At 33.6% G+C, this 141,390-nt stretch overlaps 15 protein-coding genes, 2 long non-coding RNA genes and 1 pseudogene across 22 annotated transcripts in view; 9 read left to right on the top strand and 9 right to left on the bottom strand.

Annotated features, from left to right (window-relative positions):
• Positions 1-920: 920 nt before the first annotated feature.
• Positions 921-2,359, top strand: LOC118062506 (transcription factor bHLH148). 3 transcript variants are annotated; one of them, XM_035076290.2, is made up of 2 exons: positions 921-1,158; positions 1,412-2,359. In XM_035076290.2, exon 2 carries the CDS (start codon positions 1,497-1,499, stop codon positions 2,196-2,198), a length of 702 nt encoding a protein of 233 aa, XP_034932181.1. In that variant the 5' UTR covers positions 921-1,158; positions 1,412-1,496; the 3' UTR covers positions 2,199-2,359. The 3 variants fall into 3 exon arrangements, with proteins under 3 accessions (XP_034932181.1, XP_034932182.1, XP_034932180.1); XM_035076291.2 differs by having other exon boundaries at positions 921-1,184; positions 1,406-2,359; XM_035076289.2 differs by having other exon boundaries at positions 922-1,158; positions 1,406-2,359.
• Positions 2,360-12,590: 10,231 nt separating this feature from the next.
• On the top strand, positions 12,591-17,198 carry LOC118062446 (prefoldin subunit 3). The gene is made up of 6 exons (XM_035076196.2): positions 12,591-12,824; positions 12,926-12,983; positions 13,648-13,719; positions 15,752-15,871; positions 15,982-16,083; positions 16,787-17,198. Exons 1-6 carry the CDS (start codon positions 12,676-12,678, stop codon positions 16,868-16,870), a joined length of 585 nt encoding a protein of 194 aa, XP_034932087.1. The 5' UTR covers positions 12,591-12,675; the 3' UTR covers positions 16,871-17,198.
• Positions 17,199-29,598: 12,400 nt separating this feature from the next.
• Positions 29,599-31,718, top strand: LOC118062445 (uncharacterized). Its single transcript, XM_035076195.2, has 3 exons — positions 29,599-30,474; positions 30,801-30,944; positions 31,077-31,718. The coding sequence occupies exons 1-3, from the start codon at positions 29,915-29,917 to the stop codon at positions 31,474-31,476; spliced, it is 1,104 nt and encodes a 367-aa protein (XP_034932086.1). The 5' UTR covers positions 29,599-29,914; the 3' UTR covers positions 31,477-31,718.
• Positions 31,719-35,744: 4,026 nt separating this feature from the next.
• On the top strand, positions 35,745-37,180 carry LOC118062444 (peroxidase 40). Its single transcript, XM_035076194.2, has 4 exons — positions 35,745-36,002; positions 36,102-36,293; positions 36,383-36,548; positions 36,629-37,180. Exons 1-4 carry the CDS (start codon positions 35,754-35,756, stop codon positions 37,033-37,035), a joined length of 1,014 nt encoding a protein of 337 aa, XP_034932085.1. The 5' UTR covers positions 35,745-35,753; the 3' UTR covers positions 37,036-37,180.
• A 4,547-nt stretch (positions 37,181-41,727) lies between these two features.
• LOC118062443 (GPN-loop GTPase QQT2) lies at positions 41,728-45,589 on the top strand. 2 transcript variants are annotated; one of them, XM_073410645.1, is made up of 8 exons: positions 41,728-41,902; positions 42,154-42,245; positions 42,598-42,727; positions 42,881-43,107; positions 43,445-43,735; positions 44,319-44,524; positions 44,643-44,949; positions 45,257-45,589. In XM_073410645.1, exons 2-7 carry the CDS (start codon positions 42,159-42,161, stop codon positions 44,923-44,925), a joined length of 1,224 nt encoding a protein of 407 aa, XP_073266746.1. In that variant the 5' UTR covers positions 41,728-41,902; positions 42,154-42,158; the 3' UTR covers positions 44,926-44,949; positions 45,257-45,589. The 2 variants fall into 2 exon arrangements, with proteins under 2 accessions (XP_073266746.1, XP_073266745.1); XM_073410644.1 differs by lacking the exon at positions 45,257-45,589 and having other exon boundaries at positions 44,643-45,104.
• Positions 45,590-46,798: 1,209 nt separating this feature from the next.
• LOC118062442 (glutelin type-A 1) lies at positions 46,799-48,926 on the bottom strand. Its single transcript, XM_035076190.2, has 3 exons — positions 48,385-48,926; positions 47,318-48,038; positions 46,799-47,162 (listed from the first exon to the last, which is right to left on the bottom strand). The coding sequence occupies exons 1-3, from the start codon at positions 48,578-48,580 to the stop codon at positions 47,009-47,011; spliced, it is 1,071 nt and encodes a 356-aa protein (XP_034932081.1). The 5' UTR covers positions 48,581-48,926; the 3' UTR covers positions 46,799-47,008.
• A 2,213-nt stretch (positions 48,927-51,139) lies between these two features.
• On the top strand, positions 51,140-57,171 carry LOC118062441 (galactokinase). The gene is made up of 13 exons (XM_035076188.2): positions 51,140-51,547; positions 51,960-52,135; positions 52,223-52,269; positions 52,361-52,455; positions 52,554-52,636; positions 53,579-53,647; positions 53,960-54,145; positions 54,763-54,897; positions 55,076-55,210; positions 55,608-55,678; positions 56,255-56,332; positions 56,471-56,612; positions 56,695-57,171. Exons 1-13 carry the CDS (start codon positions 51,310-51,312, stop codon positions 56,803-56,805), a joined length of 1,566 nt encoding a protein of 521 aa, XP_034932079.1. The 5' UTR covers positions 51,140-51,309; the 3' UTR covers positions 56,806-57,171.
• Positions 57,172-65,209: 8,038 nt separating this feature from the next.
• LOC118062440 (uncharacterized) lies at positions 65,210-68,527 on the top strand. 2 transcript variants are annotated; one of them, XM_035076186.2, is made up of 4 exons: positions 65,210-65,550; positions 65,939-66,812; positions 67,620-67,761; positions 67,897-68,527. In XM_035076186.2, exons 2-4 carry the CDS (start codon positions 66,305-66,307, stop codon positions 67,952-67,954), a joined length of 708 nt encoding a protein of 235 aa, XP_034932077.1. In that variant the 5' UTR covers positions 65,210-65,550; positions 65,939-66,304; the 3' UTR covers positions 67,955-68,527. The 2 variants fall into 2 exon arrangements, with proteins under 2 accessions (XP_034932077.1, XP_034932078.1); XM_035076187.2 differs by having other exon boundaries at positions 65,858-66,812.
• A 3,075-nt stretch (positions 68,528-71,602) lies between these two features.
• LOC118062438 (cell wall / vacuolar inhibitor of fructosidase 1) lies at positions 71,603-72,567 on the bottom strand. Its single transcript, XM_035076184.2, has one exon. It carries the CDS (start codon positions 72,309-72,311, stop codon positions 71,784-71,786), a length of 528 nt encoding a protein of 175 aa, XP_034932075.1. The 5' UTR covers positions 72,312-72,567; the 3' UTR covers positions 71,603-71,783.
• A 3,972-nt stretch (positions 72,568-76,539) lies between these two features.
• On the bottom strand, positions 76,540-80,907 carry LOC118062437 (nuclear poly(A) polymerase 3). The gene is made up of 10 exons (XM_035076182.2): positions 80,645-80,907; positions 80,424-80,501; positions 80,235-80,342; positions 79,824-79,886; positions 79,567-79,728; positions 79,181-79,294; positions 78,603-78,665; positions 78,175-78,480; positions 77,767-77,937; positions 76,540-77,403 (listed from the first exon to the last, which is right to left on the bottom strand). The coding sequence occupies exons 1-10, from the start codon at positions 80,675-80,677 to the stop codon at positions 77,014-77,016; spliced, it is 1,488 nt and encodes a 495-aa protein (XP_034932073.1). The 5' UTR covers positions 80,678-80,907; the 3' UTR covers positions 76,540-77,013.
• Positions 80,908-86,710: 5,803 nt separating this feature from the next.
• LOC118062436 (uncharacterized) lies at positions 86,711-88,409 on the bottom strand. Its single transcript, XR_012170482.1, has 2 exons — positions 87,617-88,409; positions 86,711-87,249 (listed from the first exon to the last, which is right to left on the bottom strand). It is a non-coding gene; the product is annotated as an uncharacterized lncRNA (long non-coding RNA).
• Positions 88,410-91,809: 3,400 nt separating this feature from the next.
• LOC118062434 (protein REDUCED WALL ACETYLATION 2) lies at positions 91,810-96,163 on the top strand. Of its 2 annotated transcripts, none has more exons than XM_035076179.2 (16): positions 91,810-92,126; positions 92,239-92,330; positions 92,413-92,547; positions 92,667-92,723; positions 92,817-92,889; positions 93,138-93,296; positions 93,648-93,797; positions 93,896-94,151; positions 94,234-94,349; positions 94,478-94,564; positions 94,650-94,738; positions 94,821-94,883; positions 95,059-95,115; positions 95,191-95,287; positions 95,375-95,533; positions 95,823-96,163. In XM_035076179.2, exons 1-16 carry the CDS (start codon positions 92,094-92,096, stop codon positions 95,826-95,828), a joined length of 1,629 nt encoding a protein of 542 aa, XP_034932070.1. In that variant the 5' UTR covers positions 91,810-92,093; the 3' UTR covers positions 95,829-96,163. The 2 variants fall into 2 exon arrangements, with proteins under 2 accessions (XP_034932070.1, XP_034932069.1); XM_035076178.2 differs by having other exon boundaries at positions 91,811-92,126; positions 92,410-92,547.
• Positions 96,164-96,766: 603 nt separating this feature from the next.
• Positions 96,767-100,822, bottom strand: LOC118062435 (uncharacterized). Its single transcript, XM_035076180.2, has 5 exons — positions 99,666-100,822; positions 99,159-99,294; positions 98,490-98,685; positions 98,264-98,283; positions 96,767-97,092 (listed from the first exon to the last, which is right to left on the bottom strand). The coding sequence occupies exons 2-5, from the start codon at positions 99,263-99,265 to the stop codon at positions 97,062-97,064; spliced, it is 354 nt and encodes a 117-aa protein (XP_034932071.1). The 5' UTR covers positions 99,266-99,294; positions 99,666-100,822; the 3' UTR covers positions 96,767-97,061.
• Positions 100,823-103,180: 2,358 nt separating this feature from the next.
• LOC118062433 (desiccation-related protein PCC13-62) lies at positions 103,181-104,469 on the bottom strand. The gene is made up of 3 exons (XM_035076176.2): positions 104,112-104,469; positions 103,782-104,007; positions 103,181-103,660 (listed from the first exon to the last, which is right to left on the bottom strand). The coding sequence occupies exons 1-3, from the start codon at positions 104,447-104,449 to the stop codon at positions 103,283-103,285; spliced, it is 942 nt and encodes a 313-aa protein (XP_034932067.1). The 5' UTR covers positions 104,450-104,469; the 3' UTR covers positions 103,181-103,282.
• A 2,241-nt stretch (positions 104,470-106,710) lies between these two features.
• Positions 106,711-110,382, bottom strand: LOC118062432 (protein REGULATOR OF FATTY ACID COMPOSITION 3, chloroplastic). Its single transcript, XM_035076175.2, is given in 6 exon segments — positions 106,711-106,924; positions 106,927-107,379; positions 109,247-109,324; positions 109,557-109,613; positions 109,741-109,795; positions 110,047-110,382. Coding segments are annotated over 6 exon segments (954 nt in total). The 5' UTR covers positions 110,329-110,382; the 3' UTR covers positions 106,711-106,895.
• Positions 110,383-110,613: 231 nt separating this feature from the next.
• On the bottom strand, positions 110,614-114,174 carry LOC118062339 (uncharacterized; annotated as a pseudogene).
• Positions 114,175-114,176: 2 nt separating this feature from the next.
• Positions 114,177-116,868, bottom strand: LOC140955893 (uncharacterized). Its single transcript, XR_012170581.1, has 4 exons — positions 116,645-116,868; positions 115,688-116,009; positions 115,394-115,493; positions 114,177-115,179 (listed from the first exon to the last, which is right to left on the bottom strand). It is a non-coding gene; the product is annotated as an uncharacterized lncRNA (long non-coding RNA).
• Positions 116,869-140,346: 23,478 nt separating this feature from the next.
• LOC118062430 (gibberellin 2-beta-dioxygenase 2) overlaps positions 140,347-141,390 on the top strand; it is a 4,620-nt gene continuing 3,576 nt past the window's right edge. The window contains exon 1 of the mRNA XM_035076174.2: positions 140,347-140,888. Within this exon, the coding sequence (XP_034932065.1) occupies positions 140,509-140,888 (380 nt within the window). The 5' untranslated portion in view covers positions 140,347-140,508. The remainder of the gene's footprint in view (positions 140,889-141,390) is intronic.

The raw sequence follows: 141,390 nt of genomic DNA, 5'->3' as shown, positions 1-141,390 counted from the left end.
TCTTCTTCTTCTTCTTCTTCTTCTTTCAATGATATTTCGAAATTGGAAAAAATAAATTAAAATCTTGTGACCGCAATGTATCCTTAGAATATAAAACTGTCCTCAGGCGTTTGTTATTGATAAGAATTATTTTATCCTCACCCTGCCACTTTCTGTCCTAATCAATTTGACTCGAGAAGCTTTGATTTTAACTAAAATCATGTTAAATATTAAAAAAGATTTCTCTTTTATATACTAAATACCTTTCATCCATCCCGTATACCATTTGAAAAACCAAAGAGTGTATAAAATTGTGTTTCATGAAAATTAAATATTTTTAAAATTAATTTTTTTATATTTTTAAATTATTTTAATGTGTTGATATAAAAAATAATTTATAAAAACTAAAATATTATTATTTTAATATATTTTTAAACAAAAAATTATTTTAACAAATACCCATTCCGAAAACCAAGGGTACAACATACTAAACTTTGGCAGCACCCCCATGTATTACGGCACATGGAGTGCACTGCTATGAATTGCAATTGGTGTGACAAAAATAAAAAGGACAGGAAAACGGAGCGAAGATTGGAAATATGATGTGGGTGCCATAAAGTTCGTTAAATATTGTACAATTTCACAATACGAGAAGGGCAATATCGTCATCCAAGAAGAATGTAAGGCAGCAGCAGCAGCTCTTCGATTGTGCTTCCCCGCAACAAATTTGTCTTGGGAAACAAGGAGGCAGGTTATAGGACAGAGGGTCTGGGTGGTGTAGGGGCTGGACCCTACACAATAATAGACCTAAAGTAGGGGTAATGGGCCAAGATTGTAAAATCCTTAGACAGGCCGAAAAGATAGAAGGGCCCCCCCCCGGTCCGTCAAAACTGAAGAAGAAAAGCATCATTAATCAATGTGGGTTTTTCACTTTTAATTAAATGAAACGCGTACTGTGCTGCCTTTTGGTCTCTTTATTCCTTTATAACCCTCTCCACCACCGTTTTCTCTATTTCTCCTTTAACACACAGGCCCCCCTCCCTCCCTCCCTCCTCTCTCTCTCGGCCTCGCTAAAATCCTCCGTTCTTTTCGTAAATACTCGATATATTTATCATTGATAGCTCCATCCGTGCTGTTGTTGAAACCTCAAGATCGATCCCTCCCCTCTCTCACTGGAAGGTAACAGTCGGTCTTATCCTTAGTCTGTGAGTTCCATGATTCTTGCTTGCATTCAATCTTGAATCTTGCTTTTCTTAACAACTCAATCTTATCCTAAGCACTTCATTATTAGCATCAAACCTGTTCTTATTGTTAATTAATCCGTCGCTAATAAAGTCTAATTTCCCCCCTTAATTTTCGTGAATCTGATCCCGGAATTCTCCCTCTTTTCTACATGAATCTAATTTCTTTTGTCCTTTTGAATCAGAAACAGAAAGGAGGGATGAGTTGACAGAAAAACTGGATTTTGATAGACTATATCTTATCACCACCAAGACACAACAGTGAAAGGATTGGTGATGATGATGGCATCATCGACGACAACAACGTCAGTAGCAGCAGTGAATACGAACGCCAACATCAACACGGATCGAACAAGAAGGAAAAAGAAGAAGAAATCCCTGTTGCAACAGCACCAATCAAAACAGAACCAAAACTCGCAGAGCCACGCCAAATGGAAAACAGAAGCACAACAACAAATCTACTCATCCAAACTTATCCAAGCCTTAAGCCAAGTCAATCTCAACCCCTCATCTTCATCAGCTCCGCGTCAAGGTCGAGCCGTTAGAGAGGTTGCTGATCGAGCTTTAGCTTTTGCTGCTAAAGGTAAAACGAGATGGAGCCGGGCCATTCTGACTAACCGGATCAAACTCAAATTTCGGAAACAGCAACATAAGCGACAGAGACTTGCGTCTTCGTCTTCGTCTTCTTCAGGATCTACTGTAGTTACAACTGCGAGTAATAGCCGGTCGTCGAGGAAGCATAAAGTGAGTGTTTTGAGGCTGAAGGGGAAGGGTTTGCCGGCTGTTCAAAGAAAAGTTCGTGTTCTTGGCCGATTAGTTCCCGGTTGCCGGAAACAACCATTGCCTATTATCTTGGAAGAAGCTACGGATTATATTGCTGCTCTGGAGATGCAAGTTAAAGCCATGTCTGCTATAGCTGAGCTGCTTTCTCGCTCTTCCTCCGGAGCCGGCTCTTCCTTGGAGCCGATGAGCTCCTGATAGGCTTGTAATGACAGATGTCGTGTTCTGTTTTTTTCCCATATATATTTTTTCTTCTAGCTCCGTTAGATACTCGTCTTTCCTCTTCTTTTTTTTGGAAAAAAACAGTTTCTTAATTTCTTTGTTTTGAATCCTCAAGAAATGTTAATTGATTATAATAACTAGCTAGTGCAGTAGAATTCGTCCTTGATAATGCGTGAAGAAAGAGTTGGCATATGGGATTCTATTTTCCTCCCTGGCTTCAGGAACTACGGTCAGATTTTATTAGGATGTTATGGATTTGGTATAGGCATTTGAGGTGTAAAATACACAACAGTCCTTGGTGTCTTACTGGGTAAGAATAACATGAACTGTCATATCCAAATGGAGTCCGCTGATGCGTATTCCGACTAAACGGTGAAAAATCTGAAAGCATGTCTTTCTTTTCACTTGTGATGGAAAGAGATTAGAGCAAATCCCTAGGCCACCATGGTTGTCTGAGGCCTAAGAAAGTTGTCAACACCTTTTGTGTTGGAGTATACTGAAATTTATTTTTGTAATTATATTAAAATAATATTTTTTTTAATTTTTAATTTTTTTATATTAATATATAAAAACAATCTAAAAATATATATAAAAAATAATTTTACACAACTCATGTTTCGAATGCAAATACCAAAAGAGACATTAAAATTACCTCGAGTGGCAATCTATTTGCATAGAGTCAACAATGTTACTCCCATGCATGATCTGAAAAACAAAAATGACATTATTACTTGTATGATTGAGAGTTTTTCTTTTTTTTTTTTTCAACACAAATGCTATTTGAAATAGTGTTCCCGTCTCATAATATATTTTTCTACACCCAAGCTATTTGAAATAGTAGTTGGTAGTGAATATTTCAAAACATTTTTATTTTACAAATTAATTAACCTAGAAAAAATTTAACCAAATATTTTATGAAAATTCAATGTTAAAGAAAGAAAGAGGAAACAATGTGACGTGATAGAAGAGAGAAATTGAGGAAGAAAAAAAAAAAAAGGATCATCGGGGACACACATGACTCTATTTTTGACATGTGATATTGTTAGAAAGATATTGACGACATAATTCAACCACACACTAAAAGAACACGAAATGAAATGAGATCGTAATTAACCATAAAAAAAACTAACAAATTAAAACCATATTTGGTGGTCTTTCAAAACATGGTTAGACTCGTCTCGTCAAGATTTTTCTAACGGTATTGAATGTGTTGAAAATGAAACTCTTGTGTGTTCCTGGTGAGCCATTTTTTCGTGGCTGTTGAATCTTGAATCTCATTTCTTGGTCATTGAATTTTTATAAGGTTTTGGGTTGACTTTTTATGTATGTTAATTAAATTGAGAGGGACATATTTTTCTGGAACAAATGTTATTCCCGATAACAATTGTGTTCAACCACTATTCTTAACAAACGGTGTGTTCAAATTATGTTATTTTCCACATACTTTCCTAACATATGTTACTTTACTGAAACATTTTATGGAACTGTGTTAGAAATCTAAAACACACTCCTTTTACTAGTTGTGCAAGTCTCACTCATGCAACTTGAGATCTCACGTACAAAAACAAATTATTATTACTATTTTGTTACTCTATTTCTTTGCTTGGTACATCAATTTTTATATTTATTTAACTCTAGTTCCATTATTTTGATTATCTCATATGTTATTTTTGTGTAATTTTTTAAACTGAGATTAGTATTTATTTTTTAATGCGATTACCAAAAATAAACTAGTTTTTTTGCCTAGAATATTTTTATCCTTTGCCCAACTTAAATAAGATTAATTTCAACTAATAAAATGATCATAATAATAAAGATAAGATATCAATCATGTAAAAATCAAGAGACCAAGTAAGTGTTCGAGTAGACAGATAATAAGAAGTATGTTTGCACAATAACCAAAGAAGGAAAGAATCGGAACTCTGATTATAACACTTGTAGTATTATTAGAAAGATCTTGGCGAGACAAGTCCATAGACATCAATGAAATCTATATTTGAAATGGAGGTCAGTCACACACATTATCTAAAGAAAACGACATGCTCACCTGTTTGTGTTAGACACAAAAACATTTGATTGTAGGATACTTGTGTGATATTTACATTTCTAATGCTACGCAACTAATTAAATTATGCTAATTTAAGAATTATTTTCCAAGAGGTTGTGTTAGCTTGGAAAAAAGATTTTATTGACTGCACCATTTCACCAAAAAAAAAAAAAAAACTCTCAATTTGAAGATACATGAAGTAAGTAGCCATGGTCTTGCAATTGAAAGAGGTATTTTTGGTAATCCAATTGCCTAATTATCTAACGACTAGCACGAGGGTTAGTGTTGAGGAGGCATAACAGGGTGACACCTGTGTCCAATGTCTCTGGCTCCGTTTATTGGCGTTTCAAAATTATTATTTTTTTAAATAATTTTTTTTTACTTCAAATAATTTTTAAATTATTAAAAATATATTTTTAAATAAAATAATATTTTAAAAAACAACAGCCAGTATTCTTGCCATTAAAACCGCGTATCATTTTCTATGGCAGGCACACGGGTGCTTGTGTTTCATCACACTATCAGTTAGGATTGGGATTTGAGGGGGTAGAGAATGAGAGTGCAGAGACTTCGATGATTGAATTTTTGTTTAAAAGGACCGTTAACATAGGACACCCTACCCTACGTTATTTTTGCTTGCATAGGTCTCAGAAAGTGATGATTTTCTCAGAACACATGCTTTGCTTCATTTTGTTCAGGCATACAAACAACCGCAGTACACATGCACCCATGTGCCTTATAAGCCTCTCCTACACCCACACTCTTCCAGGATATCCACAGTTTTTTTTTTTTTTTTTTTTTTAAAAAGAGAAAATTACCTCTTTGTACCTTTTGAATTAACCACTGTAAAAGCCACTCAGTTTGACTGGACGAGCCCCGTCCCATTTACAATGATTTAACTCTGTTAACTCGTGAGAAACAAGAGGATGTGCCTTTTACAATGGCATCAAGTCATTTTTTCCTTTGAAAAATAATTAAAACGTTTCTGTTTGCATAATTAAATAATATTGATTAAAGTTATGGTGGCTGGAAGTCATGGAAAAAAACCCATGAAACAGAGATGGGCTGTCAGCATCCCACCACTAGTTAATTGGGGGGTGGCAAGTTGACTCGAAAGATTAAAAACAATTCTAATTGTTTAGAGTACACGTGTTTTTATATTTTAAAAGTGTATTTAAAAAAATAATTTTTTTATTTTTTTTTATTTTAAAATTATTTTAACGTACTCATGTTAAAAAAATAAATTTTAAAAAAATAAAAAATATATTATTTCAAAACATTTCTAAATAAAAACTATTTAAGAAACAATTATTATCATAATACAAAATCAGCTCTTTATTATTATCAAATTATAGTTTTAAGTGAAAAATATTTCAAAAAATAACTACTAACACATTTACAAATAAGATCTTTATTATCAAATCCTATAGATTTGACAAATCAAGTTATTTAAGAAGTGATTTTAAAAAAAAAATTAATGACATTAGCAAAACTCTAAATGTTACAGTAAAACACTCTGCGAAAAAACATTGTTCATGCTTTTATATTTTACTATGAATTTATTGTGACAATTTTTTTAAAATTTATTTTAATCTTTAAATTTTTTTTGAAGTATTTATATATTTTTTTATGATAGAGTTAAAAAACATGATCTATGTTGTGATATCAAAAGTCAACATCTATCTCCCAAGCTTTTTTATTTAATCTTTACTTATCATTAACAACATGTTTTTCTTACATTTATTAATACAAACAATTACTGGTTTATTTAATTAGACATATATATACATTTTTTACTAGGAATTTTTTCATGGCAAAAAATACATTAGAAAATCCTGTATATTCTTTTTTTTTTTTGCTGAAAAATAAAATTACCCGACCTGCTATGAACACCGATAAAATAGCTAACTAACACTATTGTTCATTGTTGTAACGGAAAGGTTATGCATAACAAGCATCAAGGATGTTTAGTTTAGTGTAGAATAGTTAGTGGGCAAGTTTCATAATTGATTTCCTAGTTTGATTTGTATAGTTTAGAGGGCGAGTTTTCATCGTTTTTGAGTGCTTTCGATGGAAAGCCATTATCATGATTTTGATTTGAGAGCTGAGGGCTACCTTTAAATTAATCAATCAAGACATTCAAACAATAAACTTGGGGAAGATAAAAAGCCTCTGTCGTCCATCAAACTAGCTAGATAACATATTAAATTAATTAATGCAAAAAAATCATGCGCAATCTTCGAACTAACGAATCGCCAATAATTGATCTGAAAATCAAATTAAAGGTACGTACACGGGAAGGATGAATTAATGCTCGATGGATCATCGAAGATCATTCGACTTTTCAGCTGAGAGATGGCTTTCCATCTCTTGCAAAGAGAGGTACCACACCCAGACTTGAAATTAATTAATTAATTAAAAAACGATTTCAAACTCGAGATGTTATTTTTAAAAGAAAGAAAGAAAAGTCAAATTGATGAATGCCTTTTGTATCGACAACAATTGAAGTCACGAGATCATTTAAAATTAACAAAGAAGTTAAAATAATTTGGGGACGCTTTCAATAAATGTTCACGATTTAAGTTTTCCATTAGAATATCTTAAATTTAAATCTCAAAGCTATCTCTCTATTGTATCCCTCAAGAACAAAGAATCTTGCTAGCCTCAGTGTACGAGATCCAATGCAAATACAAGGATGTCTGTTGAAATTAGCTGCACGGAATCTACAGTGAACTTGCATGTGGCCCGCGGGGTGTGATTCTTGTAAACGTTGCTGCTACTTCACATCAGCATCCCTGTTTCAGGGCATTAATATATAGTGCATTTCTCCATGAACGAGTACAAATGATAAATAAAAATATTGGAATTAAATCCAAATAAAGATCTCTAAAAAATATTTACCCACAGTGTTGCATATTCCCTTTCAAGAGTTTGATAAAGGCACGCTCGTCTACAGCAAGTAACAGTCACGTTTACAGTCTTTTGAAATATATATTCAACAACAATCTCAGAACGTCGGAAGGAGATAGTTACCATCTTTGGAAATAATGCGTCGGGAAGATGTAAAGATCAAACAGAGACACCCTTGTGTAAAAGAGTGAAAACGGCACCGTTATTTATCGATGCTAGATCCTATATATGAAGTTTTGTTGCTGGTAACTTTCCCAGATAGCCCAGGTGAGAAACAGAGACAAAAGATTGCAGAGATTCTAAGATTAGTACAGAGGAGACCTTTTAATTGAACAGCCTTGCAAATTATCGTGTTTTGATCGTTTTTACGAGGGCAAGCAAGCACCAGCCACCATGTGAATACCAAGCAAGGAAAAGGACATAAAATTTAAAGAAATGCACACTTCGGCTAAAGTATTCTTGGAGCACATGGAGGGGTCTCTTGTCCATTGAACTCCAAGAAAACAAAAGGTAAAGAGGTGGAAAAGTAAAAGTTGCAAAAGATGGCTTCGGCGCCATATGGTCTCCACTATCCAGAGATGGAAGAGTTTGTTTGCGATGTGGCACTTTGGTCTTCTTTTATTTGTTCCATGGCAAAAAACTGTCTTCAGAACAAAACTAATTATATATATAGTGAATGAAAAAACTTGGTTGTCTTCCTGTACACACACACGACACGTAACAGAGCATGATACGAGTTTAGGTAATAATTGTTACCATCTTTTTGTCATTTTCCCATTGTTTCCATTTGAACGCATTGTCACGAGTGATCAGCTCCATTCAAAGCCGATTGAGTTGGGGAAATTATTGTTACCTTACCCACAAGGTACTTTTATTGTAACATTATTATTTTTTATTTTAATATTAAATATTTATTGAAAACTTAATTTTATAATTTTATTTTTTATATGTTTATCTCATTTTACGGATTTTGATTTATGATTTCTGCATATTAATAAAGTTAACTCGAGTTTTGTTATAATTTTATTTTTTAATATTGAATTAATTTAAAAATTAACCAAAACTAATTGAAAAAACTTTAATAATGCTCAAATATTTTTCTATTTTTTTTTAAAAAAAAATTAATCCGACTCGCAATATAATATGGATAAATAATTTAGTTAATGGTAATTTATCTTCAAACCTATTTTAGTCATATTGAAATTGTAATGCCGGTATTTTTTGCTGCTTGGCATATCATTTTGGATTAAATCCATTTTCAGATATGAAAAAGAATTTCTTTTGTTATTATAAGGGAATTCTATCCTTTAAAGATGATTCAATCGTTTAAAAACCTATTTAAAAAATAAAACCTTTACTTCTCGTAAGTGAACCTTAATTAGTAGGGGGAAAATGACATCATGGGGGTACTTGAAGGCAAGAAAATATATAGTTGAAAGGGAAATAAAACGATCAAATTTCCTTCAATTGATTTTATTTAAAATAAAAAAATAACAAATAAAACATAGCAAAGATCTAGGCTTTTCAAATTATTTTTTGTTTTGAAATAAATCTAAATAATATATTTTTTATTTTTAAATTCTTATCTTTTATATCATCATATTAAAATAAATAAAAAATAATTTCAAATAAAAAATTTTAAATTTTAAAAAACACAATCATTCCAATCACAATCTCAGTAAATCTTATCCGTTGCGCTCCTCGTTTTACCCAAATAGCCTCATTGGATCCAAAAGATGCCAAGCTGTTGTTATGTACAAGGAAAAAAAATATCAGAGAAGAGGTTAAAAATGCGATGGGACGGGACCTCAGTAGGATGGGGACGTTAGGAATTACTGACAATTTCTTTTAAGTGACCTTTATAACCTGTTAAATCCCACATGAGAGATGACCAAATTTCTTTTTAACCTTATAGTATAATAAATTAGACAACAAACAATGTATAGGGTGCTAATTCCAGGTTCCATGTGCAATGCATTTATGTGTCCTGGAATAGGGCATGTCGTTTTCACTCGGAGATAAAGAAGAACGAAGAGACAGAAATAATGAAAAGCCGAGGCATGCGTGGATAATAATACATGAGGGCCAACAAATAATGTTAAATCCCATCGATCTCAGTGGAGTTTTGACATGCCAATTCGAGGGCCAATATGTGTAGAAAGAACAGGCATCGAATATATTTGATACATTTAATCTGTCGGCTCCGGAACCAAACTAGAAGATGCTTGATACATTTGACATTCTTTCCGACCGCTGAGAGATTCAATGAATAGTATGAAAATCAAAATGCAATTTTGTTTTAAGGGGGAATGTATTATTGTTTGATATAATTTGGGGATTGACTTGGTGAACGTTCTCGGCTAACCTCTAGATCACCCATGCAAATCGTTTTTTTCAATGAAGGCAAAAAAATTATGTTATTAATTTTTTTTATTATCAAGAAATTTTTCAGATCGATTAGATTAACAGAGCTTAATTTGATTAATTTCTTTATTGATTTAATATTAGATTGAATTTATATTATTTAGATCTTGAATCACCCGAGTTTTCAAGTCAATCCATTAAGTAGGATTGGGTTTAATAATTATATTAGTGTGGTTTATGATTTTGAAGTGTAAATTTCTTTTTGGTTTTTAAAGATTCATTAATATTTCACTTTTAAAACCCCAATTTATAATATCTCAGTATTACTTTCTTAACTTCCAAGTAGTATTATAAGAAAACAGCCCACTTCTTATTTGTTTTTTAGGTTTTTAAGTGTATTTGTTGGATGGTATTACATTTCAAGCGGATTTGAGAGGAAAATCAGAAAAAATAAAATATAAATATGATCAAAATGGAGTCTTTTGTTGTTTATTTAGCATCAAAATGCAAAATTGAGAGTTTTCAAAGATAACGGGATAGCAGTGGAGAGTTCTTAAATACAGGAAAGGAACGGAAAATATAATTTATTCTATTTTGAAACGTAACTATCTCAGTAAACCAAAAGCACTGTAATTTTCCTATTTTCCCCTCACATCTCTCCCTCTCCATCCTCCACCATCCTATTTTTTCCTCTGCCATCACAACAACAGCCATCAAGGAAAATCAAATACGAAAATAAATAGAGAGAAAAGAGAAAGAAATTATTGATTCTTCAACATCGGCTACTAATGGCAGGACCACAATTAAATGAAACTTCCCATCTTCAAAAATTCATTGATATCAAATTTGGATCTAAACACCACTTAATTCAGGTGTTTTAAGACTTAAAAATCTCGAGTCTAAGAGTTAAAATTTATAATTTTTATATTTAATTTGAGTTTTATTTTTAAAAAAAAAATACTGCAGTATTGTTTGACGGATGAAATACGATCAATTAATGATTATTATTAGTAGTTTTGAGGCTAGAAAGGTGGTGATTTGGCCTTGGACAGTAACCATGAGAGGAAGAAGGGTGCTGGATTTTTAGCAAAAGTTTTGTTCAGTCTTTATAATTTAACAAAAACTGTAATTAAGCTTTACAATTTCACAATATTGTAATTGAACTCTTATATTTTAAATGATGTTCATTAACATCTACATTAGCCAATAAATAGTTGTCTAGGCATGATAATTAAAGGGTATCTTGAACAATAATATTAAAACTAATATATATATATATATTAACCATTTAACTGTCAAGGGTTTATTAAATAATTTCTCGTAATAAAGAGATTAATTAATTTGTTTTTATAAATTAGAGGAACTAATTTATAATTAACTCCTACTTTTAATAAGGCAAGTCTCGCCAATGCAATGCATATTACAAAGGTTAATGGATGCTTAATATTGACCGGGTGCAAGTCAAATAGCCATATACTTCTGGAAGTAACTAAACAATATCACAATACTGCAATGCATGATCTTCCCACAGCTTGCTTGCCTCTCTGGCCATGGAGGCTTAATTAGTAGATTTCTGCTCCGGTTGCGACGCTCCCGAGTAGTGCACCATTGAGCTCCCTGTTATACAATTATTGCGTGATTAATTATCATCGTGGGAAAAATCGGTGTTTAATATAGGTTTGGACTATAATTCTATAAAGCCCTCGATTAGGCCCAGATTCATAATAGCAACACCCAAACCAGGACCAAAAATCTTGAATTTTTTTACTTTTGCTTGTGTTGGAGGACAACAAAATATAGAATATCTGTTTAAAACGGCTTTATCATTAGAACAAGTGATACCACGTTTCGCCGGAGCATCATTTTTCATACCTTTTCCAGAACAATTTTGGTTTGAAGTGCTGTCAACCTTGATTTTTTTGATAGCCCAATTCCGAAGTTACCAGCTTTGATCCCTTCGATTGTTTCTTTTTTTGTATTCCAATATATTTGTAAGCATGTTTTGAGGAGCGGTTTATTACCGTGGAAGATCCACCGAGAAGCGTTGTGACACGTAAAGGCTGAAATCGATTACAGAATTTAGAGATCTAGAAAACTGGCTGATGAATCTTCATTAGGCGAGAAGGCCTCGATTAACCCATGGTGGAGCCCAATAAACTCAGTGAGTCCATCATTATCATCCTTTGTCTGTTGGACTTAAACCATGAAGAGGCTCTCAGGCTAACTCTTTTTCATGAGATAAGTTTTGAAGGTCTTGTGGTGACGATTTGCATTCAGAGGGGATTTGAGATCATTGCACGTATTTATCTACTCTAAAAACATCTAAATTACGCATTTATGTTTGTTTTGTAGATTACGCATTTCTTTCAATGCTTCTCTTCAGACTACGAGAATGTAATGAAGCTGCTGCAAATAAAAACCCTGCTATATATCCATGTGAAAACGAACAACATAGAGTTCAATGACTTGAACATGCACGCTTGCATCTCAACTAATCACTCACACCGATTCTTGTCTGACTGGAGATACTGATCAACAATATCACTAGTCTCCTCAAACACTGCAGGCAACTATAATGCAGACAACATGGTTAGAGACCATGTTTAGAAGAGCAGCTCAGCGGAAGAGAGAGAGAAGATTAGATATGGCAAATGGCTGTAATGGGCTCAAGAACACATTCACGTGATGTAAGACCTCAATTAGCGAACGATGGAGCCCGTTAGAATTATATCTCGAAATCGGTCAAACCAAGCCCTTTATTTTGAGTACTCCCAAACCAACCCCTCAACATCGATTTAAATGTGATTGGAGTCTATTGATCCAGCCTTTTTTTACCAATAGAAACTAATAAAGTCCCGATCGATTTTACCTTTTTTTGACGGTATGGCCTGGGACTCTGAGGATCAGAAATCGCATTTTATCTGAGCCACCACCAGCTTAATTGACCAAATATATAGTTAAGGGTCTAATAAAGAAAATATACAAAGTAAAGGGACTCAATTATGATACGCAGCCGCAGTTTGGCTGAAGACGACATCGTTTTCAGTGTCGAGGAACCGAAAAAGCCCTTCATTCTCTGTCTGTGTCTTCCTCTGCTTCTAGTTCCCAGATACAGTAGCTGTGGAGAAGAGAATGGCATCATCATCAACAACTGCAGCAGCAACAGAAACAACTACAGAGAGAAGAGGAATACCAGGAGCTCAGTTTGTAGAAGATGTTGAAACCTATCTTAATCAATCTGGTCTTGATGTCAACTCTGCCCTGTCTTTTCTGCAAGAAAGGTATTCTCTTTTATTATTTCTTTCAGAACTTTAATCGATTTAAAATGTTAAATACTTCATCTTTTTCGAGATTGATGTTGTGGGTTATGTTTGTTTTGTAGATTACAGCAATATAAGCTGGTGGAGATGAAACTTCTTGCCCAACAAAGGGATCTTCAGGTACCTTTTGTATTCTATGGTTTGAATTGAATTATAACTGTAGAAAACTAGAGTTTGATTAACAGGGGAGTCGTGACTTACTGTTCTTTGGAAACCTTGTGGGCATTTATGTCAAGTGTTTGACTCTCCAAATCTTAACATTATGGAAATTTCTAGAATTTGACTGTAACCGGCTAAAAGGGGTCTTACAGTTCATGAATTATTAATCGGTTGAATTGGTAGGAAAAATGTTTTTAGCTTTTGAGTTCTCAAGAAGCTTTGCATGGCAGGACTGAATTGCTGCATTTTAGAATTTGACCTCATAAGGGTTTTACCTTTTCTCTGTTTCGTATGGTTTTGGCTGGATATAATTAACTCCAAAACTACTATCTCAGTTATAGCATTTTTTACGAGTATTTATGCTCTCTGTTTTTCAGCTATTGATAATCCAGCTGAATGTTGAATATCATAATCATAAGCTACAAGCTATTCTAATGTCTGAGTGATGCTTTTGATTTCTGCACTCCGTTTCTGGGATAAATATTCTATACCACAAGCAGAATCTAACTTGGTTAATTTGGGTCTTTGTGCTGAATCGGAATCGAGTTTTCATGTGACTTCACTAGTTTAATTTCTTTGGTTTGTAATAACTGGTGTAACATTCAGTAATTGCTTTGGTTGTCAGGCAAAGATACCTGATATAGAGAAGTGCTTAGATGTGGTTGCCACTTTACAGGCTAAGAAGGGTACTGGTGAGGTTCGTTTTCTGTGCTGATCATTTTATATTTGTATGGTAGCTTGCTTTTGGAAATTGTTCTTACCCAAGCTATGTTCGAATATGGGTTCAGCAGACTTCATGAATAACACTGTTTTTATTTTGATGGATTTCCTTCTAGCTCTAGCACATTATTTTATAGGGTAGTTGCAAAATTGATATTGTATGTGTGAATATGCTTGTGAAGAATACTGTCATGCTCTTGTTGCAGCACAAATATCATAGTAAATAGATATGCTGTTTGTGTTATATGGGGAATCCTAGTAAATCGCTCACCCACCTCCCTCCCCTGCCTCCTTCCTAATGAATTGATAACTTCTAGTTTTAAATAAGTTGAACAAAAGAGGTTGAAGTGTGCCATTTACTGCTTACCATTGCATTCTGAAAATAACTGTGAAACATGACCGTCATAAGGAGGAGAAATCAGATGTGGTTTATGCCTTTGCACTAGTTGCAATTCACTAAACACATGCATTCATGTTCATCTCATTTCTTGTTATTTGATAAATGATGGCATTCTGGAACTCTTAAACGTGTTGAGTTCTTCATACCCATCTTTAATTGATGAAAATGAATAAAGCCCACTATCATGTAACTCCTCTGCTGAAGGACTCGCCTCTACTTTAGGGCAAGCACACTGGAGCCTCGCTATCACTGGCCTCAAAAAAGCAAGCTTTGTGTTTGTTGACGTCTTGCTATTAGAGAACGACTTCCTCTTTTCTGACATTATCTTTTACATCACCATAGTTTTTTATTGGATTTGCTAAGATTCAGCTCTAGAGTCCATGTCAACCATCCTACCCTTAGCTTCCTTAGTCTTGACAAAGGGATTCTCACAATCATTATAGTCATATCAGGTCTGTGCTCAATCCATCAGCCAGGCTAATTATGTATAATCTCCCATCTCAAGCCCTGCTCACATGGTTCAAACTGTGATTGTAAAAATCCCTGGGCCAAGACTAAGGCAGTAGATTTCAAAAATGTTTAATTTGTATATTAGATGCTGTACTGTAAGTGTATGTTGGCAGGTGATTCATCTAAAATGGTCTTATGCTGGTTGAGTTGCATACATGATCATACTTGCAGAAGAAATTTTCACTAGTTGAGTTGCTCATGAGAATTAATTCTAAGCTTACAATCTTGACTTGATCTTACAACATTCGTGCCCACGTAGCATGTCCAAACTAGAGTCATTTTTTTAGACTACCTTAATGAATGCTATATATTTTTCATGGTGGTTTCTTCAGTCTTCCTGGATTAGACATGTGGCAATCCTGGCGTTATGTATTCCAGAGTCCTAGCTTCTGGTTGATGAGAATCTACTTCTCTAATAATATCCCTATTCCTTACAATCAGTGGTCCATTGGTTGTCCATGGATGGTCTTTGCTAATTACATTCCCCACCTTTTAAGAACCCAACACTTGCATGCTAGTGGGCGATGTGACTTAAAAAGGATTGAACTAGTGAGCTGCTATTTAGTATCTATCAATAGATTTGCTAAGAGCAACCTGCTATAATTTGATTGGCATTCTCCCACAATTCAGATATATATGGCATTATAATACCGCAATGCAGCTAGTTGGTTAGCTATACCCAATGAAATCACCTTGGAACTTTTTGCAGGAGCAGCCTTGAGAAAGTTACTGTTGTTTCAAAAGGTGAAACCTTGGATTATAATTCTGTGACCTTACATTGATAGCAGTAACAATATACATATACGCCATATATGAAAAAAGTGCTGACTTTATTACTTAGCATCTGAAAGATATGCCATCAATAGGACTTGAATACTGTATTTTTTAATATATTTCAATCGTATCATATCCTCTTAACAATTATTCCTAACTTGAAGCTGTAATTAATTCAGGTGCATATGGTGGCTGTTGACTAGTTCTGAATTATGCAATCTATTTTGTTATCTGGTTGAACTTAAAAGCTAATGGTTTTAGGTTTCTATTCTCTTATAGAGTTTATGCTATTGGATGTTTCATTGGCTTTGTATTTTGGACGCAGCCTCTTATTGCTGATTTTGAAGTTTCCGAAGGCATATATTCTCGGGCTCGCATTGAGGATGCTGAGTCGGTTTGTTTATGGCTAGGAGCAAATGTCATGTTGGAGTATTCATGTGAAGAGGTTTGCACCTGTTCTTTTATATGCTTCAGAAGCTTCTTTATTTTTTATTTTTTAAAATATTCATTAAGATTGGATACAAATGTAAGATCAATGAGAATTTTATGGTGTAGGCGAATGATCTTCTACAAAAGAATTTGGATAACGCTAAAGCTAGTCTAGAAGTTCTAGTTGCCGATCTATTATTCTTAAGGGATCAAGTCACAATAACACAGGTATTGCTAATTAAAATATAGGCTTCTTTATCTTTCTTCCTGGAGTGGCGATTAATGTGTAGAATTTAAACCAATATGTTGCATATGACAACATTATTTGCATTACAAACCGGGCTAGTGCGCTATTAGGGCACCAATTCGCCCCCCCGCCCCCCCCCAATCAATTTTTCTGTATTATGATGATGTTTCATTTGTCCTAAAATTGTTATTGGTACACCAACTTTAATTTTATATCAATCAAGTACTTGAACTTTGATCTTTCTCATTTGATACACCAATGTTTTTTTATTGATCCAATCCAGTGCTTTAGCCAATTTTTTATATTCTAATTTGGATTGTTTTTAGTGAAAGCACCCTATAAAATAAGATTATTTTTAAGAAACAAAAATATTTTAGATTAAGATAAATGATATATAAAATTAAAATAAATCCTTTTTATGAAGTAGTTTTTAGTCTTTATGTAAATGACTTGCCATTGATGAAAATAGTTTATGTTTTAAAATGATTTTGAGCAGGTTAAGCTGTGTTTAGCAAACAATGAGCAAGTCATTTACAATGAGAAAATGTGTAAAGTTACTAATAGTGCAAGTATTCCCAAGAAACAAATGTTAAGGCATTTGATTTTACAGCATACCAAACTGCAAAAGGCTTCGGAAGTTTGTAAATTGTTGGCGGTTTTTTTACCATTACTACCATTTTACAGGTTACTATTGCCCGTGTGTATAATTGGGATGTTCACCAGAAGCGCAGAATGCGAGAAGCTGTTACTGCTGAGAAAGACTCATGAAATAGTTGTTCCACTGCAATTGAGTTTCAGAGGCAGCAATGCAAGCTTATCTTCTAGGGTGTATTATCTTAATCCCTCGTTTCTTAATCTGGTGAAGGTATTGTCTCTGCATACCTGTTGATGTTTTCTGCATATCTGCACTTTTGTGGTCTGGTTCACTGCACTCATGCAGAAGCTTGATATATTTTCTGGATCATTTTTTATGCATGTTAGAATTTCTTAGCTTGAGCTGTAACATCCGTATTAACTGAAAGTCCTTTAGGCTGATTGGCTGTTTACTGTTTTGTAAACTTTTGTTTTTCAAAAAGATGTCCGGTTAAGTTTCAAATCTCTTTGTTAAATGGGTTAGATATCTGGTTTAAATTTTGAAATGTCGGGCCCGTGGTGGAAACAATGGGGACCGCATGTAAGTTCAATATGAAGGAGATGCGTCGGCAAAAGGTTTGCGAGATGGAGGTAAAGGAGCCTAGGTCACTTGGTCTGAATGATGTCAGCATCTTACCTCAATAGGGTTGTAGACCTGGATGTTTTCAATTATACCATTGAGTTTTTTAGTTTTAAATAATTACTAGGTTTCTGCTCTGTAGACTTCGGTCCACGAGCTTGGTGGGATCACACTTGTGTTCATGTTGGACGTATTTCTTAATTGCTTCACATGACGGTTGAGTCTTGTAACGTTAGGCTGGCAGTTTGGCGGCCTCACCACTGATAACGGCTAACGTTTTCACATATGAGCCTCAACTTGTCGGTGACTGAGAATCTAGTTCAGAGCAGTGGCAAGTTAACAAGTGTCTATGAGGGAGTCGAGTTTTTGTCTTGTTCCCCCCCGAGCACCAAAACACCACCGCATAGAAATTAAGGATTATCCAGGTATATTTTGAGTGGACTTTTAGAAGTCGATTTCAAACGTTGAATGTAATCTGGTTACTTTTGATCAAATTGCTATATAAGTAGGTGTTTGAAAAAGTCTCTTTTAAGCAACTAGCCACCTACCTAAGAGCAGCCCATCGTAAATTCCAATACAGGATGCCTTGGAAAATTACGGATGTGGGTCTTGCTGCCTCCAATAATCTCACTTTTAAGTGGCGGCTTAACCCAGCATCATTTTATATGTCGGTATATCCTTGACTAAAATGTTTGTTTCAGTCTGCAAATTGGCAGCAAACTTGCAGTTTGGATGCTCTAATATCACCTAATTTTCCTATTACGGAAACAAGCATGATCTTTCCATTGCTATCAAATCCAATGGATAGACAGTTTCTTGTATTTCACTTGCGTCCATTTAGGAGGTTGCTTATTGGATCACAAGACCTTCGGCCTGTACGATGGGAAGTATGTATTGGAATATAGAGGTCTCTGCACTTCACAAAAGCTCCCTAAATTTATGAAGTACGCATGCTCTATACGCGTCTCTTGCCGTTTCGAAGAAACAAACAAAAAAAGGTGCTGGCACAGTTCAGATATAAAGATCCCTTCAACATTAATAGAAATAACGAAGAAGAAAGTATCCAGCCATCGTGTTCTATACATATTTGCATGGAGTTTTTCCATTCGAGTACCTGGCCCTTCAAGGCATATATAGTTTTCATCGTAGGCCAGCTGTAACTCGGAAGTTTCCAAGCTTTGCTAGCTTCTTCTAGGGTTCAACCTCGAACGAGACCCGAGAGATTAACATGACCTCCAAATGGCAGTCAAGATGAGATTTTTAATGTGGATCCAATAAACGTCCATGTTCATACGCAGTTGACCTTGAGAATTATAAGGGGTCCCATAAAATAAAATGAAGTGAAGACCCAGTTGCATGTAGAAATGGTTTGACAATATTCAAAAGTCAGCAACAGGGCACATCTCCTTCTCTTCCTCTTCTTGTGGTGACATTCGGTTTTGTCGAGGTTTTAATACATACAAGACTGGTGCTATCTGATATATTTGTATGAAATCAAAAATTGAGCTAGATGCTGCTGCTGCTGCTGGTTTCCAATCTAATATCCAGATCTCACTGCCAGAAAATCTGCAAGAGAGTCAGGGATCAGATTTAAACAGAATAAACAACGTTCGGTCAGATTTATTCAAATCATACTGATTAATGCAACTTGTAAGGACTAATACACGATTCATGCAAAAGATGAGGACATCATTCGGTGTCTATAGAACATCAAGGTTAACATGATTAATGGGATTTAATTACTTGTCTGGCAAATTACAATTAAGGTAGCAAAATCAATCTCAACTCAGCAACATATAAATTGTTAAAACACTTTTGTGAGAGTACTTATGCCTGCTTTTTCTGGTTATCTCATAATTACACCGATTGTTTATACTCTAAATTCAAAAAGGTATATTAAAAAAACACGTCGACTCTTCACAACCTGGGAAACTTCAAGATCAATGGTGAGGAGAACACATACACGTTACTTCCATGGAATCATGGGCATCAAAAGAAAGGAGGGGAAAGGAACTTATTTATTTATGGAGTCGTGCACGCAAAAGGAGACTGACTTGTCTTTACTGCCTTGTAATTAAAGCCGTTTTGTCATCTAGTGTTTTCCACGCGTTTAGCGGTTGCCCGTATGATAAACCACTTGATTATTATAATAATAATAACGAGAAATGTTGACTTTGACTTATCATCATGTGAGGCCAATGGAATAGCTTGACGAGTTAAATGTAATCGCTGGTCTAAAGAGAATGGAAAAGTTAATTTTGTGTCTAAAAAATATATATATCTTTCAAGGAGATTAGAGTAACTTGCAATTGCCGCAATCATCGCGAGGTATTTGTATGAAGATTTGTCTAGGATGAAATGAATGGGTCAACTGCTTGATTTTGGTTCTTATTTGTTCGGATTATTATATTTAGTGAGTTATCCTTCTTTTCTTTTTTTTTCGACTAATTTAGTTCATTGCCGTTCTAAAGCATTAGAATTCAAAATCAGACCAGTTTATACATACTTTGATTAATTTTATAAATTTTAAAATTAATAATCATATAAATTTTTAATGAATCTAAAATTTATAAAATTCAAACTAATAATTTTTTAAAGAATAAATCCAGGATCTGACATTTTAAACCATATTTCTTAGGGTTAAATCACTCCATCTTAATAGATGAGAGTTATCATTTTTTTTTTTTTTTTTTTTTTTTTTGTGTTTTGCCTAATTTAGCCCATTGCCATTCTAAAGCATCATAGTACAAAACCACTCCTCCTTGATAAATGGGAGATCTACAAATACATTCTGTCCTTGCAAGTTTTTTTTTTCTTTTTTCTTTTTATGATTGTATACAGTTTTGGATCAGATTGCTTTCTTGGATATTTTTTCATGGTTTAGATCGATTGACATGATCGTTAATGTTGCCTTATCTGATCAACTGAGGATTTGATTTGGAAACGTATCAATATTTCCACGTCATCCACAGTATTATGAAGATTTTATACAATATTTGAAAAGGGTACTGTCTTCCAAATGCTATAATTCGTACATCAAGAATGATGTACTTCATATATATACATTAATACTCAAGAATGATATGTACTTCGAGAAGCTAGGGAAGGAAATATTGCCGAGTACTAATTTGTTAATTATGCTATTTAAATGTCAAAGAAAAAGAAGACACAAGGAGTTTGGGAAAGCAAAGCTAATTTGGACATAGTTTATAGCTGAAAGAAAGCTTATAACTAGGTGTTCAAGCAAACATGGCAGCATCAACATCAACGGCGAGCACAAGTAATTGACCAGGTCTCAACTCCGAAAGCTTGAGGATGTCATCAAGTTAGTGTAATATTTGCTTTAGGTCGACTATCAAGACTACAGTCAATCTAGGGAGAGGGGGGGGGGACAGAGAGAGAACTACAATAATACAAGGTCAAGTCTAAAGCAATATAAATATTTGATATTTAATTCCCATAAACAAGAGAAAAATCTTCTAGGATCTTGCTTCAGCAAATTAATAAAAATATTGAGGTACGGAATAAATGGCTGTTCTCCATAATCTTACTTTACTATATAGATATATACACACACAGAGAGAATAAAGTATTGGAAGTTTATCAAAGTTTAGTTTACAGCTGCCATTAATCGATGATGCAAGCATTAATCTAGAAACAGAATCATAAAATATTTCTATAAGATTTATGTCAGGATAACTAAGTTGGTCTGGGATTACATATTGCGGATTATTTATAAGTGATGAGTGGTACTTCACCATTGATTTTCGCTTGATTTAATAGCGGTTTTGGATCCGGAATTTGTAAATTTAAAAACCCTGATGAGATAAGGTTTAAGAATATAAATAGACCCTTTGGATCCTCTCTCTGCAACTAAAAAATGGACAGTTGGCTTTCTAATATGTCAGCAAGGAAGTGAAATTGAATCAACATTACTCAAATTCTACTGTACCTGGGTGCATGATCTTTGACGAAAGTTGAAAAAAAAAAAATAGAGCAAATAATTGCTGAAACTTGTATAAAATATGGAATTTGTTTCACCTTCTATTGCTCAAATATACACACACACACGCAAGACAAATAATCAATCCATGCCATATTGTCTTTGCTGTCCCTTGTGCGTTTATGGGTGCGCTCTCGTCGCTTTCTTTTTATATTTAAAATAATTTAAATTATATTTAATAATTTAAATTTTTAATTTGAATTGATTTTTTTGATAAAGTATCAAAATTTTAATAATCAAGCAGTCATAAATTCGAATTTTATTATCCCTATTTATTTAATAAAAATCTAGCTAAGGTAGTGTAGACCTATATAAATTTCAAGGTTAAAGGCATTCACTTAAAAGAATGTATTAGAAAATAATATAAATTATATTTTAAAATTTTATCTAACAGTTTAAGATTTTAAATTAATTTTTTTTTTATATACTTTTCACAGTTTCATTTTATATAATCCTAACATCATATTCTGCACGATCAAGCCATTATACATTCTAGGTTCGCTTCCCCTGCATCCTAGCTACTGTCGTTAAATTGTAGATGGTAAAAGGTCGAAGTATATTTAACATGTGCATGTATAATTTTTCTTTTTAATGTAGATATTGCTTATATATATAATTAAGATCACACAAATCAGACAGACTTCTTCGGCATGTGCAATTGATAGTTCATAAGTTGTTCATTATAATATCTTAGTAATAGATATAGACCATACAAATAGAGAATTATTACAAAAAAAAAACTGTGGGGGGAGAGAGAGAGAGTTGATTATTTCCAGAAACAATAAGATAAAATTATAATTCTCTATGAGGACCATCCTATAAAATAAATGCATCTAAAGCTTAAGCTTTGTATACACATGCACATCATCCACTTGTTTTCACTTTCACTTCTGTTTTTTTCATCTTATTTGAATAAACAAATATTCAAATGTTTTACCTTTTGACTTTGGTGTATGATTTTTTTATTAAAATGTATTAAGATAATTTTTTTTAATTTTTAATATTAATTAATACATCCAAACTATCAATAACTATTAATAAAAAAATCATTTAATATATTTCTATATAAAAACACTTTTAAAAAATTATAAATACAACCACTCCCCGAGAGCTCTTGACCGGCGTGTTAGATTTCTTAATAAAAGACATATCTACCTTAAGTGAATTACACCGTTAGACTCTAGGAAACATGGTCAAATATTAATATGACACGATGTTCGATTATCAAGGAGCTATGTTATGTGTGATTTTGATTTTGTTGCGGCTCGAGGTGTAAACAGAGTTCTCGGAATAAAGTGTGAAAGGAATAGGAAATCTTTGTCGAATTACTCTTTGTAGTCTTGTCTATTTTATGGATCCCATACTTAACCTCGAAGCAACATTGACTCAACTTGGCGTATAAAAATGTTACTTATACAAGAGCTTGCTTGCAATATTCGAGGTGTACATTTACCAATTCCATTAACTAATGAAACACGTTTGTCCCTGTTTTCGTTTTTCTTTCAGTAGAAGGTAAATATTAAATAGTAAAGGAGAGTCCACAAATTTAAACTTGTTAATTATGTTATTACAAGGTAGTAAAATAAAATTATTTCTTTAGTTTCATTTAGTTTAATTTTTTTATTAAAATAATTTTTTAATATAATATTAAAGTTTTAGGTTAAGATTTTAACTTCTATCGTCATTATTCTCTCTGATTAAATTTATAAAACTAGAACAAAGTTTATAGTGAGAATATGTGAGTTTCAATTTTAATTTATCATGCTTCACCTAAGTATTTAAAATTTTAAATTATAATGGTACTTTAATAAATGCTAGCGTAGGGAAAGTAATAGGTAAAACCTTTGTACAGTGACGTACGTATCTCCTGGATCTCTTTTCCATTTCTCTTTTTCCTTTTTTTCTATTTTACATTGAGGTGATTCTTTTAGTATGTGGTGTGCATCTCGAAACAAAATCCATTTTCTTGATTTGGTAAAAAATTAGGATACCACTCAAAGATTCTAATATCAATGAAAAAATTAATCATTGTAGTTACTTGAACCATGATTGCCAAGGTGGATAACCTGTTTATTTTATTATTATTATTATTAATAAAGAAATTTGGATTATTTTGTATGCACCTCAATTAATTACATACACTGAAATTAACAACCATGTAAGTCTTTAATAGTCATCATATTAGTAACCACATGACTTAAATTTAAAACCACAAGAGAAACAAATCTCTTGATCCTAAACTCTTATCACTAGATCTCTAACTAGATTGTTATATAATCGGTCTACTTACTTTGAATCATGATTTCCAAGGTAAAATTAAAAGTGTGATGTTTCAAAAATATTTATGTATTATTCTATAACACATAAAAAAAAAATTAAAATAAAAGTTCTTAGAATATAAAACTTGCATAAAGTCATTAACATCTTCCACTAAAATTATTTTAATTAGAAATAATGATGAAAGAGATAAAATTCAAACTCATAATTTTTTAGTCAAATAAACCTAGCTAGGCTCATATCATGTTAGAAACTATTTCAATTATTTAAATTTAAAAATTTAAATTATTAGATGGGGATGTGATACTTCAATTGCCTCCTTAAATGAGATTCAAACAAGCATCCACTATTTTGCATTAAGATTATTTTAATTAAAGAGTAGAAGCAATAAAAAAAATTAAATTTATAATCATATTTGATATTATAATAACTTGGTTTTAAAAAATAATTATAAATTATTAACCAAAAAAACTTTAAGAGGGAGTTTTTAATATGTACTATGCAAAATAGTAGATTATGTTAACAACTCAGTCAAGTACTTTCAAGACAGAATACAGAACATACTACAAAAATAAATCGAGCTCTGAGAATTTCAGATCATATATAATTGATAAGATTCTAAGAAATAGTTTTATATTATCTATTTATTCTATCTTTTCTTGGGGTGCTAGCTCAACGTGTCGAAGCAGTGAATTAAACAAATTAGAGAGGAAAAGGTACGGTGTTGAAGTAGCTTCGAACACGGCTCAGGTGAGCCCTGAAATATTTGATTGCAAGAGAAGATATAAAGGAGCAATGGTCTGGGGGGCGTGTTTTGGAAGCAAACTTCATCGAATATGCTAAAACCGCGTAAGTGGCATGTGCTTCGACAGAAAAAAGCTGATTAAGAAAAGGTGGCCCAGAGATATTTAGATCGCTGACATCATGATTTTTCCTGTATCGACAAGAAGAGAATTAAACGTATCTGTCTCCAGGATTGGCTTGCATGTCACACATCGAGCTCTGGAAGATGGGGACCAAGAGACCAAGGGCCGCGTATCGTGGCAGACTTGGGGACCAAGGGCGCGTATATTTTTTGTAGTTATAATTTTAAAAAATATAATTAATTAAATTTAGATATGTATTCATAAAAATTATAATATAGGTTTATATGAAGTAAAAAATATGTATAAAATATATGGTAGTTGTATTATTGTTGTTGCCTTTTAAAGTGTTTTTTACTTGTAAATTTATCAAAATAATTTTTTTTACTTTTTAAAAATTGATTTTGATATCAGCGCATTAAAATTATCTGAAAATATAAAAAAATATATTAATTGAAAGTATATTTTTTTTCTAAAGCTCTTTTAAAACACGAAAATAAACAGAGTTTTATGAAACTCGGTTATAAAAATATATAAAAATTTATTCTCAAAAATTATATTTCAAACTTAATTTTTTTAGTAAGTTTTATAATAAAAAATACAATTTAATATGTTACAAAACACATTACTATATTTTCTTTTCTGCACCGCAAATAAAAAATACTCCAAGAAAACAAACGCAGCCTTGTATCACCCGAAGGATACAATAATTTCTTTTGTTGCTACAGTCGTTTTAATTGGAATATCAATCACCAGTAGACCAGATAACAAAATGTCTTAGCTTTGGATTTTGCTCTTGATGTTTGATGGAATTGACAAAAAGAAGTTCTTGGAAGTTTTATCCTAACAATCCAGGTTGTACCTTGAAATGACCTCTTAGCCTTTTCACTAGCAATCACACATCAAGAAGATTTATGATTGATGCTCCCCACCACCCCCACCCCCCGCTAAAAAAAAAAAGAAAAAAAATTAACCAGGAACTCTGTTGAACTTAAATGGATTTAAAATAAAGTGTTTTTTTAAAAATATTTTTTTATTTTTAATATTAGTTTATTAAAATTATTAAAAAATATTAATTTATGTTTTTTCAAGTTAAAAATATTCTCAAAACATATCTAAATATAAAAACAAACAATAATGATCAAGGAAGCGAGGAGTGCTAGCATGCTTTTTATAACATTTTTTTTCTCTTCATTTGCTAGCTCTTGCTGGCAAAATTTTAATATCTAGTAATGTAAAAACATGTGTTTTTTTTCAATATTTTGATATTTTAATATATATAAATATAGCTTTTAAAGCTCTTAAAGAACAGTAACAAATAAAAAAAAAACAATCCTTAAGAGATGGAATATATAAAATTACTTGAAGTTGTAAAATTATGAAATATGTGTGTAATTATAATTATTGAATTTAAAGTGATAATCAATTTAACATTCAACATTAGTTATGATTACAGATAATTTAATATTCATGTAATCTGAGTTGACCTCCGATGAATGCGGGACCTTTTACTATCCATTGCTTGTAATCAAACAAGTTTGAATATACACCGATCATGCCATCTATAGAAGTATTAACTGAATGATTATTCATGATTAGGGTATCTTGGCTAAGGGATAATAATGGATGGTTAGATTTTGTATTATCCCAAAATAACTATTTAAATCCAATCTAATACAACCAGGTATAGATTTTTAATCCAAATCTTATCTAATTAGATTCTAAGTATATATTAGGTATAATTTATAATTATTTAATATATAATTAGTTTGGTGTATATGATTTTTTAAAAAACTTTTAGATTAGATTGAGTATACCAATATTTATATCTAACACATTTTATAAAATTTAAAAGTATTAGATTTTTCTATAAAACTATACCCAAGAGTCCTGATCTAAAAATAATATTAATAATATTAATAATAACATTAAATTTGCATGACTCAAGTTCAAGTGAGCTTAGCTGCAACATCAGACCCAAAAATATTGGATGTAGGTCTGGCTATAAAGTCGTATCATAAAAGTGTGATAATTAAATAGATTAATTAAAAAGAAAAAAAAAACCAACATGAAGAAAAAAACTAATGAAGAAAAAGAAAAGAAAAATCTGAATTAATAGGGTTAACCCTTCAAACTAGGTTAACTCATAAAAATCTGATAACTAAATAGAAAAAAATTAACATTAACAAACTAAATCAAAAAAAAATTCATTAAAAAAAAAACAAAAAAAACAATTCTATAATATAATATATTAATAAGTGAAAGTACAATGGCTTTCCTCATGCTTTTTAATATTACTTAATATATATATATATATATATGTGTGTGTGTGTGTGTGTGTGTGATTGGGAACACTATTAATTAAATAATCTCAAATCTGATTCAATGATAAATAAAAACTATAGAAGATAGCAAGATAAAATACTTGAATAGAAAAAATATTATATGAATTTGATTCATAAGACCAGACTAACGGTATTGCTGTGATTTACTGTGTTCATGCATCATTATTTTGGTACAAGTAATTAACAGGGTCCATGCATGTAAATCCTCGAATACCCCGTGACACACGAAACATAAAAAGGTCTTCCAAGAAGAAGATATTTACCAGTTTGATGATTTTGATCCAACAAGTGGCTATTGAAGTGAATTTTATTAACTATTTATTCTCGGCAAGGAAACAAGTTAACTTCATTGCAAGGAGGAACTAACTAGTAGTTAGTCAGTGGTACAACAACAGACCAGAAGCAGAATTTAATTACATGACATCGATTCCTGTCACTGGGAATACTTTCTCGGCTATAAGTTGTGTCAACTAATCAGCCAATTAGTTAATTGAATTATAAAGAACGCAACGAAAAAGGTTGCGAGCATTGGCTAAAACGGTGCGGATTGTGGTCCTTTGATTGACGGTGTTAGCTCGTCGGAAAAGAGAGATGCGGGGACGAGTTTGGCGACGTGGAGATTGTGTCATCAGCGCGCACTTCATGTCGGGCCAAACGTGTCAAGAACCTTCTCTAACACGCTCACGACGCGGTTATTTTGCTTCTTTTAACCAAGCTCTGTGGATAGTTTTTTCTTGCTTTCCCTGGAGGCAGCAGCTTACCCTTAATTGAATTTTCACTCCACAAGAATGTCTCGCTTGCAGTCGCTGTAATTCTCCATTCTCTAGAGGCGCGTGGCTAGAAATATTTTTCAATAGAGTGACTCGAACTAAAAGGATTTTCAAAATGGGAAAAAAAAAATCAAATTATCATAGAAGCAATAGATAACTGGTTCCAATTTGATTATATTTCTTAGATTAATTGTTATGAAAAATATAAAACCACCAGTAAAAGGAAAAGAATCATGAGTTAAGCGGAGTCAACTGGTCAACTCAGTTATACATTCTTCTAATAGTGTTATTCTTAAAAACTTTTCTTAATGAATAAGCAAGTTTGATATTTGTTTGCATATGTTAATATATAAATTAATAGATTTTTTTTTTTTAGATTTAATTCAATATATACAAAATCTAATTAAATCCGGCTAAGAATAAATTCGGTTTGAACACTCAAAATCTGAATAAAAATCTTGACATTTGGAATTAAAAAGAAAAAAAATCATCAGGATGCACCTATTATCCAAGGCTCTAGGGTGTGTTTAACTTACTGCCCCAGTTTCGGTACGTGATATATCAAGAATATATTGCATAAATGCTGCCACAGATTATATACATGGATGGATTAAATTCCTGAACTTCCTAAATCATTGTCGCCAAAAGCAAAATTAGAAATGATGTGCATGTCAAAGGTGAGGAATATGGAGTCTTTTCAAGGATTCGAAATTGAGGTTTTCGGAATTGATCGTGCTCGAAACAAATCCTTGATCGTATCATCACATCAAATTTAACAAGATAAGAATTTGAATTAGTTGGAATATAACGAAAATGGTACTATCTTATAAATATCAAACTAAATTAACCCTTTTTTTTTTTTTAATATAAATTATATTTTAAAATCTCACCTAATAAATTAAATCTTTAAATTAAAGTGATTTTTTAATATGATACCAAAGCTTTTATAATCAAACGGTTACGGATTTAAATTTCATCATTTCTATTTATTTGATAAAAAATAAATAGAAAGTAATGTGAACCTATGTAAATTTTAAAACCATATAGCTTTTATTTAAGGAGATGTTTTAGAGAATATTATAAATCATATATTGAAATCTCGTATAATAATTTAAACTTTTGAATTGAGATGATTTTTTGACATCATATTAAATTTTTAATTATAGTTAAATATTTTAGCAAAATATTTTTTATCTGGCAATGTTAAACAGTCTTGGAAGATATATTTTTATATTATGTTAGCAATATTAAAATTTGTTAATTTAATTTTAAAACGAAATAAAATATAATTATAAAACTTGGTTTGAGTGTTGATTTGATTTAAAATTTAGATAATTTATCAAGTCAACTAAATAGAGTCATTCTAAGTTCTGATTTTTTCAAAGAAAACTCTTTAAACAACAGTCTTTTGATTAAAAAAAAAAATGGAGTTTTTTCTATTATCTACAGTTCATTAGATTAACCTGCAAGGAGGTATCATTTATCCATTGAAAAAGCTATACGAAGAGCTAAAAAAAAACCCTATCAAAATAGCTATATGTGATGCTAGCCCCCCCCTCCCCCCATCTCTCTCTCTCTCTCTCTCTCTCTCTCTCTATATATATATATATATATATATATATATATATATATATTAAGAAAGCTATAAAATGAAAGGAGAATTTCAACTATTTTTTTTCTTTAATTTTTTTTAAAAGAATTACACTATTCAAAAATATTATACTGTTGGTATAGTGGTACATTTTCATCAAATTTTAATTTTTAAATTTTAAATTAATTTATTTTATATGTTTTTGTATCATTTTAGCATGTTAATATAAAAAATAAACTTGTTTTTTAAAAGATATAATTTTAATAAATTTTTAAATAAAAAAATTAAAAAATATTATATATTCAAGAAAAAAAAAACTCCAAAAAATAACTTCATAGATGTCATTTTCATCGAGAAACAGCAAAAGTAAAATTGTCATCTAAAAGTTATAAAAGGGAGTAAGGGCGAGAGAAACTAAAAAACCAAAGGCAGAGAGAGATCACATGCACACTGAGACCCTGTAAAACTTCTGCTCCAAATCCATTTTCAAAACCCACGTGTACCTAAGAAGTCGGTCTACCCGCAACCGGTGAAACCAGTCAAATTATCCGCGTCTGAAAATGTGGACCCCAATTGCGGTCCAGCTGCAATTAATGACAAACACCGTCCCCGGACCACAACTTCCGTACACAATCTAACCGGCAGATGCCGGTCACCTCAACAATGGGAAACCTCAATAATGTAAGCTGTTATACACGAAGTTGAAAGTCCATTCACACTTCCAAGTTAAATCATTTTTTATTTTCGGCGATGAATGAAATGAAGCAGAATCATAATATCAGTATTGTGCGCATAAATTCTGTGGAGAAGAGAGACGAGAAGAAAGAGTTAACAAGAACAGCATTAAAGACAGAGAATTTCAATATGGCAAATTCTGCATTCATTACACCACCACCAACAAGTGATATTGATCACATGCCTAATGTATTCTCTCCACCACCACCACCACCACCACCAAGTAGCATCTTTGACATGATACCATGTGATATTAGTACTGGTGGTGATCCAAAGGCGGGGTCTTTAGGATTTATGGACTTGCTTGATATCAACCAAGATTTTGGTGCTTCTGCTTTTTTATTTGATTGGTGTAATCAGAATCCGGTCGTGGGGTCTCCGCAGCAGCAACAGTCTTTTGTCCCTTCACCGGCATCAAGCGTACCGGAAACATCGGAGGTGTTGAATAACCCAGCAACTCCGAATTCATCAGCTTCTATCTCTTCCTCTTCGAATGAAGCAGGAGAGGATGCTTTCCAACAAGTTAAAGCTGGAGATCAAGAAGAAGAGCAGGATCAAGATAAGAACAAGAAACAGTAATTTTTTTCCTTTTCTTTTCCTTTTGCACTATAATATAATATTGGTGTTGTTTTTGTCTCCTTTTGCCTCGTTTGTTACCGTGAGTTTCTGGTTTTAGATTGGAACATGAAAGTAAAGAGTGATGAGTGATCTACTGAAAGGAAAATGAATTAAAAAGATGGGTTTTTCTTTACGTTGTACTGTTTTGTGCAATTTGATGCGGGGCTTTGTGGTTTGTTGTGATTCTTTTCCTCTTTTTCATTTTCTTTTCGTTTACTTTATTTCTTTGGCTTTTTTTCCCCTCTGAAAGCTCTGAGAGTGTAATACTGTGTTGTGGGTTTAGGTTAAAACCAAAAAAGAGGAGCCAAAAAAGGCTAAGAGAGCCGAGATTTGCTTTCATGACAAAGAGTGAAGTTGATCACCTAGATGATGGGTACAGGTGGAGGAAGTACGGCCAGAAAGCTGTGAAAAACAGTCCCTACCCAAGGTATAATTACAATCCCATCTTGCTCTTCTGATACGATGATACACAAAATCTTGTAACTTAGGTAGCAAGAAGTAATAAATATGCATCACCTTTTGTTGGGCGATGATGATGATAATATTGCTTTTCTTGCAGGAGTTATTATCGTTGCACTAGTGCAGGCTGTGGTGTGAAGAAGAGAGTGGAGAGATCTTCAGATGATCCATCTATTGTTGTTACGACATATGAAGGACAACACATACATCCAAGCCCAGTAATTAGAGGAAGTATTGGAATCCTGGCTGATTCTAGTCGTTTTGGTGCTGCAACGTCTTCTTTTGTTTTTCCGCAACCTCTGTACCAGCAAAAAGATGCTTCCATGTATAGCTCATCACCTTCTTTAAACTTTACTTCAAGTACTACTCGTTTTAGTCCTTCCTTTTCTCTTCAAGAGAGAAGGTTGGGGAGCCCACCTTCTTTGCTTAGAGACCATGGCCTTCTTCAGGATATTGTGCCCTCTCAGATGATCAGAAAGGAGTCTAAAGAGGAGTGGTAGGGTTTGGTGTTGGATATCGGTATGTAATTGAATTCTAACTTACTTATGGAGTTCTGTATTTATTTTTAGAAGATCCCACTTCACCGTTTACATGATATAGAACCTTATTGACATTTGAAAATGGTTAGCCTTGTAGCTTATATATGGAGGGGACTAGTTGATCTCTTAGATTAATTTCTTCTTTTGCTGTATTCTTTGTATCCAGATATTATAACAGTACGGAGATGTTGGGTTTTGCATCATCGTTGTTCTCTTTAGATATTCAATTTCTCTATATTCTTCCAGCACTTAATTACTAATTCTTCTTTCTTCTTCTTCTTCGTCTTCTTTTCTTTGGGTTGGTTGGTGCATTTACATTGATATGAGCAAAGGCTATATAGAAAATATATGCTGTCAGCATATTTAAGGTTAGGGTTTTTCACATTTAACAAATTATTTGGTTTGAACTCGTTTTCACCTAATTTGTATATTAAATCCTAGACTTTTCCCGGGAATGAGAAATCAAGGATGAACTTGATACATGTATGCGTAGCTCAATAAGGTTAATTAAAGATGCATTATTTGTGAAAATTATGGATAAATATTTTATCGCATTATATATCTTGTAACATGCATGGGGTGCAAAGTGTACCAACAACTTGATACCACTAATCGTGATGAATTATGGCCATTTCTTCCTCTTTAAGTTATATATACTCAGATTGAAAACTCGATCGAGGCATTGAATGATGATGTGAACATATATTGGCATGGGGATGGACTCTGTGGTTCTTGATTATTGAAGGACGGTGAAAGATTTTTGATGGGATACACACACACACACACACACACACAAACATTGCTGGAGATATCTTGGCTTTCGTATGAATATTGTTTTTGGAGGTGTGAAGTCTAGTCCATAATGCACTGTCTTTGCGAGGACTCTGGAATTCATTTTACATGCCGTCCTACAATTACTACTAGCTAGCGGCTAGCGGCCATCTTTTGTATCTAATTAATCTATGAGTGTAGGAGAAACAGTACTGTATGAAAGGCCAACTTCAACTTTTACACTATCTCTTATCTTTATTTAACATCCAATGCTTTCAGAAATCACATGGGAAACACGCTTAGCATATGTAGTAAAATAACACGTACTCACATCCTAATTTATCTGTGCAGATATATAAACATGAATTATCAAACATGCGAGCAAGCACCCAAAAAAAAGAAAATTAAACACTTTTATTTGTGAGAATAAATACGTACAGGGCCTACAGGCCCAGCTAAATGTATGTACCCCTTATTAATACGTTGTTCAAGAAACAAGAATTTGCTTGTATATTAAGCATGGTTTCAGTTGCTTATACAGTGGAGAGAAGATTCAAACCTCGTGCTTTAGAAAATGGGATTATTTCTTGAAATTAAGTAGCTGGGCGCGCGTATATTGTTGACAACTTGTAAAAGTAAGGATAAGGTGACGTGGAATATTTTTTATTTGTCTAAAATGTCTTGTCATCCTTATTTCCTAACTAAGCCCTTGCTTAATCTGTTGAAGATTTTCATAAGCAACACCTTCAATTTCTCTCACACATATCTTAATCTACTTTTTTTTAGCAAAATATTTCTCAATCTTTTTAATATCATGATGTAAAATAGCTGGAAATGTTGCCATCCATTCACACCATACTACAAATCTCCATGACTACGGAGGTTTCAGGTTCCATCGATCGTGTGTGTGTGTGTGATCTGTAAAGCGGAAGCATATAGCAGAGGCCATGATCGCATGCTGGGAGGAACTGGGTGTCACCTAGAAATTGTGTAAAACCCTTGCTATCAATTTTTAGGAAAACTTTCGGAAGCATGATACGGTACGAGTATAGGAAGGTCACAAATAAATAAAATTACGATGGAACAGTGAGCATGATAAAGATTCTCATAATTTTTTCCACCATGATTTAGCAGTGAATATTCTTTCAATTAATGACAGGATGAAGTGTGTTTGCCTTTAAGCATCGTTAGAAAGTGGAAGAAAGGGAAAATCGCACCCATCGTGATTGTTCTCAGAAAAGAGGAGTGGAAAGCAAGAACTGTCCTATGTGATTAAAGCCCCAAGCTTTCTAGGCAGCCACTAATTATAAGCTTCATTTCAACTTGTAAACTCAATATATACAATTAATAACAACAAATTAAAACTTTCTATCCTCAACAGCTCAAGTGAAATATGATCACCTGAAAAATCAACTGCGCAACACACGTATATATATATATGGTGGTTATAATGGTGTTTTTGGGTCATTAGTTAAAACGTATCCAATATCGCCAGTGGAATTTCAACTGCAAATCTTATGTAAAAATCTTGAAAATAAGGGGATAGAAAATAATTAAAAAAGATTCATACTCTATACATTATCAGCAAGAAAATAGATTTACATAATCTAATCATCGGGTTTCCATATTCATTTTACAACTATTATTTATTGCTCAACAAAAAAAAAAATAATGATATATATTTAGAGAATGTGCATATTCAATAAAGATTAAATTATATATATAGGGTTAGATAGATTTGATAATATTTATATTATATTCATTTGATGGATATATATAGATTTCAGATTAAAGTATCATTTCTATTAAAAGCACAAATCTATTTTAGAGAGGTGAAGAATTACAGGCAAATGAGTGGCGATATGGGCTCTTTTTTTTTTTTTGTCCTAGCTGACGCCATCCCATCTAGAAAGGAAGCCTAGTTTGTTATTGATATAGAGCCCGGTACTCAAGAAATTGATTATTTTGAGAGGCCCGATTACTAAACCCCAGTTCATTAGACAAGTGCCGATCTTGGAAATTCCTCTCCGACAGAAATCATGGGCTTTTTGAGTGTCCGGTCCAACTGACCTTGTTGCGTGCAAGGGTCCTGATGATCTTTGTTCTGCTTCTTAAAGACGACCAAGGGCGTCGCCCTTAGCGGACAGGCCCCGGTGATATTTGAAAACAGGGCGGAGGGGGGAAATAATTGCTTGGAAGAACCACCAACAAATGTAACACAAACACACAATAGAAAAAAAAAGGAAAGGAAATTTCAAACAATTACGAGTGAAGTGGGATTAAAATTTAGAAATTGAAAAAAAGCCAACATTGTATTTCAAAGTCTACTAGGTATTGCTGGGGGAAAAAAACTAGAATTATTTCGATGATTTTTTTTTTTAAAAAAAGGATAAAACTTAACCAAATGATCTCCCTCAACCATTATGGAAGTATCCCATTTACGACATTGCCTTCCATAAGTATGCCTACCAAAGAATGCTCAAGAACGAATTTGAAGGACGAACATTTCCCTTCAGTGACGCGGGAGAGATTAATTATAAAAGGCCTGTGTTTAGTATTGTAATAAATTGTAATTGAAACTATGTTTTAATTTAATTGTAATTTTAAAAGTGTTTGATTAATTAAAATATATCATAATTTTATATACGTACCACTACTCTTTTTAAAAAATTTAGTTATAAAATTTATATATTTTTTTAAATCATAATCATAAAAGCTACTATAATATTAAATATATACTTAATGAAAATGGGTTTCTCCAAGTAGGTTGATCTTGCCATTTTGCTTAGAATGGTGGTTCTATACATAATTTTTTTTCTTGATTAATATCAAGACCACAAAGAAGATAAAGCCCATTATTGCAGCTATTGTATCCGCACCTCCCAATTAAACAACACAAATAATGGAAATTCCCTCAACTACACCTGCGCTCTGTTTTTTTCTGGGTATTCACTGTACAAATCAGATAGGATCAATTGCCTGAATTCATTGTTCCTCTCAGTAACACCAAGAGAACCTTTTCTTTTCTTTTCTTCTCAGTTTTGATGCCAATTAAAAAAAAAAAAAATGCTTGGGCTTTCAGACAGTAAGTCAGAGATTTAAACAAGCATCTGCATATGATGAGTTCATGAGTGGAACAATTCAGCCCCTCAACAGAAACAAAACCCACAACTCAAGCTTCAGTTGATTCTAACAAACTACTGGGCCCCTTCCTCTCAGCATGCAAAGGAAATTTTCAAATCTGATTGAAGCATTCGGTAAAAAAAATTGAAGCACATGGGATTAGGTAAGTTCATGCTCACCATGTCCTGTGCACTTGACCGCTTCCAAGTCCTGACAAATTCGTCCAGTAACCACTCAAAACGTGAAATTGCCCCGTCTCTCCTTTTTCACAGCAGCAACTTCTATATAAGTGAAGCTATTAACCCCAACACTACTTCACATACATCCATACAAACTAGTGCAACATGGCTATGGGCTTATCTATTTGTTTTATGATGCTTATTAAGCTTGTAATTGCGTTGGCAAAGACACCGACCACCTTGAACACAACATGTGTGGGTGATATTGGTGTCTTATTGCAGTTTGGTGTTTACCAAGAATCCTGCCCAGAGGCACAACCTATTATACTATCCTGGGTTCAAAGTGCAATCTCCGAGGAACCAAGAATGGCAGCTTCCCTGCTTCGTCTTCACTTCCATGATTGCTTTGTTAATGCAAGTCAAGTTTAATTTCAGAATTATACATATTGCTTCTCTTTATCACAGCTTCTATTGTAATTGCAATGATCACGATGCAAATTATGTGTTTTGCAGGGATGTGATGCTTCAGTGCTGCTAGATGATACTGAGAACTTTGTGGGTGAAAAAACTGCACCACCCAACTTGAATTCACTAAGAGGGTTTGAAGTGATTGACGCCATTAAATCTGATCTGGAATCTGTTTGTCCTGAAACAGTTTCTTGTGCTGATATTCTCGCAATCGTTGCCAGAGATTCTGTTCTTCTAGTATTTCTTCGCCCACTCTTCATTTTATAAGAAAATCTTACTACTATCTTTTAATGCTTTAGCTGATCTCACTTCTACTTAATTTGCAGTCTGGCGGACCAGGCTGGGAAGTCCAGATGGGGAGGAGGGACAGCTTGACTGCTAGCAAGGCAGCAGCGACGAACAACATCCCTGCTCCAAATTCTAGTGTAGCAACTCTAGTGGCTAATTTTCAGAATGTCGGACTCACACAAAATGATATGGTCGCCCTCTCAGGTAAAGTTTTCGTATCCCAGTGCTTGAAAGGACACTCCTGCCTACTGAACCAAAATCACAGTCTAGCTGTAATTTGGCAGGTGCGCACACAATGGGAAAAGCGAGGTGCTCAACTTTTAGCTCTCGGTTCCAGAGCCCTAGTAACTCCGGTGGCCCTGACGTTAATACGGACTTCGTTCAGTCGCTGCAGCAACTATGCTCAGAAACTGCTGACAGCACCGCGACAGTAGCACATCTGGACCTGGTGACCCCAGCTACATTTGACAACCAATACTACGTTAATCTTCTTTCAGGAGAGGGATTGCTTCCATCAGACCAGGTTCTTGTGGATCAAGATGATCGCACACGTGAGATTGTAGAAGCTTATGCGGAGGACCCGTTATTGTTCTTTGAGGACTTCAAGAATTCCATGCTCAAAATGGGAGCCTTAGGGCCACTTACCGGTGACGGTGGCGAAATACGTGTGAATTGTAGGGCTGTCAATTAATCTTTAGCTTCTTGAACTGAGGATCATATGTAAGCAAGATGACAAATTGCATGCGAATAATGTAGCTCAGATTACAAGCTTTATCCATGAACTATAAAATATAAAAATATAACATGTATCAGTTTGTCGAAAACATGTTGATTCAACTACAACACCCCAAGATTAAAGTTTTATTAGCACTATAAACTATAAACGAAAAGAAAACGGTGATTTGATGTGTTTTACTGTTTATCTTTTTACATTAGCTTGTTCACTTCACTATTTATAGCACTATAAATATGCATTGAAGGCATATGTACTCATCAGATCAATCAACCCACTGTTAAACTTTCACTAAAAGAGAATAAAGCATTCAACAGGAGGGAGAGATGAAGGGCAAAAACAAAAACAACCAATGGACATGAGACATGCTCCTATTTAAATTTAAATTTAAATTTATCAGGTTAAAATATTTTGAATTTGTTTGAATTAATTTCTCTTCTATTTAAGTAGAATTCTAGGTATGGAAAAAATAATATAACAATTTATAGAAACTTTCTACTAAGTCAGGAGAGGAATATTAAAGAACCTCGAATATAAACACAAATTTTTTTTTTTAAAAAAAAAAGATTTTTATAATTAATTTTTTAATCCAATTAAATTACTATTATTATCAACCTGTTACACAAAAAAGAGAGAGAGAGAGAGAGAGAAATTATTTCAAACAAATTCAATTCACTAAAATTTGCAGCTCAATGCTACTGGGAAAACTTCCCTTAGGCTTAGGAAGGTCAAACAATAGCCAGGCAAGGCTCTATAGTAAAGGAAGCAAGACTGATACACAACTGTTCGGTGGTCTCGTAACATGTGACAGTGAGACCACCACACCACATATTTTAATTGAAGAAGAGAGGCAAGCTGCCAAGTGCACAATGCTGCCTGATATAAATAGCCAATGGCACTGTTGTGGCAGAATATGTGGTCTTGCAAGAGAAAAAGAAGGCACGGGAGAAACACCTGAGGAGACAGCTTGAGCTGCTTGCTTTAAATCTAAGGCTCCGTTTATTTGTAGGAAAGTTATTTTTTTTTTTTAAATTAAATTCTAGAGAAAGTGAATTTCTGAAAAGTGAATTCTGAGAAAGTATTTTTTAATATTTAGTAGTGTTATGGAAAATGAACTGGAAAACACTTTCCAAAGTTTGGTTGTGAAGTTTGGTTGTGTTATGGAAAATGAACTGGAAAACACTTTCCAAAGTTTGGTTGTGTTATGGAAAATGAACTGGAAAATAATTTATTAATGAATTAATTTTTTTCTCAAGTTTATCTAATATATATAAAATATTTAATATAAAATATTTAATCATTTACAATAAAAAAAATTGAAATCTAAAAAGTATAATGATGAATTTTTTTTATTATATCCTATCTTCATACATAGCTTATTTTATAAAATATAATTATATATGTCATATCATATTATAGAGAAATAAACTTGTGAAATATTTTTTTACGTAAAACCTATTAATATATATATTTTTTCAATTTTAAAAACTTAAAATAAGTTTTTTTTTTCCATATGAAGAAAGCCAAATTAGTTTATGGTAAGAGTTATATATTTGGGTTTTTTTTTTTGGTATAAAGAATTTTTTAAAAGATAAATACATACAAAAATATTTTTATGGGTTTTTTGGATAAATATTTTTTTTTAGAGGTAAAGGCAATTATCTCTTTAATATTAAAAAAAAAAAAAAGAAGCACTCCCCACCCAAATTATTACAAAACCCCACCAAAATAAATAAATAAATAAAACCAAATTATTACAAAACCCCACCAAACATGCCTATCACTACAAGCACTCCCTCTCCATAACCGATCCCAAACATTTTTTTTCCTCCTTTCTTAATATTTCTCTCATTCATTCATTCCCTTCCAATCTCACTTAAATTTTACAACAACACACACGCGCAAAGAGTAATTTCCTTCCCCTGACTTCACATTTTCATTTCACAATAAACAAACACGCAGACCGGCTCCTCCTTCACAAGCTTATAATTCCATTCGCCCTCCCTCATGGTCAATTCTCCTCTCCCATTCCCTTGTTACTTGTTCCCTCTCCCTCTCCCTCTCGGTCGATTCCCTTGTCCCTGTTCCCTGCCCTCTCCCTCTTCGTCGATTCCCCTGTTCCCTCACCCTCTCCCTCTCGGTCGATTTATCGGTTTCCCCGTGTTCCCTCTTTGTTTCTCTCGCCATTTGTGCACAAAGAAGCAAAAATTCAAGACAGAAGCAGGACAAAGATGAAAGATTGAAGGGGCAACATGGCTCTTCCTTCCCAGTTCTCCTCTCTCTCTCCCCCGGCTACTGTTAAAAAAAAAACAGAGATCTTCCACCCGGGATATGGTGGTGGATCCGGGGATGAGGTAACGGGGAGGGGATGCTTTTTGCTGGGGAAGATTGATTAACACAGTTTGGGGATTTTCAATGCCTTTCTCTGCACTTGATTTTGTGCCCTTGATTTGGTTTATTTGTTCAGAATACAAATGCTGAATGTGAGTGATGAATGGAAAAATTGTGTTTTTTTATAGCTTGATTTGTGTTATGAAAATGTTTTTTGCTGGGGAAGATCGTGATTTGTGCTCTTTGTTGTAATAAAAAAAGGAAAGTGTTTTCCTTTCTTTATCAGAAGGAAAACACTTTCCTTTCTCAAAGCAGCTGTTTTATGTTGACCGGAATTAAGTTTCCGTTGACTTATTGTTCCATATTGTTACCTAACATGGGAAAATAAGGAAAACGAATTCCAGGAATTCTTTTTCCTTGAAACAAACAGAGCATAAGGACATGTTTGTTTTCTGAAAAGTAGTTTTTGAAAAATTATTTTTCAATTTTTTTTGTGTTTGTTTGTCATTAAAAAAGTTAGTCAACAAAAAACACTTTCCGGTCAACAGAAAATACTTTCTAGTCAACAAAAAACACTTTCCGGTCAACGAAAAACACTTTCCAGTCAAAGAAAAATTTGACTTGGTTTTCATGAAAGTGTTTTCCCTTTAGCTGTGTTTGTTTTCCGGAAAGTGGTTTCCGAGAAATCACTTTCCAAACTTTCTTGTGTTTGTCAGTAGAAAAATTGGTCAATGGAAAACACTTTCTAGTAAAAGGAAAATTTGGCTTGGTTTTCAGGAAAGTGTTTTTCTGAAAAATTTGGGGGGAAAACACTTTCCGAAAATTATGAAAAATTTAGAAATGTCATTATTTGTTGATTATATCAAATTTGATCCTCAAACTTTTGATTGCTGTATATTTTTTGTTTTGAATATTTATTTTTTAATTTCATCTCTTAAAATTTTATTTTTATATTAACTTTGGTCCTTATTTTTATAATTGCTATTTGCTTTTTCCTTATCGTATTTTTATTGAAATTTTTTATCTATCAAATTTGGTCCTTATTCTTTTGATTGTTACTTATTTTATTTGAAATAATTTATAAAATGTTAATTATTATTATTTTAATTTCTTCATCTTTCATTTTTTTTTATTTTTTAGATTTGATCTCTATTATTTTGATTATTATTTATTTTATTTGAGATAATTTATGAAATTTTTTTTTTTTTTCAATTTCATTCTCATTCAACTTTTTAATTTGTAAGATTTGTTCCTCATTATTTTAATAAACTTGAGAAAAATAAAATATTAATAAGTTATTTTTCAGCTTATTTTCCATTACATAACCAAATACTGGAAAGTGTTTTCCAACTTATTTTTCATTACGCTACCAAACATCAGAAAATACTTTCTCGGAATTCACTTTCCCGGAATTTATTTTTCCCGAAATTCACTTTCTATAAAAAAACTACTTTCCAGCAAACAAATGGAGCCTAAAAGAACAAATGAATCATACCATAATCTCTGGAGGTATTATAAAATTATAAAAACAATTTAAAAGATTTATTACTATCTATAAAATAATTAAACTAAATAATTTTAAAAATAAGAGAAAATATATTAATTAAAAACGCAATAGAAAACAAAACAAAAATAAAACAATCAATAGCTATTGGGCTTAACTTCAAAAACTAGATTTTTAATCTGTTTTTATTTATAAACACCTCTAAAACATTGTTTAATTTCAAAATACGGAATCATGGTAAAAAACAAAAAATCTAATTGTTTTTTTTAATACAAACCTCATTCTACTTTTCTCACTGTGTTTAAAGAGAAACATCATTTCTATTAAATTTCAATTTTCAAGACAAACCTATTAACATAAAAAATCAATTTTTTCATGATTAAAATAAGATCAATCAAACCTTTCTCTCTTTTCTACTTTTTTTTAATGAACTTTTATTTTCTCTTTTAACACTCAAGTATGAAACATAATAAAAATAAAAGTTTAAGATGAAAATATAAAATATAAAATCCTAAAGTATCAAGTACCATGTATACAAAATTAATGCATCAAATGAAACCATATCTTTTAAATGATGCATTTGTAAAAAGGATTTGTTTTGTTTGTCTGTATTAATTTAGATACTTGTTATTTTAATTGTTTTTAATTATTATTTTTTAAAATTTATTTTTGTTGTTGATGCTAATTTTTGTATTTGTCGTTTTAATTTTTTTAATATTGTTTTGTAAAATGATCATTGATCCAGTACGTACCAAAATATTTTGTGACACTTCACACACTTAAAATATGTTGAGGTCAAGTTTTACACAATTAAACTAGACGCCCTGCTTCTCATTCTAGACGGAGTAGTACCAAAAAGGCAAAACCATTTTCTCATTTCTATTGGCCCGCCCGCCCTCCTTCCCTCTCTCAAGTCTCAACACTCCGAGCTCCCTCGTATTCCCAGAAAAATAAAAAACCCGCTTGAATCAATTTCATCACTTTAACCCGGTATACTTCTTCTTCACATTATATTCAAAACCCATCTGTTGTTTTTTTTTTTAATTTCAACGGAGAAGATGTTGTTAGGGTTTAGTTAAGCTCAATTTTGTATCGGCTTTTATTTATTTTTCTCTTCTTTACTTGCATGCTGATTTTAGGGTTTCTAGGGGACTCTGAGATTTTGACCGAGGGAATTGTTTTTAGGGTTTATGGGTTGTACTGTATAGTTCTAATCAGTTTATTTATTTTTTTTTAAATAGTGAAAATGGATATTGATTCTAAGCTCAAAAAATTGGATATCAAGTCTGGGGATGAAGCTTCATCATCAACGCAAATACAAGTGGATTCTAAGGTATATTATATTATATTGGCTTCCAAAACACTTCCTCTTCCTTTCCTTTATTTTTTCCTTTTTTGGATGTCTTGGTTTGTATTACCATGTACATATTCAAGGAAAGGTAGTCATTTCTTCTTTGTTTTTATGATGCTGCTGTGTAGTGAAAATCTGTTAGCAGAACCTGGATTTTATTTTTCCCACATCCCCAGCTGTTCCTAAACTGAGTTGAAAATCTGTTTTTGTTTCTGGTATTTTTCTTGGATTTTTTTGGCAGTTTTGTGAGAAAAGATAAAACAAGTTTAGTTTTTTTGTTTATTGAAGAATTGTTTGTGATATTGATTTCTCAATGTTTGATTTTGATTTGAAGGGAACTGCTGAAGACAAGGATGAATTAGCTGACTCAATGAATAACTTGAACGTGGAAGCATCCTCATCTGGGCAGGTGGGACCTACATTCAAAAGAAAACCGGTTATCATCATTGTTGTTGGAATGGCAGGTAATCCAGCAAGTTTTTTTTCGAACAAGTGTTATTATTTCTTATTTCATTTTGACAATCCCTGCTGCCTGCTCTGTTTTCAACTTATCCGCAAATGGGAGTATATTGATAAAATGGGCTTGAAGATTGAAAGCAGTTACTGTATGTGGACAGGTAGTGGAAAAACAACTTTTCTTCATAGGTTGGTTTGCCACACACAAGCTTCAAGGATTCGTGGTTATGTGCTCAACCTTGACCCTGCTGTGATGACTCTCCCCTATGGTGCAAATATTGATATAAGGGACACTGTTAAGTACAAGGAAGTGATGAAACAGTTTAATCTTGGACCTAATGGTGGAATCCTGACTTCTCTTAACTTGTTTGCAACAAAGTTTGATGAGGTAAAATCTACCTGCAGCTTTTTTTCCTCGGACGGGCTTATTCTTCTTCCCTATCGCATAGTACCTGTGATTTTTTTTTTACTATTTTCACGAAACCTTGCAACTATTGACTTCAATGTGAATTTCGGTTGAATATTGAGTGGTCAGGTGCATCATTTTCATCCTGATAGACAGCGGTCTATGTGTTAGCTAGTGGATAGCATTTTGGACAGGGGTATTGGACCAGCACAGCCTGTCTTGCAATGTTTTTTTACCTGCATGTGGATTTTTTCACCACGAGTTTCATACTGTTCTCTTAATTCCAATATATCCTCACCTTTGTATTTCACATTTTCAGGTCATTCAAGTCATTGAGAAGCGAGCAGATCAGCTTGATTATGTTCTTGTGGATACACCTGGTCAAATTGAGATTTTCACTTGGTCTGCTTCTGGAGCTATCATTACTGAAGCTTTTGCTTCAACCTTTCCAACTGTGGTTGCTTATGTAGTTGACACACCTCGTTCCTCAAGCCCAGTAACTTTCATGAGCAATATGCTTTACGCTTGCAGCATCCTCTATAAGACGCGGTTGCCTCTTGTGTTGGTATTCAACAAAACTGACGTGGCTCAACACCAATTTGCTATAGAGGTATAACTTTTTTTCTTCTTATTTTGATGCATCATCACTGATGTTATTCTTATTTGGAAAATAAGTATTTTTAAACTATTGGAGAGAGTTGGAGGCCTAGCCAGGCTGCAGCAGTGCTCAAATGATTTTGGGATTAAGCCTGTGGAGTCCATAACATGTTCATAAATTTATCAATCAAGTAGCTGAAATAATACTTGCAGGAAAGATTTTTATCGTGCCAAACTCTTTTATATTTTCAAGTTCAGTTATGATTGAACCTCAGTAACTATGTAGAACCAATATCAGAATTAAGGATTGGTGGAGACAGTGTATTCAAGGGATGAAACATGACTAAACAAGAAGCGTATTGAAAACTTCAAGGTTTTCAACCAAACCCCTAGCTTTTAAGGGACTGTTGTTTGACAATAGAATGCTACACTTGCAATTTTCCATACCATTGCTTTCCTAAGTCATTCTCTTGATTTTTTTTTTTCAGTGCTCTCTATTTATGATCACTACTATTGATTTTTCATACATAATGTCAGGTTATGATCTTTGCCTTTTATTTTTAATATCCTTGTTCTGAGAGTTGTAACTTGCCCAGTGGATGGAAGATTTTGAAGCCTTTCAAGGAGCAATGAGGTCAGATGATTCATACATGTCTACTTTTTCTCAAAGCCTCTCCCTAGTGCTAGATGAATTCTATAAAAATTTGAGATCAGTTGGGGTCTCTGCTGTTTCTGGAGCTGGAATGGATGCCTTCTTCAAGGCCATTGAAGCCAGTGCTGAGGAGTATATGGAAACTTACAAGTATTTCCTTTTAGCCCTCAACTCCATAAGTATAGTTATGATAAATTCTTTTGTGTCAACTACCAATATGCTGCCATCGCTTTTCATTTGTCTAACCGATGGATCTTGATGATCTCAGAGCTGATCTTGATAAGAGACGGGTAGAGAAGCAACGTTTGGAGGAAGAACGGCAAAAACAGAACATGGAAAAGCTGAGGAAGGACATGGAAAATTCAGGGGGACAATCTGTTGTTTTGAGCACTGGTTTAAAGGATAAAGCCCGTCATAATAACATGGTCGATGAGGAAGATGAGGAGGATGAGGAGGACATTGAAGATGATGATTCTGAGGTGTTTACTGAAGAAGATGTTATAGATGAGGATGAGGATGAAGATGAAGAGGCGGCCAGGTTCTCTTTCTAGTTCTAAGGTTTTGATACCACAATGGTAAGACTTTGTATAGGACTTCAAGGTCTCACGTGGAGAGTATTCTTCCCTAAAATTGACTTCCCATATGAGCAAGTGTTTTGAATCAGGCATTTGCATTGTTGACTGCAAACTTGTTTATAACAGGCTTAAGAAACGGTGATCAGTTTTGTCCACCACCCTGGTTTTTCTGTCTGTCCTTTTGTTCACATTAATCTTCATATGCAGGAGATGGGCTTTCGCCATACAGGAGTTAGTAATTCTGTAGCATTTCAACTTGTTACGCTTTTCATATAACGTGAAGTGCATGAATACATTGCTTGTGCAGATGTCTTGGATTTATAGGAACCTACACGGACTGCCCACCAAGATATCTGTGTGCGCTATTGTTGCTAAAGATTTTGCTCGAAAGCTTAATGATACGAGCCTTTATGAACGAATTGGCCGTGGAATACATTAGATTTTGCTCGCTAGCTTAATGGTACAAGTCTTTGTAATCTGACTGCAAAAGAAATTCATGAATTCCTCTTCCCTTGTCTGATGGTTCACGTGAAGAATTTGCACTAGATTTGTAATTATAATATCCTATCAACTACAACACAGTTGCTTTGAATCTATGAAGCCGAGCTGTGTTTTTCTAAATAAAGAACTCCTTGAATTATTTCCCTGCTAATGTAGTTCTGATCTTATTTACTAAAAATCCTTTGTGCAAGTAAGCATATCTTTGTTCATGAGATCCACATTTTACCACTTTTTTGTATGGAAATTTAATGAGATTTTTTTTAAAAAAAATCACTTTCTTTCTCCCCTCACCATCTCTTCTTTCTTGGAAAATGATCGAGACAACCTTTTCACGCTAATTTCCATATAGAATGTTTAAGTCATAAAAGTGTGGATGTGATTGATATTTCAAATGATTGTTCTTTCTTAAAAAACAACCGGACATGTGTGTTCGGAAGATAATTTTGGTTGTATAATCATTATTGTTTTTTTTCATTTGCAAAAAATTAAAAAATGTTTAGACGATAAAAAAATAATAATTAAAAAGATAGGAATTTGAAGAGAAAAAGGAACGAGGAAAGTTATTGAAAGGATCAATGAACTAATACCGTGCCTTATAATTTCATGATCGTTGATTTTGGGAAAATTCGTTCTTAAACTATACTTGAATTTGCATGTTGACCGGTCCAAAGAGAAAAGAAACTAATTTTTTTTTTTAAAAAAAATGTTAAATTAAATAGTCTTCTACAAGATAAAATAAGATATACATAGTGGCTAATTTAGTATTTGTTTTATTATTTTAATTTTAGAAATTAAATTCACGCTATAAATTAATGCCTTTCATTTTATATTATGATTCAGATGACATAAATTCGATCTAATATATAAGATCATAGCTATTGTATATATTTTTATTGTGTGATTCTTTAACAAAATTCTTCCTCCATCTCATACAATTTTGATGGACGAACACGCCAGAAAAGAAAAGAAGAAGCCTTAGATTTTTCTTAATTCGGGTACTGAAACTGAAGTAACATGCCAAGAAGAGAAAACATAACCTAAGGTATGACTCCTGCTTCATGAGTTAGTTACATTGTAGTCCTTTCGGTTGTAAAAATGAAGTCGCAGAGCCTGATGCAGCGATGGCTAGCTACACCTCATCCTACTGATGCCAGGCTTGGAAATTTTCATTTTTGTCTGAAAGGCAACGTGAGAACAAAAAAAAAAAAAGAGGCTGATAAAACACCACGCATGTTTTGGTTGTTAGATTCATAACTCGCTACAGAACTTTTGTTTTTAGGGGTTATATATGGGCTAGCAAGAAGTATAATCGTTGAAAAAAAAAAAAAAAAAAACCCAGAGCACAAAATGATAAGAACACGAGAGAAGTCTAACAGCCGTTTATGTCAATGTCTTGCATTTAAAAATGCGTAACGGTGGAGATGATTAAAATTAAAGACAACAATTGCCAATATCCACCGACGGAGGAGATAATGAAAGGGATTATATTATTCATAAGGACTCTTCAAAACTCTTATTGCCACGACAATTTGTGAGAGACTGAAGCTATGCATCCTCCTCATTTTGGAGGTGGGAAGAAAATTTCCTCGTTCATTCTCATGGAGCGGAAAAGCTGCTCAACATCAGGAGATACTTTGAGAGATGCCTCTAGCACTTGAGGAGATAGAGCCTTCCACACGGAAGTCCTTCCAGCCAAATGAGTGAATATAGGACTGCAATTATCATAGAAACACAATTATGCTCTTTCTTCTTCTTTTTTACTCAGTTATGTCAGTGTTAAAATACAGTATTCATCTATCAGTAGGCAAATATGCAATTAGCTTTAGGTGACAGTGCATGGAATTGAAGAGTACTGAGTAAAACTTACTTGGGAGTGGTGATGATGGAGAACCATGACATCCCATCTGGATCACAAATCTTTGAAACAACAAAGAACCTAGGAACAATGAACAAATGACCTGCCTTGACGGTTGTTTCCAAGACCCTGCGGCCATCGACCCCAACAACTTGAACACGGCCACTACCACTGACAATGTATGTCACTTGTAAAGCAGAGTCACAAGAAAAACCAGGAGAGCACATGGCTTTACTATCCAGTCTAACAAGATCAGCACCGAGCCCAACCTCAGCAACCAAAGGAAGGTTCTTGGTGTTCAAAAGAACAACCTTTCCACCATCCTTAATATCAACATCTAGTGGAGCTTCCTCGCAGTTGTATACAAAGCCCTCACGGCTTTCCTTTTTGGGTTCAGGCATCTTAAAGGATCCATCAAGCTTGACAATGCCTTTGGCTGTCTGGTTTCCAACTAGGGTCTTCACGGCCTTATCATCCACACCCCATGCTCGGCTCACGAACTCAGAAGAGAAGCCAGTGAAAATGCCATTGGAGCCAGTCAAAAAGAAATCGGTGAATTCACCAGTTTTGTGGGCTTTAGAGGTGTCACCCAGGAAGAGAACTACAAGTTCAGTGTCCTCTTTGTTATACCACCATGAAACGACACCGAAAGGAAGAGCAATAGCATCACCCTTCTTAAGGGCAACAACCCTCTCTTCTTTCTCAGGAAGAACAATACCAGCTACCCCATTCCCTACAAAATGCAAAGCGAAAACAGGGTCATACCACGCAGTAAAATTCTTCTCTTTTATTACTTTTATTGAATCATTACCCCAATATCCTTTAAATAAGAAAAAAGTTGTCTTCTTTTCAGCGTTTATAAAAATCAATAGATCTTCCAAAACTTTGCAGAAATCTTGCACCAAAACCAGTACTAATATAAACCATATTTCACTATAACTTCTTTTTTTAAAAATCCTCATCCATTATATGCTCACTACGTATTGATTTGTGGATTAAATAGGCATCCTTGGAGACAGAAAACCAAAACCAATTTCAATCGATCTTTTAAAAAAATGAAGAGAGTAATTAATTAATACCTTGAAGAACATAGGCAACCTTGGCAGAATCAGAGTAACGAGGAAGAGCAAAACCATTCTTTTCAAGGGCCAGCTTGGCTGCACCTATGTTCCCTTCTTTTAGCATGGCAAGCTCAGCTGGGCTCCACGCATAATAAGACCCACCATCTCCTCCATACACCTTCTTGCACAATTTTGGTGACAGATCAACCTCCATTCTTTCTAAGCAAGATCTAAACTCTCTCCCTTACGGTAATTGATATATTGTTGGATAAGAAGGTTAAAAGACTGGGCAGAGTGTATGGTATTTATAGAGATGATGTATTAAACAGATAGGTATAATCCTGGCGTGATAAGGACGGATAGAATCACGCTTAGCAGTTTGTTTTAGGTTTGTGAGATCATGAATATCAAACTACCCGGTACCCCACCTTAAATTTCGCACAAAAATCGCATCCTTTTGTTCTTCAAATGCCTTTTCTTCTTGTAAAATACTTAATTTTCGCGTCACAGTTCAAAACCCATCGTGTTTTCAATATCCCTTTTCTTAATATTTCTTTCTTTTCATTTGCCATTGAAAATCTCAGATTCTTTTGTCCATGTATTTGTTTTTTCATTTCATTAAAACAACCCCAACTACCCGTGCTCTTTTGTCATTTCATCTAGAAATTAGAATCATAAATGCGCAAGTAATTAAAGTGGGCCTGAAGATTGAACATTGATACTGTATTTGGAAAGGGAGTGGAAACCAACTTTTCTTATATAGGTTGGCTTTAATGATGTTCAAGTGGATATGGATACATGAAGTGCTTCTAAATTTATCCACAAAATTGAAGTATCAATGATAGGAAAATATATGTTTCTATTAAAAAAAAAAAAGGTATAACTAAAAAAAAAAAATATCAGATGAAAATATTTTTATTATTTTTAATGGATAATGAGTTTTTTTATATAATTAATAAAATATCACTTGTTACTCTATAATCACCATAATTTTGTTTATTTCATTAAATTTTATGGGGCAAAAAAAAATAATTAATAAAATACTACTAATTATAATATTACTCTTTCAACATCATAAATTTCCTCGCAGTGTTGTAATCTACGAATACTTACAGGGGAAACATCAAAGAGAGTGGAAGACAGTGTGGTGGAGGATCGGATATTGAATGCAGATAGTTCTAGTTCATCTGCTGTTGATGCTACAACTAGTTCTCAAGAAACTTCAAAAATTACTGGTGTCGAAGAAACTAACAGTACGAGGATTCCGGTGCTCAGGCAAAATTAGAAAGTTTGTCCTTTCTTGCCGCAGTTAATGTCGCAGTCAACTTTGTTTACAGATTCGCTATCTTTTCCAGTTTGGCTTTTAATAAAAAAGGGTATCCATTTTTATTTGGTATACTCAACTGCTATTTTCAAACACAAGTTGCTGAGCATTTTTACTTACACCCTTCTTCCTTTTCCCTTTTATCATATTTCCATATATGTGCACGATCAAAGTCATCCCCTACCAGTGAATAATACGAGGATGATGAGCACTCTGCAATAATTGTTTATATTTAGAAGGACATTTTACTAGCAGAGGATCTTGATTCCTCGGATTTATATGAGAATAATAAGGGGTGTTTTCCTTCCCATCGTGCTGTGCTGGCAGGTTTTCAAGGGGCGTGATGTGATGACAAAAACTTGAAATTTATATAATACGTCTTGAGATCGAATCAGAACTTGAATTTTTTCTAAGAATCTGGAATAGTTAAGGTTTTAATCGCCTTTCAAAAATAGGGTTACTCGAATAAAAAAAAAAGGTGCTGTGCTGGCAGCATAGAAGTGGTGGCTGCATGATTTTTATTCCACGTAGTAAAGGGGAGAATCTGATGAAAAGCCAGCAACTAGCAGACAGATGTGCATCATCAAGTTTAATGACTCGTGTTATCATTCCCTGGGAAAGCTCTCCCCAGAAGAAGAGAAAATGACAAACGGATCGTGTGGTTATGTGGACCTGTATCTCGTGATGGTGTTGGAATCTGTCACTTTCTGCCTTCGTAATCTGTGTCAAGGAGCACTCATGATTAGCTTTATTTAGTAAATTAATCAGTATTTGAGTTTATGATAAGGTAGTATATAATATAAAAAATTAATTCAAAGTAAAACAGCAAACACTCTTAATCATGTAGAAATCAAAAGTAAATAACTTTTAAAGTTTGTTGGCGGGATTTAGAAATGATTTAGTGCCTGTATATTTTTTTTTGTATGACTAAATATTTTTTTAAAAAATTAAATTTTTATTTATTTTATTTTATTATATTTTTATATCGTTTTAATATATTGATATTAATTAAAAATAAATTTTAAAAATAAAAAAAATATTATTTTAATATATTTTTAAATAAAAAATACTTTAAAAAACAAACCTCAACATAAAGTTCACTCGGAGAGGTATTACGTGACATTGTTTATCATTTACTAATTAAAATTAAATTTTATTTTTATATATTTTTAATTTTCATGTTAATTTCATATTGTTTTTTTTTTTTTTAAGTTTGCAATAAAATTAATAGAACAATGAAGCACACTTCTTTGTTATTGTTATTATTATTTTAAAAGTAAATATTTAATAAAAATTAAATTGAATTAACACTCAAGCATAAATCTTAAAAATGCACAGTCTATGAGATAAAATGCGATCCTGCTAAACTATAGGTATATTTTAGCAATAATCTCGGTCTTAATGTGGTAAAAGATCTCGTGATAATAATAGTCAAGATAATCCTATCCATAAGGAAGGCGATGATGTTAAGGGTGATTTTATTAATTAAGTAATTCAACTGGCAGTAGTAGATAAGAAGAAGCTAAGTAATTAGAAAACGAAGAATCATCTTCCCTTTCTATTGTTATTGTTATTATCATCTCCTTTTTAATTAAAATTTAGACTCCCCTTTTTTTAGCATGGAGAAAACACCATCGCTATATAGAAAAGCTACACCTGATAATCAAATCAAGTCAAATCAAATCATCAGTGAAATGGTGAAGCATGAGGAGACGCCAATCCCATGTTTCTCATCTCTAGAGGCTGTTTACGGAGACGGATCTCAGCTTGAAGAAGCTGAACTCCGTTTTGATCACTTGAACTCCAAGTTTCTTCAAGTTTTTGGTCACCCTCCTGATGTCTTTGCTCGTTCTCCAGGTTAAGAAAAAACTCCCTCCCTCCCTCTCTCTCTCCCATCAACCTTCTGTTTGGTTCCCGAGAAAATGAAGGAAAAGTCAAAACTTTGACGAAAACAAATAAAGACGATGTTAGTAATACTCGATAAGATTAACAGATATATATACACGTATCTGATTTAATTGAACCGGTTTCTTCAGTTCAGAATATCACACACTTCCACGCGATGTAAAAAATATATTTTTTTTATCTGTTTGGTTCGCTGGAAAACGAATGGACAGGAAAGAAAGTTAAATTTCTGAAAGTTATTCCAGTTAGGTTTATTTGATCAATTTAAGAAGATTAGTTGGTTCTGTTAAAAATAATACGCAAATTATATATATATATATATATATATATATATTTTTTTTTTTTTAATTTCGTGTTTTTGCAGGGAGAGTGAATTTGATTGGAGAGCATATTGATTATGAAGGCTACTCGGTGTTGCCAATGGCAATAAGGCAAGATACTATTATAGCAATCCGTAAAAATCATGCACAAAAAGTTCTTCGAATCGCAAATGTTAATGACAAATATACAGAGTGTACTTATCCTGTTGACCCTAATCAGGTCTGAACCAACCTAAAACTTCTTCAATAGTAATGTATTCATTGTTTTCCCGTTGGATTGATTGTTATATTCTGTAATAATTTGCAGGCAATTGACTTGAAGAATCATAAATGGGGTCATTATTTCATTTGTGGGTATGATATAGAACAGCTATTTTATTTGATTAGTTCTGAAGCTTCTTGTGGTTTTCCCCCCCTTTTTTTCAATCTTTTTGTGGGTTTCCAGGTATAAGGGTTTTTATGAATTTGTGAAATCAAAAGGAGTGGATATGGGTGACGCGGTTGGACTTGATGTTATTGTTGATGGAACTGTTCCAACAGGTGAATGAATTAGAAGTTGATTTTAGTTAGCTGTTGCTAATGATGTGACGTCGCCTGCTCATTATAAGAGAAGACTAAGCTGGAGTTTTTTAATACAGGTTCTGGTTTGTCCAGCTCTGCTGCGTTTGTTTGCTCTGCTACCATTGCTATTATGGCTGCTTTTGATGTGAACTTTCCAAAGGTAAAACAGTTCTTTCACCAAATTTATGAAGAATATGATACCTCAACCACCTCTAAGTTGTTTTAAGGGCGTGATTTAATCTTACAACTAGAAGTAGAAAGCACTCCTCCAGTACTAGGCATCCAGAAAGCCTTGCTATACTGTCGAAGTTTTGAATTTGTTAATTTTTTAGATTTCGCTGGTGTTATTTACACTTTTTTCTTGGAAGAGATTGATACGTTTCTATCCTACTACATCAGTAAAATAATATTATTGAGAGAAAATAACATGCTTGTATTTCTGATCTGTACATTAGAACGAACATACACTGGTTGCTATCTGCCAACATGCTCATAGCACTCTGGTTACAATGTGCTTCTTTTCATTCACTGTTTATATGTTTCCTTGACATCTTTGGGATTTCTTTTCTCTTTTTTGTCATGGGATATCAGTATCTTTTTCAGCTGTGCATGCGTGTCTGTTATGAATTTACATGTATTATTTTTTTCCCAGTTCATGCCTGGTAAATCAAATGAGACCAACAATTCTGGCCTTAATGTGCATATGGACTATATATTTTGTTGTTCTTTGTGGTGACGATGACTAGGCCTTTGGTTCATGAGAGCACAATTGCTTATCATACAGGTTTCGGAAGAAATTTCCATGTTATTTTTCTTGTTAATTAGTTTGTACCAGGTAAAATCAAATTATTCCAACAATTCTGACCTTAATGTGCGTATGGATTGTAAATGCTGCTTTATCTTGAGGATTGGTGTGCCTCTGGTTCACGAGAGCATGAATTTCACTCGCTACTTATCTGACGCTACTCTATATCTGCTTGTTAACTAAATGATCTACTTGATGGAAAACTAACAAAATGGATTTGTCCATGTTTATATATCGTTATATCCTGTTTCTTTCTTTTTTCTATCTGAATTCTATCGATGTTACCCTCTTTAACAGAAAGAAATTGCCCAGCTAACATGTGAGTGTGAAAGGCACATTGGAACACAATCTGGAGGAATGGACCAGGTTATACTTCATACTCATGAGCTTGTTTAAATTGTTGAAAAAATTTAGAATGTTTGAAATGCATCCTCCCGATTCTGAGACAACTGTTGCTTTTACTCATGGACAAATCCAGTGTACAAGGTCTTCCAATGTTTTGTTTGCTATTCTGCTTCTCTGTTTGGGATAGAAACACATTATGATGTCAGAAAATTGAATCTGTTATTGCTTTAGAACTGAACGTAAAAATAAATTGAGAGTGAGGAGGATCCAAACAGAGCTGGGGAACTGACTTTCAGGGACACCGAACATAATAGATCATGTTTTACTTGGCAGGCAATCTCTGTCATGGCCAAAACTGGATTTGCAGAGCTTATTGATTTCAACCCCATTCGGGCAACTGACGTGCAACTTCCTGCTGGTGGAACTTTTGTGATTGCTCATTCTTTGGCTGAATCTCAGAAGGCAGTCACTGCTGCTACAAATTACAACAACAGAGTAGTTGAATGTCGACTCGCTTCTGTAAGCGCTATTTTCACAGACTGGTTCTGCTTTCATATTCCTAAATATGTTCCAACTCTTGTATTCTTGTACTGCATTTTGAGTTTTGCACATTGTCGTAGGAAATCAATTAAAATGCAGTCAAGTGTTCTAGAGTGTCAAATTTGCCCCTAACTTTAATAGATGCATACCCTTTGATGCATTGTAATATTTGACATGTTAAGGGATACGATGTACCTTTAAGATGCAATTATTCATCGACTTTTTGTTATGGACCAACTTTTTGGGACAAGAAAAACTAAAAAAGTGGACCATTTTTACTGTCCAGTGGGAGTATCCATTTTGAATTGCGCCATTCATTGGTATTTGCATCTGATCTTAAAAGCTGTAGCATACCTTCAAGCTAACTTGGAAGTGTGAACTTGCAGTTTTAGTATCAGAATCTATGCTGAAGTGTCAGTACTGTTTTAAAAAATGAATAGAGCTGTGGAGAAGGGAAACAATCTTCTGCTCTCCACCTGCTGCTTGGTGCCTTAATTGGGACTGCGTTACAAGTTACAAATGCGTATCTTCTCAATTTCTCTTCTATTGGAGGCATTGTCATGCTCATATTGCTGATTTTGGAATACCTTTTTCAGATCATACTTGGCATAAAGTTGGGAATGAAACAACAAGATGCAATATCAAACGTCAAAACTCTTTCCGATGTTGAGGGATTGTGTGTATCATTCGCTAATAGTCGTGGCTCTTCTGATCCTGTCATTGCTGTTAAGGTATCTATTGCTAATTGATCTACTGTCACTGCACCAATTTATTTTACTTAAACGAGTTATATGATTTGTTATGATCATGATTCTGTTTTGGCGAACATATATTTTAGCTTTACATTGTAAGTTCCTTATAATTGTTTTGTAACTAGTGTACCAATTATCAATATTATCTTTGCTACAGGAACTTTTGAAAGATGAACCATATACGACTGAAGAAATTGAGGCAATTACCGGGGAAAGTCTTCAATCAATCTTCGAAAATTCCCCATCTTCTTTGGATGTTCTAAAAGCAGCCGAGCATTTCAAGTTACATCATGTACTATTCTCTACTCGCTGCCATGGTTTCTGCACTCATTTATTGCTCACAGTCCGTAGGTGTATCTGAGTTTATGATGCAATATTAATGGATACTTCTTGGTCATGTCTTTTATTGTTGAAATTTCTAATTTTTTTTCTAGAAAATGGGCTATAATTTTATGCATGGCGTCTTGATGTACAGTTCCATGTTGCAATGTATTATCTTTATATCATCTTTTGATAGCTAATATTTAGACTTCATCCATTAAGTCTGATAATGTTCAAACAACTACTTTTTTGTACCCTTCATTCCAACAACCCTACATCACCGGTTGTTATTTTTTTGAAGCCCACTGCTTAGTGTCTTTTTTTTATTCCAATTGTTTAGTAAGTCATAATTTGCGTTGTTTTCCCAGAGGGCTGCTCATGTTTATTCTGAAGCAAAGCGAGTCCATGCTTTCAAGGATGCTGTGTCATCAGATTTAAGGTGCTCACTGAGTTTATTGCATATGCTTGGAAGAGAATGCTTATGTATTCCTCAAGAAATTTTATGTGAAATCATATCTGATGTTTTATTAAATGAACATATGCTCTCACATAATTGAGGCATGCTATTTTTTGAATATGTGAAGAAAATTAAATTCTGTACCTTTTCAGACAATAATTCAGTTTTTCTGGGAGTTTTTATTACGCTCTTAAATATCCTGAGATGTCTGAGGGCTAATCAGTCAAGTTAAACGTTAGGAGTGAATATATTGAACTTACCTTTATTTGTTTATTTTCTCCCTCTCACTGTCTCTTTGAAATATTTTTGACAGCACATCTCTTCACCCGCGGGTCTGTCCACTACAACTTGTGTGTTTTACTTCATGCATTCACGTGCTCAGATCATCTTCATTTTCATTAAACATGCTTTTGAACCTTTCCCGTGTTGGGGTTTGGGGAAAGCAGTTTTGCAATTGTATTATAGTCTCTTCTGCGAAAAAATACAGTCAGAGAAGCTGTTTGGGAAGCAACTACATCCAAACTTCAAAGTATTAATTCCCAATGCCTTGTTTTGCAGTGACGAGGACAAGCTAAAGAAGCTCGGTGAGCTCATGAACGAGAGTCACTACAGCTGCAGCGTTCTATATGAATGCAGGTACAAATGCTTGAAGTATATTTTCAAGAACCTGTCTGTACAATGACTCTGATGGACTGAGCTATCATAAACCTGGCATGGCGCATTGCCTTGTTTGTTGTGCTTATTGTACTTGCTTCTTTTGTTTCATGTATCTAGCTGCCCCGAGTTGGAAGAACTTGTAAAGATTTGCCGGGATAATGATGCTTTGGGGGCTAGACTTACAGGAGCTGGATGGGGTGGCTGTGCGGTTGCTTTGGTGAAAGAGGCTACTGTCCCTCAGTTCATCCTCAATTTGAAGGTATTTTGACATTCTTTTAAGCGGAAAATTCCATTTCTTTAATTGTAGGACTACAGCAAGCTGTTCCCTGTATTGTCATCAGGAAAAGTTCTATCAATCAAGAATCGACAAGGGAGTAATCCGCAAGAATGATCTTGGCCTCTACGTTTTTGCTTCAAAGCCTTCAAGTGGTGCTGCTATTTTCAAGTTCTGACAAGGCTTTCTCCTCATTGAAAGATAGATCTTCCAGAACCGGTCATATGTCTGTCTGCTTGTTTTCTTTTCGGAAATAAAAGCGAGGAATCCATTTTTTCTAGCTTTATTTATGTCAAAACAAATGATTATCTAACGAACGAACAAAAATTGAAGCTTTCTTACGATAATCATGTTTCTAATACAATATTTTATAGCTCCTGTTGCTCGCGGACATAAAACCTCGTATATAAAGTGTCAATAAGATTCTGAACTGGTAGAACGAAGTGGTATCTTACGGTCCGTACCATTTGAAATCTTATTTGATATGGTCGGATACTGCACTCGTTGTGTTGATTCAAATTTTCTATTTATAAATTTTATTAAATCTCGTTGCTTATTTGATATGGTCGGATACTGCACTCGGGAGTTTATTTGTTTGTTTCACCGGATTGTGGGGGTGGGAGATTTTCCTGATCAATGTGGTGGCCGCTGATTGAATGTATCAAATCAAAGTAAATCGTGCTTTGCCATAATGGGCTGCAGGACCAGTAGAGTTGGTCCACCTTACATACTCTATCTTGTAATGGGCCAGGAGGATCTGGAAAATCCAAGTGCACGATTTCTTGCCTCGAACCATTGTCGGGGGTGGGCCATGTATTTGTATTAGGTTTGGATTTAAGCAGGTAATGAAAAACAAGTTTCTCTCTTTGTTTTTCCTGATCTGAATATCTGGGTTCGGATGTGAGTGACTTCTTAAGATTTAATTTACTTGGAACATGTGAAAGAGATGTATTTAACATGAGCCATGGAATGATGTGGTAGCATTTCCAATCCTCGATTCTATCAAATACTTAAATGGAGGATTAAATGTGAAACAACGTGATACAGTGCTAATTACTAACTTCATCGGTTAGCTTCAGCATCATCATCGCATCCTCCAGCCTCGGAAAAAACAATCGAAAGTGGTAAACCTGGCAGCATCTCCGGCGTCCCTCCTGGCGCTCTTAGAAGCCATTCCTTTTTTGTTGTCCCAAAAGATGGATGCATGAATAACCCCGAGTGGTAGGGCCTGGGAATCATGTTCCTCTTACAGGTAAAAAGAGCCCAACATGGTGCAGTGTACTACTATATAACAAACCTCATTAAATATGTGTAGTAGTTCCACGTTTATTTTTTTAAAATAAGGTTTTAAGTTTGAGTATTGTAAATGAAACATATTATTGCAGGGAAAATTTTGTAAACTTAACTCGATCGGATTAGTAAAGGTTCAATGATGTTTCAGATACCAAGATTTAAAAAAAAAAAAAAAAAAAAAAAAAAAAACAAATCTCATCGAAACGTTGATACCGAGATGGGAGTGTCCATGAAAGCTCCCCACCTGCAAAACAACCACACGTTTTCAATTAAATACAAATTATGAATGCTGTGTTTAGATTGCATTAGCTTCTCTCGCCGGGGCGGGTTTTGTTGATTTGGTCCTACCACACATATATGCTTTTAAGCGAATGAATCTGGACTTGATCGCCATGATTAAAAACCCCTTTTATTAGGAGAATTGGACACCTCTTGTTCCTGCTACATTGACATGTCCCATCCTGATCCAGCGACGGTGGAGCTACGCTAGCTGCCGTTTACCGATTCGCTATTCTTCACGTGTTAAACTTGGTCTGTTCAATACATTATGGAAAAATGAACTCCGAACATTATTATTATTGAATGAATGACTTCAGTTTAATTGCCTAACGATAAAAAAATTAAAAAAAAAAAAAAAAAACAAATATCAACCAGTTCTATGACACTTGCATCCACGGAAACAGAATCTTGACACGATGTTGTTTAAAAGGTATAAATAGTTATTTTAAAAAAAATATCTTGTTTGGAAATATATTAAAAAAATTATTTTTAATATTAATATATTAAAATAATTAAAAATATATATAAACAATTTCAATAGCGTTCTACTCAGGGAATCCAAGAGCCATTTTATTGAACATCGTACTTCTCCTTTCCTTGAAAATGACAATACCATCTACCGACATCAACAGCATCAGGATTCCCACAAGACAAGGAGAAGTTGAAATCCGGACGGCTTTCACGCAGGAAATGGCGAGGCCACGAGGATCACCGTTTAATTAGTAGGAATTCCAAACAAACACCTCAGTTTTCCGAAACCATCTCGGAAAAACCCAAATTGTTTAGATATACCGGAATAATCTAGTGGTTTTGGTTTGAGTTTGTATTTAAAAGTATGGTTGTGGTTTTTTTAAAAATATTTTTTATTCGGAAATATATTAAAATAATAATTTTTTATTTTAAAAAAATTATTTTTAATATCAACACATTAAAATAATCTGAAAATACTATAAAATTATTAATTTAAAATAAAAATATAAAAATTTTAATTATTTTTAAAATATAAAAACAAATAAAACGAGCGTTTAACATCTTTGCACCAACACCTAGCTTCACTAGAACTTGAGTATCTATATGATAAGTAGTTAAGAAATACAATGTTCTTATTTTGAAAGAGGGTTGGGGTTTCTATCCTTAAAATAAATTTATATTACATGAGCGTAGTGTATATATATAAAATCTAACGAGTTATATATCAAACTTACATGCAGATGCAGCCACAGCAGATGCAGCCACAGCAGAACAGAACTTCTATCCACGAGCAGCAGCAATCTTCAGTCATATATACATGACGTCTTCAACACGCAATTGTATCAGTTGAAGTCTGTTAATACTGTTAAGAATTAGTTACAACAGTTAGAGGATTCAGTTATTATTGTTGCTTAATCTTTATTCATTCATGAGCCTATATAAACAATGTAACAGTGCATGAATCATTAAGTTGAATAAGAAGAAGATTGCTCATTTCAGTATTTTGCTTCTTTCTGCAAAACTTAATATGGTATCAGAGCATTCTCTCTGATTTTTTTTTTTCCGCATCTTCAAAGTTTCTTCATCTTCTTCCTTCTCTTTTTCTGCATTCTTGACCTATCTTTACAATGGCAATCAACACCAATCCAACATCATAGATAGATTCTTCCAATCCATTCTTTTTGCATCATGGTGACAGTCCTGGAGCCATGATCGTCTCCAAACCTCTCAATGGTGATAACTATAATTCATGGAAGAGGGCGATGATGATGGCTTTATCAGCCAAGAACAAACTCAGCTTTGTCAATGGCACTTTGCCTAAACCATCCGATCTTTTTGATGCTCAAGGATTGGCATGGACTCGCTGCAATAACATGGTCCTCTCATGGCTGCTCAATTCTGTATCAACAGAGATTGCAAATAGCATCATCTACATTGATGATGCTTCAGAAATATGGAATGATCTTCAGGATCGATTCTCTCAGCACAATGGACCACGCATCTTCCAGCTCCAGAAATCTATCTCCTGCTTATCACAAGAAAATAATTCGGTTAGTTCATACTTTACTGCTATGAAAGGATTGTGGGATGAATTAGCAAATCACCAGCCAATTCCTACCTGCACATGTGGAGCTTTGAAGACTATTATGTCTTACCATCATCAGCAGCATGTCTATCAGTTCCTAATGGGACTGAATGAGAGTTACTCACATGTTCGAGGACAAATTCTGTTGATTGATCCTCTGCCCTCAATCAACAAAGTTTTCTCACTTGTAATCCAAGAGGAAAGGCAGCGCATGATTTCCTCAAAAAGCCTTTCTTTTAACCAAAACACCACTGCTTTACTCACAAAAACAGTGTCTTCCAATCGGTTTGCTGGCAATAGATCCTTTCATATTCGCAAGGATCGACCTATCTGTTCACATTGTGGTGTTTCTGGTCACACTATGGAAAAGTGCTATAGAATTCATGGCTTCCCCCCCGGTTACAAGTTTAATAAAGGAAAGAATGCATCTTCTAGTGTTCACCAAGTTTCTGGACCTCAGTTGCCCATTACCTATGAGCAGTGTCAACAGCTCATCAACATGTTCAATCCAAGCATCTCTGAGCATGACACATCTGTCAACCAAGCCTCCTCATCTGCCAGTAAAGAATCAGTAATCTCTATGCAAGGTGAAGGTATGACAAGTGCAGGTGAATTTTGTTCAGCTCAGTCTTCTATTGCAAATTCACCACATTCTGTGTTTGTATCCTCTTTATCATTACCTCACCAGTCTTCATTCATCATCCCAGCCAAAACTCCTTGGATACCTGACACTGGTGCAACAGATCACATGATCTGTTCCATATCTTTCTTTACAAACATTACTTTTGTTGTTTCCAAATCTGTAAGATTACCAAATGGTGAATTTGCTTCAGTCACCCACATTGGTACAATTAAGATCTCAGAACAGTTTATTCTAACTAATGTTCTTTGTATTCCTTCTTTTTCATTCAATCTCATATCTGTTAGCCAGCTGATCAACAATCTACATTGCTGTGTCATTTTCTTACCACAGTTTTGTTTTATTCAGCACCTCACAAGCTGGAAAACGATTGGTGTGGGTAAAGAAGCTGGAGGTCTGTATCATTTGCTGCAAAATCCAGTTTCTGTTTTACCTCAGAATCCTGCTTCTATCCATTCTGCAAAATTCTTATCAACTCATCCCATCCTCGATTCAGTTTCTGATAGTTTCTCTGTAAACTCTGTTAATACCAGCTTATGGCATTACAGACTAGGACATCCTGCAGCAATTCCTTTGAAATTGCTTTCACATGTAATTCCTCAAGTTCTACATGAATCAAATAAAACCTGCAGCATCTGTCCATTGGCCAAACAACATCGTTTATCTTTTCCTCATAGCACATCTACTTCCTCACAGCCTTTTGATTTAATCCATTGTGACATCTGGGGCCCCTTCTCCACAAAATCTATCACTGGTTCATCATACTTTCTGACAATTGTCGATGACCATACAAGATTCACTTGGATTCATCTTCTCGAAAATAAATCACAAACCAGAACTCACATTCAGGCTTTCTTTCATTTGGTTGAAACACAATTCAATGCAAAAATCAAAATCTTAAGATCAGATAATGGTGCTGAGTTCAACATGAATTCCTTTTATGCTGCCAAAGGTGTTATCCACCACCTTAGTTGTGTTGAAACACCACAATAAAATTCCATTGTTGAACGTAAGCACCAGCACATCTTGAATGTGGCTAGATCCCTTCTTTTTCATTCACACTTACCTCTCTAATTTTGGGGGGACTGCAGTCCACTTGATAAATCGCCTGCCAACTCCTTCCCTACAAGACAAATTCCCTTATGAAGTTTTGTTCAAATCCCCTCCATCATACTCTCATCTACGGGTATTTGGATGTCTTTGTTATGCCAATACACTTCTCAGAAATAGACATAAATTTGACCCTAGAGCTAAGCCTTGCATACTTCTGGGTTATCCATATGGGATGAAAGGTTACAAACTCTATGATTTAAATCTGCATACTGTGTTTGTTTCCAGAGATGTGGTGTTTCACGAAAATCTATTTCCTTTTGCTCTCAAACCTTCACTCTCTGCTAATGATTCTGTTTTACCTTTACCAGCACCCATGCATGAATCACCTATCCCTTTACTTGATCCCCTGATTCCAAATTCTTCACCTTCCAGTCCAAGTAACCACAATTCCCCTTCAGAACCCTGCATCTCATCTTCTTTGAATAATCTACCTTCAGAACCATCTATTCATATTCCTCAGCCTAGCCGAAAATCTTCTAGGGTAAAACAGACTCCTGGATATCTGCATGACTATCATTGTCATCTTGCAACCTCCACTTCAGCTCCCACATCTTCGTCCACAGCTTCAGGTATTCCTTATTCCCTTTCTTCAGTCCTTTCATATGATCATCTTTCCCCTTCTCAAAAATTCTTTAGCCTTTCTGTCTCTACGCTTGTTGAACCAACTTCTTACACTCAAGCTGTCAAACATGAGGAATGGCGTGAGGCTATGAATACTGAGATTAAAGCACTTGAGCTCAATAAGACCTGGACTATTGTTGATCTTCCTGCTTCCACACATGTAATTGGGTGCAAATGGGTCTACAAAGTCAAGCTCAAATCGGATGGGACTTTAGAGAGGTATAAAACAAGGTTAGTTGCTAAGGGGTATAACCAATGTGAAGGTTTGGACTACTATGAAACCTTCTCTCCTGTGGCTAAACTCACCACCGTCCGCACCCTTCTAGCCGTGGCAGCAGTAAAACAATGGCATCTTCACCAATTGGATGTGAATAATACCTTTCTTCATGGACAGTTAGACGAAGAAGTTTACATGTCATTACCTCCTGGTTTTGGCAGTAAGGGGGAGTCCAAAGTCTGCAAGCTTCACAAGTCACTTTATGGGTTAAAGCAAGCCTCTAGGCAATGGTTTGCTAAATTCTCCACTGCTTTAATTGACTTTGGCTTCATACAATCTAAAGCTGATTACACTTTATTCACACGAACTTTGGACCATTCATTCATCGCCTTATTAGTCTATGTTGATGACATAGTGGTTGCTAGTGATAATTCAGATGAGGTTTCGAAGTTTATCCAATTACTTAATGATAAATTTCAACTAAAAGACCTTGGCCAGCTCAAATATTTCCTTGGTTTGGAAATCGCCCGAAGTGAACTTGGCATCTCAGTTTGTCAACGAAAATATGCATTAGAAGTTCTTGAAGATTCTGGTTTGTTGGCTTCAAAGCCAGTTCATATTCCCATGGAGCCTAATGTCAAATTTTCTAAAGACTATGGACCACTCTTAGACGACCCTACTGCTTACAGACGACTTGTTGGGCGCTTGCTATACCTCACCATCAGCAGACCAGACATTTCATTTGTTGTTCAAGTGCTAAGTCAATTTATGGCTCAACCACGTGCTCCTCATTTAGCTGCAGCTTATAGAGTTCTGCGTTACATTAAAGCTTCTCCAGCCCAAGGTTTGTTCTTTCCAGTCCTCTCCAGTTTGCAAATGAAAGCCTTTTGTGATTCTGACTGGGCAGGATGCGTGGATTCTAGACGATCTATGACGGGGTACTGCATTTTCCTTGATCATTCCTTAATTTCTTGGAAATCTAAGAAACAAACCACTGTGTCTAGGTCCTCTGCAGAGGCTGAGTACAGAGCTATGGCCTCTACTTGTTGTGAGATTGTCTGGCTTCGATCTCTTCTTCAGGATCTCCAAGTTCTTCCACAACCTGCTCTTCTTTACTGTGACAGTAAAGCTGCTCTCCATATTGCAGCTAATCCTGTTTATCACGAACGCACCAAACATATAGACATTGATTGTCATGTGATTCGGGAGAAAATTCAGCTAGGCATTCTGCGCACTTTTCATGTCTCTTCCACAAATCAGATCGCAGATGTGTTTACCAAGGCTCTTGGTCCTTCTCTTTTCCTTCCTTTGGTGTCCAAGATGAGCCTTCATAACATCTATTCCCCTTGATTCTTTATGTCTCATCTTGAGGGGGAGTATCAAACTTACATGCAGATGCAGCCACAGCAGATGCAGCCACAGCAGAACAGAACTTCTATCCACGAGCAGCAGCAATCTTCAGTCATATATACATGACGTCTTCAACACGCAATTGTATCAGTTGAAGTCTGTTAATACTGTTAAGAATTAGTTACAACAGTTAGAGGATTCAGTTATTATTGTTGCTTAATCTTTATTCATTCATGAGCCTATATAAACAATGTAACAGTGCATGAATCATTAAGTTGAATAAGAAGAAGATTGCTCATTTCAGTATTTTGCTTCTTTCTGCAAAACTTAATATTATATCAAACAAAGTATCTTTATGCCAGCTTACATCAGGAGAAATCTTGACATTTTAAGGGATTTAATAAAAATTTCTTGATGAGATGGTGCAAGATTTGAACTCGTCGAAATTTATTTAAAAATAATTAAATTGACATTATAAAATGTTAATTAGGTACGCAGTCGTTTTGTCATTTAATTGAAATTATCCAAAACAGGTGAAACGATTTTCTTACCCATATATAGGTCACGCACATCTTGTCCGGGGCTAATAGACTTTTAAAAATTGTGATCTAAAAGTAAATAGAATAATTTGTTTTCCTTGACAAACACAAAAGGACGATGCCGTTTAACAACTATAACAGCATTAGAACTCTCACAAGACAAAATATTTAATAGCATCTAGAAGGATTGATTAGGATATGTTTGTTTTGATTAGAATATTTTCCAGAGAAATATTGATTACGTTTCTTGAAAGTATTTTTCAGAAAATACCCTTCTCTCATGTCTTTTGTCTTGAGTGGATTAAGTAATGGACTGCGTGGTTGACCGAGCTTTTTACTTATCCGCTGCCCCGATTAATTTGTAATGTTTTCTCTAGAGTATTTTACAGGAAAATCAGTAACTATAATGTGTTAGCATACCATATATATGCATATGTATATGACGCATGCACATTTTAGTGTCGGTGGAATTTCCAAGACAATCACATCACCTGGTTTTCATAAGAAACAAGGAAATAATTAATTGTTTTCTCTTTTTTTTCTTTAATTAATATTTAGGATTCAACAATTTAAGTTTAGTAACGACCAGAATCTTCTTTTTTTTCTCGCTGAAACCCCCCGTGTCCTTCCCTTGTGTCTCGCTTCTTTCTCATCCTTTCTGTCTATTTTCTTTATATTTTTAGTATATTACTATCTGCTGCTTTTATTTTTATTTTTATTTTTATTTTCTAACATTGAGAAAGATAGAGAGAGAGATAGCCCGTTTTGACTCCCTTTGTCTGGTTCGGATCTGGGGTTCTCTCTTTCTCTACAAGGTACTTATCCACTCCTTTTCTTTTTCGTTTTTCTTCCCCTGCTCTTTTTAGGGTTTAATTAAAAAAAAAATAACGGGGTACTTTGGATTTGTGTATTTGATCCTGTAATTTGTAATGCATTGTTTTCTTGTGGTTTTGCTTTGTGGGTTTGATTTGTGCCCGCCTTGCTTTATTTTCAGAGCTTAATGGGTTCTTTGATTTATTATAAAGTTTTAAGCTTTTCTTATGGGTGTTTTTGTATTTGCCTGTTTTGTGAAGGAATGTTAAAGTCATGTTATTTGTTTTTCCAATTATGTGCACTCTGCAGATTTAAGCACAAACTCTAATTTTGGGCCCTTTACAGCACATGGAGTGTGGCTAACTTTTTATTCCATTATTCAAAACGCAGGGTTTTGTTAGTTTTTGTGATTAATTTTGAGATTGACAGCCTGGGTTTCGGAAGGAGTCAAAGGTTGAGGCTTTATTAGTGAAAAGGGCAAGTTAGTTTGCTATTACTGTGGACTCTGTATGTCTTCATTTGCGAGTTATAACTGGAAAGTGTTGTTTACTTGATGAAGTTGGATATCTTTATCGTCAATGCTCGCAGTGCGCTGTACTTTGTCATGTAAAAAAAGGTTAATTTCATATGATGGGTTGGCTTTGAGGTTTAATTTCTTTTAGCGGTCTTGTTCTTGTAAATCTATTTTGGGCTTTAATTGTTTAGAGTGAGAAATTGAAGACATCAGACTGGCTTTGGTTGCTGGAAATAGATCAAATGGCTCCAAGAGATAGAGGTTTTGAGGTTGATCTTGAAAGTGGGGTGAGAAATAGTGTTGAAGATTCATGTAAAAATGCAGGTTCAGGAGTAAAAACATCAACAAAGCCGTTGCTTGCTAAGGTTTGTGGGGCATTCGCCGATGGGACAGCCAATGGTGAAGAGAGGGTAAATTTGTGTGGCAACGTGTCAGACTCTGGTGGTGGTTCTGCAGACCATGCGAAGTTGGAGGGTGAAATATCTGTTGATCAAGTAGAGAAGAAAATGGTAAAAAAGAAGCATAAAAAAACGAGCAATAAAAAGCCTCCTAGGCCTCCACGAGGTCCATCATTGGATGCTGCTGACCAGAAGCTGATCAAGGAGATTTCTGAACTAGCCATGTTGAAGCGTGCAAGGATTGAGAGGATGAAGGCCTTGAAGAAATTAAAAGCTACGAAGCCATCATCCAATAACAATCTATTTGCCATGGTGTTCACCATTCTATTCTGCCTTGTGATTCTCTTTCAAGGTAATGCGTGTGCAAGATCTTCTCACAGTATTACTGCCTTAGTCTTTAACCCATACTTGGTTCAAGCCAATGGTTTGGATACAAATGTTATGTGGATAACTTATGCTTTAATACATGCCTTTGATTTGGACTGTAGAGTTTTTCTTTATGTTTGAATTTCCCAATCATTCAAGAGTTACATTTGACTTCTTTGAGCTGGAATGTGTGAATTTTTCCCCCATTGTCCATTTTCAGCATCTGCTATTTGTGTTACAGCTCCCATCCATGTAGTTTTCTTGTATATAGATGTTTGTTTGCGAAAGGTGGGTGGGCTTCTGAATTTTGATTCTAATATACTGTATCTTATGCTAAAATGGTTTTCTGAATCTTGCCTAGTGTGTATAATGTTGGCTACATGTAACAGGGTTAGAGTTTTCAAAACGACATTGAATCATGTTCTAGTGTTGTCCATCTATTTTCTTTGTCCTGCTTTCTCTAATTTTTCAGACATCCTTAATTGTTTGGGGGCATTTGGGAAAAGATGATTTAGTTTCAGGCTTTCTATCACTCTCTCTCTACCCTTTTTCTCCTGTTTCATTATTTGTTTTATGATCTTTTTATTTGTGCTTCCCGTGTTTGTAAAATGATAATTTTGCCTGGGTGCCTTTGCAAATTGCAATTCATTTTTGGAAACTCATTGATCATATCACTTAATAATTTTTTACAAGAGGTCATTCCATTGCAGAAATCACTGCTGGCATTTTTCTATAAGCATTTTCTTTCTTTTTGCCAACTTATGTCGTTAGTTTCATGCAATTCATTTTGCAGGAATGTCATCCAGAGCTACATCTGCAAGCTCAATGGGATCTCCTGTGTCATCAGAGACAGCTGGTGATGGTTTAATTTCAGTTCAATACTTTGGGAATCCATCTGCAAGCGAGTCTAATGGACCTGGGTCTGGATATCCGAAGTATGTCATGGATCACATTTCTCCTGTTATATCTTGCACTTTAAGTACATGTACTTCCTGCTTTGGTCATATCAGGTCTTAATATAATGTTATGGTCTACTACAACTAATCTGTTTATTTGTTGATACATTGCAGCTTCATAGAAACAATTGCTGGTTCAGATCCTCCCAAAAATCCAAGAACTGTGAGATGAGTGGGGAAAAGAAGACAGTTACTGTAATCAACCTTGTATTGTTGAAAGAAATTTACCTGCTTTCTCGCACTTCTCATGCAGGCCATATACTTGCACTTTTTGTACCAATATCCCCCCAAGATCGAAGTTTGTCGGGTGATTTATCCCTTACATGCATAGTGTTTGGAATGAGTTAGATTACCGAAAAAGTTTACTGGTGGATTTTTGGTGGAAAACAGTTTAGTGCTGTGGCCTTTTAGGTTGAGCCAGTTATGATAAGTTCCCTCCTTACAGCCGACTTACTGTATAATTCTCCATAATGAAACAAAGGCAGGTCTGTTTGTGAATTGATTTGCTAGATTTAAATGAATCTCGTATCTTGTTCTACAAACCATTTTTTTTATTTGATGAACAAAATGGGATGGAATGGGTAGGAGCGCCTAAATATGAAGCAGCATTATATATGGATCCCTATGTTTTAGGTATTAGAGAGGCCAAATGACAGTTGATGGTAGCCTGTTATCTGTAAAGTATAACATGGAATATGTTTATGTTTAAATTAAATTGCAATGGAAAGACCTGGTATTCTCTTTAGATTTGTTGTTGTCAATACGGGATCTTTCACTTCATGGATTGGTGTTCGAAATCAATGGATTTCTTTCATCTTTTTTTCTAGAACTCAGCCTTACTAGTCTTTTTTTTTTTTGCTTTGTTTTGTTTTTATTTTTCTGTTAGTGTTGTCGGTATCTCCTAGCACCAGGTAGTGTTTGAAGATTTCATGTTAGGAATTTATTTACGCTCCATACCTAGTTCATGCAAAAGACAACATGGATATGATGTTGTATGATTTATGGAAGAAGAAATTTGGTTAATCAAAAGCAGCAGCAGCTCTAAGGGATGTAGAAGAAAAGGAGATTTTAGATCAGATATTCATTTCTTCAGCAATATGTTGATGATGGCCACAGTTACACCACATAGGTCCAGCACGAGTTGTTTCCTACCAGCTAGTGGTGATTTCTTCGACCCTGTGCACGAATCAACTTCATCGGCAGCATCCAACATCCCATACTTGGCAACTCCATAGCCACACCCTTATTCAAGGCATTGATAGCCTGTGAAAGAATGTACTGCACAACTGGTATGTACACTTCAGATCAGTAAGCTAAGGATTGTTCCAGCTTGGGAACTTCGGTTTGGTTGACTAGTTTACGAATGTAACTTAGCGTTTCAGTTGCATTTGACAAAGTGATTTTTGCCATTATGTCGGCTAGACCTTGAACATCTGCATCCAAACTTTTAGGATTTGATTGTAGAGATGAGACACGGATTGTAATCAGGTGTCTTCTTGCAAGTTTTGTTTATCAAATCACCACATTGGATTAGTGGTGCAAGAAACAGAAGGAGGAGGCAACGGAGAAGTAAAACGGACGATAAAGAGATTGGATGTTTCTTCTCTGCCGGAATGCAAATAGCTAGACTCGGTGCCGTGGTGTGGTGATTTTTAATAGGGAGTTAGGCTTCTCTTTCTGTTACGAAATCGAGTTTCATGACATGTGCTTGTTACTGTGAATATAATTGCACAAGTGTTTCTCAATGAAGCAAGGTCAGAAAATGTCTACTAGTTCAGGATGAGGTTGAGTTTACACTTCACTTCATATAATTGGCGAAGGGAGAGAACGCTGGCATCACATGCCCTAGCCTAATTTTATCTTGAAAGAAGTTGCCTTTAGAGTCTGAGAAAGTAACGCACTGAAAGAAAAGAAACAAAGAGTAAAACATCTTACAAAGGAAGCCAAATTTGTGAAACCACAGTTGGTTTCTGACAACTGTCCTCTTCCTGCAAAATCATTTGGAGATGTGAAGATTTCTAAGGTTTTTGACTTGGTCTTCGATTAAAAACAAAACTAAAGGTTTTTTGACATGGTCTTCTATAAGCAGACTCGTGAGCTAGCTTGCATTCGATCTGCAGTCAATATCTGCAAAGCTTTTGGGTTTAAAACGACCAACATCACGTTTTGTCTTAACTTGTGGATCGCTACAAATCACACCATGCATCTTCAGAGATGCCTTTTGAGTTCTTTTTATTCTCATTGCGAGGTAATGTAAAGAAGTTGCTGGGAAAACAGCAAAAGGAACAAGAACACAGGAAGATAGACAGCCACATGAGCACATTTTGGTACTTAAAAACCCAAAAGCCGTTCGGTTCTTCTTCTTCTTTTTCTTTCATAATAATTTTATTACATCATGGGTGTAAATAGAGTGCGCATCTTCATGTGAAACAGAAAATCAAGTACTGGGCGAAGAGAATAAACATCATGTGTGCGTGTGTAAAAAGAATATATCCTTCATGATGGTGTATGAATTTGTCCTTATATTAGTTATGTATTAGACCAGTTTATAAATAAATTGAAAGATTAAACCTTGCTAGCAATTTCTCATAATAACCATGGCGGGAAGTAGTTGTTGGCTCCTCATTTTTATTTAGTTTTGAATGTATACGTTCCTTCAAAGATGAGGTCCTCGTCAGCCTGCCACCGAGGCGAGGACTTCCTCTTTCTCTTCTTCCTCGCTCTCTTTCAGATGCTCTCCTCACACCCTCGCTGTTTAGTATTTACTTTTGGACAAAATTATGCATGGTCCCACAAGCCTCAACATTTATTCAAATGAATCCTTCTAACTCTATTATGTCCAATCCATTTAGTAGATAGCTGCCACGTGCATGCAGTTAAGAGGAAGGAGGTTCTTGTCTTCTGCAAATTGAAGACAGAAGATTTAATTTGATAAAGAAAAAAAAAATAAAGGGGCTGATTTGATCGGATAAGATACTTGAGAGACCATGAATGAACTTTTTCATTTCTTGAAATTTGCTTAGGGATGGAGATTTAATCCAATGAAATATTGATTGAATAGGTGGTTTTTTTTATTACAGCTAACTTATGATAAGTAATAAGTAATATAGATGTCTGAAGTCTGATAAATAATATATAAACATATAAATATACTATTCAATGAATAATAATAAGTAGAACATGAATATAAAAAATTTCAATCCGTGGATTTTCTCTTGTTCTTTCCCCTTTCTCTGGTTTGGGCCTGTAGATCCGTTGTATTATGCCCATATTTGTCTCATTTATTGTCATATTAAATTTGTGGCCTGTCCAATTCCTTTTGAGCCAAACTAATTATCCCGCCCATAAGATTGGCAGGAAACATCAATCACAAACTGCTATAGTTTTTTCAATTGTATAGCAGCAAGTTCAACTGTGAAGTAGGCTGTGGCTTTAACAGAAACCTGGGCTTATGTTATGCCTCCACAAACAAACAAACAAAATTATCACTTGAACTCTGTTCATCAGAATCACAAGGAGCTCCCCTGCAACTCTATGCTGCACTTGGAGATCCTATAACATCACCGCAAGATTGCAGCAAACTGATAGTCTCTGAATCTGTCTTGTGAGCTAACTTTTGTAGCTAACTTGCTTAACTACTTGGAAGTTCAAATATTCGTAACCTTTCCTGAAGCTTTGGTCAATTAGGGTTGGGTTTATTTCTTTGGGCAGTGAAAAAAAACAACCTCGAGTTAACTCGGCAAAACCCTCTTAACACTAGGCATCCAAGTCCAAAACAGAACAGACAAAAAAAAAAAAAAACTTATATGGCAGAAGAAAATAATAATAAAAGATTAAAGATGCCAATAATTCACTGGTTCAAACTGAACTGCTGCTTCAAGTACAAAAACTTAGATACAGACCTGAAGGACTCTCACTAATTTAGCCCAGCAATGAAGAGAGCTGCTACATACCAAAACAGACACTAACTAGTAACTAAAATAAGAAGACAGAGAGCATAATCAGAAACCCTTCTGCAATATATTGATAATGGCTACCGCGACATCACAAAGATTGCTGATAAGTTTATTCCTATCAGTCAATGGTGATTCATTCTCACCTGAGAAGTTTTTTTCACAAGCATCAGCTTGTTTGGAAACATCAGAAAAAACATAATTGGCAAATCCATACCTTCCTCTAATCAAAGCATCAATGGCTTGAGGAAGATTGTACTTGACAACTGGTATGTACAACTCTGCACAATCAGCCAGTGGCCTCTCTAATGATGTCCCAGTTGCCTCTTTAAGTAAGCCTTGGATGAAATTCAGGGTATCGGTCACATTGGACAAAACGAGATTAGCCATTTTGGAGGCTAGAGATTTAACATCAGCACCTGAGTTTGGTTTTAAAGACAAGACACAAAGGTCGTAGAAGGGTGTCTTCTTGCATATCTGGTCTACCAGATCACCACATTGGGTTAGTGGTAAAGGAGACGAGAGGAGGAGGATGTAAAGAAGGAGAATGGACAGTGAAGAGACTGAAGTTCTCATTGTTTGCAGAACTAAAAAGGAAGAGGAGCAGGGAAGGGTAGGGAATTAGACTGGTTTGGCGATGCTGTTCTATGAGAGATTCTGTTTTCTTGCTTCTTGTGTTCTGAAATGAACGCAAATGTGGGTCTCCTTGATCTTGAACCATTGCCTGCCTGCCGAATATATAATAATGTCTCAATCTGTGGATTGTCTCTGTCGTCACTCTTTACCAGTTTCAGATGGAGTTGCGTTCACATTATTCTCTGATGTTAGTTGTTAACTGAACTCGTGATCTCGTTAATCATTATATAAAATACTCATATTTAATTCGGAACCTCATGTCATGGATACTGAAATGATTATTTATATTTAAAATCGTTAAGAATTGGTTAGGAGTTTCTGCTTTAACTTTTCAGATGTAAATTCGTCATAGTGATTTTATTTCTCTCCGTTATCATATCATGTGCTGAGGATGTTCAAAGGGGTATAAATTGGTTTTTTAAGTTTTTTTATTTAAAAATATATTAAAATTTTATTTTAAAAAATTATTTTTAATATTAACATATCAAAACAATACAAAATTATAAAAAATAATATATATATATATATAAACATCAACTAAGATGTGATTGGTAATTGAAACCTTATCGTGAAAGAATCTGTCCTCCGGTTGAAGCAAAAAAAAACAAGAAAATGATGATAAAAAAGTAAAGGAAGTACTCACGAAATGGTTGGAGATTAAAAAAATGGGTATTATTCAAACGTCAGTCTGGTTGACATTATGAGGCTTGACCAATTTTTGAGGGACACGTGGTGTGCAGTTTGTGGCCTCGAGTGCTTTCTGTTTCTTTCATCGGACATAAACTGTCTCTTTTCTTGCTAGGAAAAGCATCTCACAGACTGGCTCGTGAACTTCTGGAATGATCTAAAGCCTGGCGTTGATAGCACTGGTTTGAAATGAAGCTCTCGAGATGTAAATTAAAAACGGCAAACCCTTTCAGGATGCTGACAAGTTTGGACACATGTCAAAAGCGAAGACTGCTTTTCTCAAGCTCCAATGTCGACAAAATCACTTCAGCTCGTGATTTACTCTCCATGGATCCGGTTCCTGTGGATCAAGCCCATCTTATTATCTGTCTCCTAACGAGCACTGCTCCTGCTGCTGCTGCTGCTGCTGCTGCTGTTCGTGGTCTCTCTTTTCTCAGTCTCAGCAACATCTGCGTTTACATTTACATCTTAGTTCTATGATACCAATCTGGGCTGTGAAGATGGATTTACTATTAAATCTTAATGTTAACTTCTTGATTATGAAACCCCAACTGTTTTAAAGGGACCTGCCCAATCGTGCTTAGCAAATCTTTTTAAGAAGATATGAGACGAGAATGTAAAACTCTTTTTTGGTGGGGATCAAATTAAGATTTTGCTTACACTTGATGATAATTTTGATCCCTTGGGCCTGGACCTCCACGGCCCCACCTGTTTTCCTCCTCCTTTCCACGGTGGGGGGGGCTGGCAACCAAGCGGCCCGCAGCCCAGACCCACAGCAGACCACATTGATTTTACCAAGTGTCTTCCTTTTTTCTGCCATGTTCGTGGCTCAGTTTACCTTGTAAATGTGTGTCCGTGGTTGGCAAAGAGAAGTTAAAAACCATATTTTCTTTGCTTTCAGGCTCAAGATTTTAAGCGTAACTTTTCATGGACTTCTTAATTCCGCTAAAAACTTCAACTTAAGCTTAGCGACATGGAAAACAAGATAGACATGTCAGGTGTCTATCGTATTCATGCTCAAGTTAAATCTCTTTATGCACCATATAAAGAGATTGTATATTGTTTTCCTCTTCATATTGGTCTCCTCATCTAATTAATTTAACTTAAGCGTAGAAGGATCGTTAATTTTATTAAATAACTTATTTTGCGGGGATGCAACACTGTTCATCATAGTAAAAGAAGATCTACCCATGTTGGTTGTGATAAAAATCACACCCTTTGTAGAGGTTGCTTGACCTCATCACCATTCACTACATACAATAAAACTTGTATTTCTAGGTAGAAAACTAAAATTTAGTTACATACAGATTTAACGATTTTGTGAGGATTAAAACACCATTATAAAAATTGAAATTTGATAATCAAACAATATATTAAATGCTACTTGAAAAGAGCATATATTCTTACATGTATTTGTGTGGTCGCAGACCACTTTTTAACATTAAATAATATTTTATAAATGAAAACTACCTTTTAGTTTCTTTAAATTGTTGTAGAAGGTTGGTTCTTTACAATTCGTAACCTTGGCAGTCAAGAGCGTAACCCTAATAACTGTATTTAGCAGAGCAATGGAATAGTTAGTGTTCAGTGGATCAAGGAAATCTTTACTATCACGACGGATTGAATATGTCGCGCTACAAAAACGAGGGCTTATTTTGATTTTCTCATATAATGGGATATTTTTTAAGCTTAAATATACTTTAGATTGAGGATTTGAATTTGTGATTTCTTTACATTTTTTTAAGCTTTTTTTTTTTTTTTTTTGGATAACAGCAGCAATATTCATCAATCAATCAAGTGCACCTGCTTCTTGGATGGTTTGATTTTAATTGTTTAGTTATTTTTAATTAAGCAAGCCAAGTTTCAATCCGATCCCTCAAGTCTTGTTGTCTTTGCATGTGAGTAGTGTCAGTTCTTCATCCAAGATCCAAATTCTTGACTTATATTAAAGTTATTTATAATTTCCATCATTTTCTTATTCAACCAAGTTCATTTTATACTGTATGTATCTAGATCAAACATATCAAATCCAATTCTAAATTTAATGCGAGAAGATGATGTTATAAACATCTTAAGTTTCATGACTATATAAATTTCAAGAGAGAAACTGGTTTTATTCACCCCTATAATTACATGGCTCCATAAATTTTCAATAAAAATCATGATGTGTCAAGAATTGAGGTAAATCTTTTATTAATCAACTCGAAATAAATTTGGAATTAGCGGGGATGTTTTTTTACTCACGAAATTACTCGATGATGGTTCCTTAAAATCCAGTTCTACCAATAATGGTTCGCTAAAATCATACCAAAAGAATTTATTGTTTTATTATGAATTTAATTTTCTTAAGATGTTATGAGTTGAATTTGTTTTTAAGAAAATGGGCTTTTTCGAAAGTTGACAAATTTTGAAATTCTCACTTCCGGTCTTACAGGAATTGTTAGGGTTTTTAAATATAAAAAATATTGGAAGGTCATACTTAACCTTAGATTAATATAAAAACAATATTAATTTTTATAGATATTTTTTACCCATTAATAAAAAAAAAACTATACACTTTCTAACAGTGGTTGAACCACAATAGCCCGTCCAAAGAAAATCTACTGGCCATGGAGGAGATAAAGGGAAGAAGCTGAGTCCTAAATCTACTAGCCATGGCTTCTTTTTTTCTAAAGAATAAGAAAGAAAGCTGGATGCATCGTGCACTGCAAGCAAAGGTCGCCGGGAAAAAGGAAAAAACACTTGTCGGTAATGCCTTCCAAAACACTATTTTTTTGGACCAGTTCTGGATTAGGGCGCATCAAAATCATTCCTGGCACATCGTAAAAACCCACTGACCACTTCAAATTCCCTTTTAATCAACTCTAAAACCCCTAAGAGAAAATCAAAGTTTAGAAATTAAGTTTCTTATCACTATAAGATCTCCATTTTTTTCACTATAAATGAACTTGTTTTTGTTCTCAATGAATTGAAATTATTAAGGACGGTCTTTTAACACCCTTTCAACCATTATCTTACCCGGGGGAAAGGTGGTAGGCATCGTGTTCTCTTCTTCTCTCTCCTTCGATCATGGCAGGGATAAAAACGGAATGCAAATGAATTTAAGAGACAAAAATGAAGACATCACCAATGAACAATGAGATTTTTCTCATGCTTATGTACAATAGTCAGCACCTCATTATGTTCTAGTTTAACCAATAATAATAATCATTAATAAATAAATGTTATAGTTTATAAAATATGTTACCAAATTATAGAAAGCAAAGTGGGCCATAGCCTAAGGTGTTGCCCATGGGCCAGACCCCTCATGCCTACTATTTGTGGGCTCTCGCTTTTGATGCATATTTTTGTGAATGAGCAGCTTTTTTGTATGGAGTCATAATAGTTATTTTTTAAAATATATTTTAATTAAAAATATATTAAAATAATATTTTATTATTTTTTAAAAAAAATTATTTTTGATATTAGTATATCAAAATAATTTAAAATCATCAAAAAAATATTAATTTAAAATAAAATAAAAAATTTAATTTTTTTAAATACAAACTTTATTCGGGAAAAGAGGTTCGAAATACCAAAATCCTCATCTTCCAATGGCCTTGATCATGGAGATTCTGCTCGCATTAGTCAACGCCTGCCTCGCGCTAATCGATAATGAAAACCACCTCACACGAATTGGGCTCTTTCTCGGCATTGTGGCAGATTTGCAGCCTCTCTTGTCCAATGCTAAAGGGGTATCTATTTCAAAGTTTGTTGCACAAGATTCATCCAAATGAATGAAAATTTGCGGCACAAGAACTTACTATTGCTTTACAACATAACTCCAAAGGAGAACGATTGCTTTAGTTCGAAACTCCATAGCTGGTTGATCAGGTTCGAAACTCCAAGGTAGGATGCAAAACAAGATCAGTACCAGAACAGAGAGTAAGAGAGCAACAGAACATACAGCAAACTTTTAGACCCCAGTACTTGGGCACTCGGTATCTCCATTGCTTTCCACATACCCAACAAAGTAGCTTGGCAGATGTTGCGAATATGCTGGGGCCCTCCTTTGATTGTAGTCAAGCATCTTCCAGCATGCTTTCATTTTCTTGCCGTTTCCACTGTCAAACCGAGCATTCTTTGGTAGTTCAGATGCTTGCACGATAGATAATTCCATCTTTCCACGAATGCCATAATAGCCACAATATATACTCCTCGAGAAATCCTCCTGAACAGGTTCTATATACACGAAATTGCTTCTACTGCGATTTAGGCCCCAGTAGAAAACAACATTTGGTTCGGATACATCCATATCAGCATATTCCATGGGGTTGGGGTCACAAAAGCCCTGCACGGCTTCCAGCTGAAGCAAATAAAACCTCAGAAAGTGTTGTAAGGATAAGTAAAAATAAATTCATGAGTACTATTAGATCGATTACTTTTGAAAGTGCCCACAAAAGCAATACACTGAAGTTAAATTCTATCTGGTTGGGGTTGGTATACCTTGCATTGTATGACCCCAGAAGGGAAGATTCTCCAAGACTATGAAGGCAATGAAACTGAGGCTAATGAGGCCATTTACCAAGACATAGACACAAACTAGCATTGCTAATTCTTGTTTTCATCTTTATTTACTGATTCAGGCAACATCTTCACACAACTAGTTCTTATGTGAATAAATGCCCGGTTGATTACCAAAATGAAGGAGCGCACATGAGCCAGTTACCTTAAGAAGTAGACAGCGGAAGTGTGACTTCACCCAGCCCACCCAGTCTCCTAGCTCATCTTGATCAGGAGCTGAAAGGTAGATTTTGACAAATCGTGTATAGTTCGTTGAGTATGGGAAAGGCTCAAAAATTCTCCCCGCGTCAAAGTCCAGCTTTAACTTCAGAAGATCCTGTATTGTAAGAAAACAGTTCTACAGTCTTTTGTATAAAATCCTCTTTGATTAAGATCTATATAGCTAACTAGAACAGAATCAATATATAGAACAGCATCCCCATCTGATTAAGGAACTAGCTCCAAAACAGCCCCTCCAACCAAAGAAAAAAGTGCTAAAGAAGCCACAAGCAAATCATGGTGTGGGTAAATAGTCAAGACAGGTATTCCAGTCTCAATTAAATAATAAACATACCCTATTCATAGAATGCCCTCTGAGAAACTCTGCTCTGATCTTGGTGAATGTGCTTTTAGTGACATTGGAATGGCAATACTCATATGGACTACATGGCAAACGAATAGGCATGTAGAATCGAGTCTCAATCACATCTTCAACATTTGATAGCATTCCATCTTGCAGCATAACAGGTGTAGGCCAAGGCCACATCGCATATGTACTGAAGAAGTTTGAAATTAAAGCAATTACACTGGCGTTTGGCTGATTTTGACAAACAAAGGCTGCTAGAACTGCTAAATGCACTCCTCCCAGAAACCCATTTAGCTGCAAACAGTGCATATTTAATTGGATCCATATTTTTTGGGGGAAAGGTTATTCTGATAAAGCCCATCTCAGATAGAAGCAAAGCATGAAACTGATATAACTAACATGCACGTTGCACTTACATTACCATACACTCCTCGCCGTTTTGCCCACAGTTTAAGACATCGCAGCATGGATTGGAAATTCTGAAACATCACATCATTTCAAAAATCTGATACTCGTCAAAAAACTGCTATAAGAAATTACTGCAATCTGAAAAATCTTCAAATCTGTTGCAAGAAAACCGTCTAAGCACATAATTATAGTGGCAATAGCATGTGCTGCACAGATAGAAAATTATAGCCCACAATAGCTCTATGTATTGGCCTAGTTTGTTCCCAGGGGAAACATCTAGGACCAATGCATTAGTGCAAGAAATTCCCATCATGTAAAGAAAAAAAAATTGCAAGACACTCAGATTTCATAAACCATCGATAGATCATGGCATAAATCTCTTGTGAATAGTGATGCAGTGGCTGTAACAATATTGAGGTGTACACATGCATCTTTTGAATAAATATGGGACATTGTCCAAAAAGACAAGTACCAGCTACTGTGGGAACTGATGTGTTAAAGCTGATACATGAACTATAGTCATGCTGAATGAATCAAGAGTTGAGATCCTTGTGTGAATGGGAAAGAAAAAATAAGGAACATCTACCTTCAGGTTTGGAACAAGCAGCAGTATCCGTTGGTTAGCACGTACTCCAGACAAACTCTTCCAACTGGTCTCATCAATATTAGTCAAAAGGGATAGATTGAGTATGTCCACGTTCTGCGGTTCAGCAAGTCGAAATGTCAAATACCCTTGTTATCAACTGGGGAAAAGACCCACGATTGATCAAACCGGAGCAGCAAACAGCACATCTATTGACCATGTTACTAGATACAATGAAAGCAACTTGTAAGAATGAAAAAAAAAAGAGTAAAAAAAGCACTTCAATCATCTACTCAATCCTGACAAGGAAAGAACACTGCAAACATCATGTTTAGAAGAATGTTTCATCCACCAAAAAATCTGTTCAAGTCCAAGGTATGCATACTTACTTCAGGAACATTTAAGACTTTAAGCTGAGCATATGGAAGATCAACTGAAATCCCATCAAATGTAAACCGCATCAAAGGAACCTTTGAATCCTTCACACAATGGATTTCTGATATTTCAGGCCTGCTCTTAAGTATGTTGTGCAAAACAATAAAAAAGTCCTCCTGCACGAGTAATGAATAATACAAAAATCGAGACAATACTTATTCCAATCCACATGGTTAAATTAACTAGATGAGCACAAACAGAGAAAACTTACAGCTATAGTGGCGAAGAAAGGACCGACACATAAAGCATCAATATCAGACTCTGGATCATGAACCTGAACGAACCAGACAGATAAAATTCACAAACACGTTTTACAAAGACAAAGTATGCGATCAAAATTAGCAAGGACACATTAATAAGAATGGTGCATTCAAACCACATTTACATGCCTAAGGTCTATAGTAGAATGTTGTGCTTGATTAAAAAACAAAAAAAAAAAAAAATTGAAAATTGACACAAACATGTGATAGTGAATTGGTGCATTACAAGCAAATTGAGGTGGATATGATCAGAGAACTCTTAATTTTGAAAAATTAAGATCATTTAAAATACTCAACCACAGCGATGAAATTTCAAAATGTCCTATCAGTAATCGGCATTTCATTTCACAACAAAGACTTACTCCAAGTCCATAGGATCCATAAGTCAATATAGTAGCAGATGTAGCTGCAATTTGTTGTTTTGGCAAACACCGCTGCCACGCCACCTTCTTAGCCCACGCTACCACAATCTGCAACAGTTATAGGGCACATTCATCAGAGATTTTCTAAAAGAAAACATTTATTATTTTGCGAATGTGAATAATGAGTACTGTTTTGAGCTTCTCGACGATAATCTTCCTCTTCTCGTCTTCTTCTGGAGATGGGAATAATCCTTCATTAACCATTAACTACAGGCATTTTTAAAGAAAATAAATATACGAATATATGTGTGTATGTATATATATAAATCCAAATCAAAAGTTCATGAAATTTAAACAAAATAGCAGCAAATCAACTAATATTCTGTTGAAAATACATTATATAAACCAACCTTGAGAAGCGAGAGAGACCTTTCGTCCTCCATTTGAAGCTAATGAGGTTGACAGAGGGAGAAGGAAAGGGGGGGATAGGGTTTATGGATGCAGAGCTATCAAATGTAAGTTGTCCAATTTTTAAAAGGATTCTGTTGTTTTGGGGTTTTTTAATGGATCATGACCACGCTACGAGGAGCAACTTTTTCTTAACAGTCTCTTTGTATTAGTTTTGCCTCGCCCTGACGTTAAATAGCGCCATCGCCTTGCTTGGGACTAAAATTAAAGCGCGTCTTTTTTTCTTCCTTTTTTTTTTTTTTTTTTTTTTTTTAACCCGAGGTGTCCGTATCAGCTTGCGCGCACCATAACTAATTTCAGGCTCACTGAACATCCTGCAAGCCCAGTGAAGCATGTAAAACATCACGGAAGTGACAAACGTACACAAGTGGAGGCTTGAACCTCTGGTGTGGAGAAAAAAACAAGTCCCTTCAACCACTGGACCACAACCCATATGTAAAATTAAAGTGCGTCTTGAATCTTATTGAGGGGGTTGTCTGTTATTGCATGAAAAAAATTTAATGTTTTAAAAAAAATTAATTTTTTTTTGTATATATAAATGGTGATGTTTTAATATTAAAAAAAATTATAAAAAATATAAAAAAATTATTATTTTAATATATTTTTAATAAATAATATTCATCACATCCTCGACTGTCACTAAAAAATCATGTTTCTGAATATTCATTATTGATTTTATTATTATTTTTTCATTGTAAAGCATATATATTTTTTTCTTGAATAAGTTATAAGACAAAACATGTTTAATCATATTATTGTAATATTTGATGGTGTTTTATATATTATTGAATGGAAGTTTAATAAATCAAATTAGTTTAATAAAAAATAAAAATAAACAACAAGATAGTCCTATTTAAATGGTGTAAAATTTGAATTTACAATGTTTGTTTAACAACATATAATGTTATACCATTTTTATTATAGGTCAGATAGAATGTTATCATTGTCGGGTTTTTTTCTTGTAATATATTCAATGTAAATCATTGTAAATTCTGTAATAGAAGTAATGTGTGTATTTTTTTTTTTTTCAAAATTGTACAGACCAAAAAAGCTTTTGAAAAATAGCACGGAATTATTATTTTTATTAGTTTAATTTAAATTTTCAAATAATACTTATCCTCTGGGAATCAAAACAACTGATTTGAGAATTAAATGATGTTAAAAATTTTGAGAAAACAAAATGATGTAGGACCTGTTAAAAAATAAATAAATATTGAAAATAAAATAATTTTTTTATCTGATACGTTATTAACGTGTGAGGAGATAATTATGTTTAGGAAATGTAGGGACAAGATTTGAGTTTATGTTTATCTAATAAATAACTGATTAACAAAATAGATAAATATTCAGAATAAAAACTTTTATTTTCATATATATAGAAAATATTTTTTTCTTAGGAAAGTAGAGATAAGATGGGCTTGTGTTTATGAGCTAATTAAAATAAATAGATAAGTATCGAGAATAAAAACACAAATAAAATAAAATTTAATCCGGTACGATGTATATTTAAGAAAATCTATCGCCGACAACATAATTTACTAAATTGCGTTCTCTCTAACCACGCGACTCGTTAAAACATTTCCATGAAACGTTTTTTTTAAAGCAATGTTAGCTTTCCTAATCCTCTCGGGATATGATAATTTTTAAAGCACGCACCTCCCAATAAATTATAATAATATAAAGTATTTAATATATATATATATATATTTACTTAAAAATACATTGAAATATTTTTTTATTAACATGTCAAAACTATAAAAAAATACTAAAAATATTAATTTTATATTTTTTAAAAATAAAACACATATAAAAAAAATTACCGTACTTCTAGTCACTCAGTTATCACTCAAGTCTACCCTGAGCATTTAAATATATTTGTATGCACACACTCTAACACTCAGTTCTTCAAAATACTTGCCTTGTAATTATCACAGCTATTATGTGGCTGGCTAAATCATAAGAAAAAATAAATCTACAACATTATTGATAAATGTACTTGGCCGTCCGTGATAATATTTTTTTCCTTTTTCTAGCGTGATTATTCACAAGTTGTATAATTACGCACTAGCTAACAGATTACATGGCGATAAAATAAATTCTTACAATGCAATAAGTAAGCACATCAATAATTAATTGCTAAGATAAAAAAAAATTTATAGTATGGTTATGAATTATATCTAGAAGTTGTGTGATGAGAATTCCAACATGATCTTTTATTGCATATTTAGAAATATAGTTATAATTGTTTTTTAAAGTGTTTTTTTGTGCCAAAATATAGTAAAATGATATTTTTATATATTTAAAAAATTATTTTTTAGATTAGTATATCAAAATGATTCAAAATATTTAAAAAATAATAATTTTTAATTAAAATTTTATGAAATCCAGTTTGCACAGTATTCCCAACTATTCAAATACCAGGGCTAATTAATTTGAGTATTGAATCGTCTAATTTGAGTATTGAATCGTCCTAGATAATGATTCCTTTTCTTTTCTTCTTGGTTTGTTTTTAGACAAGTAATTGTCTCACTATTTATAAATTAGCCATGGACGCTGGGATAAAATCTTTCCATGAAAAGACTAATTAGTGAATATAATTACCTATTAATTTGAATAAGATTCGTATAAGTTACAAGCTAGAATACTAGAGGTCAGTTAATTTTAAACATTCAAGGTCATTAATATATAATTAAATATTAGTTAATTATACTATAGAGTAAAAATGATTGATGTTGGTTAATTTTAAAATATATATATTTTTATTTTTTTTAACTAAAATAAGTAGTTTTATACATGAAAAAACATATTTTCTCGCGCTTTTTGAAGTCAAAGCTAATATATCTTCGACGTGTTTTTATAAAAATAACGTTTTATTCTAGAATTTAAGTAGTTGGTTTTTAAAAAAATATATATCAAATAGTTTTTTAATTTTTTTAAAAAAAACTTTAAAGCAAAAATATCAAGAATTAAAAAAAACAGTAATGCCCTGAAGTGGGCCAAAGAATTTAGCATTGTCTACTATGTATGATTGCATGTATTCACATTATCGAGTCTAGTCATTACATAGCGATCACAAGATTCTTGGTTCACTAAATAAATAAATAAAATAAAGAAGCTTGAGTGTAAAAAGAGGGCTGAAAATTGTTTTTTAAAAAAAAACTCAGTGTCGTCTGTAACTTAAAATATAGTGATGAAGGGTCACCGAAAAATTAGAGAGGGGATATTTTATATTAACTTGTTTTATTTTAAAATATTAAAAAATATCAAGAAGATTTTATTAAATTTATTTATGAACTCAAACAACCATAAAAATCTATTTAAAAATTATAAATCAAACTCAAATATCAAATATTTCTCTAGCTTGGACCTATCATCTTAGATAATTGTAGTATAAAATAACATCTTAGTGAAACTTCTTCAATCAAATGAAATTTATTGATGTAAAAATCAATTATTTGGGTGGTTGAATTTTATTTTTTTTATCACTAAAATCTAATGACTATCTCTCGTCTCTCAAATTGAAAATTGAAAAATAAAAACAATAATTTTTTGTATCAGAATTAAATAATACTAAAAATTGATCATTTGATAAGTAAAAGGAATAAAACAGACTTTTCATGTCATTTTTTAAACCATCTCTTTCTCTACTGCAATCTTCTTTCTTTTAGCCTCCAGTTTTACAATATAAAAATTCAATAAGGATAAAAAATCAAGAATTAAAATAAAAAACACTCCCGGCTGGAATTCACAACAACTCGTAATAGAGTGCAACTGGATACTTGACTCATGTTTTATTGCGGGTTGTATGTTTATTTTCCAACCAAAAAAAAATTATACATAGACTTTTTTAGACATGTTTCATATTTAAAAAAATTACAAGTGAAAACAAAAAAGTTTATGCATATATATATAATAAAAAAAATCAAGAAGCTATGTATGTTAGCAAGAGACAAAATAAATAATAAATAATAAATATAAATAAAACTAGAAAAATCAGGAGATAATTATAAATAAAGATATTTAATTTTGTAAAACGGAATATTTATATAATTGTGTTTTCTAAATTTGTTAATTAAAATAAATTTTTTATTCAATCAAGAGATAATTAATTGAATAAAATAAAAAAAAATAATAATAGCATGCAAGGCTGTACATATTAAAAATATTATTTAAAAATAATTTACCTTCTTATTTCAAAAAAATAAAATTCATCTATACAAAATATTTTAAAAAATATAAATGAATAAGAAAAACCTTTTAAAAAACTAAATGCATAATTAAACAATAATCATCATCTTGAAAAGACTCTCTAAACATCATAACAAAAGTAAATGGATATTAATCTAAATATAAATGAAAAATATTTTAAAAATACATATAAAAGAAGCATTAATTTTTTTTTAAATATATTTTTTTTTTTGAAAAGGCTAGGTGTTACCAAGCCCAATAAGCCACGTCAACTTGCTTGGTCTATTTTGTTATGGCCCATGCCCAGTAAACCCGTGATCTGGACCATAAACTCAACAATGTTTAATATATTTTTTTAAAAAAATTATATTTGGCATTTAAAAAAACTCAAACTCGTGACCTGAACTATTAATTCAACCAGATTCAATCATTTTTTTCCCTTTAAATTTATATTCAACATCTTAAAAAATAAAAATCACAACACCATCAAACATGCAATCTTTATTAAAAAAAGGCTAAATAAGTAAAAAAAACTACATACGAGGGATGTTAATTGAAACTTAAATTTAAAAATTATTTTAAAAAAGATATATAAACAAAGATAACAGTAAAAACAACAATATGAGTAAAAAATAATTACCCGGTTGTTGTGGCTTAATTCGTTAAACCTGTGACATGGATTATGAATTCAATTAGGTTCAATATTTTTTTTCCTTAAATTTATATTCAACCTTTAAAAAAAAAAACCACAACCCGGACTATAAACTCAATTGGGTTTAATATTTTTTTATTCTTAATTTTTTATTCAACCTTTCCAAAAAAATCACGACCCGGTCAAAACATTAATCGGGTTTAATATTTTTTTGTCCTTAAATTTTTATTTAACCTTTAAAAAATACTGCAACTCGGACCATAAACTCAACTGGTTTCAATATTTAAATTTACAGCAAATTTTTTTTAAAAAAACACAAAGCAAACAATGTTATCTACAACAAAACATGTGGGGTGAACCCAGAATACTAGAATATAAACTCAATTGTGTTCAATATTTTTTTAAAAAAATTATATTCAACCTTAAAAATAAAAACTCTTTACCTGAAACATAAACTTAACCGGGTTAAATATTTTTTTCATTTTAAATTACAGCAAATCTTTAAAAAATAATCAGTAACATCCACAATAAAATACGAAAAATTGGGAAAACACTGTAGACTTGCACAGTATTTTTCCCGTTATTATATAGGTATGCAGGAAAAATACTGTGGATTTACAAAATGTTTTTCCCAAACGGTTTATATTATAATAACAATACAGTAGAACCTCTTCGCCCCCCCGTTTTTTTTTATAATAATAAATTGACATGGAGATATCTTTGCGACGTCCATTTAATTATTTGGGAAATAAGCCTGAAACTCATAAAAAAAGAAAAAGAAAAAGAAAAACAAGCTTGAAACGTCACTGGCCACTGTAATGACAGTTTTGGGAATAGACGGCATCCAACTTGTATCAACCTTCCAAGGCTTTCGAGTAAGGGGCCATTTCACTGGCGTGCAAGGAGTATCATGTGATATAATGATTAGTTTTTAAAGTATTTTTTTTTAATTTAAAAATATATTAAAATAATATTTTTTTATTTTTTAAAAAATTAATTTTAAATATCAATACATTAAAATAATTTAAAAATATAAAAAATTAAATTTAAAAAAAAACAATAACAAACAGGGAAGGACACCCATCTGTGCTCTATCTTTCCAATGTTGAATAATGACAAAACATGGATAGCTGCCCATTCCCTCCAGCTGGAGACGTGATATGATCAGTGAAAGTCTTAATTGATCTCTGATATTTGAATCTTGAAGGAGTTCACTGCTCAATTTCAATTCCAACACGAATAATAAATGTTTCATTCTTTTACCCTCCCCGTAAATTAAGTCAACGCTCCACGGTGGTAAATACTTGCTCATTGACTTATTGAATGGTGGCTGTCGGCAATTGTCTACCCTGCCAAACTCCTAATTGCTTGTTACAAAACCATAACAGAGACTGTTCTAATACAGAAAGTTAAATTACAGGGCACTAGAGCCTTTCATCGTCCGAAAAAATATTCCATGAACCTGTCCATGCGAGCCAAAATCAATCATGGAACAAGAACCTAATTTAGCAGCCATTACAGCGATACTGATTGCTGAGATATATCGCAGCAACCAATCAAGTAATTTTAGCCCACATGAACTGCTTTGGACAGTAATTTTCCCTCGTCACAGGCGCCAAAATTCACCTGAGTTTGAGCCATCGTGCCAAGAATTAAGACGAGTCCAAACTTCATCCTCTCGCATGGAGCACCCAGATTGTCGTCGTTCTTGTAAGAATAAGGTGAGGCAAGATTTAATATTCGTATGTCTTCTTAGAAAATAATATAAATCATATGCTGTAATTTTATCTAAACAACTTAAATTTTTGGATTGAGATAATTCTTTGACATGATATCAGATCCTTGATAACCAAGCGGTTACGAATTCGAATTTCACCATCCTCATTTATTTGATAAAAAAAAAATTAAACACAAGGTAATGTGGGTTTGTTCAAGTTTCAAGTTCAAAGAACTTTTATTTGAGCGGGCGTGTTAGAAAATAATATAAATCATATCCTGAAACCTCATCTAAACAACTTAAATTTTTTAATTGAGATGATTCTTTGACATTCCTAAAACACAAATTAGGACTTACCAGTTATCATCAATTCCTTTACCAATATGGATCCAATTAGGGGGGGTTGTCAACAGTAACACATGGCGATCAGTTGATGTGCGGAAGATAATCAAACTGCATCAAGCCATCAACACGCCACGCCAGATGACCATCAGACCAGAAAAGAATACGCAAAAAGGAACTAATTGTAGCCCACTGTAACAAATTAACTAGCAACTATGTGAAGATAAGGGTTAGAAAAATGTGTGCAGCAACTCTATAATCAAACACTAAATTTTTTCCAAGTTCCTCGCTAACTTACCAGTCATGTATATGTACAAGAAAATAATTCAGAGATATCGATCAGGCTGGACAACTGATCTTCATCAGAGAGTACAGCCACAGAATACAAAGAAGTAGCAAAGCATAGCAGCTAAAGCCACGGACTCCAGCACCGTAACAAAGGTCCACCACACATCATCAATAGAGAAATCCAACCACCTGAAGCTCTCTAGACTCAACCTTGTTGTGAAATATGAGAAATCAAATTCCAGCCACCGAAAAATAGACGATGATGGCATGGGGAATCCGAAGTCCGGTCACCTGAAAACTGATGGATACCACACGGGACGCGTATCTCTGTACCGGGGATTTCCTACCTTTTATTGCAAGTGGGTGTTGGAATTTTCCTGCAAGTAGTGCCAGATCGGGGGTGGGATATTTATGAATTATTGGTGGGGTATTTATTTTAGCATGTTAAAAAGAGGCCATGAATTTTGAAAGATTAATGTGAGATGGTAATCTATTCTTAGGATGCGGTTGGTGTGGCCAAAACGCTTGCTTGTTTGAAAATTAAATATTTTTTTATTTAAATAATTTTTTTAAAATATTTTTAGATTATTTTGATATATTGATATTAAAAATAAATTTTAAAAAATAAAAAAAATATTATTTTAATATATTTTTAAAAAAATATATATTAAAATATAATATCTATCACATTTACCAACATAGCCTTGATAAAGAAGAATGTTTCGGAAACAAATGAGACGTGAAAAATGAACAATCACCATCCGCTACTATATACACGTGTTCAATGTGGATGTTTTTAAGACTATATATACACACATACAGTGTCAATGTTAAATGAGTCTGAGATATGTCATTCATGTTTCAATTGATATATTTACAGTAATTGTTTTTTACTTACAACTTAAATGGTAGTGTAAGAAAATCACTGACGACAACAACTATGTGCTTTCATCTTATTTAGGCTAAAAAATTATACGAATCTTTTTCACGGTGAAGGATCCATCAAGGTCTGATTAGTTAGGTTGTTTGATAATATGGTTATGATTATTTTTTAAAAATATTTTTAATATTAATGTATTAAAATAATTTAAAAATATTTAAAAATATTAATTTAAAAAAAATAAAGTTTTTTCAATTTTTTTTTTTAAAAAAACCTTAATTGCCCTGTTTCCGTTTCACTCTCTCGTCCTAATTTTAACATTTTACTTTAATTCCTTTCTCCTTTTCTTTTTTCCGGTTTGAACCAGTGGGCTTTCCTTTGAAAGGGGAAAAAAAAAGGGGGGGGTACTATTCGATTACAACCAGAAAGATACAGTGAGCAAATTCAAGAAATCACCACTTTAAGATTCTCAGGCTACGGAAATGACGGTGAAAGTAGAATAGTGCTAGAAGAGATAACAAGTTAAGAGTTAGAATTCTTAAATATCATATACAACATAAATTATAAAATAAAATTATCAGATTTCTAGAATTTTATTAAACAATTTTATAATTGTTTATAGATTTATTATACAAATATCTAGTTTTTTTCTGTTTTGAATAATTTTTAAAGACTAAGTTATTCCAAACTACAGGCTGTTCAATTATCAGATGATCCACACGAATTATATATGAGAAAACTTATAGATCTTTATTTAAAGAGAATTGCTATGTCTAGAGTTTCAACTTATATTTTATATTTTTGAAATTTTTTTGTTTAGCATATAATAATTCTATCTTTTAAAAATAAAAAGTGATAACTTATTATATATAAGAAAATTAAAAAAAATTATATAAATTAATAAAATATCAAGTTGTTTTCTGAATAATATTTATATATTTATTTATGATAATTTTAAAAAGCAACTTAATTAAGTTTTTATTTTATTTTTTAAGGTCTAAAAATATAATTTTTATATTAATTATATTTTAATTATTAATTTTAAAAATATATTTTAACCGGGTAAAACTTATGAATTGCTGATGCGGGGATGAGTTAATTTAATTATATTCTAATCATTAATAAAATGCATAACTTACTATCCAAAAGTAGAGATATTAAAATTTTAAACGTACAAATAATTGCTGACGTGGGGACGAGTTATTTCCGTGTTATCTTCTCCTGCTGTTTAATCTTATGAATTTAATTGTCTTGGAATACTGGAAGCCAAGTCCATTATTTCAAGCTGTCTGAATATTTCCTGAAGAATTAACCTGGTTGATAGTCAATATAATAATTTTTCATTCTGAGAGCTTTGACCGGTTATTATAATAGTTAATAGATAGAAATTATTAAATTTCTACTGATGTTGACTACAGAGTTTAACGGACTGTTTGGAAAGCAGTCCAACTTGTATTTTTTAAAAAATTTAAATTAGTTTTTTTTTAATTAATATTTTTTAGTATTTTTAAATTGTTTTAATACATTAATATAAAAAATAATTTTTTTTTAAAAAATATTATCTTAATATATTTTTAAATAAAAATATTTTAAATAGGTACAATCTCAAGTAACATTAAACAACCAGGAAATTAACGTACACTTCTCTGAACAACAATCCAATAACTTGTTTCAAAGAGCTCACTGCATAACGGGAAGCAAAAGGAGGAAGAGCCTAAACTTGAAAGGCCTAGCTAAATCTCTGCCACGGGCCCACGAGCATAGCTACGAGATTTGGTTTGGGCTGATTAGGCTTAAAACCTTGGCTGTGGGCTGTGAAATAAACTCGAGTCAACCCGGTCTTCATTTATTATTATTATTTTTTAAAAAGCTTGAAATGACAATGTCACCGACATCCACACGCTTTCCAAATCCGCCGACAGCACATTAAATTTTGTTAGTGACCGATCCGATCTGCTACACCATATGCTATGCTAGCACTCACCGAGGGGTCGCAGGTCAGGGACTCGAGTCCATGCCGAGTAAATTTCAGCAACGCTAATTCCGACAAAAAAATATTTCTGAAGATTTTTAATCCAAAGTTTGAAATTCAGTGGTATGGTTTAACGCATAAGATTTTCTTTTTCAGAAGAAATAACTAAAATTGGTACCATCCATTTTACTGCGCACAAAATATTAATCAAGATAATTGCAGGATAAACGACAGTACATGGGGCAGTATCCAAAATAGGGAAGTGAGTACATGGTTTGCTGGAGTCAAATTAGATATATTCCAACAAAGAAAAAGAGTTTGAATCTGCATACCAATCCATTTTTTGCCGTCCAATGCCAGCATATTATTCTAGTTAGTCAATATCTGGGCTGTTAACCATTGTTTTTTACTCAAGAAACTTCACTGTCCAGTTCACTTCAGTATTACGATATTCTAATCGTTTAAGATTTTCAAACTATTTTTCACAGTTCAATATTTAGTGTCGAGGAGTGCTGTAGTTTTGTTTTAAAAGTATAATTTATTAAAAAAAATATTAAATTGATGTTTTTTATATATATTTTTCAATAGTTTTAATGTTAAAAATAAAAAGATATAATATATATTTTTTTAAAAAATATATTACACTACAATATCAAACACAACCCATCAAATAAAACTTCAATTAAAAAAAAATGATATTGGTATAAGAAATGTTTGCAATGCTGATGAGGGAAAAGAAGAAGAAGAAGGAATTGGTGGATCAATGCCGTTGACGCGTCAATGCCAGTAAGCCTGCAAATCTAATCAACATATTAATTACTCATATATATTATTATCAACTAATAAACAACACGGCATTCTTTACATCTATTCCCAAAAAATCCACACCCTTGGGTCAAGATCAGACCACAAAGAAGTGCTTGTATCGGCTGTGATTTAACCTGTTTTTTTTTTTTTAAATAATTTTTTTTTAAATTATATTTATAAATTATTTTAACATATTAATATTAAAAATAAAATTAAAAAATATTTTTAAATTCACACGGAATCGCAAAAGGTGTTCCCAGGTTAAAAATAGTAAGGTAGCCTACACGGCGGTTTCATAAAAAACACATCTCTCTCAACTAACCGCGGTTGCTTCGTCTCCCTACACGCTTCCTTTTACCGTCTCTCCCATTTTCAAACCAATTACAACAACACAGAGGGAGAGGCAGAGCTAGATTTTGGAGCAAATTCAGGGTTCCGTTTAATACGTAAACTACCAGATCTGGCATCACATTAACATGCATATCATTCATTTGGCTAATCTCAGTCGTGCTTGAATTGAACTTACTTAACCCAGAATCCAAAAAATGCAGATGTTATCTCCTGTTACTCCCGGCCAGGCGAGTGGTTCTCTGAGCTCATTTTTATCTGGATCTTGGTGCTATGCTTGATTTAGCAGTTAATTTTGATTGTATAATTACTAGGAACGATGTTTGTTAAATTTTGGTGCAGTTTTCTTTCTTTCTTGGAATCGTAACTGTATTTGCTGCTTGGATCTACACCGAGTATTTGGAGTACAAAAAAAACAACACCTTAGCCAAAGCGTAAGTTAACGGTTGTTGCCATGAAAGTTTAATTCAAGTTAAGTTAATTTTTTCTTAATTTGGGGTGTTGGTTTGCTAGTAGGCATTCTGATGTTGGATTGGTTGAATTGGGGAACGAAGCGGTTAAAGAAGATGATAGAGCTGTTTTACTAGAGGGAGGAGTTCAGTCTGCTTCTCCCAAAACTAGGAGTTCAACTTCCACATTTCCTATTTTCAGGTATTGCCTTTTTGAAAGTTCTCAGTTGTTGTTGAACTTTTTTTTTTTTTTTTTTTCGTTTTTCATGCTTAAATTTAATTACTGCTCGTGTTTTTTTTTTTTTTTTTTACTATATTCAGGTTCTTTACAATGGAAGAGCAGTTCTTGATTGACAATCGCTTGACGCTTAGAGCTATGTAAGTAATTTGTTTCTTGGATCTAGATTAAGGAGAAACATTTAGTTTCTCGGATCTTAGCAAATTTAAATACAAGTTCTTTCTTCTTTGCAGATCGGAATTTGGTTTCTTTATGGTGTATTTTTACATATGCGACCGCACTGATATTCTTGGCTCATCTAAGAAGGTGCCACTCCTTTGTGTCATGCAATCTTTATTTCGGGGTCTGTAAGTTTTCAGCAAAGCATGTGGTCACCAATAGCAACACTATGCTATTATTTACAAAAATTCATAGTTGCAACATGAAAACATCAAACAGCTGACTCACCTTGTAGATGGGTTATGTGCTTATCAGGATTAAAATTTGTAAAATTTGTTATTTTTATTTTACTGCTAGTGATTATGTTTTAACTTTGCTAATATCTGTCTCTGCAGAGTTACAATCGAGATCTTTTCTTGTTTCTCTACTTCCTCCTCATCATAGTTTCGGCAATAACTTCTTTCAAGATACATCATGACAAGTCACCATTCTCTGGGAAACCTATACTTTATTTGAATAGGCATCAAACTGAGGAGTGGAAAGGCTGGATGCAGGTTTGGCATTCTTTCAGGCAGCATGACTATACGTTTTCAAACTGTTCATTGAGTTTTCTTAATGTGTACTAGATTTGGCAACCGATACTCTGTAAATATTCGTGGTTATTTGGCTTTGACATCCTATGCCTGACTTAAATTGTTGAACAGTATTGGCAAAGTCATCTGTTGAAGCATTCTTCAACCATTTAGAGATCATCTTTCCTTCTTTTACATGTCATGTGTTTTTTTAACACCAATGTATGTTGAAGTTCTGAGATGTTTCTTTTATATGTTGGCTGGGTTTATTCATATGTGCTTTCTGTGCATGCCATAATGTATGGTCTTACCCATTTTTCTGGTGCCTTGCAGGTATTATTTTTAATGTACCATTACTTTGCTGCGACCGAATTTTACAATGCAATCCGTGTTTTTATTGCTTCATATGTGTGGATGACTGGATTCGGCAACTTCTCGTATTATTATGTTCGCAAAGATTTCAGTCTTGCTAGATTTGCACAGGTATCTTTTCACCCCAAAGTTTAAACATAGTTCACCCTAGCTCTCTTCATATTAATGTTCTTCCAGTTCTAAGTTTCCTTTGTTGTTTTTCTGAGCAGATGATGTGGCGGCTTAATTTCCTGGTGCTAGTCTGCTGTGTTGTACTGAACAATAGTTACATGCTATACTATATTTGCCCAATGCACACTCTTTTCACTCTTATGGTTTATGCGGCACTTGGTATTTTCAACAAGTACAATGAGATTGGATCAGTCATGGCTGCAAAAATTATTGCTTGCTTCCTTGTAGTCATTCTGATGTGGGAAACTCCTGGAGTATTTGAAGTGGTTTGGAGCCCATTTACTTTCCTTTTTGGTTGGTATCCTGCCAAATGTTCATTTCTATTGTTAAAGCATTGGGCGGGTGTTGGGGATCCTAATGCCTCAAAGTAATGCAGGTTATACTGATCCTGCGAAACCAGATTTGCCCCGCTTGCACGAGTGGCATTTCCGTTCTGGACTTGATCGTTATATCTGGATAGTTGGAATGATATATGCCTACTATCATCCAATGGTAAGTTCGGAAGACACCACATTATTCGTGAAACTTTTTTATGTGCCTGTGGTTCCTTAATGTTTTGGTGGAAATGGATTTGGGAGTCTTTGAGTCGGTGGCCAAATAACTAGTGTTTGTTATTTTAGGTGGAAGGATGGATGGAGAAACTAGAGGAGACAGAAGCGAAGCGCAGAATATCAATTAAAACAGCTGTTGCAACAATATCTCTGGCGGTATTATAGCCTTGTTGACTGTTGTTGCTGTTGGTTATGATGGCTGTGGTGATGATGTCAATAACAGATTTTGTGAATTTTCTAGGTGGGATATATGTGGTACGAGTACATATACAAGCTGGAGAAGGTTACTTACAACAAATACCATCCTTATACCTCGTGGATTCCCATAACGTACGCATTGCCCCCTTAAATGTGCTTGTAATAACTTTTCAGAAATTTTGCTTATTATTATTATTGTTTTCTGGTTGATCAGTGTGTACATTTGTTTGAGAAATGTCACCCAGCACTTCCGCTGCTACAGCTTGACCCTTTTTGCGTAAGTGACCTTTAAGTTGATTCATGTATTTGCTGATTTTCTCCTCCTTCCTTAAATTGAAGTTAAATCATTTGCTGGAGGCACTGATAGGAGGAAATCTTAGGGAACTCCTTTTCCTGTGAGGCTGGATCTATTGTTGTAGAACTTTTAGTGATTTTATTACTTTGTTTACTAGATGGCTGGGGAAAATCACACTGGAGACCTACATTTCTCAGATCCATATCTGGTTAAGGTATGATATTGTTATGCTGGTGATTTTGTGGATGCTCACATTGGTTTCCTCATATTGGTTTTTATAAACTTGCAGATCAGGAATTCCAGATGGCCAACCAAAATTGTTACTTTCTCTAATTCCAGACTACCCAATGTTGAACTTTATGCTTACTACCTCCATATATGTCGCGGTAAGCATCGATCTTACTATTTTAAAATCTCAAAAGATAATTGGTATAATTCAAGCACTCAAGAACTGTCAAATTTTTTGCTTGTAGGTTTCTTACAGGCTCTTTGATCTGACAAATACGTTGAAAACAGCATTTGTACCCAGTAAAGACGATAAGCGCCTGACAAACAACATAATCACAGCAGTTGCAGTTTCAATTGTTCTATATTCACTGTCATTTGTATTCTTAAAGGTCCCTCAGATGCTGGTAAGTGTTACTTTTATAAATTCTTGACGAGTATCGAGTTGCTGCTTTGACACAAGTGAATATGATTCTTGTGCTTTCCAGCACTGAAGAGCACTTCCAGCAAAAGATAAATGAGAGTTTTTGATGTCCATTGGCTGCTAAAATGGTGGAAATACACATCCATTGGCTGCTGCTTGTGTGCCTCCCATGGAATACTACTTGAATATTATTGCAGCTATAGAACAATTGTAATTTATTGTGCAGCTTGTCATCTGAATGTACAAGTGGCTGATACTCTTTGAATTTACAGATTTGAGAGGAAACTGCAAGATTGCTATCTGTTTTCCATGAGCATATGGGAAGAATATAGTTCCACAACTAGATTTTGCCTCTGAAAGAAAATGAACGATGAAATGGATTCATTTCAATTTGTCACCGGGGAGAAACGATGGAAGGATCAATATCAGTGGGTCTTAGGTCTCGTTACTTTATTGTATAGGAAGGTCGTGAAAGACATGACCTTCAACAGAGGTGTTATTTTTGTCATGTTTTAATTAATTTTTTCACAGCAATAGTAAAGCAATTACTGCAGCAATGTAAAATTCACCGATTAAAGCAATTCTCTATTGCACTGAACTTTTACTGGCTTAACGCTCGCCAATTTAGCTGGATGAATGACATCTCGCTACATTAGCATGTGGGATTATGATATTTGAGCTAGATATCAGCAAGACACTATGGTTTAATGGATCTTGATGCTCATTTTAAGGTTGCTTGAAACAACAGGATGTGTTTTACTAACTAAGCTGGATAGAGATGTGTATATTTTAAACTTGTTCCGCTAACATTGTTTATTTTCGTCTTCAATAAACTTGTTTTTGTTTTTATACATGTCCCTTCTGGTGAGTTAAACGTATTTTACTGTTTGTCAATTTTATTTTATTTTTAAATATTTTTGCCTCTTCTAATTCCGAAAGCTTTATTCAGCTGTAGTCAGCATGGGGTACCCGTGGAAGTGAGAGATTGTCAAATGAGATGAACGAAACTTCTGCGGAACTCTTTTATATATTGCACGCTCTCACTGTCCGCACGGATTGAGCTTAGGACCCCATTTATCTCACGAATTGTTTGATTTTCATATAAACATAGCCTCGAGTTCTACTATTACGGCATTTCCCATCCACGAAAAGCAAAGCACACTTCCCAGCGAGTTTTCTCATAAGAATAAAAAAGAGTAACACTGCGAGCTTAAAATGCATACTAAGATAGAAGATTGTTGTCATTGGATCCAACCAGCAAAGATAGAGCAGTATTCAAACAAAATTGAATGAGCAAAGGTTTCCCAAGTGTAGTCAAGCCTAAACTAAGGGTTTTGTAGAACCAAAACACAATTGAAACAAAGACAGCACCAAACAAATAATATTTGTGATTGTTTGTACTGGATACAACGCATTAAAGCCATATTTGAGCTCAAAGGTGGTGTAAATGTGCAGCAGCAGCAGTGGAGCTTCCTTTCCGTTCAAGACAGAGCAGCTACCTTGTCTCTTCATCAGAATATATGTACGATGTCATAAGCAAATCTACTCATGTCAAGAAAAACACCATGGTAAAAAGCAGATAAAGCAAATCTTTTTATGCCTGATTCTTTGAAACCATATGCTTTCTGGTATCAGTGCCTAGAAGCACCCTAGTTCTGCCACTGAAATCAACAAATAGAAGAATTTGACCAGTTATTTAACAAAAAGGATATATATATATATATATATACCCTCCTCCGCCCGCATGCAACCCACATACAGTCAACCAAAGCAAGTCCGGAGTCTACACACACACACACACACACACACACCCTCTTCTGCCCGCATGCAACCCACATACAGTCCAATATCATCAACCAAAGCAAGCCAGCCTACTTAACCCCCGAGTACCATCTACGTGTTCAGTAAGGAATTTAACTTTATAGAGAGTGAGGTGACTCCATTTATAAGACAGACGGGGGCATGCTTTTAAGATAAAATGAAATTTATTTGTTTTTGAAAAAGAAAAAAATAACTTCAATTTTTTTTTCAGGATCACAAAATTACCAATAGTGCATATTTTACCTTCACATTTATTGCAATATTTTCAACACCATTCTTTCACATTCTCGATAATGCATCCACACAAATAAATATTATAATGATCATCCAAAGTAACTTGTATTTATTTTTTATGCACATATAAATAATTTTGAACACCCTACCTTGTTATATACTATTCATGACATGAAATTGTGCACAAGTTTTTCAATGGAGCTTTTAGGTTTTACAAGCACAAAAAAAATTACACCAGTTTAGTAGAACTGTTTAATATCAAAATATAAATTAAATTTTTATTAGCTAATTTAGCTACTGAAAGTCTTGAAATAATTCAACGTCTTTATAGTTATTAGAATTCAAAGAGCACAAGTTTATTCACGTAACACCATGGCACTTCCATAACAATTACTTTGATATGTTTTGTTTTGCAGCGTAGCCAAACAGTTAAGTATGACAGCACAGCAGCCAAAGCAGCATAACAACACAAAACAACAAGGAGAAACAGGTCCTTAATCAATTAGCCCAGGGGAAACGAAAAGCCCCTGATAATGCTTATGTTGAGGAAAAATCATATAATCCTTGACTTGATAGGATGACTAACACAGCTTACTATTGCAATTATAGTTTTCAAGTATATTAACTGAAAGATATCTTAAATTAACGCAAAGGATACGTCCAGAACAACACGAACGACTGCATAAAACATAAAAACACTGTCAATCCACCTCTTATCTCATATATGAATGAGGGTAAACAAAGTAAAGCAGAAATCTACTTCTCAAAGTGTACTAGTTGCAAGCAAGAGAAAAGGAATGCTATGAAAGAGTAGAATCTTGGGTAAAGTGAAATCAGAAATGATAGGAAAGAAAAATGTATTGATAAATACCAGAGAAACATACCATAAGCCCACCCAAAAAGCCATCAAATACAACTCGGTTCCAGGAGTCAAAGTATGTATGGATGGAAAACTTTGCCTTAGCTATGAGCGCAACTGAAGTGATAGCCATCACAAGAAAATATAAGACGAATCCAGTCAAGCCAGTGAATCCCAAGATTCCAGCAATTACCCCACCAATGATAGACAAAAATGTTCGGCTGTACAGGAAAAAGATAAGGCTTAGATGCTGTCATAAACACACAACAGACTCCAAACCACAGTTTATATCTTGTAATAAATTGCATACTGCTCTGTGATTTTCCCACGAAGATTTCAACTTTCAGCTATTTCTCAATCTCTAAATCTCACCAGGGTCCCAAATAACCGGTTAAACCTTGCCCAAATTAATCCTGAAACACACCTTCCTCATTCTTATTGAACTGTTGTTATGCCATCATGTTCCTTAATGACTTTGTTACGATTAAGCATTTTTCTTTTGGAAACATCAACTCTACTTTCTACTTGGTTCTTTGAACCAGAATAAACTGGTTTTGCTGTAATTCATATATAATACATCAAACGAAAATCATACACCTGGCCAGAATTCTCCCAAATAATCATAAACCTAATTTCTAACTTTAGCATAAAATTCTTGATAATGGCTCCATAAATCTTAATTTTTGAAACAAACCTGTAATATATAACTTTCATGTTACTTTGCAAATTTTCAGCTCTGAATGTTTGCAAATCATTCACAGCTTCGCTTGACTTTTTCTCAGACTCGTTATGCCCCGCCATAGCTTCTACCTTTAGATAATCTAATAAATCTGAAAACAGAAAAGCAACCATAATGAGAAGAACCTCACATGATTTTGGAATTAGCATTAATTACACATTCTGAATTCTTCACTAAAAAAGAAAAAGGGTCCTCAGATAATCAAGAGATCCCTCGAGTTTAATTACAGAAAGAACTTTGTACATCACATAAAAAAAAAAAAAAACGAATTGGGTTGTTTATAAAACCAAAGTAACAGCATTAAGCTTTGTTGAAAATCGAAACCGAAGAATTCGCTGAAAACAGAACGAATTTAAAACTAAGCATACATGAATAAAGAGTTTATCATTATTGATAGATCTGTGAATCGAAATATATATAAAACAAACTCAAATAATAAAAAGAGAGAGAGAGAGTCCAAACCTGTCCTCGCACTGTTACTTCAGTAAACTCTTCTTCTTTGTCTTCGATTTGTGGTTTCTTTAAAATCATCAAAGCCGGGTGTATTTCACTTTGTCAATATTCACTTACATCCTTCAAACATTCCACATTTTCAAATATTTCCCAATACTATAAAGGACTTCCAGTCCCTCTTCAGTTTTATTTCACTAAACGACGCCGCTTTCAGCAATTTAAGAATCACTTGATACAAGCAGAGCAGCAAATGCTTCTCGGGCTAATAACAACCGCTCCCTCGTCCGGGTATGCTTTTCTCGTCCAACTTTTTAAATGGGTTTTTGAGATTTTCTTGATTTTAATCGATAATCTGACTTTTCTTCTTGATTTGTTAACTTCTTTTTAAGACAAGTTTCTACTATGTATATGAAAGCAGGATGTTCTTTATTGTTAAAAAAGCAAAAACCTTCGATCCCTTTTGTACTATATACAAAAGGCCCACTTCACAATGAACAAAAAGATAAAAACTTTCACAAGGAATCTGATGTTTTAAACAAGTTAAAGAAAGAACCAGTATTCTATTAGCTTTAGATTACTTCAAGTCAACAGCCAATTCAAATTCCTTAAACGGTTGCCTTCCTAATGTTGTTGTATGGTGGATGTGCTCTGCAGGAATTTAATGTTCAATCATGCTCATCATCTTATAGAGAATATGGCGAATGAAATTGTCCTCCAAATACAATTACACCCAATACATTTATCAAAGGTTTATGTTGCAGTGGAAAATTGTATTGGGCAATGAAAGTGCTCGATCAAATGGGGAAATATGGGTGTTCACCTAATGTCACAAAATATAATAAACTTTTGGATGGTCTTTTCAATGCAAACAGAATACAAGAAGCTCTTCGGATAGTTGGAGAGACAGAAGAAATGGAGATCGAGTTGAATTTAGTGACTTACAATACCATTTTGTCTGGATTTTGTCATGCTGGAATGCTAAAAGATGCTTTGCAGCTTGTTGGGAAAATGCTGGTTGGGGGTACCAAGCCTGATGCCATCACATATAACACAGTAATTTATGCATACTGTGAGCAAGGCGAGGTAAAGACTGCCGTCCAGCTTGTAGATAGATTAACAGAGGAGAGGGTTATCCAGACATATTTACATGCACTAGTCTTTTGGGGGGGTCTGCAATTGGATTGGAGTAGATGAAGCCATTTTCTATCTTGATAAGATGATGAACGAAGGCATATGCCCCAATCATGCCACGTGGAATGCATTAGACAGTGGCTTGTTTAACAAATTGGGTCATTTGGGGCCAAATCACATTGTGGATGATATTCTGGCTAATGGACAAGTTCCTTGAGTTTGAATGTTCCTGGAAAGTTCAAATAGACAGATAACTATGCCGTCCAGCAATCAATGAAATGCAATGGGGGCTCACGTTGACTGAATATGTGTGGGTCTCCTTGTTGGGCTCCCTTACTCGTCATTGCACCCATGAAAGATTTTGTACTACTTGTTTGGCAATATAATCGTTATTGAACTGATGCTTGTTGCCATGGATTGCAACACCTGATGGATCATTCATGTCAATGCAGATACTTCAGATGCAGTTGAAGCATCAGGGTCAATAATCAAGGGCTTCTTCATATATTAGAATTGAGATCCCGTGGATTCTGGTTAATAAGTTGGATTTTCAAATTGATGGAAAGTCGATCAATATGGTGCCCTATCTATGAATCGACATCCTTTGCTTTATGTAATTTTGCATGGTTTGCTCTTTGTATTGTCACCTTCATGGGTTATTCACTAGGTGGTATTTGTAAGTGTAGAGAAAAATCACACTTACAGTGACAACACTATCACATCTACTCGTATGTTTATTATGGTCCTGAAGAGACAATGATGCTACTATTTTTTTCACAAAAAAATTTCTTCTCTCGTCTTATACATTCTCAAAGATGTTATTGCGAAGGCACATGCACGCACACACTGAAGGAAAGCAGAAAACCAAATATCTTCTCATCGTTTAAGTATTAATTTTATTGCAAGATAATGAAGTCCGAACATTGAAAACACTAAACCACTCACTATTATTTCAGTAACTAGTTAGCAATCTTCAGATATCTCATTACAGATCCCCGCTTTGAGAAACCACCAGAACACTTTTTCGTTGCCACTGCTACATAAAAGTCACACCTCCTCCCTCCTAATCAACCCTGAACACCAACTTTCTGGAACTTTAAGACCTCCATCTTTCATGCATCCAATCTCCCGCTAGAGCCCATTCAGTTCTTCTTGGTTTGTATTTTGTACAAGGTTCATTTTTCAAGTTCAAGCGTTGTGGGGGGAGAATGAGTGGCATTTCAGATGAGGATTGGTTTTATTTGGACTCTTGGAGTTGTGCATGCTGTTATCATCCAATAATTTTGATAAAATGATAGCGTTCACGAAATCTTAATGTAAGCCTTTGATGAATGGTGAGATGGAAAATAGGCACGCTTCTTTGAGTCAGCAAGCCAAAAACTGGTTTTGCTACTGCAGGTGGAAGGATGGATGGAGAAACTATAAGAGACGAGAGCGAACGCAGTATATCAATCAAGACGGCTGTGGCATTGTTATCTGTGGTGGTACGAGCACCTTTTTGACAATTTTTTGTTCTGAATTTGTTTTTTGTTGTTGTTGATGATGATGGTAGATTTTGTGAATTCCTTGGTGGGATATATGTGCTAAGAGAACATAAGATGCTGGGCTCACAGCCGCACACCCATGGCCATGGCAGAGCATCTGAGGATGTGCTTTATCCTTCAACCTTATGGTTCAAATAACTTAACTGGGATACTCCTTTGAAATTAACAATAAAGATGGCATTCCCATGATGGCTGGGTTTATCTGCTGCGTTGAATGTTACTTGAATATAGTATGAACTGTTGACAACCTTTTGCACTTGCACTCTGGAGTAGGCAAAGAGGACAGCTGCTTGCATTTTTATGAGAGCAGGTACTGTCAGATAAGCGATCAAGAACTCTTTAGTACTTGTTCTGCTATAGCTTTGTTACATATCTGATGCTTGCTGCAATAGGTTACAATCATTTTTACCGAAGGATATATAACTTCAGTCCACACCACACTGGACATAGTGGCGGCATCAAGGGCGATAATCGAGGGCTGCTCATATAATAGAACTTGAGATATCTTGCGTGCTCGTTAGTAAAATCCATATCCATGGACTAATAGGTCATTGCCTAATGTAATTTTGCTTCGTATTTTACACTCCGTCTCTGATCGCATTCAGTTGTTATTCATTAGGTGGCGCAGAGAAATTGCACTTAAATATAGTTATAGTTCACATCATCATCATCATCATCATAATTGTTTATACATCTTTTTGTTCCTTGTGAGGTCATAATGTTGTTTGCTTGCATAAAACGAGAAACGGATTCATTTTTATCTTTCCCCTTTTTGTTGTTGTTGTTGTTGTGGTATTGCAAAGCCACGCACAGAAAGCAAAGAAGAATATCCACATATATTTTCAACGAAAGCTAATTTTATAGTGGTGATAGCAAGAACTTGAGGTCCAGACATTGATTGAAATACACTGAAAATACAAAACCACTCGCATTTATGCCAGCTAGTAAGCTTTAGGAATGTTGCAGATGGGATTTAGCAATTCGACCATCAGCCCCCTTTGGGTAGAAACCTCCAGGAGTACTTTCATTACCGCTACCATACACAACTCTTAGTATTTCCTCCGGGGTCCTTGCATATCCAATGGAGTACTCATCTCCAGCAAGGACATTGCCTCTAATTTGCCCCTCAGCACCCAACTTTTTGGGAACTACAAGGCCTTCATCTTTTATACCTTCTTGCCCTAGCTTGTTCCTCAGATTTGAAATGCGATTTGTGAATTCTGCCACAGTTATCCCATATGGGTGCAACCTGATCAAGGCATGCTCATATAACAATCCTCGGATGACTGCATCTTGGCCAGACTCCACAGCCAAAAGGCCTGCAACAAGCTGAACATGCACAAACAAAAACATGTAAACTTTAACAATTATGAACCTAAAAACATTATGGTGGGGTGTTTAAGAGAGTGAATCTATATATTGAGTTATGGACTCAGGGCAGTGTCATCACCCTCTTGGAAGCAGCGGCCTGGAGTTTTGGGTTTGCTCCAACATATCCTGTCAGTCCAACATAAGGGATGACATAGGATGCGATAAGATAGTGAAGTGAAGAGGCATAAGGATCAAAAGGCGGAGACAATCGTTTCCCAAAAGCGGCATCCATGGTTTTTGCAAATGATTTTGTGCTCAAATCCAGCAATGGCCTTGGAAATCCCTGCACAATATTCTTGATTGCTCTGCATCATGAGAATACAGTCACATTAGACGTCTTAAATAAAAGAGACTCGAGTGATTGGACTTGGATCAAATACCATGCCAAAGATGTGAAAAGATATCGAACCTCAAGTGTCCCACTTCTTGCCATGCAAACTGCTTGATGACATCTCTAGTGTAAGGGTCAAGATTTGCCTTCTTAGCACCCAAGGGTTTCGGCCCTCCCATGGTTAAATTTGGAGCAAAATTATCCAGTCCTTGACCCATCGATCCATACAGAAAGAACTCAGCCTCAAGGTACTCTAAATTTAAAGGAAATTCAAGTAGATCAATATCTGATTGTGGAATTGGAGAGTCTCTCGATCCATCTGTAATGAATGGAGAAGAATAAGAAATTGGAACTAGGAGGAGGATTAGAGAAGCAATAATAGTGGCTATGCTGGTAGAAGTAAATGGCTCAGCCATTTTTAATTTTTTTAGCTTGATTTTCTTTTCTAGTGATGCAAGTCATGGTCTTATATACATACATATATAGGCTTAGATTTTGTACAGGTGTAATGCTAGATGGCAAATTAATCTACACGGTCAAAGAATTGCATGACACGTGGGATTTGATGGCAACTTTTAAGGAGGAAGATCAGGAGAGGGATAGCGTTTTTGGAGCTCGACAAGTCGACATACTTTTGACTTTGCATGGCGAGGTGTCTGCTTATACGAGGTTGATGGAAAGATGTCTCTCTACAAAAAACTTGTCACCTGTTATCACTGAAATTAAGATGTACCTTCATGGGTTAATCGATATTTGGCTTTTGGAACAAAAGTATTTTGTTGACAATTATCAAGTGTAAAATTGATTTTATTGTTGTGGCAACAGCATGAAGTCCAACGCAGTATTCTCCCAAAAGCAGCTTTCACGGTTTTCTCAAATGATTTAGGACTCAAATCCAGCAATGGCCTTGGGAATCCCTTAGCACCTAAAGGGTGTTGGTCCTCCCATGGTTAAATTTGGAGAAAACTTGTCTAATCCTTGACCCAAATAATATTCATATAGAAAAAGAAGGAAATTCAAGAAGTTGAAGTTGAAGTTCTTGCAGCTAGAGGAAATTGAATTGGGCTTGTTTGAAAACCACATGGCTAGCATGGAAGATCCCCAGTTTGATGAGCACGTTACTAAGGTGGCCATGATAACAGGACTTTCAAGCTCTATTCCATGCATGTGTGTTTTCCCCAGTCCAAGAAGAAACTTGATTGAGCCTGGAGCTATATATGCAAGAGGAACAATCCTACTTAGCTCATGTCCATTTTTTTTCAATTGATTTTTTAAATTTAATTTTATCATCTGACCTTAGATTTATTGAAGATTGAATAAATCTTTAATAAACCTTAGATTTAATTTCATCATCCGACCTATTTCATTATTTTTTTATGAAAACATAACTTTTTTTATAGTACAAAAAAATCTTTATAATTTTATATGGCCATGTCAAAAATAAAAGAATAATTAATCCATAAAAAATATATATTTTATTCTCATTAAATAATCATGTGTAATTTTTTATATATAGTTTTATTTCATATTATGGTTGTGTATAATCATTAATAAAGTTATTGCAAATATAACAATAAAAGCTTTAATTGTTTTACAATTTCTATCTTAATTTTTTTCCGACTTTTTTCTTTCTTATTTTTTAGAGCACAATGATTGAGCCGTGATAAAAATAAAATTTGAAAACTAAAAAAATTAAAATTATATGCTAAAGATGTCAAGTATAAAATATTATAAAATTCAAGGATCAAGATAATTTTTTTCCAAAAAAAGTCTTTCACGGCTTAATGAACAAACAGTGTAATCACATTCTATTTTAATATTGCAGTTTCTGTCCCCTCTCCCTTTTTGAAAGACTTTCTCTCTCATTTCTAAGAATTCAAGAACCAAAACATTGATGAGAATAAAATTTGAGAAATGAAACATAAATATATAAAACGTTAAAGAGACCGAATATGAAAAATTAAGGGAACAAAATGATCAAAGTACTAATAATTTCACTAAACCCTAAGTAAAAGAATTTTAGTATCCACGTGGAAACTGTCCAAAATACCCTTAATTGTTAAAATAAAGAAGAAATTTGATGTTCACCCGCGTGTTGTCGGGGGTTTGACGGGTGAAAATAAATACCGGCTAACATCTTACCTTGAAAGGGGCTGTCATACTTAAGATTTGGGCCCCAGGATGGAAATTAAAAGAAGAAGCCCGCAGTGACATGGATTGTGTTTAAGCGGGAGTAGAAGGAAGGCTATCCATCAAGAAGCCCGTAACCTTATGAATCTTTCTCGCAAAATGAAAAAAATTCTGTACATGGTCAAATGATCAATGAACAAGATCAAGAAATTCATGAAGGGGAAGCACTCGTACGTTTCTCTTTCTAACCATAGCTTTAGCTCGCTCGAAGTGTTTGCCGAGGCATGCTTTTGCGTGGATTGTTTAGAACAAACCAAGGACAAGGTAGCTTCGGTACTTTTAGCCCAGCAAACTTGAAAAATGTTGCTGGCAAATTAAAACATTTTGCATGTCAGATTTCATATTAGTCAAAACTTATGATTGCACTCGAGATATAACCTGTCTTGATCTGCAAGACTAAATGAGCGGCAATGCCATTGATATCGAGAGCAACTTCGGAGAAGATAGCTTGAAATTAGGTGATAAAAAGAATAAACACGAGTCAGAGTGGCACCATCATAGATCATCATGATTTGATTATGCAAAGCAATAAAGTGGATCCATACATTCATTAAGAAATGGATTGATTTCGCTTAATTGGCTCACAAAAATCATAGAGTAAAAAGCAGGTGAAACTGTTCTAAATGTTTCACAACCTGAAAATCAGGTAAAATAAACTAGCCGCCACCTTTCTCAGGTATCCGCTTTTTTCCTTGTGTAATTGCACTAGCGAATTTACTATGTCTGACCTCATTATTTCCATCGTCATCTTCTTTGTAACCGTGCAAAGAAATAACACTACCTTCTGCTTCATCATCGTAGACCGCCTCCGCCTCCGCCTCAGCCTCCCAATCCTCATCATATGCTTCGTCATCGTCATCGTCATAATCTACTCCATCCTCTTCATCGTGGTTATCCATACCTCCTTGCAAAGTTTGGAACTCAGGTGGAGGTGGGCAATCCTCTGTGATTGCTTCATCCCTCTTTATAACGAGGTGCCGGATGACTCTTTCATCTTTGTCTAACATGCTCTTAAAGTCATTGATCCATCTGGCTTCCAACTCAAAGTTCATCAAGATGTAGTGAGCATTTTTGGCTTTCTGTATTTTGTATGCTAACCTTCGCATGCCCCAATCATTGAATCTCCATATCCTGCCTTTCTTCTCCCTCACAAAATCTGCAACAAGTGGTTACAAGGTATAAGAATCAGCAGAGCCACTGTTATGGGAAACCTCAATAAAAGATTGCCAGTTAAATCCACTGCAGAAGATGAGCAGCCTTAGCAAAGTCAAGCAATATGCATGTGAATGTGTGTTCCATTAAGAAGAAGAGCTTGGCGTGCAAATAGCAGAATATTGGAAATAAAGAATGAGATTCATTTAAGATGGCAACAGATGCAGCATTGGATCCTTTAAATATGAAATGTAAAACAAACTACATAAAAGAAATAAAAGTAATTGTACCTCACATAACTCTTAGTAAAGGTTTAACTATGCATGCTGCATGCCTGTATCAGGTCATATCTTGATAGGAAATAACAGCTGAGAATCATAAAGCATGACAAATTAACAGCAACCTATGCAAGCTTACAGAAAATCTGTATCAGCATGTTTGGAACCAATTCCCCATTAAATTGAATTCAATTATAAGAGCAAAATTAAATTCAATTGGCAAATTAGTTGAATTCACCTGTTTGGAATACCCAACCCTTTGTAATTGAATTCAAAACCATTAATAAAAATTCAAGTTTTTAGTTTCCTTTGCCGCCCTCATCTCCACCATCTTCCTTTTGTTTGAGATGAGATTGAATGGACAGTTTGGGTAATACATATTTTAAACAGTAATTATCAATATTACAGTAGTAAATCGCAGCAGCTCTTGAGATACAATTTGTAGCAGTGGATTATTTAACAAATTGAATTCCAATTCCTTACTTCACCGTTTATTCCAAGCATGGTAATTGAATTCGATTTTAAGTTTTTTAAGAATTGAATTCAATTCTTAGTTATTCCAAACGAGCTAGACTAGAAAGTCATTCTTCTTGATTTTTTTTAACATATTTCTAGGAATTTCCTAGCTAGCAGCAGCATCAACTAGTACTTCACCCACTCAGAGATGACACAAAAATAAAGAAAGAAGGAAAAAGAAAAGAATCAACAACCTCAGAAATTGATTTGAGAACTAGTGCCAGGTTATATTCTGCATGACAGAGGATATGCTAGTTGAGGGTTATGTTAACTGGATTGCAGGTTGAGATGAGAAGGATAACAACTAACAAGCGGAACATCCAAGTGAGAGAAATCAAAGAATAGGTCAAAGAAAAGTCAGGCAAACACGAGAGCTAATAGGAGTGGACGGCAGTGATTCAAGAATCAATGGTTGCTTGAATGGATGAGCAAAATACACGTGATAATGGAAAATCCCAAAGGAGGTTCCTCTTAAGTCTGCTTCAGAGAAGTCCATAAGCCAATTACAGGCTACGTCATTGATCAATGAGTACTTAGCCTTTGTCACAAGTGTCTTGAAAAGGTTTCCTTGCAATTACATTATCTGCAGAATGATTGTCCTACCATGGCTCACAAATACAGAATGGTCTCTTGCTAAGTACAAATTAATCAGTACTCTTTGGAGTTCAGGAATCCAGGTAGTCAGAGGAACCACGAGCCACAAACTCTATCCTCCAACGTGCTTCTTTGGAAAGTTCAGAGAATTTGAGCATGCCAAAGGCAAGAGGGCGGGCCACTGAGACCTTGTATAGCATCAAGTTTCATGACAAGGCAGCTCACTGACTAAATATGGTAAGCCATAACGTCCTCCAGGCCTTAGTTTTTCGTGAATTGTTGCTATAGGAATCAAAAGTGACAATTTCATGTTCTCTTATGTGAAAGAGGTCCATGAAAGATTCCATTATCAACAAAAACAAAGTGAAACCAAGATGTATGCAAATTGGAATTCAAAATGTATGGATCGATGTAGCAAAAAAAGAAATTATATTAAAATGATTCACCAAAGGCAACAACGAGTTGAGAAAGAATGAGGGTGACCTTGAACTTTCTCATTAACACTGCCAACCTCTTCATCATGCTTCTCATGGATTAGATAAACCACTTCATAATGGCGCACTGCACAGACAACAGAGACAGTTAAATATAAATATTAGCATACATGTCCGATTCAACACCAAAGGTGAATCACAACTAGTTAACCCAAAGAAGTGCAAAAGCTAAAGGGTAACGTGAAAGTTAAACAAGGGAATTGAAAATCACTACAATCAGAAATCATTTCCTTCCCTTTTTTTCCCTCAAACAAAGAGCAAAGAAGAATAAGAAGCAATCCGAACGCAAGTAAACTTACATCGCTCCACTTTCAATTCACTCTGCAGCTCAAGGTTCAAAAATTCAAAGAGCTTCTCTGCAAATTAACAAACAACCATTTCACTTCAATCTACACAAATCAAACTATCTTTCTCTCTAAACAAAGAGCTAAGAAAACAAGCAAGCAAAATACATTAAATGAAATTAGAGTTGCATTCAGTAACCTTCTTCAGCATCAGCAAACTCAGGCAGAACTCTACCATCCTCCTGCGCTTTCTTCTGCAATTCAAATATAAATACCCACATCTCAAAACCAAAGCCAAAAATCTACCCAAAACTAACAGCTTGTGCATCTCATCCGTTTTTTTTTTAAAAAAAAAACTGAGAACAATACCATTTCAAAACATCAAACAAACTAAAACACAAGAAGAGCCAAACCCCACAAAAACTAATCATGACTTACAAAAAAGAAGCAACAAATTAAAGAGAAAATAAGCAAATAAAGAAATGGGGGGGGGTATAAAAATGACCTCTTTAAGCAAAATAGCTTCAGGGAAAGGCCCAATGGCTTCATCTGGTTTGGCTACAAAGCTGTGAGTGTCTTGTTTATTCTTCTTGTTGTTATTGTTTTTGTTGCTCCTTTTGGCTTCAACTATCACCGATTTTCTCAGTCCCAGAGAAGGAAATAATGGCCTTGCAGAAAAAGAGAGACTACCACTTGCAATAAACAAGCTTTTATTTTGGTTACTGTGGGAAAACACTCTCTGTTTCGGAGTTGGAAAAGTTGCCGTTCTGTGTAAAAGCGTCTCCATGGCTGAGGCGAAGGAGAAAGGGAAGTAATCCTTTCAAGGAAATTATTACATTTACTTAGTAAGGTGTTTCGGTGATTTTCGAAGATTTCGAAGGTTATACTTGTAATTTGGAGGATAACAAACATAATCCAGGCCGAAGACCTTGAGAAATCACAAATAAATATATTGCAAAGAGAGGTATTTGGTCGTCTTACTGCAATTGAAGTACCATGTGAATTTTCATTTTTAAGATCTCAATAATTCAATGCATTCTCGGAAGGAAAAGAAAAGAATAGGAAAAAAATCAAATCGAAGATAGTTAGCGTAGCTTAACACTAAAAAATCAACATATTCCCAGTACATTCAAAGCATTTCCCTTTCTTTTTTCTACTTCATTTCGGTAATTAATAATAAATTAATATAGTAATTTCAATTTAAACATTTTCGTTTTTCTCTGGTTTTCTTCATTTATCCCTTTATTCATCTTCCCATCTTGAGTATGTACATGGGATGGGCCTGAGTAATTCTTTTTTTAAGAAAAAAAAGTGCGGGATGAAGACATGAAGTCTTTGAGTTCTGATCCCTTCTTTCTATAAATTCACATGTTTTCTCGATGATACAGATCCTCAACCTTTTCACAATTGCAGAAGGTTTTGAAGCAAGCTCATCAAGCCTTTTAACATCACTAAGATAAGCAGCCAGCTGCACGGTGATCTGAAAGAGGCTACACAGAGGCGTTGAGTGTCACTGCCATTCTTGCTGGCATTCGATTTGTTTGATGTGGGTTCCCCGCATCTGATACCAAAACATCGCAGCAATATACGAATTGTGATGCTTAAAACCATTTTTACCCATGCCAGCATACAACTCAACGAACTTCAACCCTTTTTCCTCAGGCCTTCATTCAAATTAGCAAAGATCACAACCTCTCTTCAAGTTGAAGCCTATAAGCCCTTTACAAAATGCTTACAAGACTTGAGGGGGGTGAGGATGTAAGAATATGTAACTTTCACCATTGCTTCTTCCCCTTTTTCTTCCTTTTGTTGCCACTGCTACTGCCACCTCCGCCACTCTTTGGACCATTTCCGGCCTTAGCTGATGGGCTCTCATTAGAGGTGCCAGAACTGTAGTTGTCAAACTCGCCTGCTTGCACTGCCTTCTGTAACCATTCAAATAATTCTTCTTCTGTCATGGTTTCCTCCATATTAGGTGTTGGCATCCGACCGCTTCTTTGTCCTGAACTGGATCCCTTGCTGGTATTGTGTTTGGCGGTTATACTGGTGTTTAAATGAAAACTTGGCTTGTGACTGTTGGCTGGACATCTCATTCCCTGCACCAAATTCAACATCGTACACGTTCAATCCCAGTCCCTTTGAGTGAGGACATACAATACTAGCAAGCATTTCGGGTTAAAAGTAAAATCGCTTCACTGCCAAATGGAAAGCTACCCATCCTAGATTATCTTTCCCTAAACCTTCTCCAATATTGCATTTTTTCCAATTGCATACTTTGCCATAAAGAACACAGATATGGGGCATGGCAAGCGTTTGGACAAACTTTTAGTGGAATTCAAATGATCTCATGAAAAAAAAAATAGCATTTGAAGAAACAATATCAAACAGTATAACACACGCACAGCACAGCAAGTTGATAGTACAACTCAATCACAACACCAAGGGATTAGTGAATGAGGGCAAGAAGATGTAGATGCCTGATAAATTATACACTCCAATTCTACTATGCCACTCCACTTTACTTGAAGTCATTCCATTGGATTTGTTAAATGGCAACCAACTAGAATCAACAGACACCTGAAACACTTGAGTCATCTCCTAAATCACTATATTTTCCTAAACTAATCGCTTGTCTGTTGGAGCCAAGTACACTTTTGTTGAACCATTGTTTTATATTTCCTTGTCATATAACCGCAATATGAGTATGTTCAATACGTTGGGAAAACAGTAACAGTATCAGATACGAAAACGAAATTAATTTACCTGACAAATATACCAGTCAGTGGCATCATGTATCTTGCTATCTGCGCAAACATATGCAGTGGGAGCAACCTGCAGAATATAACGTTAAGTGAGAAAGCCAGATCATTTCTATAAAAATACACATGATACAAGTGGATTTTCTATTGTGCTTGTTCACAAACAACATTCTTACTATTGCACATACCTTCTGCAATAATCCAAAAAGGAAGGGTTGTGAAGATTGCTCAACCCATCCATCTCCATCTTTTGCTTGATGAAATTTTTTGCAGTCCTTCAAAGCAAAATGCCCAAAATTTTAAAATAAGCACCATCTTCCCATTTGGAAGGACCAATTCTGGAACTACAGTTATCAGCTGAATACTAACTTTGGTAAACAAATGGTGATTAATAAAGGAAATGTCGGGAGGAAATATAAAAAAACCTGGCACCATCTTGCTTGGGATTTTGATTTCTTGGAATGCACCAAGAGATGAAAGTTGCCACACCTTTTGCAAGCTATTTGCCTTGATTCTCCAAAAGGGTCGTCACCTTCAGCCTCTGAATGTGCAAACCAAGAGGCAAAGAAACCACGCTCTCCATTCTGGTCAATCAATCACATTATAAGCCTGGGTAATTTGAAATGATTGGCATAATTCAGAGGACATTATCGCCCAAGACCAAGTGATGGGCCGAGTAGAGATTATCTAGACATTTATTCCTTGGCAATATATAGGACCAAACAGATGAAGGGCATATTGATCTAAAACATTTCAGAAAGTTCAATGTGCTCATGTGGGCAAATAGGGATCAAGTGCAAAACTATGTACTGACAGTTTCGTCAAAGGTGTCATATGTTGCTCTTCTCAACATAGGTTTCACAATCAATAAGAACTCCAAAACTATGTCTGAATTTACACTACCAATCACATAAAAGAAATAACGAATGGCCAAACTTACATATGTCCAATAAAAAAGATTTGATTTTGGACTTCTGAAAAACATGGCAACGCTTTAAAGCAGAACAAGCTAACAAACAAAGGAGTTGCTAGAAAAATATGCCATTGAGATGGTAACAATACAAGGTGGATGATTAGGAGAATTTGAAGTCAACTATCAAGAGTAGAACATAAAAAAGAACAGAAATTATGTATGCAAACCTTTTGTGAAGTACTTTGAAACCTATGAAAATAGTTCAAGTCTTCCCTTCTTATCATCGTATGCTTTTCGCGTCAAGGAATCAAGTAACACCTAAAAAGACATTATAACAACAATATGAACATTAAGAATCAAATTCTCACAGATTTTCTTTCAAGCAATTAACCAGGTCAACTGAACAAATCAACCTCGTACGCATTTTGAAGTTTCTTAAAAGCTTCTGCAGCCTTCTCATTGCTCATATTCTTGTCAGGATGAACCTGCATTGCCTGAGAACCAATTCAAAAGGGCTGGGGTCATAAATACAAACAATTTTCAGTTTTCTCTTTTCATTTGATAGCAAGAAGTTATTATGTATATTTACAAGTAAAACAATGCCTTCATGGCCACAATATCTGTCTTTAAACTTCATAAAAGAAAATCTAATTTGGTGTAATTAAATGGTGACTAGCAGGAGAAACATATTTACTCCAATCATTGGAGAGCTACAAAACACAGACGTAAATTCAGACAACACATTTAGTAAAGCTTTTAAAAGTTGCAGAGAATGGCATCATAGTTATTATGAAGAGTGTGAGCTGACAAATAATCCCATTACCGTCTTCCTATACTCTCTCTTCAGAACAGAAACATCCACGTTCTCATACCGGGACAAACCCAACACGGAGAAGTGATCAGCACAGTTCAATAACCGAGCAATTTCCTCTTCAGAAGTCAACTGGAATCTGAAACGAAATCCTGAAATTAAATCATCTTTTCCCAGATGCCCCAAAAAAACTATGTCTGAAAAATTAGAGGAAGCAGGAAAAAGAAAATAGATGGACAACACATGAACATCATTCAAAGTCGTTTTGAAAACTATAACCCTGTTACATGTAGCCAACATTATACACACTGGACAAGATGCAGAAAACCATTTCAGCATAAGATACCGTATATTAGAATCAAAATTCCACAAGCCCGCCAACCTTTCGCAAATAAACATCTGTATACAACTACATGGATGGGAGCTGTAACAGGAATAGCAGGTGCCGAAAAAGGACAGTAGGGGAAAAATTCACACGTTCCCGTTCAAGGAAGTCAAAAGTTTACTTTGGAATGATTGGGAAATTCAACCATAAAGAAAAAATCTACAGTCCAAATCAAAGGCATGTATTAAAGCATAAGTTAGCCCAAATTACATTTGTATCTAAACCATGGGTTAAAGACTAAAGCAGTAATAATGTGAGAAAATCTTGCACAAGCATTACGTTGAAATAGAATCACAAGGCAGAATAGAATGGTGAACACCATGGCAAATAGATTGCCATTGGATGATGGCTTCTTAGCTTTCAATATTCAGAAATTTAACCAAGCTGAAAAATATTCAGAAATTTCTATATCTACAAGCACATAATCAGGGCTAGTGTGCTCTTTGTTTTTCTTTTCTTAAAGATAAATGAGAATCAGAGTGGTCAAGGGTTTCCCATGTCAGAGAGAACAATAGTAACGTTTTTTTTTTAGTTAGTAACCAAAAAGAAAATGATATGAACTGCTGGCGACAACATACAGTTTAGTTCACTGCATATTAGAATGCCAACCTGGTAAAATCCATAAAATAACCATTCTCCTGCTTTCATCCACCATATTCACCAGCCCATGGTGGCAATGAGTGATGGAAAAGGGTCTGCATGACCTTCATTCCATAAGAGCGAACCCTGGCAATGATCCACTTGTATCGCACCAATGCTGCAAAATTAACCTAGAAAAAAAAATCATGCAATTGAAAGGTAAACTCATCTCCCCCGAAATTTAGGGATTAAAATACTTTTTTCTGGATCTCATCATGTGATAAAGGCCTCATTTGACAAGGTAAGTTCAAATTCAGTGCTACTAGTTTTCTAGCTTAACCAAACGGGCAGCATTATAACACATCAAAAGCAATGACTAGCATAAGCACTCAGCGTCCAACTTACATTCTCTTCGAGCCCATTGACAGGCTCCTCTGGCACGATTCTTGTCTAATCATTCCCATTAGGAAGACATTGACACCAGTATCCTTTTCCAGCTTCAACTCTGTATCAGGATCAGACCAAAATCTCAGTCAACCTCTCTTCCCTAAAGGTAATTGAAGCGATTCATAAATCAAGTGAACAACAAATGATGAAAATGACAGTTGGAGTTGTTAATTAGAAAAGTGTTAGCCATGGAAAGAAGAAAGACAGTTCTCGTTATTTCCACTTCATGTTAATAGATTAAAAAAATCTCACTGTTTGAAGTACTATAGAAGAAGGCTTTACTGGTGGGAACCATTGCACCATGCAGCTACATTGTGATGGCACTCTTTATTTGTTGCAGGCATTTCAAGTTCTGAATACTTTTCAAACCCTCTGGTCATGGCTTCCATAGCTACTTTGAGCGGCTTGTTCACATCTTTCTTAGAAGCAGAAGCTGGTGGAGATCCACCATCACCAGTTTCTGAAACCATAGGCACATCTGCTGTTTCCAAACCCTGAAGCCAAGCATCATTAAGCCTGTCCTCAGCATGGGCTGGGGCGGTTTCCAATCCATAGAAAAACTCATTTTCTCCTTCTGCCAAAAACACAGAACATCACAGTGGGTATTACAAATTCTTCATCATATCCAGAATGACCAGAAGCTCTGACACTCAACAAGTCACATTAATTCCAATCCCATACCAGCAAGAAGAATCCCCACACCCAACATTTCCAGCAAAATCTCGATCTATATGCAACGATTAAACATTCAACCCTCAAACATCGGCACTGTTTCTCAATGCCAAAAAGTCCGCAACGGATATTGAAATCTCAGGACAAAACTAAACTGACTCGCTAGTAAAGCTAAGGCCGCATGACATGACAAAACCAGTTATTCTGAGCTTCTAATAACAAAGGAACTCAATAAATATAAGCCACATGACATGACTAATGAAGTTATTTTAAGCTTCTAATAAGTAATAACAGAGGAACTTGACAATTATATTTATTAACAGTTGAATGAAATAGGTATTAATATCTATTTTGCTTAAATCACAACAAGAAGCTCTCCTTCACTTCACACGATCACGTACTTATCACAACAAAACCACGTGTGGATATATCCATATATATGTATTATCCACTAATGTTACTCATAAAGTTTAGAATCGATATTTAGCTAGGGATTAGAAATTTTGAGAGATTATTAAGATATTTAGCGAGACTGACCGTTTAGATTGCAAGACGCGAGAATCTCAGCTGGCTCGTCGATAGGTGACTTGAACCGTTCGAGATTCTTCTTCCATTAAACCTCGAAAGAGAAGGCGTTGGGGCGACGGTGACCGGAGCTAGAACTCCGGCGAGTTTTGGCAGCAGTTTTCAAAAAATAAATGAAACGGAGATAGAGGGAGGGAGGGAGATACTCTCGAGAGAGCTTTTGATTGTTAGGTGGACAGTACTCCACCAGTAGAGGTCACGAGAGATGTCCACGTGTGAAATATTAAGGAGCGGGAAAGGCGTCCCGTCCCGGACTCATGTGGCGCGTCATGCGTGATTTTGAAAACAAACCACGTGTCTGTCGTCTGTAATCTACATGGTCCTGAGGTATTAGAAAACCGGGGCCTGTTATGGCCTCGTATTTTCGGAAGATAGGGATTTAACTGGTCCTGGAAACCACATGGTCCAGCCCAATCAATTGACCCATTTTTATTTTTTTCACTTAGTGTTCGGTGCCGTGCATGCATCAGGGTTTCCATGGCTTAGTTTTCTGCCAAGGAGGTGTTGGTATTTCTCTATCATAAATATTGGATTCATGAAAATGGGTTGATAGCCTGTGACTGCCAGTTCCAAACCACGGGATTATTTTGGATTTTCTGTTCGTGTTTTGGATGAAAAACACGGCCTCTAGCAACTTACAGGTGGCAAGTGTCCAGCTGTAAATGCTGAAAATCTTTGTCGCCATAGAAAGGGGAGATTTCACACGGAAAATAATTAATAATTTGAATAAAAGAAAAGAGGTGTCACCATTTTACCAGGAAAATGTAGGTGGACCACCAGACCAAAACCCAAATTATTCACCATGCACTCTTTTTCTCTGCGAGAATCTTTTCAGGTTTTGTTCCTTCCTTCTCCTGGATGGGTCTTCTCCCCAAAACTCCTCGGTATTGGATGCCCATGCAAAATTAATCAATGGGTCATAAATGGACGGTGGCAATTCCTCTTTATTCACCACTCCTTTATCATCATCGTTAATATTGATTTCCTGATCTGGGTATGCAGTTTTATCACCAGGACATGGCAAGGGAAGCTACATGGAAATGTTTTTTTCTTGAACACTAGACATTATTTACAGTGGATTTCTACATGGAAATTATTATTTTCTACTTGGGTTGAAAAAATGGAAGCCTTGAGGTTAAGGGTAATACAGTCTTTTTCCATAGGCTCAATGATCATCAAGAAATTATTTGAGGGTAAACTATTCTTTTCCAAAATTTTTGTATAAAAAAAAATGTTTTTACTTTCAAAGTCAATAAAATTTTGAATCATTGACTAATTTTTTTTTGTTTTTTCATCAAATTTAAAACAATAAAAAATACTTTTTTACTTCAAGATCAAAAAAAATATAAAGTTGTTGATCAGGGTTGTTTTGGTTTTTTAGTATACAATAAAAATATGTATTTGCCCTTAGAAAATGCAAGATATAAAGTATGTGTTTATGGGCGCTTTTAGCATTTCACATGTGTTTTTTTTTTTTTTTTTGTAATTTTCAAAGTCACACAAGGAGAGTTTGGGTATTTTTACATTGAATTTTTATTTTTTTCTTCAAAAAACTTGTTAAGCGCATGCGCATTATGCATCAGTGAGTAAGTGGCATCCATATCATTTGAATGACACTTGTGAAACCTCTGGTGACCTAACCTAATCTTCTGTTGTATCTCTGGAAGTGTCACTATGTCTTTTTTCTCATAGTGTGGTGTGTGAAGGTATTTAGTGGTTGAATTGTCACTAATAATCATTTATTTTATTTCCCTTTCTTTTCTCTTTCTTGTAAAAAAAATTCACGATTGTCCTTTTTATTTTTGTTATTTCAATTTCATTTCTTGTTCTTTTGATTTCTTATTTTTGTTCTTATTGTTTATATAAAAGTTTTTTTTTGTTTTTAGTTCAGTCTTTCAATTATAATTTTTCATATGTTTTTTTTTTCATTTTGGTCTTGGTTCTTTTAATTTTTAGTTTTTTCCTTGGTTTTTTTTTATAAGGGTTTTATTGGCTTTCAATTTCACCATTCAATAAAAATTATGTTGTTTTATTTTTTTCAAATCGACCCTCATTCTTTTCATTTGTTTTTCCTTCTATTAAAGTTATTTTTCAATTCAATTTAACTCTCCAATATTTGAAATTTTTTGTTTGCCCTCTCATTTATTTTTTTAATTTACTCCCTCATTTTTTTTAATACAATTATTTTTAGATCATTTTATGTAATTGATTTTTTTTTTCATTTTCATACTTTGATATTTGATTTATCAGGGACCAGGCTTTATTTTTTTTTTTTATATAGTGTTTTTGATCTAATGATTTAGATCATGAGTTTGAAAAGTTAATGTCATTTAATATCTTTTTTTTATTTTTTTTTTTATTATTTTTTTAATATTTGATTGATTAAGCAGTTTGGATATTTTCAAAGATTCAGGATTTTGAAAGGTTTAGGATATTCAAGTTTGGCATGCTCCTGCCTTGGTACCAGGAAACAACAGCAAACTTGCAGGCATGTAATTCTCTGGTCAAATCCTTTTAAATTATACTATCTACCATGCATGCCGCCCTGTGTTGCTGGGAAGATTGTCCCTTCAACTTTACTTTGATATCCAAACAGAAGGGACACAGAGAAAACGCAGCGTGTATTTCTTTTTCAATTTAAGTCAAATTTATAAATTAATAGCGTGAGTATTGCATAAAATACACAATAAGTAAAACAATATATACAGAGACACTAAACGGTGGAATATGAAAGGCACATAGTATGAGCACTGGAGTAGCTGGTTCCAGACCCTTTTTTATGATAACAATATTAATCCAAATATCATTTATAATGAAAAAGAGTCAGGGTGAACCGATCATGGTGCCAATTAGTGCAGTTGTGTTTGGCATTTATTTTTAAAAAGTTTAAATTTTTTTATTTTAGATTATATATATTTTTAGGTTATTTTAATATATTAATCTCAAAAATAATTTTGAAAGGCAGTCATCGATCCTAAATGGTGGAAGAGGACACTCGGCCTGCCAGTGCCTTTGGCCGGCCGCCGTATGGAACAATGCTCATAATTAATTTACACGTGGCACACCCACCATTGCATGCTAAAATACGTTTTCTATTTAGGGTTCCCTGTCACATGTTGAAGTTTTTTCCTATGTATGTTTTGGCAGATTGGATTCCGCGAAGCGCAATTAACCTTGACTGAGCAGCATAATCTTTCTTTAATATTTAAAGTTTATTTTATAAATAGAAAGAATTTTATTTTTTCCTTGGGATAAAATAAAACAACTTACGAAGCCACAGCATGTAGTGGAATTTTTATAAACACTGCCATCCCACTGTTGAGATTGATTATTATTTCTAAAAAGAATGGACTTGAACGTTACTAATAATTTCAATATATATTTTTCGTTAATTTTAGGATATGATTATGTGCCGGTTGCGAATTGAATATTATCTGTGCTCTTACAGATGGTATCTTGCTATAATACCTGAAAGGAGAATTTGTCAAGCTTACAATATCATGTTTACGGAAATGGTACTCTATGTCCGCTTCAGATCTAAGCAAAGTTTTCTCAGTTCAATCATCACGTTTGCGAAACTAATAATATTCTACAGACATAGCATGATCTTTTAGCTGGCATGTGCTTATGTACATTTATATATAGTGTTGAAAAAAACCTCTGGAAACTTAGTCTTATATTAGTAAAGTTATCGTATCTTTCAGGATTTAATTAATACAAAATGTCCCTGATATGAAGAAAAAAAATGCCCGTGAACACACTAAGACTTGGATTGTGTTGGGTATGAGGTTAAAATTTGAATGAAGATAAGAGTAGAAGAATATGTTGATAAGAGCTGAAAAAACAGGGATACAAATAGCTCTCAATATAAATTAAATCAACTTTTAAATTATATAAAAATTAAATAATATTGCACCTGTGGTCTAAAATGAAAAGTGTACTAGGAAAAAAAGAAGTTAATATTAGATTCAAAAAATAAGGAAAATACACAAAAAAAAAACAATTAAAAAAGAATAAATTAATATCAGATTCAAAAGAGAATAAATTCCTTTACCCCTGCCCCTTTATACGGTTAACATTCAACCCTCCCTTTTGAGGTTAAATGTTCTTGAAAAAAAATTTCTCCGTTATAAATTGTGCTATGTTATAAAGTGGATGACAAGTTATCCTCGTAATTTCCCCATCTTCATCCCCATACCAAATTTATCCTTAGATTGCGTTTGATATGGGATTAAAAAATGTAGGAGAATGGTTAAGAGCATGTTTGGGAACGCGGTGCAAATCATGTTCTCATTAATTTTGAAACATTTTTTTTTGTTAAAATTGAGTGCGGTTTATACTTTTAAGATCGTTTTGATGTGCTGATATCAAAAATAATTTTTAAAAAATAAAAAAACATCATTGGCATGCATTTCGGCACGAAAAGTTATTTGAAAAGCAACCGCTACTACACTGCCAAACACACTCTAAATGAATAGAATTAGGGTTGTGTTTAATTTCAAGTTAAAAATAAACTAAATTAAATATATGTTTACAATATTTTTTATATAGATATATTAATATGTTTTTTTTTCAAGTTGAGGGTAGAGAATCAATCTAAAGCTTTAATCATGTATGATATTTTATAGAATGGGGGATTAAAGGGTTAACATTTAACCGCACGGGAGAGGGGTGTTTAAGAAACGCAGGCCAACGAATGGGAGAAGGTGAGATGCTTTTGTATTTCTTTGACCGTATCTTGGGAGACCGTGAGGGGTTAAACCTCCCTTTGCCCGCACGCCCTGGAGGTCTCTGTTCCCCACAAACACCCACCAAATTGTTTAAGTTTTGCTACTTAATTGGCTGTTTTTTGATAACTTATATGTACTTTAATATAAGGTTTTTATACCGTATTACAAGTACCTAGATTCTCATTGCCCGATTCTCTGTCCAAACTCCGACTAAATTAAATATTTAATGCTTCCATTAATGCCATCGAGGCACATCTATAATCTATCGGTTTTTTTAGTATAGTACAGGTAGACAGGCCCCCCAAGGCAGGGATTCAGCTTCAATTTGGATGAGATCAAGAGAGCTTGTGATGGAAGCTCATGGATTTGTCTTTCACAATTCGATCCTGGTATGTTTGGGTAGCAAGAAAAAATAACTTTCTGGGAAAAAAAATTCGAATATCACATCCATACTTTTCAATGCATGCTATGGGAATTTTTTCTATTAAAAATATAAAAAAACATTATACTCTGACTTAATTTTGAAATCAAAGGCATGTATAAGTATGTAAAAATTGCAAGGGGAGTAAACTAGGAACATTTTAAGTTGGATTTTAATTAGGCAAGCATGCGACATTCGAATTATTTACACAGATTTCATTCATATAATAAATTAGTTGTTGGTTACTAATTGAACATGGTTGTTAATCTATTTGATAAGATTTTATATAAAAAAAAATGAATGGAATTTGACACGGTGACTTTATTTTAACAATAATACATATTTGATATGATAACATGATAAAAAATAATTTTTATTATTTTTTTAAAAATAATAATATAAAATTATTAATTGAGTTTTTCTAAAAACTTAATTAGGATCTCAACTAATAATTTATACTCTTTAATTAACATAATTTTATAATATTATAACAGAGATTATATCCATTAAAATGTTATTATTTTGAATTTAATTGTTTTAATTTTCTAATTAAATTTTTAAAAAAATGATAAAAAAAATAATGATGAATTATATAACTTATAAATTATAAATAATATTTTAAAAAATAATATACCACCTCATATTTTAAAATTATAAATAACTTTTGTTCTGTGTATTTTTTAATATTTTTGTTAAATTATTATACATGTAGCGTGTTTCGAAATATAATTATAATTATTTTTTAAATTATTTTTAATTATAAAAAATATTAAAATAATATATTTTTTATTTTTAAAAAATTATTTTTGATATTAGTATATTAAAATAATATAAAAAAATATTAATTTAAAATATAAAAATAACCAATACCATATATTGTATTATTTTGCATCTTTTTAGTATTACACCGAACGAGACAGTCGGCCGGGCAGAACGGTCAGTCCTGGCGGTCAGCTTTTCCAAAAGCTGACGTAACCTGGAGTCTTCTTATTCTTTCTGGGCTTTGGACCTGTCACTGTCAGATCCAGCGGGCAGCCCAACTGGCCTCATCCCCTTCATATATACCTCTTGCCACTCCTCATTTGTCGTTGTAATATTGCTACTCTCTCTCTCTCAACATGGGGGAAAGAGAAAAGGGGCTTTCAAAGGTGAAAGAAAGGCACAAGTTTCTGCAAGGTATGGAAACCTTTATGGAGTAGTAAGAAATATTTATGGAATGTCAAAAGCTCATAGTTTTTGGTGTTATTCGAAGTCAACACTATCTATAAATATATAGTATTTGTATAAAATCTTGTCCTGTTCACAACTTGTCTCAGTATTCCTAATAATTGATAGAAAGATCAGATACTTTATGCTCTTAAATTTGTAATTTTATGTATGTAGTTAGAGGAGGAGCATGTGACCTTATCATTTGTTCACTGTCTTGATTTTATGTGCAAAAACTGATATATTCCTTAAGTTTCTCATATTTGGTATGATTCTCGATACAGGGAACCTGTTCAAGAGAATGAACAAAGCTAGCACGTGCTACGCTACAAGCCAGGAAAAGAACTTTGCAGATGGATTCTTTGCTGGCTTTCAACTGGGAGCTGAAAAGATGGGCTTTTCATGTTAATTGGGTGCTATCCTACCTGAGCTTTTTCTTCGCTATATCTTCTTCATTTTTTTTTTTTTTCTTGACCTTGTAAGACCTTTTCTTGACCTTGTAAGACCCTGTTTTCTGTTCTTCATTTTTGTTTTTTTAATTGTCATTTATTCTATATCAGAACTTCATGATATAGATTTTTGACAAAATCTATCCCCATTTTCATCCAACTTATCTTCTCTTTTCTTATCTATCCCTCCTGAGCTATTTGAATTAGACTACATAACATTTTCCTTCAAAATCACCCAATTAAAGACAAATCAACACCCTCTGAAAGGTCATGCAAGCGATGGAAGGAGCCTTATTTACCATGCGAGGTTCACATTTTCTTACATGTAAACTCTTGGAGGAAGAATCATGTTTGAGCTAAGAGATCTCTGAGGAGGTAAGGGCTGTCAAGAGTGAAGGGTACTTGAATCGCATGTAAAAATGCCTTGTCTTTCTTTCTCGGTAAAAATAAAAATACCCTATCTTTCTTATACTCTGGACGTTAAGGCCATCGATTTTGATTGTTGTTAGCGTATGTGTGTGCAGAAACATGCTGTTGCAGGCATCAGTGTCGTCGTTTTATATGTTTTTGTTTCATAAGTAGATATTCTCTCAGATCCAAGTCTGTAAGAGGTCTCCTCGTGACTGCTCCGATGTACAATACAAAATATTCATGTATCGACTGTATACTTGGACGTGTCTCTTTCTGTGCCCTAAAGTCTTTGTGCACCCCGAAAGTCAGTCTATGAAAAGCTGGTCACCCCTTTGAGGAGTGTTTTTTCCCCTCCCCACACCTAATCAATTAATTAATAGGTGTGACCGATGAGCTTATTAGAGATGGAAAAGGAACCCAAAAGTGGAAGACAAGACAGAAACACCGGTTTATTTGACAAAGTAGGATAAAAAAGATTTGAACTCGATTTGGTAGTAATTGATACGCTCTCATCAGTAGAGGACTGATTGGTGCACAGAAGCAGTCGGCGTCCCATTTATCTTACTTTCGGTTAAAAAAAATAATTAAATTAATTTTTGAAATACAACTCTTTTTTTATAGCCACGTGTTTTGGTTTCAAGTAGCTTGATTAGAAATTCTTAAGAAAACCTTATGTTTCTTTTTATAATAATTCAGATGCATTATACAGTTCTTCACCAATGAGCGAGTCATACGCACCTGAACTGGTATGTTTATAGGGAAATTTATTTCTTATAGCATATTGTTGGTATCTGAATTGATGTGTTTTTGTATTCTGAATATAAATGGAAATACGGGAATCGAAGTCATTTATCATCTAAATTAACAAGTTTGAGCGTTTTTGCTAGTGTGGTAGCGGTTGCTTTTCAAATAGCTTCTCGTGTTGAAATACATGCTAATGATGTTTTTTTATTTTTTAAAAATTATTTTTGACATCAGCACATCAAAACGATCCAAAAAATATAAACCGCACTCAATTTTAATAAAAAAAATAATTTGAAATTAATGAAAACACTGGTTGAAACGCAGAGCCAAACGGCTCCTTAATAGCTTAAGATTACTTTAGATCAGGTCCATAATCAATCGGCAGAAAGGGTAATTATCTTTTAAATAAACAGTCAATTGCTGCTTTCCTGCAAACTTAAATAATTCGTACTTTTACTCTTCACGGACAAGGCCGGTGTTAAACTACTAGACTGGCCAATGTCATCAATATCTGTGTCCAAAAAATTAGCTCTGCTGCATCTTGAGTACCGCGATTTTTCAACCAAATGACTGCAATTATGAGAATTGAGAATGCTTTGTCCTATTTCGAGAGGCACCACATGGGCACAAACAAACGGTTCTTTTACAATAAACCAAGGTTGTTTATTTTGTTTTTCTGTTTGATAGTTATTTTATTTTTTTAATTGAAATAAAATATTTTCATTTTGAATTGTTTTGACGCTTCATTTGAAAGTTATACTGTTTATATATATAATTTAATAAATATAATTAAAATTTAAAATAAATTAATTATAAATTATACAATACAAACACAATATTAAACAAATAAAATTTTAAATTTTAAAATATTTCTAAATAGTCAATATTTAATAAAATTTTAACTTAAAATAATTCAACTTAAACAAAATACCAATTTAATTTAATGACTTTTCAAACCTAGAATGAAATATATAAAATAAAACTGGAATATTCCGACTGAAATTTATCCTAAAAACTTAGAATGAACTAAAATTTAAAATAAAATAAAAACTATTCTTTTTTGTTTCTTTTTAAACTGACATGAAATATTTCCATCATTTCAAAAACAAAATAAAATTAACATTCTTGTAATAAACCACAAACTGGGCCCACTCCTCCTGCCATGTATTTTACCATCAAGCTAAGCTTTTCAATGGGATGAGGTGACCTGGCCTGCCTTACAATTTAAAATGATGAATCATCTAACGAGGGTATTGTCCCACTGCCATGACCAATTTAACTTCACATCCACGCAGTGATTAATCAAGATTCCTACGCCTACAGAACTTTTAAGGGGTGTTATTTAATTGGAGGTTCTGAATTTATTTTTTAAAAATTATTAATTTAATTTTTATAAATTTTAAAATTATTAAAATTTTATATAATAATTAATTTTAAAAATTTATAAAATTAATTAAAGTATACGCAAACAAACTTAAATATCAATATTAATAATAATAATAATAAAAAATTCCTACACTTCAGTTGGAACATATGATCAACATCATAAAAACTTTGCAGGCGAAGTGTACCAAATTAACACCCTCACTTAAGCTTGTTAATTCTATCTGACCAATTATTCTTCAAGAAGAACTTGTAACCCTATCAGCGAGAATTCTAGGTAGGAAATGTGTCTTGACAGTGATGTTAATCTAATTTCATATTTATTTCTCTCTTTACCATCGTTAGATGAAGCTTTGAGCTTACCCGTCTGAGAATTTAGAGCATGTTAGGGTCACCTCTAGGCTTTTGGTTTTCAAAAAGCTTATGGGACTTTTTTCCAACAAGTAGTGGAAAATACGTTCAATAAACTTACAAAAGTTGATCAAAACTTTTCCTTTCAAAAAAAAAAACTTAAAATTCATTGTGTTTCTATTCATCGCAACAGTATAATTATCATTTTATTATTTTAAAAAATTTAATAGCCTTGATGCCGGGGTTGAGGTAAAATATTTTTTTCTCAGGGGTACATCAGCTACTAGTTACTTTACAAATCGGCGATGAGGCTATTTTAAAAGGATTGTTTATTTCTATGTTTGAAAAAATATTTTTAAAAAAATTTGAAATTTTTTTATTTTTTATTTATTTTAAATTAATATATTTTTAGTGTTTTTAAATTATTTTGATATGCTTATATCAAAAATAATTTTTAAAAAAATAAAAAAATATTATTGATATGCATTTTAACACTAAAAATTATTTGAAAAATAACTATAATTACACTGCAAAACAAGCTCAAATCCAAGTAAGCAAAACATCCCATAGATTTTTATGGGAGCTAGGACTATATATTATGAAGTATTAGTCCTACACTGAGATATTATTTTTTAATAATAACTACAGGTGTAAACACCGGAGCGAAATGCCCTGAAGAAAGAGCAGGAATTCTGTTCAAGAACATGGAGGTAATTCGTCAGTGGCATGCTTTCCTGAGAGAGAGACCCACAAACGACTGAAAAAGTATCTTATGCGAATTTGATACGAATAATTAGTTTCACTGATCAAGTCAAAAACATTTCTAATATCAAGGCAAGAATTTGCTCCTAATTATTATCTCTTTAGACCGGGTTCGGAATTTTGAGTACCAAAAAGACGCTAGAGATGGTCGCCTTCTAACGCAAAATGATGATGTTCCGCGAGTGGGCTTTGAAAAGCTAAATTACCTTTACCCCTGAGGCCATCACTTGTTAGCCGTTTACATTACTCTGGTGGTTATATAGAAAAAAAATTGTTTTTTTAAAATATTTTTTATTTTAAAATATATTAAAATAATATTATTTATTAAATTATTTTTAATATTAACATATTAAAATGATTGAAAACATAAAAAAATTTAAAAATAAAAAAACAATCAAATTGAATGAAATGAAATGACAGGGTAAAAGTTAAGCTTGAATAGAAACCCTCACCTTTTTTTCTTGGAAAACTGATGGCAAGATATTCGGTTGATTTTCAAATAATTTTTTCATGTCGAAAAGTATGTCAATAATATTTTTTTATTTTTTAAAAATCATTTTTGATATCAGCACATCAAAACAATCTAAAAAGTACAAACAACATTCAATTTTAATAAAAAAAAAAATTTTGAAATTTTTTGAAAACAGGTTTGACAACAATGCCAAACGAGCACTAAGTGGCTTAACAACTTTTTTTTTTTAAAAAAATTAAATCTGAATTCAAGGAAAAATAATATATCAAAATTGCGATAAAAAATATTGTTGAACTAAATTTTGAATATTTTAATGTATGAATATTAAAAATAAAATATAAAAATATTATTTTAATATATTTATATATTTTAAAAAAAAAAGATGCGAAACATTTCTTATCTTTTCGTAAGAAGGGGGGGCATCTCCTTTTGTGCTAGGGAGCACCAGCATGGGGCCCACTTTTTACCATCCTTGGGTAACATGGTAACATGGGTCACTAATGAGGTTTTTTCAACTTTTGCTCCAATCATTCCTTTGACGACCATTGAAAAGGCATGTATGGTCAGGATAAAAGAACATCGAAAGGGATGGGGATATGACGTCTGTCAATTACCTCTCAATAATGCCTTGATGCAAAATTTACAGCCTGATTTTGACAGAAAGGCAACAAAAAAGGGGGGGAGAATAGTCTAACATGGCCTTAGATTCTCGCCGAACAGAAAGTACCTCGAAATGCATTGGTGAATTGTCTTTGGTTTTCGAAAAAGCAACGAGAATAACAAAATGTGCCTTGATTCTCATACCCAGCAATCGACATGTCTGGTCAGTGACTAGAATGGTGGGACGTCGTAGGTGAGAAGGCTTGGGAATTTTGGTGTAAATTATATTCTATAAAAATTTATTTATTTATTGTTAAAAATTAATTTTTTTTAATGTGTTTTTGATGTGTTGATCTTAAAAATATATTTAAAAAATAAAAAAAATATTATTTCAATGTATTTCGGTATGAAAAGCACTTTGAAAAACAACTACAATCATACTCTCAAACATGTCGTTTGGGTTTGGAAACGCGGATCAACCAACATTTCTAATAAATTCAATTTTTTTTATGTTTTGGATCGTTTTGATGCTCTTATCTCAAAAATGATTTTTTTAAAATGAAAAAACATCATTTTGATACATTTCAGTACAAAAAATATTTTGAAAAGCAACCATAACATACTCTCGGACAAGCCTTAAACATTTTTTAATTTTTTTAAAAAAAAACAAGAAGAAGAAGATGATCATGTTTTTAAATAAGTGATATAAATTGAATGATCAAATTAAATTTTGATAATACATAACAAAATGAGGTAACAATAATAAAAAAATTAAATGAAAAAAATATTGTTTTGGGTGGGTTAACACGTGAAATCCATAACCCGAACATAAGACATGTCAAGATTACATGTTTGTCTTGCATTATAGATCACGAAGTCGAGATAATTATATAAAAAAATAAATTGACGATAAATAAAAATAAAATTGCAAAACTTCAGAAAAAAAATATAAATCAAGATATTTAATAGCGCAACACGGATCATTAACCCTTTTATGTTTAATGAATTTTTTTATTAAAATCAATTTGTAATAGAAATTAATATACACATAAAATTTATTGAATAGAATAAAAGAAAAAAGTATTCTGTCAGATTGAGCATAATAAAAATATCTTTAAAATAAATATTTTTAATTTAAAAAAATAAATTTAATTTATGTAAAATATATATAAAAAATATAGACAAATCATACTAACCTCATGAAAAAATAAAGACACTCATTATAATAAAGAAATAATCTTTATTTAAAAAGTATTAAACAAGCAAAATAATGATATGGCATGATTCATTTGTATTTTTGTATATATATATATTTCACATAAATTAAATTTATTAATTAAAAATAAAACTTTAAAAATATTTTTAAAGACAAAAAAATATATTAATAAAAAAAAGATAAACAAAATAGAAAAAGCTTAGGTGCAAGGCCCTTTATACTTAGCCCACGTGTTTGGATCTACTATTTTATTTTTTCAAGAGAGGCGGACAACATGTTTTTTTTTTAAGACAAAATAGAAAAAGGACATGTTCCCTACTGTGACAAACGACGTGTCGCCTGCCATGATAGATGTCGTGTCATCTGCCAACCCAGATTCCATCCATTAATGTGGTGCTCGAAAAATCAGATCTACAAGTTTTTTACCCAACAAAACCGTTTTTCAACTTATTCCAACCACAAACACCTTACAAATACCCTTATAACACCAGGAAACCAAATCCCCACCCGTTAAACTCAAAAAACGATCCAAACCACTAAATCATACTAAAAAAAAGATTTTCATCCTTGACCTAGATTTGTTTTTTTTTTTTCTTTGCTACATTAAAACTTAAAATAATCACTATAAGACTCTTGTCACCTAGTGAAACCTGTTGACACAAATTTTTACCTATTTAGTGATCAAAATCATCATCAACAAAAAACTTTCTCTCTCTTCATAGAAATCCAACAACTCCTTTCTCTCCTCTCATGAAAAAAAAAAAAACAAAAATGAAGAAAATAAAGTTTTGTACCAAAATGCATTTTTAAAAAAATTAAAAGAACCGATCACCTCACAAAAAAAAAAAGAGGATTAAAAAATATTTCACAAACAAATTTGAAAGCGCCACCTATGCCACCCATGTTTTTTCATTTAAGTCTTATATCTTTCAATTCAACCCTTCCTAAAAAAAAACATGAATTGGATACTAATTTCAACTCAAAAGGACTTAATTATGTAAAGCAAAAATTTAAGAATCAAATTGAAAATTTTTAACAAAATCACTACTCCAATCCGCAATGATTTGTGAGAGAGTGAATAATGATTTTATGCATAATGAAAGCACTACTAGATTTAGTTTTTATTAATTAATAATTGTTTGAGAATATGATAAATATTGCATTTTAAAATGTTTTTTTGTTTAGAAATGCATTAAAAGAATATATATTCTTTAAAGTTTATTTTTAATATCAAAACAACTCAAAAACCTTACAAAAATTAATTTAAATCTAAAAAAATCAAAGTTTTTTTAAAAATATAGTTAAACATGATACCAAATACCTTCTGAAGGGGTTCAAGGCACCGATGCGTGCCTTGACTATGTAAAGAGACTTACAATGTAGTAACGCCATAGATCATTCAAATGCACATGGATGTTTTTTAGTAAACGAGAGAGCATGCGCCGGGAGATGTTGGGTAATTGAAAATGTAAACAACAACAACAACAACGAGCTATCATGTTCTGAGATTGTCCAAACCAAATGCGACTGGATCATGTTTAGCCCTTGCTAATTAACTTCTAACATTAATATATTTTTGTAAATACGTGTTGTTTTTTTTTTTTTTTTGCAAGCTCCTATCAAGAAAGAAGAAATTTAGAAGCAAATTAAATGCATATATCTTTACAATGGACACGAAATCCAAAGGTTACAAGTCTCTGATACCTAAAACTATAGAAACTGAAGAGGATTGAGGGATGATTGAAGAGCAAAAAAAAGCGAAAACTAGAAGGACTATCCCAAAAAGGGTCATAAAAAGAGAGAGAACGAACGATCAAGATAAATTGAAGTTAACACGCCTGAACGCCCAGTTTTCAAAATGGGCCCGAAGAGGCCCAAGGGCCGTTCTCCACAGCCTAAAAGCTTCGAAAGCTTTTAACAACTCTCATTTATAAAGAAGTCCGTTCCAAGCTTGTAAAACATCTACAAAATCAATCTACCGTGCACCGAGTCACCAACCCCAAACAACCATTTAATATCAGTACTGATATTACGATAAAAAAATAAAAATCACTACTAATATTCCTATTTTCACGTTCAATAGATCCGTCCTAGAGGTAGTTTTCATGCTTATGGATGAGCCTTTTTTAAGCAGAGCTTTAGGCGAGCTGACAATAAATAAATTGCTGTATCTACAAAAGGTTTTCTCTTGCGAATTCAAGATTATAACGTGCGAGCAGACCACCTCCTCTGATCACCTGGGCCACTATCTCTAGGGTCCAAACCAACAATTCACCCGCCCGCCGCCCGCCGCCTGCACCGCCCAGGTCACAAACTGAGAAGCCGGGCGTCCAAACCCAATTCAATGCCCACACGAACCTCTAGTCTCGGGATCCAGAAGTCCCAAATCCGCGACAAGATTCAGAACTAATGATGGGAGATGGACCCAAATTTATGAGATCTAAATAAATTCAGAAGTACCATTTTTATGCACAGGTGTTGCTCATTTGGGTACCCCTCAGATCTCAGATTATTCCATCATGAGTATTGACTAGGATTTACTCTCAAAGCACTCCGGATATTATCCAGTGATTCTATTCTAACTTTCTAACTACTCTTGATCTCTGTTGACTTCTCACTTTAAATCTAAGATCTTTCGTGGAAATCCAATACTCTAATTGCTAAGATATCCCTTCAGAGAACGTGGAGTTACCAGTATGATCAACCTTTTTAAATCATCTTTACCTGATATAAATGAAATAGATTTGTGTTTTTTTTAAAAAAAATTTGGCTGTTGCGGGGAGTGGTGCTTAATTCCCATCAATCGCTCCTTTTTTTTTTTTTTTTTTTATTTCGAGGTAATTTTGAGATCCAGACGATTTCTTAATAGCTGCCCAGTTTCTTTTTTTGGTTATTTCAAACATTTCAATTAATTGTCACTGTGCCAACAATAGCCAACTTAATTGCTTGAAATATATGCCACAAAATATCCTGCCACTTGACAGTGTCGATGATATTTGATGCGCAAGATTAGTTCGACTACTTGATTGGGTGGTCCATTAATTTACTTATTGATTAGCAACACGGGCATATGATAGAAATTTTGAAATTATTCTTGACATCAACTCCCTCGAGATTGCGACATCATCAATTGAGACATGTTTATGTTCCGTCCATTTCTATCAATTTCTAGGGATATCGAAAACTTATGTTTGCGTCAATCCGATAGATTATAGTTTAGGTAACTGAGATTTCACATAAGATTCTCTCTTTCCACCCAAGGATGTTTGCAATAATATCATTAGATGTTTCAATGGTTTAAAATAACATTTGCTGTTTTCTAGAAGTATTTCACAGGGAATCAATATCTAGAGATTTCTCAAGCCAGTAGATATTAATTTCTGAGATTTATAAGTAGATTTACTGTGTATATTTTTGTTTTTTTTTAAAAAGAAATCTGATAAGAAAATGTTGGGGGGAAATTATACAATTAATACTGAAATACTTGGGAGTTAAGAATTAATATGCAGCTTCATTGTTCATATAACTATTCTTTTTTTAATTATCTTTATATTTTATCTGTTTTCTAATTTTTATATATATATATATATTTTTATCAATTTCATCATTGTAATTTTTTTAATTATTATTTGAGTATTTTTAAGATCGGTCAAATTAATTAGATCATTATGAGATAGCTTTCACGTAATTTAAGTTTAAATTCAAACTAAGAAAAAAAATCATGTCAATAGATTTTAAAACTAACCTACTAGGTCAAGTTTAATAAATATATTAAATAATTCAAAAAAAATAATAATCTTGATCTTATGTAACCATTGTATGTAAACCAGTGATATGCTATCTTGAATATATAAAAATAAAGATAGTAGTACTTGATGGAAAAATTTCATGGCATTCCAATTATAACTAATGATGTTTTGTTAATTATTTAATGAAATTCACTTTTAAAAATATCAGATACATGTAAGAACGACGAGTATTAATTAACTAGTAAAATGCTACTAAGTTACCATCAGCTTAAAAATTAATGGTGCTTGACGTGCACGTAAATAGAAATGTAGAAATATAGAAATACAGAATGCATCAATAGCTTTTCTCTTTTGCAATTATGGTATAAAACGCCATCATTTTGACTTGTAGATCCTTTAATTAATCGGAGGACGCCGGCGTTTGGCGATTGCGTGAATATGGACGACCTAGGTGGCTATCTAAGAACGTGTTTAGCTTTTCTTACCTATAAATAAACAAATTGGCTGTTTTCTATGATATTTGCCTAAAAAAGGCCACTAAAGTTACTGCTTTCGAACTAAAATCCTCTAACTAGTGAATACACGCACGCACGCACGAACTCAAATGGATCATGAATTGAGAAGGCACAGCCACACCTAGTAAAATACTTCTATAAAAAAGCTTGTCACTGCCAACCGAAAACGAGGTCGGTTGTAGCTAGTGCCGGCGATGCTTTATCAAGCGTTCTGCTCTGGCCCGATGACCCTTCCTTGCTGCTTATCCATCAACAGCTAGCTTTATTTATTTATTTTTAACTTTAAATATCATTCAAAATCTTAAAGTTAAAGAATATAAAATTTGTGGCACCATACCATCTCAGCAAATAATTCAATACATGTCTTTTAAGAGAAGAGGCTCTGAATCTTAATTTCTCAGTAGAGAATAATAGATTTGGAAATCAACAAATGTTTTGGTTTTTAGAATATGTAAGAATTCTATTAGAGCAGTGCTTGATGGTGCTAAAAATTTATCAAATCAATTATATATCATCGAAATAATAAATAGCACAGCACTAAATAAGCAAAAGAACTCATTCGACTGTTGCTGTCTTTAGCATTACCATTCACTTTATTGAAAATAACTAGAATGTTGCTAAAAATAGATTTTTAAAATAAATAAATTGGACGAGCTAGCCATAAGGCGAGCATGTGATTTAAATAGCTAGGAACTTTATAACATCAACCTAATCTATGTGAGTCAAACCAGTAACATTATAAAGATCTAAAATATGCAGTGTTCATATTGAATTTGATCCACATGAATCCAATTTTGTAGTATTTTTTCTCGAACAACTTCCAATGGCCGTACTTCGTTCACGAATATAACCAGTCTGGTGAGTCGATTCTGGATCAAGGGACGTTTTTTTTCCAAAGCTAGGTTTTTTCAGTGGGCTAGAGACTTTCATTCATGTAAGTTATCAACGTTGCAACTTTTCTTTTGATGGTGGGTTGTTAGATATCGTGTCAGAATGATAAGTTTGACTTCCTCTCATTAATTATTAATTATTATTATTATTATTATAATAGTAATTTTTACTTCAAAATATATTAAAATAATATATTTTTATTTTTTAAAATTTATTTTTATATCAACATATTAAAACACTCTAAAAATATATATAAAAAAAATTTTAAAAAATTTATTTTTAAAATTTAAAAATAAACATACTCAAATTGTTCCCCACGAGAAAAATGAAATAAAACTTGGATTTATTTATTAAATTGCACAAATATAATGAGTTTAACTTTAAAAAGTAATTATTTACTTAATTATAGAAAATAAAGTGTGTTTGGTAAAGCTGTGTATAATTTTTTTTAAATATTTAATTAAAGATGTATTAAAAAAATATATTTTTTTATATTATTATTTATTTTTAATATTAACATGTCAAAATCATCTAAAAAACACTTTAAAAAATTAATTAAATATTTTTTAAATAAAAATAATTTGAAAAGCATAAACTACGGTTTCGCATTTTCTCTTCCAAGAAACCATGAATAATTTATTTTTTTAGTTCAATAATAGAAGATATCAGTGTATTTTTTAATATTAAAATTTATATTCAAACAATTTTAAAAACACACCATCACATCGATACAATACATTTTTAAAAAATATAATAAACTGTTTTAGATTCTAATACTAATTTTTGGTTTGTAAAATGAAATAAAGAAACCAACCTCTTTAGTCATCACGTCAAGCCTTCGGTATTAATAATTTATTAATTTAAACTAAATAAATAAATAAATAAATAAAATTTTACGAAAACTCGATCAACTAAATTCTCATCGTTTGTGTATGTTGCATGATCAGTCTATAAATGCAGCTTGCGTCGTCCACCTATTGCCTCTGCCACGTTGAATCTGTCCGTGTCTTTGTCTAACTCACGTGTTTACAGATCGGACTTTGGATTCGAGGATCGATGGAATATGTAGATTCAGCTAAGAGTTTTGAATTTTTTGCTTTGGAGGAAAAATCAAAAAGAAAAATTCATAAGCGATTTTCTAACGTGTTCATGAAACCTGATTTTTCACCCCTAAAAACGTGGAATAATAAGAACCACGAAAAGGAGATGGAAGGGGATCCACTGTTATTATAGCAGCTTAGGACACTCCTATGATTTCTCACCCACACACACACATATATATAACGGGAAAAAGAATGAATTGTAGAAACAGTTCGAACGTTATGCCGACAGTATTTTTCTTTCCTATCTATCCCTACCACAGAGAATCTATGAATACAAATAAAATTATCAACAGTATGTTTGTTTCTTATCTATCCCTACCAGAAAATCTACAAATACAAACAAAATTATCGATGGAAAAAATCTATCAATATTTTAAAGTGATATCTATTGACTAAATTGATTCCATCATCAAATCCGTCGGTAAATACCTAAGAAATCCCTGTCAGAATTAAAGGAGTTTAAAAAATTAAAAAAGTACAATGATGTGTAATTTTTTATAAACGATTTTACCGATATAATTATAGATTGATTCAAACAGCGAAAACCATACAGTGATGTATCATTTATACCGATGGATTGACAGACAAAAACATTCCATTAATAATAGTTAATATATGACTTGGTCGTCAATCCTCTTCTCCTCTATTTCTCTTTTTTCCCCTCAGCAACTAAACCCCCCAATCTCCAACTAACAAACATACCCTCCTTTCCCCAACATCCCATCCATCTCAAAACAACTCATCATTTCTTTTTTTCGGTAACAACAACACTTTTATTGCATATTTTCTATTTTAACTATTTAAATCTATCATTTTTTTTTTAATTTGAACACAATTTTGAAATGTTAATTTTTTTATTGCATATTTTTGTAGTGCATGTATTTTGTTTGGGTATTTACTTGTTTTATTGTTTTTTCTCAAACAAACTTTTTATATGAATATATGATTTTGCACATGTTATAATTTGTTTTAGATTTTGTTTGTAAATTGTTAAAATTTATGTTGAATTACCGACTAAGATGTGTTATGATGATATAAATAATGACTTGTTTAACGAGTCTCATATATATTTTGTCAATTTTATTGCCAAGTTGTAATTTTCATAGATTAATGTGTATAAATTTGTATGTACATAGATAATTAATAATGAATTAAGAGAAGTATGAAAGTAGGTTGATTATTTACTTAATGTTGTTAATTAATACATATTGTTGTCATCGTTATTTAATATATATAGGTTCGATAAAAGTAACCAAACTAATTTTTTTAAAAAACCTAAACCGAACTGGAACCGGTTCAAACCGACCAGTTGCGGTTTGGTTTGGTTATTTTAGAACAAAAACCGGTTCAAACTGTTTGGCTTGGTTTTTTTAGTTTGGCTCGGTTTTTCCTGTTTGGCTCGATTTTTTCCAGTTTGGCTTGGCTTTTTTGCTTTACATTCGTAGTCTGATGTAGGGAATCAGAGCCGGCAAATTCACAACTCCAATACCACACACACTGGCGGCTTCGTTCCTTTTATTTTGCATGCGAAACGGAAGGTAAGATTAATTTTAATCACATCTATCTTTAATTAATTTGTTATTATTTATAAATATATTTAACTTGCAACATTTTTTTTCTTACAAGCTATGACTTTTGGATGTGAGTTGAGCCTAATGGAGCTTTTTGTGAAGACACACGTGCGGAGTGAAAATTGTAAAAGAGGGTGTAACAACTCGTCGATAACTGCTCTCAACATATTATGGTATGTTTGTTCAACCATTTTCTTTTATAAATTATTATTTTCTTGAATTGAATTTGATAATTTTAGTTTTTATTTTCAGGAGACATATAATAGTTAGTTGAGAGAGAGATACGAGAACAATCTTTCAACCTACCCGGATTTTGATCCAAATTTATGGATGAAGGTAGAATCGTCTGGTGGAATCAATAGAAATCATGTGTATGGATTCTCCAATACTATAGCCGAGAACGTGTATGTGACTCATAGTGTCTCAACTATTGGGAGCTTGTATTTAGTATCGAGCACCAAGTTTTAGGAGTTCGCAGCCTTGCAATGACATACGACTCATCTCACCGTAAAATTTGAGCGACTCGATGGATTATGAACATCTCCTCTAAATGGTCATGGACATGAGATAACAGATGGATGGTACGTGTGCGCGCCCTCTTTTGGCTCTATGGTCCCGGAAACAACCAACCTCCTCCTTCTCCTTATACGCCTCCATTGTTCTAGTTTAATTTTATTTGAACATATAAATTTGTAATGAATATTTAGATTTTATAGATAGATATATTGATAGACACAATCCATCGATATATTCTAGAGAATTCAAAACAATTTACTTCATATATCACTATAACATTGTTCATAAGTGACAGAATAAGTCCGTTGGTATTTTAAAGAGGATTTGAATAAAATTACAATACATGGCACTAAAAATCATTGAGGAAATTATTTTGTCGGTGTATTAAAGTAAATAATTTTTTTTTGCATGTATTTTATGTTTGTAAAACTATTGGTGTTTTTTTTTTTTACCGACAAAAATATCAACAAAAATGAAACTATAAATGAAAGGTTTACCGATAGATAGTTTCCATCCTTGAATCTGCCAATAAAATCTTTGTAGACAGAATAATAGTGTAAATCTGACAGAAAATTCTGCAGTAAAACTGTTAAATATAATAGTTTATTTTTGATATTTTTGTGAATTCTACATGAACTTCATGTGGAATTCTAGCCGGCAAAGCCAGGAATATGATGCCTAGGAGCTGATTGATTAAATTATTGAAAGAAGTTTGCACGCTCATAAAAAGAAATTTAAGGCAAAAGATATATTTGTCTTCCAGTTATCAAGAACAAAAACATTTTCCATTTGGATTGCTCATATCCGTAATGTTTTTGGAGTGTTTCAATGTAAACCAAAAACTTCATTTTTGTCTCAAGTTTTCTTATCTGTGAATTGAGGGAATTTGACGATGTGGTATTCTTATTGTCTAGGTCGACTCCCTTAAGTATAAACAAAAGTCTCGTTCAATCCCATATCCCTCCATCACATTGCATTTTAATCACGAGAAATATAGTTTAATTAGTTAAATCTTAAATTTAATTTTTAAAGATTATAAGTTCAAGTTCCATAAGTTTTGGGTTTGTTAACTTCAGTGCCCATAGAATTAGTTGAAATGTACGCAAGCTGACTCGAACATTCACATTAATATAAAAAAATGATTTTTAGAATCTAAAAACAAGTTTGAAAATATATTTTTCGACATCGTGTAAAATCTAGAAAATTTCCATTACCTTTAGAGGTGATCATTTTCAATTCGGTTTTTATAAAAAAAATAATAAAACCGGTTTAAAAAAAACAAAATAAAACCGGTTCAAACCGATCAGTTTCAGTTTGGTTATTTTAGAATAAACCGGTTCAAACCATTTTTGCTCGGTTTTTTTTTTAGTTTTTTCGGTTTCGATTTGGTTCTTTTTTTTGTTTTAGACTTATAAAATCAAAATTGAATCTGTTTGTTTTTTAAAAATTCAAATAATTTTTTTTTCACATTTCAGTTTTTTCGGTTATTTTTTTTTATTTTCTCCATCAGTTTTTTAATTTTTTTCTCACCCCTAACTACCACTATGCCAAATACCAGGGATTTTTAATTTGACAAGGCCTTTTAAATTGGAGGGGGAAAATCAAAATGAAATCCAACTTTTAAAAATATTTGGATGGTGAAGGGACTATCTTATATTGAAAAGAAAATATCCACCAAAATCCTATAAATTTTAGCAAACTTTTTTTTATATAGAAACCTCTAGGGTCACACTCAATCAATTTAAATGAAACGATTTGATTTAGTAAAAAACACAGAAAGATTGGGTTGCTATTAAATATTAAGATACATGTACAAATGACTCGTGAAATGTATATCCTATATATTAAAGATTAATCCTTTAAGAATAGTTTTATATTATTTTAATAAAAAATTTAGAAATACTGTGTTGAAATGAGAATTTTCCTTTGATTTGATGGGTTGCTAGAGAGCCGATCGTGATGGCTAAACAAAATGCATTCACCGTCGATTGGGTAACAATATGACCAAACCAAGTGCTATTTTTGGTAGTGTAATAGTTTATATTTTTTCAAGTTGTTTTTTTTTAATTATTAAATTAATTTTTTTAATAGTTGTAATGTGTCAATATAAAAAATAAAAAAATATTTTAATATACTTTTAATTAAAAAAACTTTTAAAAAACTATCATCTAAACATATTAAACAAGGAAAGACGAAGTGTAACCCCGCGAAGCACAGGCCAGGTCAAAGAAATAAGAGAGGTCCTTAAGTCAAAACAAGGTGGTAATAAATAGAAAGTGATTAAGGGGAAATCTAGTCAATAAAAGGATTTTAAAAAGGGAAATCCATGAAAACATATAAAAATAAATTCCAGACGAGCAATCCATGAGAAACAAGTCAACTATTCTTACATTAAACAAGATTTTTCTAGTTGTACTACAACCACCCAAAAAAGCATTAGATTATTGAGTGCCCAAGAGATATAAGGAAAGAAATTAATATTTGAAAAAATGAAGAAAAAATGATTTTTATCAATAATCTGCACCCCCTTTCTACGAGACTCACTCTCCTATATAACTATAGCAAGCCTAAGCAATACTCTTCACCCCTCTCACCTTCTTCTTCCTGGTCTTTCCATCTCTCAAATATACCGTCATCTCCTCTGCTCTTCTACATCTTCCAAGTGCTGTACTCTTCCTCTTGATTTCCTTTCTCCTGTATCCCCAGAGATATATAATTATAGAGATATGGTAGTGGCATCTCCAACTAAAACTCACAGTGAAGAACACCTGACCATTGAGCTTCCTACAGTAGACCTCTCAGGAGATAGATCAATGGTTTCCAATCTCATTGTCAAAGCCTGTGAGGAATATGGTTTCTTCAAGGTGAAAAACCATGGTGTTCCTCATGACATCATTGCCAAAATGGAGAAAGAAAGTTTCAACTTCTTTGCCAAACCATTCGATGAAAAGCAAAAGGTTGAGCTGGCCAAACCCTTAGGTTATGGCTGCAAAAATATTGGCTTCAAGGGTGATATAGGAGAGGTGGAATATCTACTTCTTAATACCAACCCTCTCTACATAGCTGAAAGGTCCAAGACCATCTCCAATGACCCTGCAAAATTCAGGCAAGTGCTTACACCCTTTATATTGCTCTGAACTTTTCATTATTGTACACGGGGATTTAACACTACTTCATTTAGTTATCCATATTTCATTTTGCAAATGCTTTTTATTATTTTATTAAAAAGATATCTAGCAATGTTAATAACTCTTGTGCATATATTTGTTCGAGAGCCACCGACTTCTTGAAAGTGCAAGAGATTATGTGTTTTGGGTTTTCAGTGCTGCCTTGAGAACCTGAGATAAAACATGATTAGCAAAGCTACCTGTAAGAAATTGGTGAACAAAGATAACAAACACAAAATGCTGCAAAATCTACAAACCGAGAAGACTAAAACTACTTCTGGTTTTTTAAAAATTAAAATTAGGGTGTTTCCGAATTTTGAAAATGATGCCACCATGCAAGTTGCTAGTTCAATCTCCCAAATACTTCTACACACACGCGCGCATGTAAACATAGTGCTGGATGGGAAATTTCTTGAAATTGAGCAGTGTTTTCTAAACCCG

Source organism: Populus alba, chromosome 8 (genome assembly GCF_005239225.2).
Source record: "Populus alba chromosome 8, ASM523922v2, whole genome shotgun sequence".
Classification (NCBI taxonomy): domain Eukaryota; kingdom Viridiplantae; phylum Streptophyta; class Magnoliopsida; order Malpighiales; family Salicaceae; genus Populus; species Populus alba.
The sequence above is the reverse complement of the archived record's forward strand: the minus strand, read 5'-3'. Positions and strand labels throughout refer to the sequence as shown.

What these genes read in the sequence shown, in the direction of transcription:
- LOC118062445 (XM_035076195.2), top strand. Translation starts at nt 29,915, where the DNA reads ATGAATGAAATGAAGCAGAATCATAATATCAGTATTGTGCGCATAAAT. An exon ending in CAAGATAAGAACAAGAAACA is followed by an intron (nt 30,475 to 30,800) that starts GTAATTTTTTTC and finishes TTGTGGGTTTAG; the next exon opens with GTTAAAACCAAAAAAGAGGA. An exon ending in AAAAACAGTCCCTACCCAAG is followed by an intron (nt 30,945 to 31,076) that starts GTATAATTACAA and finishes CTTTTCTTGCAG; the next exon opens with GAGTTATTATCGTTGCACTA.
- LOC118062443 (XM_073410645.1), top strand. Translation starts at nt 42,159, where the DNA reads ATGGATATTGATTCTAAGCTCAAAAAATTGGATATCAAGTCTGGGGAT. An exon ending in CATTGTTGTTGGAATGGCAG is followed by an intron (nt 42,728 to 42,880) that starts GTAATCCAGCAA and finishes GTATGTGGACAG; the next exon opens with GTAGTGGAAAAACAACTTTT. An exon ending in AACACCAATTTGCTATAGAG is followed by an intron (nt 43,736 to 44,318) that starts GTATAACTTTTT and finishes TAACTTGCCCAG; the next exon opens with TGGATGGAAGATTTTGAAGC.
- LOC118062446 (XM_035076196.2), top strand. Translation starts at nt 12,676, where the DNA reads ATGGCATCATCATCAACAACTGCAGCAGCAACAGAAACAACTACAGAG. An exon ending in CTGTCTTTTCTGCAAGAAAG is followed by an intron (nt 12,825 to 12,925) that starts GTATTCTCTTTT and finishes TTTGTTTTGTAG; the next exon opens with ATTACAGCAATATAAGCTGG. An exon ending in TGGAGTATTCATGTGAAGAG is followed by an intron (nt 15,872 to 15,981) that starts GTTTGCACCTGT and finishes TTTATGGTGTAG; the next exon opens with GCGAATGATCTTCTACAAAA.
- LOC118062441 (XM_035076188.2), top strand. Translation starts at nt 51,310, where the DNA reads ATGGAGAAAACACCATCGCTATATAGAAAAGCTACACCTGATAATCAA. An exon ending in ATCCTGTCATTGCTGTTAAG is followed by an intron (nt 54,898 to 55,075) that starts GTATCTATTGCT and finishes TCTTTGCTACAG; the next exon opens with GAACTTTTGAAAGATGAACC. An exon ending in AGCATTTCAAGTTACATCAT is followed by an intron (nt 55,211 to 55,607) that starts GTACTATTCTCT and finishes TTGTTTTCCCAG; the next exon opens with AGGGCTGCTCATGTTTATTC.
- LOC118062444 (XM_035076194.2), top strand. Translation starts at nt 35,754, where the DNA reads ATGGCTATGGGCTTATCTATTTGTTTTATGATGCTTATTAAGCTTGTA. An exon ending in TCCATGATTGCTTTGTTAAT is followed by an intron (nt 36,003 to 36,101) that starts GCAAGTCAAGTT and finishes TGTGTTTTGCAG; the next exon opens with GGATGTGATGCTTCAGTGCT. An exon ending in TGATATGGTCGCCCTCTCAG is followed by an intron (nt 36,549 to 36,628) that starts GTAAAGTTTTCG and finishes GTAATTTGGCAG; the next exon opens with GTGCGCACACAATGGGAAAA.
- LOC118062433 (XM_035076176.2), bottom strand. Translation starts at nt 104,449, where the DNA reads ATGGCTGAGCCATTTACTTCTACCAGCATAGCCACTATTATTGCTTCT. An exon ending in CAAGAAGTGGGACACTTGAG is followed by an intron (nt 104,008 to 104,111) that starts GTTCGATATCTT and finishes CTCATGATGCAG; the next exon opens with AGCAATCAAGAATATTGTGC. An exon ending in AGGCCGCTGCTTCCAAGAGG is followed by an intron (nt 103,661 to 103,781) that starts GTGATGACACTG and finishes GTGCATGTTCAG; the next exon opens with CTTGTTGCAGGCCTTTTGGC.
- LOC118062438 (XM_035076184.2), bottom strand. Translation starts at nt 72,311, where the DNA reads ATGAGAACTTCAGTCTCTTCACTGTCCATTCTCCTTCTTTACATCCTC.
- LOC118062506 (XM_035076290.2), top strand. Translation starts at nt 1,497, where the DNA reads ATGATGATGGCATCATCGACGACAACAACGTCAGTAGCAGCAGTGAAT.
- LOC118062435 (XM_035076180.2), bottom strand. Translation starts at nt 99,265, where the DNA reads ATGGCGGGGCATAACGAGTCTGAGAAAAAGTCAAGCGAAGCTGTGAAT. An exon ending in GCTTTTTGGGTGGGCTTATG is followed by an intron (nt 98,284 to 98,489) that starts GTATGTTTCTCT and finishes TGTTTTATGCAG; the next exon opens with TCGTTCGTGTTGTTCTGGAC. An exon ending in TCGTTCGTGTTGTTCTGGAC is followed by an intron (nt 97,093 to 98,263) that starts GTATCCTTTGCG and finishes TGACATGAGTAG; the next exon opens with ATTTGCTTATGACATCGTAC.
- LOC118062442 (XM_035076190.2), bottom strand. Translation starts at nt 48,580, where the DNA reads ATGGAGGTTGATCTGTCACCAAAATTGTGCAAGAAGGTGTATGGAGGA. An exon ending in GGTTGCCTATGTTCTTCAAG is followed by an intron (nt 48,039 to 48,384) that starts GTATTAATTAAT and finishes TGCATTTTGTAG; the next exon opens with GGAATGGGGTAGCTGGTATT. An exon ending in TCCATCATCACCACTCCCAA is followed by an intron (nt 47,163 to 47,317) that starts GTAAGTTTTACT and finishes TGATAATTGCAG; the next exon opens with TCCTATATTCACTCATTTGG.
- LOC118062434 (XM_035076178.2), top strand. Translation starts at nt 92,094, where the DNA reads ATGCAGATGTTATCTCCTGTTACTCCCGGCCAG. An exon ending in GTCTTGCTAGATTTGCACAG is followed by an intron (nt 93,798 to 93,895) that starts GTATCTTTTCAC and finishes TTTTCTGAGCAG; the next exon opens with ATGATGTGGCGGCTTAATTT. An exon ending in ACCTCGTGGATTCCCATAAC is followed by an intron (nt 94,739 to 94,820) that starts GTACGCATTGCC and finishes CTGGTTGATCAG; the next exon opens with TGTGTACATTTGTTTGAGAA.
- LOC118062440 (XM_035076186.2), top strand. Translation starts at nt 66,305, where the DNA reads ATGGCTCCAAGAGATAGAGGTTTTGAGGTTGATCTTGAAAGTGGGGTG. An exon ending in CCTTGTGATTCTCTTTCAAG is followed by an intron (nt 66,813 to 67,619) that starts GTAATGCGTGTG and finishes TTCATTTTGCAG; the next exon opens with GAATGTCATCCAGAGCTACA. An exon ending in CCTGGGTCTGGATATCCGAA is followed by an intron (nt 67,762 to 67,896) that starts GTATGTCATGGA and finishes GATACATTGCAG; the next exon opens with CTTCATAGAAACAATTGCTG.
- LOC118062437 (XM_035076182.2), bottom strand. Translation starts at nt 80,677, where the DNA reads ATGGAGGACGAAAGGTCTCTCTCGCTTCTCAAG. An exon ending in ATGGATCCTATGGACTTGGA is followed by an intron (nt 79,887 to 80,234) that starts GTAAGTCTTTGT and finishes TGGTTCGTTCAG; the next exon opens with GTTCATGATCCAGAGTCTGA. An exon ending in GGCGAGGAGTGTATGGTAAT is followed by an intron (nt 78,481 to 78,602) that starts GTAAGTGCAACG and finishes CACTGTTTGCAG; the next exon opens with CTAAATGGGTTTCTGGGAGG.